We start from the raw sequence: 144,179 nt of genomic DNA, 5'->3' as shown, positions 1-144,179 counted from the left end.
TTCTTCAGTTTTGTATCAAATCCATGGTACTCGCCTTTGACTGCCAACTCTGATTTAGGACTCATTGTGTTTTTTGGCAGCCTTGGCGAGCAGCGGAAATTGTGTTTTGCTGTTTTCCTGGATGTTGTGGCACTTGAGGTCTGTTTGCAGATGGTTAAACCATGTTGATTTTGGTTTACACCAACTCAAACTGCTATTTTTGAATTTTTTCACTCAAGCCGGCACTGTAGAATGGGCTGCAAAGGCCAAATGCTAAGTAATGCCATAAGTAATGCCATCCATCCGTGGGGATGGATGGCAAGTATGATGATAAAATAAAGGTCGTCTTCCAACAACTACTAATTGTATTTCTGAGTTAAATAAGGTAACACACAGAGAGACACTGTGATCTCCTCTGATTGAAGTCACAGCCCAAGAAACAGTTATTTCTACATTGAAATTGTTATTTTTTATCAGTTGCATAGCACATGGATGTTTGGCAATAGGTCTGCTATACCATTTAGTATGACGGTACAAAGATTCATGACAACAAAAGCTACAATACACTAACACAGAATAATCTGTTTGAACATGAAGAATGTTGTAGCATTGCTAATATTCCTTGGACCCACTCTACATGAACCCGGTGTCCCAAGAGTCACATCCCAGTCAAATTTGAGTAAAACTAAACAGGCAAACGCAATTTGAGGACTACATAAAATGTGAGCAGTAGGCCTGTTTGTATTTTCTATTCAAATCTTCCAAACCCTGAATGAGTGTGTAAATTTATCCCTGAAATTCTTGACAATATACATTTAAGTTTCCGGAAGCCTTGCACTTTCACCTGGGGTCTCATTTATAAAGCTTGCGTATGCACAAAACGGGGCTGAAAATGTGCGTACGCCACTTTCCACCTAAAGGTTGTGATTTATAAAAAACAAACTTGACGGGAGAATGTGCGGTCCTCCACGCAAACTCTGACCCTCCCGTAGGCCTACGCATATTTTGGAAACAGTTGGAATTGGCGACGCAGATGACCGTACTGTAGACAGACTGCAGAAAGTAAATGTGGGAAGAATGATTACACGTAATATTATAGATTTTGTTTTCCTCACACACGTTTTTTTTCACTCAATTTCATTATTATCATGAAGAATAAATCCAGCAGTGTTCTTTGCGCTTGTATTGAGTGATAATTGTTCCATAAACACCTTGTACAATCCAACTCAAATTTTAAATCAAAATTTAGCGCTGTATGTCTCACCATCAGATTGTCCACCACGGGAGTGCAGGAGGGGGAGATGCCCGAGCCCGACTGCATGGAATACAGGACAACATCACATATCCTACCTTTAGATAACTGCATAACACATTGTATAACTAAATATATTTCTTTAATACTGTGCATATATCATCATATGTCAAAAACTGGAAATACAGTCGTTAAACTCCTGCGCAATTGCTACACTCTACGTCCTTGTTATCAGTCCAGACTTCAATAGACTACTGTTCAATAACAAAACGCTTTTGTTTTCAAATTGTATCTCGACTCGCGGTATCACTGGCACATTTGACGCCACTCGCACAGTTTTTTTTTATTGGTGATCCGCCGGCCACCAAATAATGTGGTTTTCTGGCCTCCGCTAATAGGCTAACGCCTGAGACACACTGCCTGCGATCGGCTGCAATCTACTGCGACGCGCCTGGAAGCGCCTCCTTTTTTCTTTCGGCGCCCATGTTATCAAATGGGACCGACCACACTGGCTGCGATTGCCTGCAATTGCCTGCAATCGCCTGCGATCTGCATCGATCGTTTCAGCAGCTGGTCGGATTTATTTGCGAGACGCTTGCGAAATTGGCTGCAGGATGATGAATTACACCATATTAGTTGATATATTTGAATAAAAAAACATGTTATTAAGATTTTACTCCATTAATTGTAGACTACGGTGAACATTTGTAAAGTAGACTTTATAATTACACAATGTTGGTAACAAACGTCCTTTACATGTGGTTACCCTGATGAAAACGAATGAAAATAAACGGATTGATCCGTTGAGCTAGCATGCCCGTAGTTGTTTTGTTTGTTTGAGAGAAACGAGTTGTCATGCGTTGCACACAACACACACGCGTGCAGACATAGCCTACCGAGAGAGAACCCCCAAGTCGATTTCTAAAATCAGCATCAAATGAATTCTCGAAGTTGAAAAGCAAAGGGAGTTGTTGTATGACCCCCCCAGCAACAATTTTACAAGGACAACGTAGACAAGGATCAATGCTGGGATACAGCCCATGCCATGTTTATGTACCATGTCAGCGTAAAGGAAAGCTCAGAGTAGCAGAAAGGCTTGGTGACTGGCGCGGAGAAATGCGCGTCTGGTGTGAACAGCTTTTGCTCAGTCGTAGCCGATTGTAGCCGATCGTGGCGCTGCACGGCGCGTCCAGGCGCTTCGCAGCCAGTGTGTCCCAGGCGTAACAGTGTCTGAGAAGTTGTCATGCGCCATGATTCACCGTAAAAAACAATCGCATGCCAGGGTCATTAATATACTGGATTAGCATTCATGAGGTGCTTTGCATTGACCATTTATGGTTAAAAATGGGCGTGTTTAGGGCGGGGTAAAATGCAGATTCACGTACGCACACTTGTGGGTAGTCTGTGATTTATAAAGGGAACATTGCCTACAGGTGTGCGTACGCACGGTTTTATAAATCAGATTTTTTGGGGGCGTACCTCATTTTAGGCTTTTGGGCGTACGTACACTTTTAGTAAGAATCCTACGCACAGTTTTATAAATGAGACCCCTGGTCAGTTTATGGAAGCTACATGTTAGCCATTATAGAAAATAAATACATTCTAGTTTACTCCTTATTTCCTAAATCAGAGGGGGGTCCGGGTCCCCGAAAAAGGGTTTGTAGAATATATGGCGCTTCCCATGGAATAGAGGACCCCAGAGTTCTTTGTGTGAGTCCATAGAATCCACATTGCAAATTATTGATGGTTTCTCTTCATGGTGAGAAGACTTTAATTATTTGTTACTTGCTGATTTGTATGTGGCTTAATAGACCTAGACATTCTTACCGGAGTGACAACTAGAATTTATTTTTTTAACCCTAGTGCTGCCTTCGGGTCACATGACCCAAAGGTTCATAACGAACCATCGTTGTGTTTACCCAATTTTACCCAATACAAAAACTAATAAAAATAATTTTATTTTAACCTTCGCAATGTGGGGGGGTCTGAGACAGCCCAATGGTTAAAAGAAAATGCTTCACTTTGTTTTTGTATGCGGTAAAGTTGTTGCAATACGACGGTGGGTCACAATGACTGATGGGTCAGAATGACCCGAAGATGACACAAGGGTTAAGGGAAATTATTGTGAAAATGTAATTCATGAAATGCATGTTTTAACAATTTCTGACAGTCTACGATCACTGGTCTGACTAGTAACAAAAGCTTTCCATGTTTCATTACCTTTTGTGAAAGGTAGGGGCTAAGGGGGAACTGTGTGTGTGTTTTGTAAAAGGAAATGTATAATAATGGAGTTTGGTAAGTTTTTAGCTCCTAAGCCTGTGTCTCAATAGCAGCTCCGACAGTGGAGGCTGTTGTCATTCCAGGGCCCTAAAAAGAAAGAGCCCCCTCAGGGCTTCGCCGACACTGAGGCAAATTACTCCTAAGCTTCCTGCCTATGACACTATACTCCCATTAGCTTTTAGTGCATGTGCAAACCCCCTGCCGCCCTTCCAAGAATGCTGAAAGAAAAAGAAAAAAAAAGTTTTAATAAACTACTCAAAACAATGTTAGCTATACAATTGCTCTTTCAGAACTCTGAAAACTCAAATTGATGCATGGCACACCTCACAAATGCTTTGTCCTGGGAATCCAATTTAGTTTTATTCTTCTTCTGGTTTTCCACTGATTATGCTACAAAAAAACTGTTCAAGTTTTGTTGTTGTTGTGATGTCATACTTTTTGGGTTCATTGCCGTGCTGGATGATGTTATGATGTCTTCCAATGAGAAGAGGCATTTAGTGCAGATTAAAAAAATGATGCACTCCGTTCTACTTTTGCTGTCAGTTGTCACATCATAAATGAGGCAGATCCTGCATCAGCCTTAGATGCCAAAGCCTAAAACAATACAATAGTATGATTTGGATCATGACCACATCCTTTTTGTTCATCATACATAGTTCCTGGACTGTATCCAGGGCCTTTTAGCTGCCCTTTCATATTGACTACCGTTTGAAGTTTTGGTTATGTAGACCTATGGTAGACTTGGACATGTCTTAAGCTACATGCTGGAGAGTGTTTCTGATCAGTTGGGATGTTATTACATTTATTTGGTGTTCTTTGATCTAGCAGGTTGTTTTCCATGATTGAGCTCACCTTTTTTAGATAGCATGTTCACTTCTGAGTTTCTAACACGGTCACACATCTAAAACAGAGTCAAGAGAGACTGTAGTGATGAGAATCTAGACAAGATATCGGCAGATTAGGTATAACCACATTCATCTGCCAATTTTGAAACAGTTGCTAGTAAATTAAACAAATCTATTTGTCATGTGTAAGTATGGCATCAAAAGGTGATGCAAAACATAAATGATATGAAAGAAATGACATAAGAGTTTACACAATCTGGCATACATTTACATTTAGTCATTTAGCAGACGTTCTTATCCAGAGCGACTTACAGTAAGTACAGGGACATTCCCCCCGAGGGAAGTAGGGTGAAGTGCCTTGCCCAAGGACACAATGTCATTTGACACGGCCAGGAATCGAACTGGCAACCTTCAGATTACTAGCCCGATTCCCTAACCGCTCAGCCACCTGACTCCCAAGTCGGCATAACAAAATTATCACCTTCAAAAACTGTGAAAACCATAATTTTCCAAGCATAGCCTCACAAACTTCAGTTATTTGTCCAAATGAGAAAAGTTTGTTTTTGTGGGATTGAATTTACCTATTTTATATTGATGCAAATAAATAAACCTTGGATGTGTATGCCTTCTGAGCAGGGTTCTAAAATGAGCAAGTAAAGCCTTTGACAGCAGTTTCTGGCATACAAAGCAGTTGCTCAATAAGAAGAGACTTATCAGTCTGCCATTTTGGAATCCTTTTATCAGTCAAATGCCTGTCAGCATGTTGCAATAATAAGAGTTTACTACTGAAACCTATTTTTTCCTTTCTATCTGACATGCTCAGTCCAGTATGATTTACAGTTGACCGATTGCTCCTAGCAGATGGAGAGGGATCCCCTCGAGAGTGTAAGTACAGTCCATAAAGCAAACATGAAAGAATTATTGCTCGTACACCACTCTGGAGTGAGCAGAGGTCGTACTGTGCATAGCTTCATGGAGATGGGACCACTATTAAATGTTAGTAGCCCATGTCAGACGAGTGCCAGTTAGACGGCTGTTCAAAGATTCTAACTAAATGAAAATAGGTTGATATACTCTTTTCTATTTGCTTTACCTCTTGCTTGTAATGTTTTTCAGTAGTTAGGAGATTTACACGGCGGGTTGAAATGTAATGGAGGCAGGGTGTAGTGTGATGGCGCCAGGCTGCTATGGGGCACGGGTCTGACCAGCTTAGGAGCTGCTGCCATAGTGTGTGTGTTTGTGTCTCTGTGTCTATGTTAGCATGAGCCAGCGTTGCCCCACAACATACCAGTCTCACTTCCAGATGTGTATTGGAAGTGGCGACCTCAGAGGAAGTGTGCTTCACTGGGCCCATCCTTACTGTGTAATAGTTACCCTTCAACACTTGGAAGTGATATAGACTAGAGGGCTGATCTGCACTACTACAAGTAATGCCCTTTATCTAGGGAAGCTTCGCTCTGCCTTAAATATTTCATTCTAACTGCACTTGTAAACAGACACAGAAGTAGTTACTGTGTCGTGTTTTTCTTTGCCATTAGTCAGAATAGTTTGCATGTGTTTTCTCCACACTTGTCTGCACTGACAGTTTGTATTATTTGAGGAGCAACAAAAAGTACTTAGACAAGTTAGTAGCACTCAAAGCCCTGAGGTGGATGGCACTAAAGAAGACCACCACATGTAAACTATATTTATGTTATTCCATGTCTTCTCAGAGAGTGTTGTAAAGTAAACCGTTCCTGGATCAAAAAGCAAAGAAAAGGCTTTTTTCTGTGGTCTGTGACTGCTAACAGATGAATCTACAGTAGTCTACAAACTATCCCACCCAGCTCCCCGACCCTTTATGCTAGATTGGGCATTATTACAAACATTACATTATCAGATCAGTGTAGCTATAGACTACAGAAACAGGGTGGAAAGTTGACATTATGCATGTCAGCGTTTGAAATTTATAGTCCCTTGAAGTTTGACGTGTGCAAGCGAGATGGGCCACCGCAAGCTGACTTTTGGTAAATGTGTGCTTTGTCAACCTTCCAACTTGAGCATTAAAGTCTTTGTGTCCAAAATATGTGTAGCCTATGCCTAGTTGGTGATGTTTAGCTTTGACGAGAACTTTGTCCCTGCTTCAACACGGGTTGAAGTGTTGTTTGATTTCCCTAGTCAACAGGTACATTAACATTTAGTAGCCTAGTCATAAGAAATCCCAAATCTTCTTAAATAGCTAGTTTAGCTTTTTAGTTACTGTAGCTTACCGTCCGCATACCGTTTGAGCCTTTGATTCTAGTGGTGCAGAGTGTTTTATGCCACATGTTATAGCAGCAGAACTAGACAGCCACTCGTCCTCTTCAGATCTCCCATACAAATGACGGGATAATGACAGTTCTTCTTCTCAGACATAAACTGAACACTGCCGAAGATGCAAGGTTCTGTGTTTATCCTTAGGAATGACTGTAGTCATAACAAGGTTTCTATATATAAAAGTGTAACAGATCATTAAACCAATGGAGAACATGGAACAGAAAATGTTCATACCCCCACCCCTTGTGATGTTAAGGAGGTGGAGATATGGATGTTGATGTCAAAAGCAGGGTAGAGTTATGGCTTGAACCTCCAGCTGGAGTTGTTGTAATAAATCATGACTATCAGCCATGGCTACCCCAGAAAAAGAGAAAAATAATCTCTTCTCCAAATGGTTGTTTGGTTTTTGAGGTTCTGAACTGTTCCACAGTTCAGTGAATCAAATGTTACTCCTGCTCATGCAAGTACAGTAGGCTAAATCAGCAGAGACACTGGGCAGAACAGGACCACCTCATGTGGGGCCACAGCATTGCCAATAAGATATATGAATAATTTGGCCCGGTTCAATGAGGGGTAACACCACTGTAAAATGTCATACTGTGTACATTCAAGAGAACTTGGATTTGATCTAAAATGCATTGTTAATAGCCTTATTAACTATTCTGATTCTGATACCTTTTTCAAGGGTGAACATATGAAGAACTATTATTATTCCAGGGCATTGCATCTTGCACAATTTTTTTTTTACTAGATTTGAATTGTCTCCGTGAAAATAGGTTATCATTATAGAAGGCCTTTTTTAAGGTTTCAACCACCCGAGAGGCCAAGTTTCTGGGGTCTGAGGCAAGAATGTTTGGTCCACTGCCTCATAAAACCTCTGGTATGATGCAGAAGATACACTGGAGAGAAGAAAGCAGGGGTTGGAGGGAAGAGCACAAGTTTAAAGTGTGGTTCTCCTAACCAGACTAATTTATTTTCTGCATGTTCATCAGTGTGAGGGAGTAGCAATTGCCAAGGGGGCTTGAAAACAGTTCGACTGAAGCCTGGAAGACATCCCAACCCTTTCCTGCTTCCTGCCAGAGAGCCTGGAGCTTCTGGAAAGCATCTATGGTTACCAGAGGCTGCATCACAGTCTGTGTGCTTCAACAGACCTATAAAATATACCATACACAGCTAGAGCTGTCAGGTTACATGAATTTAATGGATCCATATTAAGCTACATTGATAGTAAAATATCACTTGAGACGATTCAGAATTTAAGGTAATATATATCATCAGGTAGTAGCTGTTGTCAGGATGCAGAATACTGTTTTGAAAATGTATTTTCACACTGATACGCCTGGATTTAAATCCCTATGACCATGTATGTCATATTTGCCCTTTCATTCATGCATCCTCATGCCTGTTATGAGTAAAACCGTAAACATGAAAAATATCGTCTGTTTCAAAATAAATCCCCCCCCCCCCCCATTGGCTTTTGCCAGTGAAAGCATTTGAAGACGTGAGTTATCTCATGGGCCTGCTCATATCAAAGCTTCATTCTGCCTTGAGAACTTCAAGATTCAAGATTACTCTTATTAGGCCCCACCAAATGTCATATAATTCATATCTACCCACCTCTCTGGACCATGATACATCACAGTGTGTTGTATATCTGCTAACTGAATATATAAATATATATAAAATACTGGACAATATTATCTACCTTTGTTTGCAGGAGAATGAATATAACCACACGTAAGAATTTAGTCAAATACTAAAAGTGTCCCATACAGGCACTTAAAGCTGGGTAAGCTTTGTATTACTCCCACTCCTGCATTCAGCTATCAAATTGCCCATGTAAGGTCACAACAAGCACAGTGATTTCAAGCTAGAAACATTTTCATCCAGTTGTTAAAGAAGCCAGTAGAAGAAACCTGGTGGTCCACAAGGTTAGTAGGACTTACATACGATGTTGTTTTGCCACGACTTGTTATTAACAGGTTACCTAAGAAACAAAGCCCCTCGTTCAGAGGTGTTAAGCCTTTTTAATGTTTAGATTAACTTTAAGACTCTTAGAGGATGTGGAGATAAGTATATTGTGTGGGCTTTACATCTGAAAGCAATATGCCATTCACAACTGTTATGCTTGTTAGAGGAAGCTGGGCTTTAGACCAGAGGCCATCTGAAATGTCATTTTTTTCACAGTTTTCACCAGTGCGAGCATAGCTAAACAAAATTTACTTAGCATGCTATTTCCCAGGAGAGCTGGAAATAAGAGCTTCACTCTGGGTTCATTTATTTTCTCTCACTGGCTGTCCAGGACAAATAAACATTGTAAGGAGGGATGACCTTAGCCAAAACTCAGGACAATACATTCTTGATTGAACTGAAATAAACGTATTGATGTGTGATGTGTTTAGCACTTATTGTGTTAGGTTATGAACTTAATAGATACACAGGGTGACTAGTTTGTCCAGGGCACCCAACTGTTTGTAGCTCAATGGGTAAAAAAATCTTCAAAGTACCTCTGCTTCCTTTGATTTAATGCAACTGCTCCATTTTGTGACCTCAGTCATAAGAGACGAATGTTGCATCTACCACACCATAGATTAATAAACATAGCTTTGACCAGCTTTGTGCCATGTTTGGCAAAAAAAACTAAATTCTCAACTGCAATTTCACCAATTTCTTTATGTAATGTTTACTGTTCTTCAGTCATCCATGAATGAACATTACTTTTGTCTTCATTGTAGTGAAGTTGAGCAGGAAGGGAGAGGGAGAGTAGACATGTTGTAAGGCAAGATCTGCGCTGATGTAAGAGGTATAAAAAGGAAGAAGCAAGGAAAATCTGCTAATTCCATTTTAACCTGTTTTCACAGGTTCACCATATTTGCCTGTTTTATGACCAACTTTCACCTTCAATTATAGTAAAGTCTGGGTGTCTATAGTGTTGTAAATAAGACCATTACAGAGGCCTTGTGGTGAAGTTGGCTTAAACTGTCTGCACACTAGAATTTTGGCTACGATTTGGTCATCTGAGACAAATTTTGAGAATCCTAAAAGATTCCTATAATCCTAGGCCAAAATATGTAGTCTTTGATCGCTAGTTTGACATGTTCCCTAACAGCCGATTAATGGCTGTCGGATCAAACATTTTCTCAGATTAAATTCTGGCAGTGTCAGAAGATTTTAGAAACAGTTTTTTTCTAAAACTGTTTTAGACGGTTTCACCTACAACGATTGTGTCTTTAGTTAATGTTGATTGAGTCTTCTTGCATGCGTCCGTGTTTCGCATCTTGATTGTCGTACAGTCTGACATTAATGACAACTGAGATCCTACTGTGTGACATGGCTTACAGTGGGGATCATGTTCGTACCGTCTGACAAGCAACAGTCGCAAAGGACTGTTAAAATTTGCTTTGTGTGCACCTGGCTTTAGTCATTTAATTGTGTCTACAAAGTCTGAACAAATCATTTATGCAGCGTACACAATGCAGTATGTACAGTATAAATTACAAAATAACAACTGTAGTAAAAGAGCACAGTCATAGGCATCATACCACAGTCAGTCTGATGATGTCCTTTCGCACACTGTAATTTATGGCTTTGTGTTTTATCATGATCAAGCACCATTACATTTTCCATTGGTTTTAAACCTTGGCAGAGTCAAGAACAAGACATGGAAGATATTTCCAGACATTCCCTTCATCTGCCTGGTTAGCGAGTGGAGGACGTGAAGAGTTTCTTCCACAAGCTGGAATGTGTTTACCTGGAACCTCAGCGACCACAATGAATGAATGAATACAATAATTCATTCATCAACACCACCTAATAATGTAGATTGCTTATGTGGATTAAAATGGGGGAAGGGTGTCAATACTAAATTCTGTGCAAAAAATCTCCGCTCCCAGTTACAAGGTCACACTTTCCTATAATACTGATGGGTGGTAAAAATGTTGATTCTATTTGTAATGACTGATTGCAGTGAAAAGCAATCTGAAATCAAGTACCAAGTAGTAGGTAAAGTGGTGTATACCATGACAGTCTCCTGGGATGGGGCGCGGGGGGTGTTGAAGGAGCTTCAAACAGCAGCTTTTGGTGTGATAACTGGACCAAGGTGTCAGAAGGCAGCCAGTCATAACACTCACGTTTGTTTTCGTTTTCAGGGACCTGAGGGAACCTCATTGCATGGCAATGTGTTGTCTGCGCAGACCCACACTGATCCTTTGCTCTTGCTGATGTCCAATTAGTTGCTCAACGACCATACATCAACACCTAAGACGCTTGCTGATTCACGCCGCATAAAAGAACTCCCTGGTTTGAGGACACAAACTTCTGGCCACTAGCACAGAAATGAATCGTCCACTTGTCAACTCTGGCTGTAAAAAAAATTCATAGTTACAAAGAAGGATAGAATTACTCTTAATTAAGGTGCAGTCAGTCACCTCACATAGTTTAGCTTTTTGTTAGATAGTGACTTGTGCCAACACAGGGCCTCATGTACTAACGCTTTTGCGCCCACTTCAGGCGTATTTGTTTCGCAATTTGCGCGTAAACGCATGGCGAGGTATGTACAAACATGCCTCACTGAGGTAAAAGCGCAGAGTGCCTGTCGCGGGAAATGAAAATGGCAAATTGCGCTTTTCCGTGTCATGCATATGCATTCACGGGAGGGTCAAGGGGAAAGTGGGAGTTTCCCATAAAGAGATGGGAGGGGATGCGTAAAGTGCGCCTAATTATGTATTCCGCAGTATGTACAAAACCCACTTGTGAAAGCGCAACTCTATTTTGAGGTGAAAATTCTGCGCCTGTTAAAAGCAGGCGCAAACCAGGATGCGCATATGCCTCCTAGTGAAATGGCAGCCGTAACCCGAGCAAGACGAAGACATTGGCAAAATAATTTTGCCACAAGGATCACACTTTTTGAGTTGAGTGAACACGAAATCATTACGCGTTACAGATTAAGCAGCCATGCAATATTATAGTTACTGGAAGAAATCAAAGATTACATCGAATCTCCGACTCAGCGTTCACATTCCATTCCAGCAGTTGTTCCTGTTTTTTGTCCGGGCCCGCCCGCGGGCCCGAAACACTGCCCCCTCCTCCCCCAGTTACTACGTACTTAATGTTAATAAATATATTTTTTTGACTACTACACATGTTATACATCATTGGAAAGCTACGATTATTGTGCCTGTAGATATGTAAACCATTTCAAGATCGAGTCACAACAAGTTTAGTCAACGTCTTTGTCCAGTCACCACTTTGGTGTTGTTTACAAAGCCAAACATCTCTACTTACCCTCAAAGGTTCCGTGTCGTCCAGGTATGCAAACAACACATCAAAACTTGATCTGCGTACATTCCCAAGGGTTCAAAGTATCTAACCATGTAAAGTAATTCGTCCAAATACAATGTTTTACGTTCATGAATAGCCATTATCCTTTGTTTCATTATGCAAGTTAGCCGACAGAAGAAACAACTTTTTTGATTACCTGATGACCTGCAGGTTTCGTAAATACGACGTAAACTGAAGTATCACAGAGTGCGCAATCTGCGGGTTGGCCATGGCGCTAATAACGCTACGTTTGCGAATGTACGTACATGAGGCCCACAGTGTTTTATTTTTTCAGCTTAAAACTTGAAAATGCTGATGTTCCTGTTCTGCAGTAGACATAATTTAAGCGCTGGGATTATCACAATGAAGGGGTTATATGTGCAAATTGAATTTGCTATTTGTGGTGATGTAAAAGGGTCCTTTACTTCTGGGTAACATATCAGGGAGGGTAGGTGGAATCCGGCCACAGTACCGGCTAAACTCATCTCGACTTGACTCCACAAGTCAAAAAGGCGGGTATAGTCGGGTCGAGGTGAACCGGTACCATGCAGTGGAAACGCACCATAATATTCCAAGCAGATTTTACATTTTAAATGTCATGTGTCCTTCACACCCACAGAAATTCCACATTTGGAGAGTTGGACAAATCTCACAAATTGTAAACAAACTTACACAATCCTGTACATGCTCCCAAGTACCAAGGTACAGGCCTAGTTCAGTCTGAAAGTGGTCTGAAGGTTCTGGAAGTAAATTCATAATTGATTAGTTCCTATAGGCTCTCATCAATTAGTATTACTTGCTAAAGCTATGCATGCGTGGAGCACTTTACATTGTTTCCACCCCTGTCTGCTGTTCCTGCTTGAGTTATTTTAATTTGTTTGGATAATTTCATAAAGCTATAATTATACCCCACCTTGCATTACTCCTGTTTTTTTTAAATAAAAGATTTGCCCAAGCTGTTTTAAATTGCGATTCAATGTAATGGACAATTTGCACTAATTGCTGTATGACTAATTTGATTCCAATTACATTTCAAATGCTATTACATTTACAGATTTCTTATTAGCTTATAAATTTAAGAGGTTTTGACTGCTTACCTTCCTTGCCAGTTGAGTCAAGGTTCAGTTAGCTGTGAAGTTCTCATAACTTAATGAGGAATTTCCATGCTGCGTATGGGAAGGTTTTATAAAGATCACTTTCTTGGATTATGGGTAGTGTAGTTAGTGGGTAATGGACTAAATGTCCATGTATGATGAAAAATGTCAATGTAAGCAGTCACAGTTGAAATCGTCAAATTACTTTGGTACGGATTGGTCAGCATGAAGGCATGCACCCATATTGAGGGAAGATAACAAAACATGTAGGTGGGCATTAGAAGGAAGCCAAACCAACATCCGCCACCCGCAAGTACCGTTCTGAGAGTGCAGCACAACACAAGCTGTAGTAAACCTGTCCAACTTATTTTGGTCTGAAATTAGCTTCCAGTCAAGGTTAGCCTCCATTTGTGTTTCTTTAAGTTTGTTAGAAAGATTCAGAATAAATATGGTCTTCTATGTCATGTAATCCACTCAAACTCCAGAACTGTGTTACTTCATCATGTATTTAAAAACAGCAACAAAAACAACTGTAAAATGTAGCTGCAAGCAGCAATGGTGTATTCCTCCCGATGTTTGCAAACCATTTTTAAATTGACATGATGGAGACATGTATTTCCCACATGTACACAACATTTCAAGGCAATTGGAGCAATTAGCTATTTTAAGTTATTTTTTCACATGTCACTGTTATGAAAAATTAATCACATAGACATTATGGGTTCTTGAGACTTTTTTGTTACCCATGAGCAAAAAGGCATGCATACCAACCTTCAGACACTTTGGCTTGATGAGGTTGAAATGAGGTAGTATGTACTGCCACCTATGCTCTGATCAATATTTAATATTGATTAATTGATATTCACCTCCTGACAGAGGAATCCTAATAACCTTTTCTTGCACTGAAGGACATTAGGTTCCAATTTAGAAAGTGGTGTGAAATGTAGTTAGCCAACAGGTTCCTTTTGGCTCACAATGCCTGAGAGAGAGAAAAAGAGCAACAGCAGAGAAAATACATTTCTGCAACAATGATCAATGGTCCTACTCTGACGTGTATAATTTGGTGACCTGATATACAGAATCTCCCGTTAAGACTGTGATTGCCAATATAGAGGCTGGTTCATAGAGGCAGAGGAGATTGCTCCTGTATTAGGTTGCTAGTTGGATTATTGCTACATTTGAACATAATGACAAAACGTAACTTGAACATAAGAAAGTAAAGATTAGTAGAAAAAAAAATAGATGGAAAGAGATAGAAAAAAAAGATTAGGCCAAAAAGAACGTTAATCTCGCGATAAAAAAATTAACGCAGTTAAAATGGGTTTGCGTTAACGCCGTTAATAACGCGTTTAACTGACAGCACTAAAAATAACATGACGCGGGTGGGTCGGTTTTTCGCCTGTCCTCCCCAATTTTTTGAGTCACCAGCCGCCACTGGTAATCACTAATCTTAGCCCTGACAAGGACATTCCTGAGGTGTTATTGTTCTAGCTCTGGATGTCCACAGGAGTGAAAAATGAACTCCCTAAGCTGGAAGTTGCCTGCATCTGTCTCTGCGAAGACACCTCCAGGAGCTGTTTGTCAAGCTGCCCTTCACTCTTAAGTGCATCCAGACACAACAATGCACTCCAGTTTTGGCTGTGGGTTAAACATAGTGTACAGAAAAAGTTCATTAAAATTTAATCCGATTTCTGTGTGATACAATTGATAGATCACTGTCGTGGAACTCTAATGTGATTAATGTGAAAAATGCCAATTGACAAGAACCAAATTAGTTCACTTATATTTGAGTATTATGTTTGCCCACAACAATCTGCTTTTGGCTGTTCAATTTCTTTGAGCAATTTCCTTTTATTCAGCCTTTTTGATTTTATGACTTTGGCAAACCAGCCCTTTCAGAATGGCTCTCCAGAGGGGCACAGAGAGTGTTAACAAGCTCCTACATTTTGAGTTGGGCCAAGAAGAAGTTTGCTGCTCAATCTCGGGCTGAAGCCCAGCTAAACCGATGGGGAGCCTGGGGGGAAGGCAGCTCGCCCCCCCTCTTCGCCTGTCTTGACAAGCTCTTGGAGTGGCCTGGGCCAGTCTGGCTGTTGCCAGGCAAAATGAATGCTGAAAATAGAGAATCCTCAGTGAAAGGGCTGTGTTAATCTGATGCCTAACTAACAGAATGTCTACCTCTTTATACATTGTTTCTTTACTTATTTTTGAAGTGAAGGGGAAAGGGGAGGTGGTGATGGTGTCCTTGATTATTACAAGGGATAATTATCAAGATGGCCTTTGTTCTGTTTGGCTTTTTGGTAAGGTCTTTAGATGTCAATGAATTTGGGAAAAGCGTCATGATATAGGTGTCACATACATAAGACCTTTAAAGCAGGCAGATAGTCTTGAAACACAATTTTTGTCACTCATGGGGTGAAAAAAGTAAAATGTTGTCCTGGGTTGAACTTTCAGAACAATGAAATATGTTTTTTACCAAGCCAAAATATCTTTAAATCTTTAAGCTCTTAGACTCTTCATCACAGGTTGAGAGAAACTGAAGTGTGCTGTTAAGGCCGATTTATACTTCTCCGTTTTTTTACGGAGACGGACACAGGGAACGCCCTCTCCGACGAGGAACTCCCTCTCCGTGCCCTCTCCGAGCCCCTCGGAGAGCTCTATGTGCACCTCCTGATTTTCCTGACCGTTTTTTTTCCTGACCATTTTACGGATACCCCTTGGCTGTGATTGGTCCATATTAAGAACCGCTTGCGTCGGGGGCGGGGTTGCCATGACCAACAAGACAAACAGAATCCTTTGACCGCCATTGCTGTAAGTTTACAATTCATATTTCAGCTAAACAGTACATGTAAATCAGCATCTGAATTAAAATGTGGCAAGAAATGGGCAGTGTAGTTGCTGAAAATGTGCTTATTTTATTGATAAAACGGCTAATTTGCTCCGACTAATCGATAACCTAGCTAGCATCGCAGTGCAGCGCCACCTACTCTTCTGGCAGTAAAGTGTTTTCAGCACCCACAGTCTTCGGAGTACTATAAATTCAACCAATCTGTCCGACTCCGTCCGTCTGTCCGTAACGGAGTCGGAGAAGTATAATTCGGCCTTTACAGGGAGAAGTTGTTAACACTGAAACAATTATCTCCTCTCTGTCCTCGTTTATTACCCAGCGAATATAAATTACTCCTGACTTTCTGTTTTACAACAGGCCTTCATTCATCTTCCCTCCTCCCTTCTGGACACCACAGAACTTTTGGCTGTAAAAAGTTTCGTCTTGGTAGCGATTGAGTTGCTTGTATTTTTATTTACGTTCCGTTGCACGGTTTAAGTAGAAATTAAGTTTTTGTGGCGAAAAGTGAAGCTAACGGTGGCTAACTTGCTAGCCACAGTCAATGACGCTACTTACGCCGTAAGTAGCGTTTTCGTGACGACAATGATCGCTACCAGTGAGCTTTTTATGAATGAGCCATTTTCCCCTAAATACATTTCAAGCTTATTTACGTTTTTGGGGGCATATTTTCAGTTAGCAGATGGTACTGTTTGAATCACGATTCCATCTTCTACTGCCGGTAACGTCGTAGAATAATCTTCAAAGGGGGTTCCTTATATGAATGCAATATGAGTAGGCTAAATGTCTGAAAATATCACAAGAAGGGAAAAACTTAAAAGGACGTTTAAGTCATAGAGATTAAGTCAATTTTTACACCGGTCTGCCAAATGTATTCGTTTTGATTCTACATTTACATTTAGTAGACTCTCTTATCCAGAGCGACTTACAGTAAGTACAGGGACATTCTCCCCGAGGCAAGTAGGGGGAAGTGCCTTGCCCAAGGACACAGCGTCATTTGGCACAGCCGGGGAATCGAACTGGCAACCTTCAGATTACTAGCCCGCTTCCCTAACCGCTCAGCCACCTGACTCCCTGACTTCTACTATGAGGCTAGCCTGGCTTTGTCCTCATACGTACTTCCGCTCAATTTAAATTTTGCTTCTGTACTAGGTCTGGCCATTCGGTACGTAAGTCAGATATTTCAGGTTGATTTTCAACCGGCCAATCAGCGAACAGAGGGAGTGGCTGAGAACGATGACGTTGATGTTGTGCGCTAGTTTGTATTGTAGTTCCGTAATGGCGGCGGAGAAAGATGCGAGCGAAGCCATTCGGTCCGTTGTGGCAACGCTGCCGAATATCCAACAGCTGAAGCCGGAGCAAGAACAAGTTTTGCTGAGTTTTGTTGGTGGCCATGATGTTGTGGCCCTCCTCCCCACGGGGTTCGGGAAAAGTTTGATTTTCCAGCTACGGCAGCTATCTCTCTTACAGTAGTGGTGAAGGAATTGGCAAACGCTAATGATTGGTTATGGCAGATCAGAGTGGATCTGGGCAGATCCAATAGTTTTGAACTTCAACAGAGTACCCGCCTACAAGGAAGTCAACGCTTGTCAATGGAGCGAGGCCAGACTCTCTGTACAAATGAAATGTATGCGAGTCTGGTTAGGACCAGGCTACTATGAGGCTGCCTCTTGCAGGGGAAATGAGAAGACATCTATTTCATTCTACACTTCACTCGTATTTTCAGTTGTAAATAAGAAGCAAAAAAAGATACAAATCTATGTAATCTTTATAAATAATAAGTATGCATTTTTATATAAAATATACAGAAATATCAGTTGTAAAAATGTCATTAAAAAACGGGCCCTGTGCAACCGACGCAAGCAAGCACACCCTACAATTTCCCCAGAAATTGTACCCTCTCTAGTTATTTTTGCCCTAAGTCAATATTTGGACTACATACACAACGTCGATGTCAAAAGTTTTGTCTTGGTAGCGATTGAGTTGCTTGTATTTTTATTTACGTTCTGTTGCACGGTTTAGGCTGAAATTAAGTTTTTGTGGCAAAAAGTGCCTTTTGTCAACAAAGGGAACTCAGTGCTAGCCTACGTCACAACGTCAGCACACGTTAGAAACGACGCATGGATACAACGTGATAGAGACGTTCTAGCACGCAAGTTGGAGCTTGGATTATGAGTGAAAAATGCCACCCCAAAAATCTCCCAACCATTGGGCTTTGTTGAGAAAGCGATTTCGAGTGGAACTGCAATCTCGGATTTTTGATTTTGGTTGTGAAATTCTTTGTAATTTGAGCGAGTGCGGGTCACCCTTGAGACTGCCTAGTCTTAGGCGGCAGCCATGCTAGAAAGCGTCATAGTAGTATTTTCGTTATTTTATAGTTCAGTCAATTCTACACCAAAAAAACAGAAGGAGGACAATGTTATGACGCCGTTATGACTATTGTGAAGACAGCCAGGTGGTGAGATTTTAATGTAGGTTGCTGTAAAAACTTTGATTTGTTTGCTAAGTGAGAGCCCCGCCAGCCTCCATTGACGATTGCGGCAGCTGTTGGCGATCTGCGTTTGATGAGTATTTTCTTAATTTCGTACCAGGGTCAATTCTACACCAAAAAACAAAAGGAGGGCAGTGTTTTAAAGATATGGCGATTGCGAAGACATCTATGGAGGATTGTAGGGGCCAAAACTAAATAAATAAATACTTGGATAAATAAATAATTATATAACACAAAGCTTAAATAAATGACTAATTATATAATGAAATGCCTAATTGACATACAAAATATATAAATTACAAATTAAATGACACTAAATATATAAATGTTACATGTATTTGTGTGTATATATATATATTTACTTTTTAAGGTGTTCACATTTATTTATACTTACATTTATTTATTTATCCGTACATTTATCCACGGTGTAACTTGCTGCAGCAAAATAAATCTGTCGTCTGCGTCACCAAGTCAGGGGGCGGGTTTAAGCCTCTGATTGGTGAATGAACAGTATTACACACCAGGCAGGCTCTACCAGTCGATCAAGCTCTCTTCGATCTAGAGGGATCGTCTATCGCCTCACTCTGCAGCTGCTATGGGTGTGCAATACTGCAAAATGTGGTATTGATCCGATACCAAGGAGTAAATACAGGGCCATACGGCGCCCCTGCCAATACCAATATTGCTGATTTGCAATATTACTTTTTACTTACAAAAGCAGTTTCTTATATATTAGTGTAATAATTGGACCAATACGCTGTTCCTATTGGTCCAGAAGACGTTCTCAAAAGTTAATAAATCCGTTTATATACCTCCTCAAAGTTCGCAGAGGTAAATAAACGTTTTTACGGACCTAGCAACAAGCGGTTGCCTTGGAAATGTAGCCATTGACCTTAACAACGTGGCATCTGCTCGGCAACAAAGTAGCCTAAATTGCCCAAAAAAAACCTAAAACAACCAAATATGGTTTTTGCACAGGTCCGCAAACGCCCCGCAATCGCTTCCCGTTTTAAAGAAGTATCTGAAGCAGACAGAAGACGAATTGATGTCATTGATATGTTGCCTTGGAGATGTAGTGACATCACCAGTGCAAGTGCAGCTGATTTATGGCGTGAAATTAGTGCCAGGAGAGCGAGCTCTGTAAAAACGATTTGTAACTTGCAAAAAAGATTTGTGTCTCTGTAGAAAATGATTCGTGTACTTGCAAAAAAAAAGTTTTGTGTCTCCGTAGAAGAAGGCAAGATTTGTGTACTTGCATAAAAGATTTATAACTTGCAAAAAAGATTTGTGTACTTGTAAAAAAAAGTTTTGTGTCTCCGTAGAAGAAAATGATTTGTGTACTTGTAAAAAAAAGTTTGGTGTCTCCGTAGAAGAAAATGATTTGTGTACTTGTAAAAAAAAGTTTTGTGTCTCCGTAGAAGAAAAAGATTCATGTACTTGTAAAAAAAAGTTTTGTGTCTCCGTAGAAGAAGGCGGGAACAATGCTCCCAAAACCATCTAAGCCAATCAAATATAGCCATTTCTGTGTCTAGTATCATTGGACATTTTCGTCTGTCTATCACACAAAGAACGTCAGCGAATAAGAACAACACTAGAGTGCTGATGATTTCAATGACGAGTCATTTGGTAAGTAGTTCAAAATATCCATGGGCATGTACCTTTAATGCAACATTTAAAGATTATTCGGTTAGCACACTCTAAGCAGTATAAATTAATGGATAAGAGTCGTAGTAAGTTGAATAGTTTTTTAATGTAAATATGTATACGGATATTTAATTAGACGACCAGTCATTAAACCTAGCATTAGTTGGACAATGTGCAGCTAAATTGCAGCCGGTAAGCATCATACCAAGCGTTCACAACTTTACATGTTTTTTAATGTTGGTGTATTCGCCATGCTAAACTAAACATGAGCTGGACACACTGGATAGATCTCAAATGTTGGCTGGGAAAGTTATGCGCATAAATTAAAAAGATATGGATCTTTCACTCTAGAGTGTATTATTTACTGCCAGCTTTCATTTCGAATGAAAACCACTAACTATATTGAGTGATTTCGCGGCAGTTCCCTGCCATTTAGCTGCACATTGTCCAACTAAGGCTAGGTTTAATAACTGGTCGTCTAATTAAATATCCGAATACATATATACATTAAAAAACTATTCAACTTACTACGACTCTTATCCATTAATTTATACTGTCGGTTAGCACAGAGAGTGCTAACCGAATAATCTTTAAATGTTGCATTAAAGATACATGCCCATGGATGCATGCCCGGGAGTCAGGTGGCTGAGCGGTGAGGGAATTGGGCTAGTAATCCGAAGGTTGCCAGTTCGATTCCCGGTCATGCCAACTGACGTTGTGTCCTTGAGCAAGACACTTCACCCTACTTGCTTGGGGGAATGTCCCTGTACTTACTGTAAGAATCAGAATCAGAATGGAATTTATTCGCCATGAAAGTTTGCACAGACAAGGAATTTGCTTTGGCAGGAAGGTGCATACAATTAACATTTCCCTTAAATTTAAATATGTGGACTATCTATACTAAGGGTACATAAACTAGCAGTACTAAGTGGGATTAGAATAGAATTTAATATTTTCTATTCTAATCCCACTTAGTACTGCGTTCTGGATAAGAGCATCTGCTAAATGACTAAATGTAAATGGATATTTTGAACTACTTACCAAATGACTCGCCATTGAAATCATCAGCATTCTAGTTTTGTTCTTATTCGCTGACGTTCTTTGTGTGATAGACAGACGAAAATGTCCAATGATACTAGACACAGAAATGGCTATATTTGATTGGCTTAGATGGTTTTGGGAGCATTGTTCCCGCCTTCTTCTACGGAGACACAAAACTTCTTTTACAAGTACACAAATCTTTTTCTTCTACGGAGACACAAAACTTTTTTTACAAGTACACAAATCTTTTTCTTCTACGGAGACACAAAACTTTTTTTTACAAGTAAACAAATCTTTTTCTTTTACGGAGACACAAAACTTTTTTTTACAAGTACACAAATCTTTTTCTTCTACGGAGACACAAAACTTTTTTTGCAAGTACATGAATCATTTTCTACAGAGACACAAATCTTTTTTGCAAGTTACAAATCGTTTTTACAGAGCTCGCTCTCCTGGCACTAATTTCACGCCATACTGATTGCTCTAACAACATGGCGTATGCTCCAGATTCGACGTGTTTGATTCAAGCCCCCACCCCTCGCCCCTCGGCTTGAAGCAACGGCCCCGGTGGATGTAGGTGGTATTGCATTTGTTGTTAGACTTCCGGATCTTCCGGTCGTTTTTATTCTATTAACTCCAGTCAACATTTACAAAACTATCTCCCCCAATAATTTTTGTTCGATTCTCGAACCTGGCTCATACTACTAGCTTTTTAATAAAATAATTTTGCCTGATTTTTGCTAAATCCGAAATGGGTAAACTAGCACCCCATTTATTTGCTTACGTCAATAAAAGTTGCCTGCAAATGTGTTCGCGGATACTAACAGGGCACGAGCACAAAAGTTCACATTGGTCGATAGCCGATTTACCTGAGCTGAATGAGCCATATTGAATGAGCACAGGGAGAAATGGCTTGAGTTGCCTGCCCTGTTGTAGCAAGTTTAGCAAATGGTTGTCACACATACATGAAATGTTGTTAATATAGTTTATTCCCGTCTCGCCTCGATTTGTTTATTCCCGTCCTTGCCTCGACCTACGGTCTCGGTTAACAAACGTTTTAACATATCTCGGTTTACAAAGGCGTTTGCAGACCTGTCGAGGAGTAAACATTTGCAGTTTATCTACGTTCGTGTCGAGGGCGCAATGCCTTATAATTTACGAAGTGAATGCAACATCAATATGAACATTTGAATTAAAGATCCTGTGGAATTAAAAACGAGTTTCAAGTTCACCACACCACAGAATAATGTATTATTAACTACCAATACAAATTCGAATGAAAAAAAACACAGACAAGTATGTTCAATTAGGCTTTGAAATCGTAAGAAAATCAGCAGTCTTCTCTGTTCGAGACTGGGGGGGCGTGTCGCCTGAAGGAGCTGAAGCTCGGCCCCCTTGCTGGAAGGCACTGCCTCTCTCAAGTAAGCTACCTACGACCCAGATAATGGACGCTACGTCAAGCCGAACAAAACAGTATAGACTTAGAATGTATTTGTTCAATTAGTGAAACATACAGATGTATATAAATGAAATATTCCCCTGAGCTGTAACACAGGAGTAAACATTTACAGCAGAGACAGCAGACAGTGAGCTCTCCAACTACTTCTAGCACATTAGCTAGGTTACCGTTTCACCAAAATACCATCATTCTACACGAGTAGCCTAATATCAAGTTAGCGGTTTGCACTAATTATAGCAGAGATACCTCTCGAAAAGTTATCTAGTATAATTATAACAAGCACACAGAACTGAGTGATGAACTGCTGGCGGCGGTGGATGGTCCAGGTGCCACCGGAGGATGAACGGCCGGGGGGGCGATGCTCGGTACGGCTCCGGGCTGCAAGAGAAGCCGTGTGTTGGTGAACCCCGTCTGTTTCTGGTCCATGTTAAAACTGTCCGCCGTGAAATGGTCAGTGGCGCAGAGGCGGCTTCCCATGAGCGTGGCTCTTCACAAAATCTATCAACCTATTTTTCCTTTCATTATGAACAGGGAACTTAAATGGCGTTGCAGCGCAGCTGGAGTTCTTGCATCCAGGGAAGATGCAGTTGCGGGTGGTGGGAGACATCCTGAAGCTAGCTAGCTAGCTGATGTAAGCTACAATAACAGTACAGAAGGAGGAGACATTCAGTGATCTGACGTAGATGGGGCGAAATGATGTAGATAGGGCATTTTTTGGCTCCGCCCATTAAAACCTGATCTGAAAACGGAAGAGAAACTGTTCTTCGGTCTAACTCCACATTTCAGTGCGACAAAGTTTTAGCGCTTTGCACATGCTTTCAGGAACTGATTTCACACGTATATAATGTACTTAGAAGCAAAACATTGCATTGTAAACATTACTTTACAGGATCTTTAATGAACTATGCAATATGAGTATGCTAAATGCTTGAAAATATCACTAGAAGGGGAAAACTTAAGGGGACGGACCCACCTGCAACCGACGGAAGCAAGCACACCCTACAATTTCCCCAGAAATTGTACTCTCTCTAGTTTAATATTAAGCGAGAAATTAAAGAAGATGGACAACATCAAATTATTTCTCGAAGTTGAAAAGCACAGGGATTGTTACAAGGACAACGTAGAGAAGGATCAATGCTGGGATGCTGTTGGAATAACATGTTTCCTAAATATAGCCTATGCCATGTTTATGTACCATGTTCTGGTACTTCACGTCTGGTGTGAACAGCCTTGAGCCAGTCGTAGCCGATTGTGACACGTCCGGGTGCGTCCAGGCGCTTCGCAGCCAGTGTGTCCCAGGCGTTAAGGCCGCAGTATGCTTCTCCGACTCCGTTAACGGATGGGCGGGCTTTACGGATACGGACGGATAGACTGCGTTTATAGGCCGCAAGGTGAACCACGAAAAGTATTTTAGAAAATGATTCCCGCTCCACAGTCTGGCATCTACACAATCTTTAGCACATAAAAAAGAACGAGTGGTGCTAAGCTACCAAAAATAAGTGACACTGACAGTGAGGACTGAGGTTCCTTAATTTGTTATTCCTTATTCTGTTTTGTAGAGTTTATATATCATATTTCATATTTTTCATTACGATTGTTTTTATGGTTGATCGGTGTTTTCATTTGTGGAAGAATGAATGAATGTTACAACAACAACATAAGTCTGTGTCCCCCCCCCAGGTTAATGTAATAGCCTAGTGTAATAACTAGTGTAATATTGCACATATTTTCGTACTATTTCCCCTAAAGCAATAAGGTTAGGCTACTTAGAGACCTTCCACTCATAAAGTATGTTCTAAATGGCATAAATGCTGCCAATTATTAATTGACGTATTAATAATTGACGTAGGTCAGTAGCCTAGCCTATCGATTAAGGTACTCGAAAGCATGTACACTGTCTGCTTCATTTGAGCTTGATAGGCTAAGCATTCTTTAGCAAATAATAACAATAAACCCACTATTTATTAATTAAAACTACTTCTGCATAGTAATGCACCGAAAATACAAACGTAAGCAAAGCAACAATCGCTATCGAATCAACAGACATGTGCAATTTAGCTAGCAGGGGAATAATACAAACAACGAAGATCACCAGTTAACTTAATTTAAATTAGCAAGAACTATAGACTAATACAATAACAGGCTTAAATTAACTGACAAGTTAGCTATACAACCTCTCAAAGACGCACAATCTCAACTGCGGTGTGAAGCGCGTATCCGAAATTTAGTCGTGGCGGGCCGTCACGGCAAAATAAACATAGAGGAAACACTGTAACGTGCAAGGTCCCATCCTTTATTTGACAACCATATCCATCCATGTTGACAAAAAGCAGCTACCTTATTGGTGTAGAAGGATCATGTGTCGAACCGTGCCACCAAAATCCTATTACGCTCTGAAGAAACTAGTTCTGCATAAAACATAGACGCATCGACAATCGACTGGAATTTCAGCGACAAACTTTTTTTTGGTAGCTTAGCAGGACTCTTTTATGAGCTAAAGATTGTGTAGATGCCAGACTGTGGAGTGGGTTGAAACGACAACAGGGTTCACCTTACGGCCTATTATGGTATCTCCGTAGGCTGTGGGTGCTGAAAACAATTCACCGCCAGAAGAGTAGGTGGCGCAACGGTTTTTTGTAAGTCGTCGTCGAGTGTTTATTTACCTAGGTTATCGAGAAGTCGGAGCAAATTTACAAATGATCCGTTTCATCAATAAAATACGCACATTTTCAGCAACTACACTGCCCATTTCTCGTCACATTTTAATTCAGATGCTGATTTACATGTACTGTTTAGCTGAAATATGAATTCTAAAAACTTACAGCAATGGCGGTCAAAGGATTCTGTTTGTCCTGTTTATCACGGCAACCCCGCCCCCTCCCCTGACGCAAGCGGTTCTTAATACTGACCAATCACTGCCGTAACTATCAGCCGTAACTATCTGAAATTACGACGGATAGTTAAAAAATTCAGGAGGTGCACGTCGAGCTCTCCGTGGCTCTCCGAGGGCGTTCCCCGTAGAGGAGGACGTTCCCATGTGTCCGTTTTTTGGAAAACGGAGAAGCATGGTCTACAATCTACCCAGACGCTCCCATGTTACCCCGCTCCTCATCTCTCTCCACTGGCTACCTATCATGGCCCGTATCAGATTCAAGACCCTGGTATTGACCTTCCGAGCAGTGAACGGGACTGCACCCGTCTACATCAAGTCTCTCCTGCAGCCTTACACCCCCACCCGCCACCTACGGTCTTCTTCAGACAACCGCCTGGTGGTCCCACCGCTCAAGACCGCCCGCCGGTCCCAACACAAGCTCTTCTCCTGTCTGGCCCCCCAGTGGTGGAATCAACTCCCCACCTCCATCAGAGACACTGACTGTCTCTCCACCTTCAAGAAAAGGCTCAAGACGCACTTGTTCCGGGAGTACAACGGTACTTAGGAACGGTTCGCTTGACCCGATGTTAGTTTCCTCAAGGATCACAATGACTCTTGCTTAGAGACTTGTTGCTCTTGTGGTTAGTGGTAACTGATTTAAATTTTTTGGTTCTCGCTGTGATATATTGTTTTATTACTGTTGCTTGCTTTTTTTTCCACAGGTACACTTGCACTTATAGCTGTTCATGTTGTTTGGTTGTGACTTGTTTAACTACATGCTCTTATGGTTCTTCCCTTTGGCACTTACTTTGGTTGTTCACAATGTGTGCTTCATGTTTTGGCTACTCGCGATGTTTTTTGGCTATCTTGTTGTTATGATCAGTGACCTATGCACTTTGTAAAGCTCTCTCTTGGAAGTCGCTTTGGATAAAAGCGTCTGCTAAATGAATAAATGTAAATGTAAATATATCGGCCTTAAGGCTATTTGTGGTGTGTCAGCCTATGTGAGTTGTGTATTGGACTGGACAGGACTTAAATAGCGCTCGCCGTTACTCCTTCATTAATGCTAATCGCTAATTGACTGGCCTACAGCGCATTCCTAACCAGAGACTGCTGGGAAATTTTACTTAAATTAGTGTGGAAGTGCTTTCAACTGGTCAAGCTGCTTTGGCTGCCATGCCCCATTCTGGTTTCCCTAAGACTCTGTCTTGCAGTTTATATAACACGCAACTTCTCAATTGTTGGTTGTTCGTTAACCTGTTCCGACACCTTATGTTATAGTCAATTACGCTGCACAGCTGCAACAAATTCCTCCCTGCTTATTGTTGTTCTATCAATAATTAGCCAGTGAAATGCTTTGTATGATCTAAATATTTGTTCTGTGTTTATCAGACATCTACAGACCATTTATCTAATAACAAAATTACTAGGCAACACTGGTGCCTTTAACACTGATTAATTTCTAACCAGGGTTTGTTGAGTCATCCTTTCTTGTAAGACACACGACAAGCACTTGTTTGCCGATGTTGCATGCCAGAGATGTAATATAATTTGTTTTGTCCAAACCCTTTTGTCTTTTGCTGCAGGCAATAGCTCATAAAACTGCATATCCCTCTTTTCAGACAAAAGCCCTGTTCCCAACACAGCTGTAATACATTTGGTTTTTAGACACAGCCTTTTTGGTTTGCAGAGCCCTGCACTCCTCTCCCCATCTCCCCTTCATCCCTGTCTCTGTGTGGCTCATTTGTCCAGAAATTCAGACCTCCCAATGATAAGATTTTAATTTTATATGATAAATTTATAAGCTGCTGGTTTTGTATGCGGTTGACATCACCATTTAATAATATAATGATAATGTATGATTATGGTTAAGTCATAAGAAGCCATGTTTTGCATTGTCATCTGGTCTGTTTGACATCTGTCGTGAAAAGCAGAGTAGGTTTATGTTCTAATTCTCTTCTCTTTTTTTTCCTGTAGCTGACCCTAGCATTTCCCAACCAATGGAATCAGAAGGTCTGGCAGAAGCCCAAAGTGGAGCTGCACCCACAGCTGAAGGTTAAAATACCCCCCGACTCGCTTTCTCATTTGTTTTACCCCCTCTGTTCCATAATCCTTATTTACAATGACAAACTGAGCCTTGTACACACATTTACACACTTATCATCTGCTGTAACTTTTTATTATCAATCCAACAAACTAACTGATGGATGGACTCCTTTATCTCTCCATTAAGAATAGTGGTTCATGTTAAGTCAGAGAGGGAATATAGGCCTCCAGAATTGACCCCATTTAGACTCTAAATGACCTCCCTGTTAAGTTCTGTGAAGACCAGTTTCTTCTCAAGCCTGGTGTCTTTGGCGCTCCTGTTTCCCAAGTATCTCTGTGTCTCCCTTTTTAACAGAATCCCTAATTTGATTCACAGTCAATTAAAGGGATGGATTATGTTTCCCCCATGGGGAAGTTCTGCAACTAAAAGCCTGCCATGAACAGAGCTAAACCTTCTTTAAGCCAGCCCTCATACTTCTGCTCGGCCATTGTGCTGATGGCCTTTGACTTCAATGATTGTAGACTAAGGAAGCAATTAAGTCAGAATGAAGCATTTGTCATAGTAGTTCCCTCCTCTTTGCCCTCCCCCCATATTTATCTCCCCCCTTTAAAAAAAGTTACCTTGAAACACATTTCTTCTGTCATGTTGGAATATTTACTGAACTGAGTAAGTTTTGAAGTGCTGCTCACCATGGAGGGCAATTGAACCCCAGGTTGGAAAAATTGGTCACACTTATCCACAACAAAATATTACTGGAAAATGCCCTTTCTGAATGGTCTCCACCAGAAACCACACCAGTCTCAATTTTGAAACAAGGGGCCCCACAGCCTTGCAGTATTAGGATTATTAATAACCACCGGATGAACTGTTTAATAACGTTTTGTGTGGCTGAGAACACTTATGTCAAACAGAATATTGCCTTTGAAAACCCTTGCAGATCATTATCCCTATGAGTAACAGCTACTGTAAGTATGGCTGAAGAGTGTAGAGGAATGTCACGTGTATGAATCAGATTGTAATTTTAGGAGAAGCAACCACTTTGCTTTAGTGGTCCTGGGTAATACAAGCAAAGCTAAATGTGATGGTGCACCAGAGACTGTTTTTGTTGGCCATCAGTTGTGAGCCGAGAGGAGTGGCACAGATTCGAGTTTCAGAGGAAGCTGCTTTTCATTACATCTATCTCTCAGGGAGAAGCTAATCAATCAAGCCTTGATATACGATATGACTCCATCGCCACAAGAGCCCCACGTTAGTCAAAAAATAGTTTGGCTTTTGACCAGGACTGATGATGAGTGTATACCCCTTAGATTACTGAACCGTGAATCTGAAATGTTCACCTCCTAATGAGTTTTCTGCATATCTCTAAATGGGTTTAGGGGTGTCTGTCGATGGTGCAAGGGTTGTTGACCAATTGTACGCCACTCTGTCAGCACTTGCAGCTTTGTTTGGCGTCCCCCAATCATTACTGAACACAACAGTCAAACCCATTTGATTATGTGTGCCTGGTGTGGGCTCCATGGAATTATTCCTTCATCCCTCCTTTATTTGTTAGAGAAAAAGAGACAGATTCTAAATGGAGGACAAGGAAGCTTAAATTAACCCCCTAAAATCATGACGTCATTCATCTCCACTGTTCTGAGCACAGTGCTCTACCATGGTGGGGATGGGCACTCGTTTCCTTGTTTCCATTGCGTAAGCTTTACCACAACTCCAGGCAGATGTTGAGAAAAAGCAGGAGGGAAGTTGTGAAAGGGTGAGTGTGTCTATGCATGTTTAGATTATCTCATACATTGTAATCAGTAAAGGACATGGTGAGGTATGAGGGTCTTTAGGATAAAGGCTACATACTGTAAAATAGTCCTGCTGTCCTTTTCAGTGGGATCCAGACTGAAAACAGAAACTACCTAAAAAGAAGGCAAAAAGTTCAGTAGTCTTTTATATGGAAAGCTTTACGAGATGGTACATTTGGAAATTGCTTTTATTGGGAAAAGGCAATTTTTGTTAATCATCACTTCCTCATATCAGTTCCAAGTTGTGTATAGAAAGGATAGTGTACAATAATTACCAACAGAAGACAATACAGAATGTTCATAACTGCAAACACCATTTTATTTTTTATTTTTTTTTCTGCTATCAACCTTTTGTATGGATGTTTAGTGGAAGTTTAAATGTATAAAGCCTTTCACCAGCTTTTTGAACTGATGCCCTAAGCACAAGAAAACACGATATATTCCTGACAGTTTAAGTGTATTTATTTGAACCAACAATTTGTGTCGGCCAACAGCCTTTCTGGCCTTGAGGAAGGGGAAAAACAGCAAAGTGATTTAGTTTTTTTCCAGTTTTTTGGATTTCACTGTGGATTTCACTTCACCCTCTCCTTGGCCTTGTTGATGGCGTGCGCTGTTTTGGATTACAGTTTTAGGCTCATGTTGCAAGTTGTGGTTTGGCAGTCTACGTCAATAAAAGGTCAGTCAGAATTAAATGTTACTCTACTGTCATCATATTGTTTAGCAATTGAGGAGGTAAAGGAATACAAGGAAACGATTCATCCTTGTCCTACAGTATGTATCTTACTTGCCGTAAGGTTGGGCGGTATACATATTGAAGCACGGACGGAACGGTATACGATATAGTTGTTTTTCTAAACATTTATAGTCCATTCGTTTCAATAGAATGCAAATCCGCACCACCTGTCAAATAAAAAAAATGCCTAAAAAGGGCATACCCAAAGTCAATTGAAAGCTGTTCTTGAACCATTTGTCTCTTTTGACAGGTGACACTCTGAAGTTATTTCCCCTGTTGTCAGGACCCCTGTAAGTCCTACTGTTTTTGAGTAATAGAAGCTTGAACACAAGGACATTCTTAACCAACAGGGACGTACACAGGAGGTGGCTAAGGTTGCCCGGGCAACTGCCCGTTTGCCCTCCTCGAGTCAAAGTGCCCCTAAATTTAAACAGGCCCATAATTTCATGTAGACCTAGATTGTAAAAATCGGCACCCGAAACATTTCATAAAGTAGCCTTATTCACTTCCAATCGTCATTCAATAATTCTTTGCCGGGGGATGGGGGGGTAAATAAAAAGGTATTATTTTTCATAATTGTTATCTCTAATGAAAGGTGGTATTTACAACGATCATATATTATAGCTAAATCCCCCATTGGTATAGCTGAAACACAAAAACTGAAGCATGAACACATTGGAGCGCGTTATCTGATTCACCAGAAAGAACTCTGCTTCTGTCAGCCATTTTGCGCCTGGACTTTTATTTTGAAGGTTCCAAAGTTAGCCAACATATTGGGTATCAGCGTCTGCAGAATTGCATTGGCTATAAGGCCAGCAAGCTCATTTCGAGAGCCAGATGAAGCCACTTTGAGTTGTTAGCAAAGAAAGAGAGGGGGGGGGGGGAGCGGGGGGGCAGAATGCACGGATTTTGGGAGCCACCTGGTTGGCTTTAGAAGGCTTTGGACAGAGCATTGAAGTTCCCATTGGGTCAAACGAGGTGTCAATCAAAAGGTCAGAGTGTAATGGACATTTTAAGAGCGTTCTATCGTAGATATTCAGAAGCTAACTGACGTTATGACCAATTGAACGTGAGTGACTGCACTGTTCAGTTGGCGAAGTCAGAATGATGCAACAAGAGATCATGGCTATTTCTGGATGTAATACATTGTTTTGGATTAACTATTTTACATGGCTAGATAGTTTGGCCCTTTGGGAATGTAATCAGACCATTTTTGTTGGGATGTTTTGCATAACTGGACAGCGCTGAGCCGTATTAGGTAAGTAGAAAATGTTTCTTTCACGTTCTTGACATTTTCGTGGTCAGACAAAAACGTTGATTGTACCTGCTGTGCTGTTGCTACTCGATCTTGAAATGGTTTATATCAATATAATCATAAGACTCGTAGCTTTCCAAGGATGTATGGCATGTGTAGCAGCGTTTCCGTGTGAGACCTCAGGCCTGGACCGCTAAGAGGCAATCTCAACAAAAAAACATTTGTTGTATTCAGTGACGGCTGCTGGTGATTGGGTGGGTGGGCTAAAAAAGTGTAGGCTATAGAATCGGATATAGGTTGTAGGGGTGGCCGGTATACCGGTATGAACGCCAATACCGGTATGGCATTGTGCCACTATATGGATTTTGCCATATCATGGATATCACGATATATAAATAAATGTATTAAGTAAAGTGTTTCTGTTTGGTATAAAATAGTCAAGTCAAGTGATACAGCCTAGTGGGCTAGTTCAAATTTGTATCTTTTACAAAAAAAAACATTTAAGCATGGACACTGCATGCATTGTGCCAGCCAATGAAAGTCAACAAACAAGCTAGCGCAACTCCAGAGGAAGCAAACACTTATTGGAGTAAACTGCTTTTGTTGGCAAGTGTAAGCAAGCTTTAATGATGTCTGAAAATAACGCCAGTGGGGTGGATTTGCCGGACAAGAAGAATTGGTAAGAAAAGGGGGCCTCTTCTGTCGTTTGGAAAGGGTTTGTATTCAAGTTATCCGACATCGACCGACAAACAGTAGCCTACTCTGTAAATTGTGACCTTGAATTGTGCTAGCTAAAGGTGGAAACATTAGCAATCTTTTTCACCACCTGAAAGCCATGCATGTGCGCAAATATGAACAATCAGAATGCGTTTAACAAATCCAATGTCAGGTTGGTTAGAATTGTGAAATGTTTATTGTAGGCCAACAGAATCGAATATTCAGCCATGTAATAATTGTTTATAGCTAACTCACTACAACTATTTAACATAGTTTTCTTGCAATCCCATAAACGTAGGCTACTGTTGAACGCTAAAGTCGCTCTCCTGTGGCAAAGCACAGCAAAAGTTGGAAAATTCAACTCATGCGACACACCGGAATTACCCAATCCCAATCCGTCCGAGTGTGGTAGATTAGCTGCTGCAGTGCGGATTGCATTGTCATGATTTTAAGAATAACAAAAATATTGTGATATATACCGTTACCATCAGTGCTTACGAATTATACCGTGATAAACATTTTGGGCCATACCGCCCAGCCCTAATAGGTTGTGTAGGCTATAGAATCGGCTGTAGGCTATAGGCTACATTCATCAATAGTTCACGCTGAAGCAAATGCAGAATTACATCCGAGATACAAAGTTAGCTCTACAACAACAGAAAAGTGAATTCTTAGCTACACTTTGCCAGTCCTTTCTCTCAAACCAACTAACACAAAACGTACAATTTTGTCATTTGTCCTTTTATGTAATTTGAACATTTGGATAGTGACAGTCAGTCGTTACAACGACTGCCTGAACAGTTGTCTGAGACGTTGTAACGTCTCTCTGAGACGTTACAACAGTCTCAGAGAGATTCACAGCTCCCAACACATGAGAAATCTCAGACTAGAGAGAACATAGTTGGAGCTCTCCTTGTAGTCATGACAAGGGACGTTTACCCAGTACTTTCTCCTGACCCCGAACATCTATTAAACCTGACAAATAGACACAATCTACTCTTGTTAATATCAGTAGTCTTATTAGTATCCAATGACTAGTTGTATTGATTGAATGAATTTAGCCCAAATGGGTGACAAATCAAGAGGGCGTGCCAGACACCTGTCACTCACAAGTCCACACTCTTGTACAGTACTACCCCTGGCTGTCATTGGTCAAAAGTCAGTGTCCTTTGTGCTGAATAAATTAAGCCCAAACCAGAGCCATAGAAAAAGAGTTGCGACACTCCCATAGACCCCCATTGTAATCGAAGAATGCGGAAGTAATGCGTGTCATGGGCCGACCCATAGTTCCAACCAGAGCCATAGGCTGTTTATCAATCCGAAGAACGCTAAGAACGTACTTGTGTTCTTGAGGAGAACGTTCTTGCCAAGTGTCCTTGTGAGAATGGTCTTGCAAGACCGCAAGGACAGAGAACGTACCTATCTTGATTGAGATGTGTGTGTGCTTGGCTATTGCGCAAACTCAGCTCATTAACGGTATGACAACAGCACTGGCATTATCAGCGCAACATTTGATAAACCTTTGCTGCCTAGTGTAATAAGGTCATGTAATAAATGTAAATAATAACAAGTAGCAGACATGATACAACACACCAGTTACCAATTGATATGATGTGTTAATATTGCTTTAAATTTAGTTGGTATTGCTGTCTGTTCGGCAGAAAACCATTCAACTGGTTGAGAGCGGTGGGTCTTTTGGAACTATAGAGAGCTACATGAACCACGTTATCACTTGTCAATGAGATTGAGTGTCACAACTCTCTTTCACTATGGCTTTGGCCCAAACTAGCAGCAAATCAAGGCCTCAAAGCCTGTCACACACACTATGAAGATGAATGGTAGCTGATGTGTTTGTGCTGGAAAAAAGAAGCACAATAGTGTGACTATTTGGTGTTGCTGCTCTTGTTGCCACCAACATTTTAAACAATCTGTTTTTTTATAATGATCTAATTATTGGGTGTGCTCAAGCCTTCGGCGAGAGCACAACCTTTGTTCTCTCACATATATATTTATTTATTTATTTATTTTCGCCCCCCTAAGGATCAGTCAATATTTGGACTACATACACAACGGCGGTGTCAAAAGGTTCGTCTTGGTAGCGATTGCGTTGGTTGTATTTTTATTTACGTTCCGTTGCATGGTTTAAGTAGAAATTGCGTTTTTGTGGTGAAAAGTGAAGCTAATGGTGGCTAATTTGCTAGCCACAGTCACTGACGTTACTAACGTCACTACGTCACTAACGTCACGAAAACACGCGTGACTACCTGTAGCAGAACATTCGTTTCACATCTGTTAACTTGGGGGATAGCTAGGCTAACTATAGCTTTACTGCAAGGCAGCTGCAGGAACGCCACAAGCAAAGAGGCCAGGGTGATAACTATTTACTCATTTTACTTTGTGATGTGAAACACAATTATGAAATGTAATGTACAATATTAGCTGATATTATTAAGGAAGTAGGCCCACATCTACTTTTGGAAACGGTAGTCTACTATTTCACTGAAGCATTAGCATCATGACATTAGCCTCTGTTGCCCGGGCAACACATACTACAGAGGTCTATGATGCATCTGTTTTCAATCTTTAAAATAAACATTCCTCACAAATACATTTTCGTTGTAGGATTTATTATGACATTACATTACAAGTAAACGATTTGTGGGTGAAATTATCATTACCTGTGGTTTCAAACCAGTGTTGCTCACTGCAATGCTGTAGCCTACACGAGACACTACAAAAACATCTACACAGCTGTAGGAAGTCAAACGGCACTCCCCTTACTTAATCAAAAGTCTATCTAACTACTAACCTGAACTTCATTGCCACAGCCTAAACGTTGCCAATCTGTTCATGAAAATAATTAATTTCAGCCTAAACCGTACAACGGAACGTTAAATCGAATTCAACCAACGCAATCGCTACCAAGACGAACACAGCAGTAGTCTAGTATGGTACTGTAGTAGTAGAATTTACCTGGGCAACTTCTCCACACAGGGCTGTATCGCATTTTGCGTTGTTACTGACAATGATCGCTACCAGTGAGCTTTTTATGAATGAGCGATTTTCCACTAAATAAATGTCAAGCTTATTTACGTTTTTGGGGGCATATTTTCAGTTAGCAGATGGTACTGTTTGAATCGCGATTCTATCTTCTGCCGGTAAAGTCGTAGAATAATCTTCAAAGGGGGTTCTTTATTAATGAATGAATGCAATATGAGTAGGCTAAATGCCTGAAAATATCACGAGAAGGGACAACTTAAAAGGACGTTTAAGTCATAGAGATTAGGTCCATTTTAACACCGGTCTGCCAAATGTATTCGTTTTGATTCAGCCTGTCAGCTGCCTCTTGCAGGGGAAATGAGAAGACATCATATTTCATTCTACACTTCACTCGTATTTTGAGTTGTAAATGAGCAGCAAAAAAAAGATGCTTTCAAATCTATGTAATCTTTATAAATAATAAGTAGGCCCGATGCATTTTTATATAAAATATACAGACCCCTGTGCAACCGACGCAAGCAAGCACACCCTACAATTTCCCCAGAAATTGTATCCTCTCTAGTCTTGATATAATACCATGATCTATTCAATACTGAAGACCACTGCAGTGAATTGAAGAGAAAGAAAGAGAAAGAAAGGAAACCATGTATCACAGGGGACACTCAAGATGAGACAGAGCACATGAAAAGGAAATTATTGGGCAGGAGCTTATGGAAGGTGTAGCTTTGTTTGATGTGTTCCACCAAGGTGGAAATGGGACCCATGATGGTGCTTTAGAGGAGGCAATGACAGGATGTGCATCACTTCAACACTGAGGCATGTCTGATACTAATCTCTGGAGGTAAGTGTAAGGGAACTGGCAAAGGCTTACAGGGGGAATGGGAGGAAGATGAAGAGCAGTGAGAGAGACAGACATACAGACAGAATGAAAGATGAGAGAAGGGAGCTCAGGCAAATCAAAAAGCAGAGTAAGTAAAAGTGAACAGGGAGAGGGATGCTGGGGAACAGCCATATCTGTGATAAGGATGAGACGGAGAGAATGCGCCAGTGAAAAAGGTTTTGGGGCAGGTTCTCACAGGCATCTCAATCTTTCATTAGAGCAGCAGCATGACCATAACCTCTCTGGTGTGAGTTTTTCTGGGTATGCTCCATCAGCTGTCTAAAGAGCTGCCTACTCTATGCACTGAGGCTAACTTTCACAATCAAAAACTGTGAACACAACACAAAGTCTAGCCTACAGTCTCCAACCACTCAAACATAGACACCTGCAAAACCAACACCATACTGACTCACACCTAATTATTCACAAGGGGAGTGACTAAGATTATATTTCCCTACAAAACTCCTTGTAGAGAGTATGGTATCTTTGCTATCTTTACTGCCAGAGGGCTGGCGTAATCAGGTTATCAATGTCCTTGCACAAACAAAAACATAGGGGTGAACGGTATAGAAATATATCGGTATGAATTTGGCCTACGATATGGATTTTGACTACACCGTGCTAACTGCGGTAGAGCCTTCCAGAAATAAGATTTGTCACAGCCACATTCACACCAGGCATGGCTTACAATTACCATATGGAACATTAAGAAATTATTGCATTATCTACGCAAACATCGCAAGCATTCTTCCGCATCCCTTATTGCACAGATGGAGTAGAGCATAGTTTTGGGCTTTATCGTTCGGTTTGATGAGACACAACTTATGACACAACTTCCAACGTTTACAGAGACTTAAACGTCAAAAATGCAGCATGGAAGAGTATAGCCATGCAAGCAAAGATACCAGGTTGGTTAGAATTGTGAAATGTTTATTATACCATGGTCTGGGTGAATACTGAATTCTGATTGGCTGTAGGGGTGATAATGTACACATGATTGGTGGCTATAACAACATGGAAGTACAATTACAGTTATTTTAATGCTGCTCAACAACGAAAACGGAGATTGCCAGTAGTAGTCTTTAGATACCGCTTATTTTGTCCCTAGGGAAGGTGAAATGTTGCTAAATCTAGCGACATTGTTGCTAAATTGGCAACACCATCAGTTATCTTGTTATCTTCGGGTCATTCTGACCCATCAGTCATTGTGACCCACCGTCGTATTGCGACAACTTGACCTCATACAAAAACAAAGTGAAGCATTTTCTTTTAACCGTTGGGCTGTTTCAGACCCCCCACATTGCAACGGTTAAAATACAGTTATTTGTATTTGTTTTTGTATTGGGTAAAATTGGGTAAACACAACGATGGTTCGTTATGAACCTTTGGGTCATGTGACCCGAAGGCAGCACAAGGGTTAACCTGTAAACATTTGTATTGTTGGTGAACGTTTACATGGTTAATTATGAACATCCCTAATTTAAACCATTCTATTTGTTAAATGAATACCACAGAGCACAATCAGTTTAGTCCAGTCCAACCCCATAGCCCACACTCGGTTTTGAGATCTCTGCTTTCTAAAACAAACACACAATCTAAATACACAATCATTCCCATTTCCCTCTATCTGGTCAAGAGGGAAGGACAATGTTTGTTCCATAGAGGGATGCAGCTTTCTCAATCTGGAAGTGGCAGCCATTTCTCAGTAATGCTTGCTCCTAGAGTTCATAGGCCTGATCCACTCTGAACCAATCAAAGATAAAGGTTAGGAGTGAGTGACTGTGTGTGTGTCTGTGGCAGCCTGGTCTCTGACCAGTCAAGTCCTGTTTATTGTTCACTCCTGAATGAGGGACATCTGGACTAACCTTCAGCCTAAATGAGGCATCTGGAGGGAGAGAGATAGAGTAGGTTTATTTAATGGTTAGAGTTTGAAAGAGAGAGATAGGCAGTGATAAATAATTATTATAATAAAGAGCACCATTATGTGGCTTAAGTAGCATGAGGTGTTTTTTTATGTGTCTTTTATCTGTCAACTTTATACACAAGGGAAGCCTTCTCAGAAAACAACTGCCATTCACAGGCAGTCGTAGACCTTAACCAGACATTATAAACACACTATTGATTTTCCTACACTCTACTCTTCCCCAAGATGACTTCTGTGGTACTTCGCCTTGATAAATTGTATTTCAATAAAACTGTTCAAAACGATTACAATGAGTTTAGAAGAACAAAAACACTTCAGTAGTTTGTCAAATGGATTTCTTGACATACCTTTCTCCTTGAACCTCCCTTACCTTTAGCCGTTTTTATCCCTCTCTTTCAATCACAGGCTACTACTTAGAGTTTCAGGAGCCAGTCAACAACATCACCATTGTCCAGGGTCAGACAGCCACTCTACACTGCAAGGTGATGGGGAACCCACGGCCCACCATCCGCTGGCTAAAGAATGATGCTCCAGTGGTTCAGGAGCAGGGCAGGATCTCCATCAGAAAGACTGAGGCGGGCTCCAAGCTCCGGATTCAGGACCTGGACACCACTGACACAGGGTACTACCAGTGCGTGGCATCCAACACTGTCAAGGTGATATCTGCCACAGGGCTGCTCTACGTCAAGCTGGGTAAGGCTTCTGGTGATATTTTCATGTCTCTTAAAGAATAATTGGCCTTTCATCTACTAGGACATCCATCTTTCTTTTTCTGTCTCTCTCACTTCCATTAAACACCTCTGCACCCTTCCCTTTTCAGCAATGGGGTAAACACAGAACCAGTTGTTTGACCTACATTGGTCTGAATGATTACATAACTGTTCATTGTTACATAACCACGCTCCTGACCATGCCCAACCAATAAAATAAAAAACAGCTGTAAATAAAAAGCATACATTGGAATTTCCTTATAGAGGATGTAACTTCTGTGTCAAATACGCACGTTTAGCGCAGTCCAATTATTTTAGGCTTATTATGTGTGCAAGCACATTCATCTGTTAAAACTGTTATAGGGCCATCTGCTTGATGTCTTAGCACTGAAATTAGATTCATCAATGGGCCTCCCCGAGTATAAATCTTCCACTTCTCAGCATTACAAACAGAATTCCCTTCACCCACTGGGCTTGGGAGTTGGACAACCTCCTCTGTGTTATTTCTCCAAGTTAGTTAAATTAGTCAGATGAAAAAAAGCTTGACAACACTTACATTAATGTTACATTGATTACCTTAAAACCATGATATTGTTACTATAGGTATACCTATAATACTTATAGCTATACCTATAGTAAAAATATAATAGTTGTTGCATGGGAACTGCTAAATAGTTTCTCTGCATTACGGTTTACACAAGTGGTTACACAAGTGAAACATAGTATGGGGGAGGTTGGGCGTTCATGGGGTAAGTGTATGTTAACATTGATCGTGTTTTGGGAACACAACCTTAAACTGCCCCTTTATAGCATCACCACTTACCCCTACAACTTTTTTAAATAACCCATACCTTTAATACTTCATACCATTTAATTGCATACCAATTCCTATGCACCTACAATGTTTTTACAATATGTATTTATATGTAGATGTTAATGTACACTCAATGTTAAGTGTTGCCTCTTATTTTTTCTGACAGTTTTAAGGCGTCTGTCAATATAAAAAGTATAAAGAGTAAAGAGTAAGATTATAATACCTAGTGACAAGCTTGTCATATTTACACTCTACCTCTCTTTTAATCCACAGGGCAGTCACCTACACATGGCCCTGATGATGGGTAAGTATTATTACTTTGTGTGTGTTTGTCAGTGTCCTTCATATGGCAATTCCTTGTGTTTATGTACTTTTCCATGAGCAGAACACACCCATACATACACATGCTCACGTTGTAATTACAATTATCAGTGCCTTTGGACACACTACACAATGGGAAACATAAACTTAAGATATAGCCTTAACACTCTCCTTTTTTATGCTTAACCCCAAGTTACAAAAAGAACCAGGAATAGAAACCTTTCTTTGATGTCAGACTCTAGTGGTTATGTTGATTAGGTTGGTCTAAAGTGGAAAGAACGCTGATTCATTGGCTGTTGTGACCAATAGGTCACATTCTCACTTGGCTTGTTCATCAGTGTGCTAACAATGAAGTGAACCATTCGAAAGGGCCTTTGTTAAAGACAGGATGCATGCCAGACAGGCTAGAATTAGATTTGCTTAAGAGTCCAAGCCCTTTCATCAGCTTGCGTTTTTTCTGTGTTAGTGTTTTGCTAAGCCTGTGGGGTCAGACATTATTGAAAACACACCCCATCATTTTTTAACACTTCACCCACGTCCACCTTGGACGCACACACACAGAATTTCATTATGTTATAAACACACTTGCACACTCTTCACAGACGTGTGTTTCTAACACAACGGACAGTTTGGCCGGTAAAAAAACGCCTTACTCTTTTTCCTTAAGACAAGAAAAGCTCAATAGGCCTTTAGTCTCAGCCGGCCTTGGCCCCCAACATCTAACCTGTAACTACGTACGCAGCTCCTGATGACTGCGTGTGTGTTCCTCAGTCACTGACACTTACCCTGTAAACCCCCCTCAAAGTTACCCCCCATACACATGTAGACACTCTCAGCCTTCCAACCCACCCAGTTACCAGAACCCTAGTTGTTGCTCTTGGCTGATGCAGCATCCTAACAAAGCTGGGGCAATAATTGGAGGTGAGGAGTTAAACTGTGAGGTAGAAGGGCTGACAAACAGAAGTTGCTGCCCTCCATCAGTGCAGCCAACTCCACCCGAGACACCTTTATGAAGGAAAAACTAGTTATATTTTGGTGTGGGCCTGACCCTGTCTAATGTCCCGGAGAAACTGGAGAAGAACTGGCAGTCATACTCAGTTTAGTGTCCTAGTTGTTCCTACCCATGGTAAAATAAATATGGGCATGTCAGAGGGGACATTCTTGAAACAGCGTGCAAACAGTGAAGCTGAATGGAGCATGTGAATGAGGCTGTGTGGAACAGAAAAGTTCTAGAGGGTGGTTTTGACGGGAAACCTTTCAAGCGCACACAATGGCACATGTAAAAATGTGTTTGGGTATTTCTGACTTGGTGGATCACAATGTCTGTAGTTTACACACACACACACACACACACACGTTGGAAAAGCATCTTTGATTGTGCCTCACCGCCACCATTCCAGTCACCAATGTGGTTAATTTGATAGCACGCCAATCCTCTTCACCTCTCTTCCAATGTCTGACTCAGCTGGATCTTCTAACAACCCCTTTAATTAAGCAAACGTGCATGAGCTGTTGCCTTTTGAAGTAAAACATGGTAGGCGGTATTAAAGAAGCTAAACATAAATAAAGTAGGTGCAACTTATGTTGGGAGATGGTGAAAACTATGATTTTGTGGGACACTTTAAGCTGAACTTCTAGACGGTCATTATCAGAGAGACTTGCAATAAAATGTTGGACCTGTAAGATTGCCCTGAAGGCAACATTTCTGATGAGGGGCCAGGTTTCCATGACACTTGCTCCCTAGGCTACTAAAATGCAGGACACAGGATAGATTAGGGCATGGTCATAAATACCAGACTGGTAGAAGGTCTTTGTTTCTCCCAAGAGCTTCATTATCTCTCAGCATCACCCTATTTATTTGTGTCCAGTCCTATTTGAGTTAGGACAGACCGGCAGATGGTAACAATACACATCAATATCACAAACACACAAGCACAAACTTTATCTGGAGTTTTCTTCTTCCTCGTGTGTTAAGAAGAATTTGCAAACACCCATGAAAGGAGAAGGAAGAGCAGCATTGTTACGGCTTGGTTAAGTCAACTTTGGCAGAGCAAGGGAGGATGTCACTGTTCTTTCCACTCTACAAATAACCCTTGGTTGTATATGGATTTTTTTCTGGGTCGTACTCAGGGGCACAGTAGACTGTCCTATTGCATACTTTACTCTTTACCCTTTTCTTAATGAGAATGTTGTGTTGGACAACTTTCAGTCAGGTTTCAGAGCACACCATAGCACAGAAACAGCACTGCTTAAGGTGATTTGTTGTTGTTCGGTAATTCTGGGAATCGTCCGTTTTAATATTACTTGACCTCAGTGCTGCTTTTGAAACTGTTGATCATGCTATCCTCCTGGATCGTCTCCAGCAATGGGTTGGTATCCAGGGTGTGGCTCTACAGTGGTTCCACTCTTATTTGAAAGATTGAACCTTTTCTGTCAATATTGGAAATATTTCTTCCTCTTCAGCAGCGATTACATGTGGAGTACCTCAAGGTTCAATCCTGGGTCCAATTCTATTTTCTTTGTATATGCTCCCTCTGGGCCGTAAACATAATATACCATATCACTGTTATGCTTATGATACACAGTTATACTTACCGTTAAAACCAGGTGATACCAACCCCTTTTTGATTGCCTTAACCCCTGTGTTATCTTCGGGTCATTCTGACCCATCAGTCATTGTGACCAGGGTTCTAAATTAACCTTTTTGATCACCAGCCAATGTAGCTGGTAACTTTAGAAAGTTAGAATTTCCACTAGCCAAATTCTTTCCGGTGACAATAAGAACAATGAGTTTCACTGAATGCATTTGATCATTTTATTAACATTGTTGGCATGAAAAACACAGAAAATTAAGTAAAATGAAGCACAGAAATATGATTCAAGGGTATGTGAAATCACCAACACGTGACAAAGTAAGGACACGATTTATTGTAAATGGCTAAAACGTCCATTCGTGTCATGAGATTGACTCCTGCCCTTGCATTTACAGTAACGTTTTGTCCTAAGCAGGCATTAATTAAACTGACCTCATATACTCTTTATTAAGAACAGTGTATTTACATTACAGAAGACTGTGTCAGTAAGCAACATATTTTTTCTTATGCGTAGACTAACGTTACATGCGGCAATCCTTACAAAACATGACAACATTTTCATTGCCAAACACAAGCCATTCCCGACCCGTCAGCCATTTGGCATTACATTTTCTTTTCTTTGTTTCTCTAGTGCTATCAATATCCTCATCCCCTGCCTCGTTCCTCTTCTCGCCCCCAGAAGTTTGTCCTAACCACCACCGCATTAAGTTAACTTTTTACTTTACTTTACTACTCTAGCTAGCTCTTATTACCTCCTATGATCCGCTATGCTTCGTTTGACTTCTTCCTTGTGTTTTCTGGTGGACGCTCCGTTCGTTTCCATGGTTTCTCGCGCCGGTTTCACTTCAACTGCGCGCAGCCAATGGGCGTATAAAACGTTATCACGTAGCATTACGGCACAGTGTTCATGGGAAACTTAGGAAGTACTGCCAGGCGGATACATTTTAGAAATGTTTCACAGGTCACTAATTGTGTTAAATCATCCCCAGATTTTGCACCCGTGATCTTCAGACCAAGCCTCACAAAAGTTATCTAATGTATTTTTGATTCTTTAAATCGTTTTTCAGTTACAGCAAATCAAAGATGGCAACGTAGCCTCCAAAAAGGAAGTGAGGTCATATCTCAGGGACTCCTTGCTGCATTGACATCAAACGTGGTACAGGGACTCTGGACCCTCTTCTGAGGATGTCCAAACAATTTGGTGTCATGTGACCACTGGGAGGGGCCGCAGAAAGCAAAAATGTGTTTTGGCCAATAACTGTTGATTTGTTTACCTTAAATAAGTGATTCCATTGTCTTGTGATAACTTGGGAGATCCCATGTCTGACACGTGTTAACTTGTGATACCAGCCAAATTGATGCAGCTGCCATTTTTTAATAATTGTAAAAAGTTTTTCTGCTACCCCTCCTTTCAAAGTTTGTCCAATCACCATTTTTGACACAGATTATCTTTTTGACACAGATTATCAGATTATCAGTGGTGTGATTAGGAAATTACACCACTGACAATAGCTCACTGGGATAAAATGGTCTCCTGTGAAGTGCAAGGTCATAGGTTCAAATCCAGCCACAGCCTTCAAGTCTGTCATGATACTGATTATATGTTTAGTGAAACAGGAATCCAGGTACATCACAGTAGCGGTCTAGCAGTATAATCATAATGGTCATGTTTCATTCTGAGGGGATTTCTACTCAAGAAGAGCTAGAACTATTTCGCTTTGTAGATAAGTCTGCTAGTCAGCGCATCGGATTTCTTGAATTGTGTGTTTAGGAAACCTGACATGAAACAGAGAAGTCAGTGGTGTAATGGATAAGACACATGTAGTCAAGTCAGAAGGTTGTAGGTTTGATCCCTGAGTCTGCCACATAATTTTTTATTCATAAATTTGTAATAAATACAATTTATACTTTTTAAACATGCATACAAGAACAATTTACAACTTTTTTGACAACAAAATCATAGTTATTGTTATGTATGATTGCTTTTTCTGAACACAAACAGATATTTAAACCGAACTGGGTGTGTCGCATGAGTGCAATAGCCTGTTGTGACCTGCTTGTTGCACAAGTGCCATGTAGACCATGTCCTGCTCTAAAATGCTTGGCCCCTTCATTGCCGCTTGCAGCTATATTTAGGGGCAAAGCAGCGAAGCTGCGAGGCACCTATTGTTATTGTTAGTTTTATTATTATTAGGGGTAATAACAATTACCTATTGTTATTGTTAAGATTTTGTCCGTAAGGAGGAAACCTATTGTTATTGTTAGTAATATTATTAGGATTCCTCCGTGAGGAGGAAACCTATTGTTATTGTTAGTTTTATTATTATTATTCTAGTCCCATGGGAGTCAATGGCAGCCCCTAGAACCATACGATAACTTTTTGTGAAATTTGGCACACTCATTAAGGACAGTCCCTTCTATACTTACACCAAGTTTCATGTCTCCCATTAGACCACTCTAGCACCACCAATGGGTCAAAGTTGGACTTGTGTTTACACACGCAGCTTTTGAACCGTATGACTGATATTCAAAAATGAGGTACCATTGGATTCCCTGGATCAAGACGAGTTCAACACACCCTATGACGTCAATTTACGGTTATATAGATTTTACGCCATTTCCGGTTTTATCAAAAACTTTTGAAAGCCTACTCCTCCTACAATTGTTTTCCAATCTTCCCCAGAATTGGCACACATCATCGTCAGAGCAACCCTCACTCAAAAAATATTTATATATTTGATTTTCAAAACCGTTTGTCCGGTACAGCCAATCGAAATCGGCAACAAAGCAGCCAAACAGGAAGTTGGGTCAAATGTCAGCAAATCTTTGAGATATCAACACCAACCTTGGTATATCTGTGGAAGACACTACAACATGTTACCATGTTCAAAGGCAACTTCATATCTCCAAAAATGATTGATATGAAGCAACTCGAATTTATTGCTAACACTAAAATAATGCTTTATACATCCGCCGGTCTAACACTGATACTCTGATTCAATCACAAGTTCATATGAAGACTCTTGAGAATTTTTAGTACACAAATCTGAGAAAAAAGTTGACTGCAAGATGAAAAATAGATTTATTGTGAATATTTGAAAAAAGCATGCTTGGCTAATTGCTACAGATATTTCCAATGAAATGTCTCCCCTTGCTCCTCAGCGTGCGCGCTCCACATTCTCACACACTCAGCCTTTCCCTTGACACACGCGCAAGCCTAGCAAAATGCACACACATGTCAGGACATTGTGGGCTGGACCAAAGCCCCCACTGATTCCTTGGCTTGAAGCGAAGGCCCTTGTGGATCTTGATGGTATTGCATTTTAGATTTTGTATCCCAATGGTAAGTCTGCAGCATGAATATAATTGGTATGGCTTTTTCCAAAAATCCTCTCTCCCTCTGCTCCTCAGCGCGCGCTCCACATTCTCACACACACATTCTGTTCCCTTGACACACGCACAAGCTTGGCAAGATGCACACACAGCATTTCAGGACATTGTGGGCTGACCAAGCTCTCACTCACTCCTTGATTTCAGCATAGGCCCTAGAGGACCTTGGTGTCATTGCATTTCCGATTTTGTATGCAATGGTAAAAAGTTCTCAAAATCCTGAAACATTGATAGTATAGGCCATGAGTAATTACCACACCACAAATGACACCACACCACAAATTGGCCTGACGCACAAAGATACAAGGCTTTCTGGAATGGGTGGGCTGACCAAGCCCACACCCTTGGCTTGAAGTAAAGGCCCTTGTGGATCTTGATGGTATTGCATTTCAGATTTGGTATCCCTTTGGTAAGTCTGCAGCATGGATTTTTCTATACAGTGACAATTTGTGAAGAATATACATTTTTCAATGGTTTGCAATGTTTGGAGGAATCCGCCATATTTAGGGGCCAAGCAACGAGGCTCCGAGGCACCTATTGTACTTGGTAGTATTATTGGGTGTGCTTTGCCTTCGGCAAAGGCACAACCTTTGTTCTCTCACATATATATTATTATTATTCTTTCTTTTCCGACCCCTAAGCCTCCGTCAATATTTGGACTACATAGACAATGTAGGTGTCAAAAGTTTCGTTTTGGTAGCGATTGAGTTGCTTATTTTTATTTACGTTCCGTTGCATGGTTTAAGTTAAAATTATGTTTTTGTGGCAAAAAAGTGCCTTATGTCAACGAACGGTACCCAGTGCTAGCCTACGCCACAACGTCGGCACACGTTAGCAACGACGCATTAGATACAACGTGCATAGAGACTGTTGCACAGCAAGTATCGTATCGTGCCATGGTGTACTAGCAGCATTATACATTTAAGCAATTCAAGACTTGCATGTACAGTAAGTAATCTCACATTAAAGAATGTATTTAAACTAGCTTGTGTGGTGCGTCGCTGTCTTCAATGCCACAGCCTAAACTTTATGTCAAAAGATTTTAATTTCCGTCCCATTAAAACAATCCCCTCAGTGTAGTTTGGCTAACAACAGCAGCTAGGCTACAGTAGCTTGCTCGGCATATTTTCAGTCAGCAGATGGTACTAGTACTGTTTGAATCGCGATTCCATCTGAAAAATACTGCCGGTTACAACGTGGTTAGAATAGCTTGTTTCAAAGGGGGTTCAGCTTGTTTACTAAATGGACCCATCTGCAACCGACGCAAGCAAGCACACCCTACAATTTCCCCAGAAATGGTATCCTCTCTAGTTATTATTATGTCTACACTTCCGCCTCTTGGTGTCTATGGCAGCCCCTAGAACCGTATGGTCAGAAGTTGTGAAATTTGGCACACTCTTTGGGGCCAGTCCCCTCATCAATTTCACCAAGTTTCATGTCTCCCATTCAAACCCTCTAGCGCTACCAATGGGTCAAAGTTGAAGGTGTATTTACACACGTTACTTTTGAACCATATGTCTCATTTTCTAAAATGAGGTATCGTTGTATTCCGTGGATCAAGATGAGTCCAACGCACTCTGATGGCATACCCAGTTATTGGGTGTGCTGAAGCCTTCGGCGAGAACACAACCTTTGTTCTCTCACATATATATATTATTATTTCTTTTTTTTATTTCTTTTTGCCTCCCTAAAACTGAGTCAATATTTGGCCTACATAGACAACGTAGGTGTCAAAAGTTTCGTCTTGGTAGCGATTGAGTTGCTTCTATTGGAATTTACGTTCCGTTGCATGGTTTAGGCTTCAGTTAAGTTTTTGTGGCGAAAAGTGAAGCTAACGGTGGCTAATTTGCTAGCCACAGTCACTGACGTTACTAACGTCACGAAAACACGCGTGACTACCTTTGGCAGAACATTCGTTTCGCATCTGTTAACTTGGGGGATAGCTAGGCTAACTATAGCTTTACTGCAAGGCAGCTGCAGAAACGCCACAAGCAAAGAGGCTAGGGTGATAACTATTTACTCATTTTACTTTGTGATATGACACACAATTGTGATGTGTAATGTACAGTATAAGCTGATATTATTAAGGAAGTACATCTACTTTCGGAAACAGTAGTCTACTATTTCACTGAAGTATTAGCATCATGACATTAGCCTGTGTTGCCCGGGCAACACATACTACAGTGGTCTATGATGTAGCGTTATCTGTTTTCAATCGTTAAAATAAACATTCCTCACATATACATTTTCGTTGTAGGATTTATTCTGACATTAGTAAACGATTTGTTGGTGAAATTACCATTACTTGTGGTTTCAAACCAGTGTAGCTCACTGCAACGCTGTAGCTTACGCGAGACACACTACAAAAACATCTACAGTACACAGCTGTTTAGGAAGTCAAACGGCGACAGAACATGTTCGGCACTCCCCTTACTTAAATCAAAAGTCTACTAACCTGAACTTCATTGCCACAGCCTAAATGTTGTCAATCTGTTCATGAAAATAATTAATTTCAGCCTAAACCATACAACGGAACGTTAAATCCAATTCAACCAACGCAATCGCTACCAAGACGAACACAGCAGTAGTCTACTGTACTGTAGTAGTACAATTTACCGGGGCAGCTTCTCCACACAGGGCTATATCGCATTTTGCGTTGTTACTGACAATGATCGCTACCCGCGAGCTTTTTATGAATGAGCGATTTTGCACTAAATAAATGTCAAGCTTATTTACGTTTTGGGGGGCATATTTTCAGTTAGCAGATGGTACTGTTTGAATCGCGATTCCATCTTCTACTGCCGGGTAACGTAGAATAATCTTCAAAGGGGGTTCTTTATTAATGAATGAATGCAATGAGTAGGCTACATGCCTGAAAATATCACGAGAAGGGAAAAACTTTAAATGACGTTTAAGTCATAGAGATTAGGTAAATATTTACACCGGTCTGACAAAATTTATTCGTTTTGATTCAACGATGAGGCTGCCTCTTGCAGGGGAAATGAGAAGACATCTATTTCATTCTACACTTCACTCGTATTTTCAGTTGTAAATGAGCAGCAAAGAAAAAATGCTTTTAAATCTATTTAATCTTTACAAATAATAAGTATGCATTTTCATATAAAATATACAGAAATCAGTTGTAAAAATGTCATTCAAAAACGGACCCCTGTGCAACCGACGCAAGCAAGCACACCCTACAATTTCCCCAGAAATTGTACCCTCTCTAGTTTCTATTTTCAGCCATTTTGAATTTGAAAGAAAAATGTTTTTTCGCTACTCCTCCTCCAATTCTTGTTAAATCTTCTTCAGAATTGCTACAGATGATCTTCAGACCGAGCCTCACAAAAGTTATCGTATGGATTTTTTATTTTCAAAATCGTTCGTCAGTTACAGCCAATCAAATTCAGCAACTGAGCCAGCAAAAGGGAAGTGAAGTCATATCTCAGCAAATCTTTGCTTCATTGACACCAAAGTTAATACAGGGTTTCGGAACTGTGTTCTAAAGAGGTCCACAAAAGGTCATATCATTTAACCTCTAGGGGGCGCTGCAATAAGCAAAGATCTGTTTCAGCCAATAACTGTTGGTTTGTTTGCCTTAAAGGTCCCATGACATGAACATTTCACTTTATGAAGTTATTTAACATTAATATGACTTCCCCTAGCCTGCCTTCGGTCCCCCAGTGGCAACTTAAGTGTAAACCAAGCCCTGGGTATTCTTCTCCACCTTTGAGAAAATGAAAGCTCAAATGATCCGATCTGGAATGTTCCCCTTATATCATCATAAGGGGAAAGGTTACCTCCCCTTTCTCTGCTTTGCCCGCCCAGAGAATTTGGCCCGCCAATGAGAAAATGGGCTACGACGTGCGAGCATGATATTGATTTTTCCTCGAGAAACATCATGGCTTGCAAACGACCATAGCATGGCAGTTCACCCCGCCTCTCTGCTCCTCAAAGCATTTAAAGGTAGAGACACAGAAGTGGCACGTCTTAAGGAAAGCTCATTGTGGGACTGCCACAATGAGTCGTTTTATTTTTTTAGACTAAGCCTTACAAAAGTTATCACATAGTTTTTTGATTTTCTAAACCGTTTGTACGGTACAGCCAAATCAAAGTCGGCAATGAAGCCTCCAAAAAGGAAGCAAGGTAATTTCTCAGCAGGTCTTTGCTGCATTATTGACCCCATCCTTGGTATATGGACTCGGGACCAGTGTGGGACAGTGTACTTAAGTCGTTTTTTTATATATCTGTACTTTACTTTACTACTTATATTTCTGTTTGCTTTTACTTTTACTTCGCAACATTTTGCAAAGAAAACTGATACATTTACTCTGCTACATTTCCCCTGAAACCTTCGTTACTCGTTACAAAGTCAAATCATCTTTAGAAAAAAAAAATATCATGAGAGTGATGAGTCCAACGTCGGGGACTATGGTAGAACACAGATTGCAAGCAGGTTTGGCGAATCAGTGGTCCTAGTGCACGTTAATGCACCCCGCCCCCTTAGTTACTGTTACTACGTCTTTTGAACTCGTTCATGCACAACACTGTCTGTGTCAGTGATTCTTTTTGGAGTAATATCTCCGCGATATCCTCCAGAACAGATCAAGGCAAAATGGACTGCAATATGCGCAGTGGAAGGATATATCCAAAACATTAAGATCAACAACAAAGGGGACACAACAATAATCGAAGCAAAAGTATACAGGTCTCAAACAAAATATTTGAAACCCCACGACCTCTTCATTAAATGCTACCAGCACAACCTTGTAGAGCTAGACTAGTCATGTTCTTTCACCTCTGGGTAAGATCTGTATGTAATATTTCAAGCTAGCTAATAACCTACAAAGATTATTCTTTATTGCATCTCTGGCGAGGTAGCTAGCTAGCCAGGATGGTGACAATCTAAAGTACAGTACAGTAACGTAGTCTAGCAGTGTGGAGCAAGATAGCTAACGTTATTGTTCAAGGGATGTGTGTGCATGTTGCTGCTTTTTTATTAACAGCATTTACTTGTACTTTTACTTTCAATACTTAAGTACATTTAATATCAGAAAATATACAGTAAAGATCAGATACTTTAAGACTTTTACTCAAGTAGTTTTCTAAAAGGTTACTTTTACTTGAGTCATTTTCCAGTAAGGTATTTTTACTTTTACTCAAGTATGGCCTTTGGGTACTTTATACACCACTGCTGGGGACCCTGTTCTAAAGACGTCCAAAAAAGTGTGCATTTGACCTCTAGGGGGTGCTGCAATAAACAAAGATTTGGCACGGGTCATCTACAGACCAACCCTCACAAATGTTATCACACGGTTTTTAGATTTTCAAAACCGTTTGTCCGCTGCAGCCAATCAGAATTGGCAGCAGTGCCACCAAACAGGAAGTTGGGTCGTATCTTAGCAAATCTTTGATGGATTCACACCAAACTTAGTACGTGTATACGGAACCCTGTTCCGTGGATGTCTAAAAACAATTTTTTGTCTTTAACCTGCTTGGCCCCCTCATTGCTGCTTGAAGCTATATTTTATTTTTGTTTTGCCCTATTTGATGATTTTGTACAGCACTTTGGTCGGCATTGGCTGTTTTTAAATGTGCTTGACTTGACTCATAAATGGCAAATTGCAGCGGACTAATCAGCTCATCCCTGGTATTTAAATTTACTATTGCCACCATGTGGTGATGGGCTGCACCACAAGCACTGTTTATCTCTGCCACCAAAGTCCCTGCATTTGTCCTTTTGATCCAGAGGCCAACAACAAACTACATGCCCATGGGTAAATAGAAACTGGCCCCTGGCACACCATTAAACTTAAATTTATCTCTGGAAAAGCCTAATTATGAGACTCATTTACATGGTTGATGACTTTAGCCAAAGTAAATTAAATGTTGCTGAGGTAAACATGACCGTAGTCTGAAACCATGGTGAACAACACCTCACAGAATTTACCCTTACAGGGAAGTATAACTTGCTCAGATTTGGTTTGCTAACAAATAATGTTAGTTTGAATTTGCCTTGTGATTTTTATAGAGCTTCCAGAGCAATTAGCCCTCCTGTTAGTGGAGAGTTTTAATAGCTTTCCCTCTACATAGTCTTTACCAATCAACACTGAAAACTTTGGGAGTCCTAGGCCTCCTTCTGGGAAGCTAATTTGTGTGCGGCTTGTCTCCTTGTTAGCTTGGCATGGAAGTATGTTGTATTATGTGTCCCCATCCTGCAGGTTGACAGCTTGTCTAATCATTCCTTGGAGATCTAAGTATATATCCTTGTCTTTGTAACAAAGTAAACCATATACATATAACAACATCTACTTTTCATCTCCATAGGCCAAAGCAGAAGTTGCTTCAGAGAATCATACAGAGAATCACAAAATTTCCAGTGTATGGATAGCTTTGAGTGTGGAAATGGAAATCTTGCATCCCTTATATAGAGTGCTCAAAACAAACCCCATTGTTGTTGAGCCATCTGTAGACAGTCAATGTATAATTGTCTGCAGATCCAGACCTTGGTCGTCCTTGGCCTATGGCAGCACACTTATCCTCTGGCCAATGGTGGCTTTCTCTGATTGAATATACAGATAACTATTACAACTAATGTTCCTGAAGTATTTATCTACCAACATATTTTCCTCCAGCAATGTCCTTGTCACTCCTTTATTTATCCTTTGAAATTGAACATAGTTATATTAATTAACATTTTGGTGTGTGTATGTGCAGTGCTTGCACATGTGCAGTGCTTGCACATATGATGTTTGCCTATACAGTCTTCCTGTGTTTTCTCCACTCTAGACGTGACCTGGTTCTGCTACCCCTCTTCCCAGCTCACACAAACACTCCTCTGTCTCAGCCTCCCCCTGTACACACACCTCAAGTTTGGATCCCGTCTGTGAAATGTCCTAACGACATTTTTGAGCATTAGGTTTCAAAACACGGAATTTTATATTTGAAACTTGCTAGTTATGTTACTTTTTCACCCTGCATTTGCCCTCTTCCACTTTTTCAAAAGGGTAGTATGAAATAAAATACAGAATAAATGATGCAGGCTTTTATGTACTACAGTATGAGGTGCTACAGGGTTGTGTACTTGATGATGGCTTTGCAGATAATCTACAACCTTTTAAATGGTATGAAAAAATATGCTGGCAGATAAATCCAGCAACATGTATTGTGCCAAAGAAATTCAGTTTTTTCTCTTTTGTGCAACCACATGAAGCTTTTTTATTGTCCAAGACCTTCTACATAAATATAGGTTCCAGACTCTTTATATTTTGTGCAGTGAAAGGGAAAATCAGTGGTGTAGACATAGAAAGAGGGATTAGAGTTTGTATAAGTAGATTCTCTCTTAGATCAAAAGCTGTTTGAAATGAGTACACCACATGAAAGTGAGGGTGAAAAATATAATTCCTGTGATTTTCAGTCCAGCTGATGTGAATAAAGGATAAGTTTAAAGTCTCTTGCGTAGTTACAAACATTCTGTGCCTGTCTGTTGGTGCAAAATGAAGGGCAGAACCTTCATTACCTCTATTTTGATGCTGGTGTACAATAGTGTTTTCTGTCAGAATTGACACATGTCCATGACCCTTCACTTCCCCTCAACAACAAAAAACCTTACTCATTCTGAAACTCATCTGCACCACAAATTTCTGGTCCCAAGGAGCGTTATAACACAGTCCAGCTCCAGTTGCAACATTTCAGCCTCTTCCATTTGGCAATGTTTTCCGTTCCACTATATTTTTATGTGGGTATTTATCTTTTACCCCATTGCCAATTTTTGCCAAAAGGAAGTAGAAATTTAAAAAGCTACAGTAATTCTTGTTAAACTTCAATCTTCAAATGTAGGTTTTTGGGCAAAATGTCCCCTGCAGTCAGTCCAAGCTGAAGTGAAATTGTAACCATATGTGATATTGACGCAGGAAGGACTGTGGGGCTTAAGCATTGACAGCTCTCCTTGGCAACATGCCTCTCTGGGGTTTGAGCTAAATGAGAGTGAACAGTGTAGAAATTCCTTTTGAGAGGTGCTATTGTACAATCCTACCGTACACACCATTCACAGGTCCCGCTGTATTATAGAGAGCGAGTATAAATCACACATATGGCCTGAAATGGAACCATGTGTAAGAGCTATTGTTAAACATTACCCTTCTATTTTAAATTTTTCTAACTTATTGTCACGTGACCCCTGAAGTCTCATGATAGCATTTGGTCTTTAGAAGTCTTGGTTTCAGACTGTCTGGTTCCAATAAAGGCACTTTATTGTTTACAATGTGGCTGGACAAACTCCCCGGGGCAGTGCAAGGTTTTCTGTTCTAAAGGCCTTTGTTGCCCGCCACATGTAATGATGTCCCTAGCTTATCTCTGTCATATCCTCCTGCATTTTTTCTTCTGTGTTGAGGTTCTAACTCTTTTTCATAAATCAGCCAAGTTACTTCTCACCGATGTGTAACGCTGTTGACGAGTGGCTGCCTCGGATTTGTCTGGTTCAAGAGTTGCCACAAAATGTATTACCTCTTCGATTCATTTCTTCAATCAAATATTCAGCTCTTTACATATGAACGGTAAGGTTGGAGGAAGTCACAAGAAGTGTAGGTGTCTTGAATGTAATTGTTTTATTGAGGATTGTGGATAATAGGATTTAAAGACAAAAAGGTCTCCTAATTGCATGTTACAGATAACATATATATGTTGACACGAATCATAGTTTCTAAAAAGCATGTTTGCACATTTACATTACATATACATTTAGTCATTTAGCAGACACTCTTATCCAGAGCGACTTACAGTAAGTACAGGGACATTCCCCCGAGGCAAGTAGGTTGAAGTGCCTTGCCCAAGGACACAACTTCATTTTGCACGGCTGGAATCGAACTGACAACCTTCTGATTAATATCCCAATTCCCTAACCGCTCAGCCATCTGACACACCTGTTTGCAACTTGAAAGCCTTCCAGCACCACAGACCCTTATCGCATCAGTCTCCTATATATTTACTTTGTGTCTGTGGTCAGAAACCAAGCATGGTTCTTTAATCCACAACCGATTGCTCCACAACACTGATGTGACATTTTCCTGTGTTTAAGGCTTGGCTTCAGAGAGGATAGTCAGATCTTTCATATGTGTCATAATTTCTAACCAAGAAATTAGAACTCAGAATAAAACTTGTATGTCCTCACTCATTATTGGACTTCAGCAAGTTCACACATACTGTACTGTACACACACACAATTCATAGCCAGAACATTTAAAATGACAGCAACCTATTTTCCAGGGAAATTGGATCCTGAACCTATGTACTTTTGTTGAAGTTAGTACCTTAACTGCTTCAGTCATTCACTAGATCCAGCTTTTCCTATAGGGGAAAACAGAGTTCTCGAGACACTCTAGAATGCTGAACTCTCTGCTGGCATACGTCATTGTGGCTGTACTTGCCAGAGCTGGTGGTTTCCTTGATTCTTTTACCCATAGTCTGTCTTGAATGTAAGATCACAAAGCTGAAGTATACTGAAACCTGTGTTTCACAAGCTTCCTTATTGTCCTACCCTGTGATATTGGCTCGTAATTATGGTCATGGAGTGAATGTTCCTGTGGCATTAGGAACCCTCCCTGGAATACACTTTAATAACTACTAATGTTATTTAGGCAATGCAAGAGGATGTCATAGGCTATTGGCCTACTATCTCTGTTTAAATGGTGTTTCAGATCTTGTGTCTGAGATAATCTGATACACAGAGATAATGAACAAGGTTGACTTGAAGTCAAACAAGCGCAAATTTGCAATAGATCCAACCACGCAAAATATTTCTGTGGAACGACCAACCAACAGTGAGCAATTCCAGCAAGGCTTTATGACAAACTGTTCATAAATTATGAAAGGGGACGTGACAAATTACAAATACTTGTGTCACAAGTGTGGTGTCCATCATACATTAGTATGATGCACACTTTATATATAATTATGTTATTATTTATGTTATGTTATTTTGGTGTAGCAATAAGTTGTTTTCAACGCTAGCGACAAACTATTTCATATTAGCTGGTGTGTGTGTGCACGCAAGTATATGAATTCATGATTTAAGTATGTGCAAACATGGTTAGATTACACTTGGACTGTTGAATGTGCACACACACAAGAACAGAAAGGCTCACAATTCTTCAAGATACACAACGTGGTCTAACACCCCAGGAATATTGAGTTGACTACTCTATGGTAACTTTCAATAAGAACCCCTGCTTCAGTCTTAGCCTGTTTGTTTTGGGATTAAGGCAGTAGTTGGGGCTGACAGCTCCATGACAGATCTGGAATTAGCCTAAGCCCAGCGCAAACACAAAATGTGAATGTTCTGAGCGTGAAGGTAAAGTTTGGAAACAAGTAGATTAGATTAGAAATATCCTCAACTAAACTGACGCAGACAGGCCACCTATGTTACCATGAACCGCTGATAGTTGAGTGGCCTATTTTAGCCTTCCATAGCAAATTATCTTGTGCTGTGCAAACTCCTTTTGACTGCATAATACAAAATCAGAGCAAATAAAGTGGTTACTTTTCAACAGCAATCAAGTTTTTCCCACACTCAAAATTAATGTGAAGACATGGGTGAAAGAAACCAGTGTCTTCACCCTACTGAGTTAGGGTTCCAATAAACAGTGAATACATGTCTTCTATTAAATTATTGGGCAACATGTTACATTAAGGTTACATTGACCTACCATGTAACTACATATCATAACAACATTGAAGTTGTATAAGAGCTGCTGTGTAGTTATACTTAATTACATTTTAGCTGTACGGTTAGTAATTACACAAGTAAAACTTCGATGGGGGAGGTTGGGCTTTCCAGGGGTACATGGATGTTAACAATAATCTTGCTTTGTTAACACAACTGCCCCTTTACAAAATCTATTTACCCCTTACAACCCCTCCTCCACACTGTGCCTTGTTACATTTATGGAATAACCTATACCGCTAACGCTGTAATTTAATGGTATTGTCATTCCTATGTACCTAAAATGTTTTTACTATAGGTATTGGTATGTAGTTACATGGTATTTAATGTAACCTTAATGTGAAGTGTTACTTTGTTGTAGTTTGATGTTATATGTTAATCTCTCTAAGGTAGCTTTATAAAGTAAACAGTGGGTGTAGCAACCAATGTGATTCATAGACTTACCGCATGTCTCCTAATGTTGGTGTTTCAACAGAACACACGAGAAGGGCTTTTGCCAGCCGTACCGGGGTATCGCATGTGCCCGCTTCATTGGCAACCGCAGTATCTACGTTGAGTCTCTGCAGATGCAAGGGGAAAGCGAGAACCGCATCACAGGTGAGAGGGATAGAGCAATCATTACTTTGTTGTGAAAAGCTTGGTTCAATTTTCCTGAACTCAGACTCTCAATTTTATTTGAAATGCTTTGGAACTAAAACATAGAAAAACATGCATTGTTCTTTTCAAACATTAAATAGGACCACATTTACTCCGGGATTTTATGAATGATATCCAAATACTTGTTTGTTCATGTGATTTAAGTCTGAACCTGGACATGCTGCCACACATAAAATATCAGTGGTTTTAACCCTCTCTTAAAATACAGTTGGACCTTTTTACACAAAGTGAATTACCGTATGTTTCTTGGGTGGGGAGCCCAAAAAGTCACAAGTTCGGTTAAAATGAAGTAATGTCTTTCTCTTTCACTTTTCAAGTGCCATATGCCAAGAACAAAACAGTAGGCAATCAACAACTTTGTCTTGCGTCAGCATTACTTGGGATAATAATTTAGGATGTGAACAGTACTTATTTCTTTTATGTAATGCAACCAAATCAAATAGGTGAAAATTGTCTAGCCAGATTTGCATTATTTTTGTCCTTTACAGATTTGCGTGCTAAATGTTATGTATATACCTAACTGTAAGGTAATAGGTAAATGTAATGTTATGTTTGTGCCATGTACAGTTAGAATTGTTTAAGTATGAAAAATATAAGGAGAAGAAGTAACATTCCGAACAATAAAAGTCAGATAAAATAATGAGGCACCATTCTTTAATCCAAGTCCTCAATATTTTGCTTCAGTTCAACCAGGAGTCCCAAGGGGTTGATGGGTTGTCCTTGGTAAATCCTTGCTTCACCTGTGACAGTTTATTTTCAGTGTCAGTTTTCCTGCTCCATAAACTCTGGTTATTGTGAGCATTGCTTCCTTTCTGTGTGTTTTTCTCCACATTTTCAAATATTTAGTTTACAATGAAGCTGTCATATTGTATTCATTAGCAGTTATATTGTCCAGTTCTAATTGGGATGTGAGCAACCTGGAGGCAGAAATATCATATTTAAGACTACAGTCAACTAAAACATTTTTTCTATATTATCAGTGGAGGAGCTGCACAGCATTATAAGAAGACTAAATGTACCTGTCTGCTTACCAACAGCTGCCTTCACCATGATTGGCACCTCCACCCAGCTCTCAGACCAATGCTCCAAGTTTGCCATACCCTCCTTTTGCCACTTTGTGTTCCCACTGTGCGACGATGGGGCACGGGTCCCACGGCGGCGTCAGCTTTGTCGGGATGAGTGCGAGGCTCTGGAGAGCGACCTTTGCCTTGCCGAGTACACCATCGCCCGTTCTAACCCCCTCATCCTCATGCAGCTGGAGCTTCCCAGCTGCCACCTACTACCCCACCCGGGCTCACCTGATGCCGCCTCATGCATGAGGATTGGAGTGCCTCTAGACAAGTTGAGCACATGTAGGTTTATTCATGGACACAATGTGGATCTTTAGCTTAATGACAGTTTGCATAGGGTGCCCTCTTGTGGCATTCATACAAAACATTTTTGTTTACATTATATGGGGCAACAGTACAAATCAGTTTATTCATTTATTGTTTTAAACTAAGTTTGTATCAAGCAACATGCCCAGTGCAGCCACATTAACTATAAATCTTCGTGAAAGATTCTCCCTCAGATCACAGCTGTTACAATGGGAGCGGTGCTGACTACAAGGGCACGGTTAGCGTCACCAAGTCAGGCTACCCGTGCCAGCCCTGGAGTGCCCAGTACCCCCACAGCCACCACTTGTCTCCCATAGAATACCCTGAGCTGCGTGGGGGACACAACTTTTGCCGTAACCCAGGGGGTCAGATGGAGGGCCCCTGGTGCTTCACATTGGACTCAGATGTCAGGGTTGACATGTGTGACATCCAGCCCTGCAGTAAGTAACTAGCCCTGTATTTAAGCTTTCAAAGTTATCTGAAATGTCATATTTCCTGTGAATAAACAAGCAAAGTTGTTAAATGTAAAAGGTGACTGTAAGAAATGTATGTATTCACCAATTAGCACCAAATCTTTTGTTAATCGTACGTTTCTAAAACCTTTCGATTACAAAAGTTATTGTTGGTAGAGTACAATGGAAAATTTGCCAAAATCTTCTGCGTGACCATTTTTTTTACATCCACAGAGCCACCAGAGAACCTCAAGAAGGAGATCCTTTACATCCTGATCCCCAGCATCGCCATCCCATTTGTCATTGCCTGCCTCTTCTTTCTGGTCTGCATGTGCCGCAACAAGCAGAAGGACTCCACAGACACACCCCCTCGCCGCCAACTTACAGCCTCCCCTAGTCAGGAAATGGAGCTGCCACTGCTCAACCAGCACAAACACCAGGTGGGGGTTGACTATTATATGACTATTCTGCATTCAATGGGATGTTATTCCCAAAATGAAGAAGAAATGTCACACATTGGTATCATACTGTATGCATCTTCATATCATTGTGCATCTGCAGGCCAAGCTGAGAGAGATCAACCTGTCGGCAGTGCGTTTTATGGAGGAACTGGGTGAGGACCGCTTTGGAAAGGTCTACAAGGGCCATCTGTATGGCACAGCACCTGGTGAACAGACCCAGGTGGTGGCAATCAAGACTGTGAAGGACAAGGACGACGGCACGCTCCGTGAGGAGTTTCGCCATGAGGCCATGCTCCGTTCCCGCCTCCAGCATCCCAACATTGTCTGCCTGCTGGGCGTGGTCACCAAGGAGCAGCCAATCAGCATGATCTTCAGCTACTCTGGCCTTGGTGACCTTCACGAGTTCCTGGTCATGCGTTCACCGCACTCAGACGTCGGGAGCTCAGATGACGACAAGACGGTGAAATCCACCTTGGAGCAGGCTGACTTCCTACATGTTGTCACACAGGTGGCCGCTGGTATGGAGTACCTGTCCAGTCACCACGTGGTCCACAAAGATCTTGCCACAAGAAACATATTGGTCTGCGACAAGCTCAACGTCAAAATCCTGGACCTGGGTCTGTTCAGGGATGTCTACTCTGCCGACTACTATAAGCTCATGGGTGCCAGTCCCTTTCCCATTCGTTGGATGTCTCCAGAAGCCATTATGTATGGCAAGTTCTCCACCGACTCAGACATCTGGTCATATGGGGTGGTTCTGTGGGAGATTTTCAGTTATGGCCTACAGCCTTACTGTGGCTACTCCAACCAGGACGTTATTGAGATGGTGCGCAGCCGGCAAGTGCTGGCCTGCCCAGACGACTGTCCAGCTTGGATCTACACGGTCATGCTGGAGTGCTGGAGCGAGTTTCCAGCTAGGCGGCCTCGCTTCAAGGACATCCACAACCGCCTGCGAACCTGGGAGAGCCTTTCCAACTATAACAGTACAGCACAGACCTCCGGGACCAGCAACACTACTCAGACCAGTTCCCTGAGCACTAGCCCCGTCAGCAACATCAGCATTAGTGCCGCCAATGCTGCACGCTACTCCAGCCCAAAGAAAAGCTCACCTTTCCCCCAGCCCCAATTTATGCCCATGAAGGGCCAGATGCACCGACCCATGGTACCCCAGCAGCTGTACATCCCAGTCAATGGGTACCAGCCTATGCCTGCATATCCCTACCTACAGAACTTCTACCCCATGCAGATCCCCATTCAAATGGCTCACCAGCAAATGCACCACCCACTCCAGATGGTGCCCAAACCTGGGTCGCACCATAGTGGCAGTGGCTCCACCTCCACGGGCTACGTTACAACCGCACCGTCCAACGGATCGGGCACGGAGAGAGCTGCCCTGCTCAATGAGGACCCCAAGGCTAATGAGGAGGACATGGCTGACGGGGCATCTCAGAAAGGTCTGGGACAAAATGAAGACTTGTCAATCCCTGAAACAGATTTATTGAGCAACAATGATGTTTCTCGTACTGATGATATGGACATGCACTCAGAGGCATAGATCTGGAGGACTGGAACAAAATACAACTGAAATGTGTACTTTGAGTTGAGACCTTTATTTGGAGGGCCATCAATTAACAAGTGAAGGGAAAACATTTTGAAAGCAGTGACTGAATGTAATTTATGTATTTTGATGGCGATTGTTGCATTAGAATGCAAGCAGCAGAATATCCTGTTTCTCTCCTAGAGCTATGTGTCTCAACCTTGAAAGTTGCTCATCCATAAAGGGGCATTTTTACTGATATACGATTGTGCATTACCGAAACGGACAGTGTTTTCAATTAATTTAGTTGCAAAAGCCCTTCAGAAGAATTTATGTTCTTACTGTTGCTGTGCAACATAAAGCATCTTCTTTCAGACAAGGCTCCCTGAAAAAGCCTTTTTTGATACTATCTTTGACATTTTCTAAAATTACAGAGACTAAATCTGGTTTTACGCAACTTTACTGCGTGTTGTCTGTTTGGTCACAATAATAGAAGGCGTTTGAGACAAGACATGGCAGAATGTATGATGATTGGATAGCAAAAACTCGTATAAGATGTGATGACATTTGTTTTGTTTTTTACTTAAGAGTTAAATATTGCTTACTGAACATGGATGTGTTACTACACAACATATGCCTGCTTGTGAAACAGAAAGAAAATGTGGCTTTTTTTTTGTAACAGTCTTATGTTTAAATTTCCCTTTACGGTTCATCTTCAACTTTGAAATCCTGTTGTACAGATTTTTAATTTATGTAAGTAATTAGGAAAACTTTTAAATCGGTTTTTACTTTTCCTTGGTGGTAAATATTGTTTAACATGATGTTCTTTCTTTATTGTCCCTGCCATCAGATAATTTGCTTTTCACTAAGATATTATCACAGATGTTAAACATATTGTGTACATCCAGCCACGGAGCATCAAATAAAGTGATACATTATTGAGTATGTTATTATTTAAATGTTAGTAAATGCTCTAATATTGGCTTATTATATCACATCATTGCAGCCCACAGTCTTGTTAAGGTCATTCCAAAGCTTTGTCTGCTATGGATAGAATCGGTTAAGTGTGTAGTAGTAAGAGTAGATTATACAGTAGAGTAGGCTATGTGTATTAACCAAAAAAAGGTGACAAGCATCTGACGACTTGGTGCAGGACTATTGTGGGAGGTTAGCAGTAGCACTGTAGGTTATGATTTATTTATTACAAATATTTGAGTAACTGTGCTTTTAAAGTGACATGAAAACAGCGCATTGATTGGTGGTTTAACACTTGTGAATGTAGTGATGTGTCGTTCGTGAACGATTCGTTCATTTTGAACGAATACTTACAAGGACTCGGGAGTAACGAGTCCTCTCAAAGAGTGATTCGTTCATTTTCTCGTGGCCGTGCATCGGGACTGTTGCATAGGCTCGTCCAAGTAAACATAAATGATTAGTTCATTTCCCGACTCGGTCTTCAGGTACGAGTATTTGGATCATTTTTCACGTGACCTGCATAGGCTCTGTAGTGGTAGCTAGAGGAAACGAACGATTCGTTCTTTTCCCGACTCGGTCTTTCTACGAGTCTTTGGATCATTTTTCACGTGACCTGCATAGGTTCTGTAGGCCTACTGGAGGAAACGAATGATTCGTTCATTTCCCGACTCGGTCTTTTTACGAGTCTTTGGATCCTTTTTTCACGTGACCCGCATTGTATTTTTTAGTAGAGGAAACAGTTTCCTCATTCCCTTTCGCGTGGCCGCTGTTTTAGTAAGACGTGAATGATATTCGCTCCAGTCATCATACTGACTGGTTTTGTTATTTTCACTTTACATTTACACTTACAGTTTAGTGCAGTGTAATTGTTTGCCGTGATAATTAAAGTGTGATAATAAATGAACAAATCATACAAACTGTCATGATACATTATTTTAATGCAGGAATTTCTTTTAAAATTGTATCTGCTGGTGCACATGTCATGCACTAACCTAGATGAGAATATGATACGTGTTTGCGGTGGACGGATAGCCCCCCCCCCCCCCACTCGAAAAAAGATTTGTTCATTTTACTGAACGAGATTCAAAGAACCGAATCAGTAAAATGATCCGAACTTCCCATCACTAGAATGTAGGCATAACAACGACGGTATAAACCGCCTTTTCAAGTATGTGGGCGTGTCTTATTGTTCAAGTTTGAAAACATCGCTGAACGCCCCACAGAAGTCACTTAAAAAGCATACACGCCTGGAGAAAGACACGACGCTGTTGACATGGCAGGTGCACAGCAAATGAGTGGACATACGCACGTACCTGATGACAAATTAGTACACGATACCCGTGTTGATGACCTGTATAGGTGTCTTGATCCATCTGTTTTAAGAAATGGCAGATCAACTATAACAAGTATCGCTTTGCTTGCTCGAGAGTCAAGTGACAGACACAGAAACCCTTTGCTTAATTACGCAAACTCTGTACCGGAGTTGCAGTTGAGCCCCAAAGTTGATTCGAGGCAACGCAGAAAAAGGGAGTTCATACCCGAGGACCAAAAGGATTGCAATTACTGGTCCAAGAGAAAAAGAAATAACGAGGCAGCGAAAAGATCAAGACATCGTCGACGAGTGGAAGAGGTGCTCTTGGAAGGCCGTGCCGTTGAACTTTTCCGTGAAAACGAAAAACTGAGAGCGACTCTTTCGGCTGTACAATATGGCACCACTGAGTCTCGCTGCAACCGGTCAGTTGAGAGCCAAAATATGTCAGCCCACTATTTCCATCCGTTCTCAAATGACCACCCTCCTCTGATGCTCCCGCCGGCTGCGTCGTCTGTTGGCATGCATTTTAGAATTACAAATGATGTGGCTGACAATGAGTTTACACGTTGTTCTGGATTTATTAACACGCCATGTTTTTCGTCCGTTGATCACTTTCAGTTTAAATATGGGAATGGTTCAGATGTCTTGCCTAAATATAAAGTAGGCTTACCTGGAAGCATGGGCGTTTTCTCTGGAGCTCCGGTTATCGGTCAGAATGTTTCCTCTGCCGAGGCAATTTTTAATCAAAACCACAGAAGTGTTCCAACTGCAGGCTGTGTTGGACATGAATCTAGTGAAGTAGACAACACCTCTGACAATTCAGGCATCTCTGAATATCCATGTCTAAATAATCGATTGGGCTCTCGTCGGAACTCTACTTCCTCACTTGAACATCATGCCCATTGCAAGACTGTGAATTTAGACAGCATGAATCAAGACCCCACATGTGAAGCACAGACACACATCGCATCCAGCACAGTGGAATTAATGATGAAAGACGAAGTACACAAAGACAGAAGAATCGCTGAAACCACGGGTGTTTGGACAGTGTTTTCTTTACCCCACAAACTGAGATATAAACTTCTAAAAGCTTTTAAGGAACCAGCTTTAATGTCTCGAACACCCACAACTGCCACAAAGGAAATAATGAACAAAGCGCTTGCACAGACAAGTGGGACAACTTTTAATTGTGCAGATTCCAAGACAATGGCATTGCCAAAAGAGTCTTCAACGTCACTTTCTGTTACGTCAAGTGAGATGAGGGATGATGAACATCTAAAGAAGCAGTTAGCATCACTTTGTGCAGAGGTGAAACATCTGAAACAATTAATTTTTGCAAAGTCATACTGATTTGACTAATATAGATTATAATTTGAGAGATTGGTATGGGCAACATAAACAATGCATCATTGTCAACAATGTGGGATGTAGGATCCTGCTTCTCTAAGAACCATACAGCCTATATGTTATAAACTGTACAAATGAGCAATTAGGGCTAACTAACTAGGTTCTCTAACTAACTAGGCCTAGGTTCTCATCTATTAGGCTATTCAAGATAATCAATGCAATGCTTTGCATTTAATAAGTGATTTGCATGTAGGTAATATGATAATAAATACCAAAAAATGCATTCAAATTGTTATAAGAATAAGTAGAATTGGGGGGTAGGGGCCAAATTGTGCGCAAAATTTATGTAGATTATGAAAGTAACATTTGATCACATTGTTTCGAAGTTATTGCCACTGGATGTCTCTGATTTTGTCAATGAAATAAACGAATGACCTTAGATGAAGTAAATGAAGACCTCTGTAAAATCTGCATATGCCCATAATGCCTAAAGTCTTCTATGCAGCTTTGACCTTGTCGTCGTACCAAGTTGTCTATGATATTTTGTGAGATAGCTTTTCTAACGGCTTTTCAAATGTAAAGTGTTAAGTTGAATTTAGCCTTCCTGATGTATCCTATCAAATCTTAAAATGTCCGATTTGTTGTTGATCTTGGTCTGTGCCTTTTGATCATTCACTATAGGCTTGATTGACAATCTATTAAAGATCATTTTTGTAATCCAATTAACAAAAATTGATTTTGTAAAAATTATTTACAAAAGAATGGAGGGAAAAACTTTGAATACGTGTAAACTTTTCAATATTTACATCACATTTCATTTACATTTAGCCGACACTCTTATCCATTATATCCCATAATTTGTATTTAATTCTACATCAAGCACCCTCTAGTGTGCGAGTGTTGATATATCTTTGTAATAAGTTTATTCGAAGATATGTAATATTGTTTCTGTTGATAAAAAAGAAAATAATGAAGGGTATAACAGCCCTGAAAAGTGAAGCCAAGACATCTCGATCGCCCCCTAATGGCAGGCTGCAGAATAGGTCATAAATCCTGCCCCCTCTATGTTATCGGGATTAATGTGTATTTGCGATTGGGTCGGGCGAGTGTATGGGTGGGACCTCGATAGCGCAGCTCCACCACATCACTACTGCGCAAACTCTGGCTCCAAATGGCATCACCAGCGCAAGATGACATTTTTTTCCAGTGGGAGGAAGCGGAGAGGCGTCGTCCATTCTTTTTACATTCTATGGAACAGAAAGCGTCCGATAGTCGGAGCTACGCGCTTTGATATTTTTGAGCTGGTGCACGTACCCTGTGAAGCCTTGCTTTGCAGCCCTGTCTGGTTAAAGCCTGGTTTATGCTTCAATGTCAAACGCGTCAGCGTAGGGTCCGCGGACTCCGCAGAGACGCACGGAGCTGCACAGCAAGGCCGCATAGGCTATGTGCACCAGGTCAAAGATCTCAAAGCACATAAATCCTGAGCACTTCTCCGCACACCCGCAGAACCAGGCTTAAATCAGGCTTGAGTCGGGAATAGGTTTACCCGAGTTCGAACCCCGGTATGGGCAAGAGACTTAGGAAACGTGTACGGAAGAGCGATGACGACACTTGTGACACACGGACACTAGAGGGCAACAAACATCACTCAATTGTTCCAAATGGTCCTTGAATAAAGAATGGATATAGCTTCAACCTATTTTTTCCATATATTTTATATTTTGGTTAACTACAATCATGGGTTTTATTGTTATTAGTATTATTATTAAACAAGTTGGCTATCATGGATTAAAGTAGCCTATAACGGACTAATGTGTAATCAAATTGCACGATGTGATGTCCATTGAACATTTGACAGTATATCGGTTTGAAATACATTGCCTGCATTTACTAGGCATACCTTTCTTTAATTTTGCAAAGTATTCTACTTCGTAATTTAGCGTGTTGATATACTTCAATGCAATGTAAGCAGCCCCTCTGTTCCCCGAATATAGACGACCGTGTAGGCCCTATTTGCATCAGACTCGGTAAGTCTACGACAACAAAGAATGATTGGCTAAAATTAGAAAATGCTGTCTTTCAATTGGCTGCATGGGCTGTCAATAAAGGTACGCTGCTAATACGCTTTGCCACTGACCTACTAACACAGATCCATGAGGCAGTAGTCATTCCGGCAGGAAAAGCAGAAGGAGACGAGGAACGTTTCCCATAATATAACTTATTGGATTTAAAAACGGCATGTGTGTTTGGTTTTGGTATTATTTCTTCTACTCTTGTTAAACTGCGGAAAACAACACCCACTTCGTCTACCTGATGGTAGAAAAAGGTAAATTTAAATTTGAGGTCAGCGCAAGCCGTAGCCTACCAGTAGAAAGATTGTAAGCTACAAAATGTTTGCAGAGTAAATGTTGTGAACTCACTTCAAATGAAGTGGTACAAATCACTGAAATCAAAAGTTTAGTCTACACAAGCGATCAAGTTAGGCCTACATTAACTTCACTACAAGTCTATTATGTAATCACAACTGCTTAAAGCTACTTAGGTGATTGTTATGTAGGTTATAATGTTCTCCAGCTTTGTGAACGGCTCAAGACTAGTTACTGCTACAGCTTGGCTTTTTGATTACTGGCACAGTGACCTCGAATGTGGTGCTGATGGGTAGGCTAATAACCTTCCTTTTGTTACTATACCTGCGTGGTTCAAAAGGGGTCACCTTAAAATATTGCAGTATTTAGGGCGCTCCGAATGTAGCCAAGTTAGCGGCCAATGCCGCGGAGAGAATAGGCCAGATGAACTGTTTTGAGTAGCCTAGTATAGGCTACATATTTTGGGGAGTCTATCTCCTGAATCGATCTCTAAATTGTACAGTATAAGGTCTGCAGCCACAGACTTTGCTAGCAGCCAAGGCAAAGGGGCTGATCACGCTCATTTTGTAATCCTGACACAATGAAGGAATTTTGGGCTATGAGACATGACGTATAACAAGCAAGCCATCCGTTCGAACATTCCATCGTTATTAAACCATAAATAACTTTGCAATACGCATTAGACAGTGTGCTCATAGTCCACCGCTCCCCAAAAACTGGAAGTAGGTTTATGTCAGTTGTTTTATTCAAATAGGCTCTTACTATTTAACTTCACTCTATTTTAAATTAGTTGAAAGTAATAGAGGGGTGCAAAACGCGCTTGAATCAGCACGTGTAACAGCTAGTACTTTTTTCGCATTTGTAACTTCGTAAATGTATGCTTTTATTTTGTTGTCTTTCCAACCACGTTTAATGATTGCGGTTGGTCGTATTCTTTTTTTTCTTGTCCTCCGGAGATATACAAACAATACGTTGAGACAAGGAAATCATAGCTACAGTGGTCCATTTCCTTATTTAATAGAAATGTTTACGATACGAATTTATAGGCCTATCGTAAATTTGTTTATCTGAGACGATTTTAACAAAGCTGTTGGGCCCATGAAGGTCACTGTCAGTCGCTCAGGTTCTTTATCTATTTAGCCAAAATCAATGTTTAGGCAGTTGGAACTAGCTATTCAGAAAAACGATTCCGTAGTAACAGGAAGAATAAGCCTTCAGGCTACATACTGTAGATTTTTTTCTGAAACGCTCATTGTTTCAGTGCCTAGACTTTTTGCGATAAGACTTCTGGCGATGACATCATTTGGAGAGCTGGAATTGGGTCGTGCCTGGTGCGGAGTCAATTACATAAGCCGCAATACTTTTTCTGGCAGATTTTCTTAATAGCCGTACGGTGTCTCTCCCAACATATTGACAAGTGTTTTAGGATTGCTGTAAAGCCATTCAATTGTCTGTTGGAAGCTGGAGATGGTCCAATAATATTTTATATCCCGCCTTGGTATTGTCCAATTGATTACAGTCATAATATCAAAGTCCCTCAAAATAGTTTTTTTTGTTGCATAATGCCCATAATTTATGACACCAGACTTCAAATAAAGAACTGAATGGAGAACATACTTGTATTTTGAACTTTTGTAAGCATGGCTTCAAAATTATGTGATGACACAATAAGTCTAAGTCTACATAACCTATGTAGTGTTGCAATTCTTTATTCTTTTCTTTACAGATTTCCATTGCTTCACTGGACTTTTTCACTGTTGGAATTACCCATAATAAACGCTGATGTCATTGGCAACTTTAGGCTTCTGATAACATAAATATCCAGTCAACATGACTAAGGACTTATGAAAATATTCAACACCGCAATCCTAATTGTGCTAACATGCAGGGGATCAAGAGAGAGCTAGTCTCCTACAGTGGAGAGGATGCCCTAGTCTTGGCCCTCCAGGGGGCTGACCAGGATATGATTGGCCACAAGTTTTCTGGCATTCCTTTCAAGGCCAAGTCCACATCTTGCCGTAGGAAACGGGAGTTCATCCCTGATGAGAAGAAAGATATTATCTACTGGGAGAGGAGGCGCAAAAACAATGAGGCAGCCAAACGCTCACGGGAGAAACGCCGCCTCAACGACATGGTGCTGGAGAACAAGCTAATGGCCCTTGGGGAAGAAAATGCCACCCTGAAGGCTGAGTTGCTGTCATTGAAGCTAAAGTTTGGCCTCGTCAGCTCGGCAGTATACGCCCAAGAGGTCCAGAAGATCTCCAGCTCCACCACGGCACTCTATCAGGACTTTGTTTCGCCTGGTGCTGGCCAGGGTTCTTACTCCAGGGACCTAGAGCCTCCTCACCTGGGCAGCAGCTGCATATCAGTCATCAAACACTCGCCCCACAGTAGGTTGTCGGACATATCGGAGATGTCTTCTGCCACCCAAGGCATGCTGAGTGGTATCTGCAGGACCCCGGAGATCATCAAGCAAGAGCCTGCTGAGCATAACAGCTACGCCCGAGATAGGAGTAGCCCGTATGAACTTTACAGGAACTACATGGTCAGCCCTTTCCCTGGCACCTACTCCCAACCTTCGCCATTCCTGCAGATCACCCGGTCATCCAGTAATTCCCCCAGGACTTCCGATGATGGAGTTGTGAGTAAATCATCGGATGGCGAGGATGAACAGCAGGTCCCTAAAGGCCCCCTCCCATCTGCTTCTGACCCCAAAAGTGTCATTGTCTCCACACTTAAAGTGCCAGATGCAAGCTCCTCTGCCTTACCCCACAAACTGCGGATCAAGGCCAGAGCCTTCCAAATTAAAGTGGAGGCCATTGATCCAGACTACGACTCCTCTGGGAAACCATCTTCGCCCATTGACATGTCAGCCAGAGGGTGCTACCCAATGGGCAGCACCCTCAGCCCTTTGTCTCTCCAAGTGAGCAATATACAGGATTGGACCCACCGGCCAAAGCACTGGCACAAAGACAGCACAGAGAGGCAGCCTAATGGCTGCAAGAGACATCTCAGTCCAAGCCCCATCCCCAGTAAACTCATTGTGGCCCTTAAAGGCACCTCTTATGGCCCCACAGAGTCAGAGGATTTATACTTAAAACAGGGCATTGCAGACCTGTCTGCAGAAGTGGCCTCTCTGAAAAGACTGATTACGACTCGGCAAGGTTCTGTGATTGAGTCAACCAAAGGCACTACTGATCGAGAGTTATTAACAAAAGGATGTTACTCAAAATGAGTTTTGTATGTTTTGCAAAATGCCTGTTTTTTTCACTGTTTACTCTTGCACTGTGTGGTTGATATGGTGTAAAATGCAGTTAATTTCAAATGAATAGTGTGTTGTGTAATTGCTATCGTAGTTGACACACGTCATGATAACTCTCATCTGTAGCCCAGCAGTCAGGCTACTATTCATGCAAATTCAATGTTAACTGTTTTTCTCAAGTTTTGTTGAAAATGGTGAGTTTTGTTTACAATAAATATACACACTGATGTTTTGGGTGTGTCTGTGTTGAAGGATTCAAAATCTATGTGTCTATTCCAATATGTAATGATGGTATTCAATGACACAAATCTGTGTTCTAGAAAGAGTGGTCTGGAGTCGCAGAGGTCCGATAATATCAGCTTTAATGCAGCAGTTGGTTTGATTTAGGTACGATGAAACATAGTAATCGTCTAAATTTGGTTTTCAGTTCCGAATAGCAGTACTTTGAATTAACAGGTGTCTGCTTACCTTTTTTTTAATGTTGAGGCGCCTCTGACGATTACGTCTGCCTCCTCGTACCGGTGTATGGGTCTTTCTCCCGATCTGTCGTTCGGGCCGGAACCCTCTGGACTCCCTCTTTTCAGCGTCGGGGTCACCATTTGAAGGATTTAAATTCTTTGTGTCTATTCCAATATGTAATGATGGTATTCAATGACACAAATCTGTGTTCTAGAAAGAGTGGTCTGGAGTCGCAGAGGTCCGATAATATCAGCTTTAATGCAGCAGTTGGAAATCAACAAGTACAGAGCTCAGGGGTTGTCTAAGTTTCCCTACCCGCAACAGAGTTTGGGCTGGTTCACGAAGTCCAACTGGCTATCTTTCCCTGCCCCAGCATATCATATACAATGCAATTGAAACACAAGTATCAAAAAAGGGTTGAGCTTGTTCTCTCGTGCATCAGGGAGTTGTTCTTGCCTACGCGTCCCACCTGCTAGGGTGCCGTCTCCACCCGGTTTCAAGGTTGTTTCTGAAAATGAAGAGATAAGAGACACAAAGAACAGCCTGCTTCCCACACCCAATGTGAGACCCAATGTTTAAGCCTGAGCACACTTCTAAGTTCATAACTTTAATAAGCACAATGCATAACTTTAATAATATATATGTTCATTAGTGTTCATTTCAATAAATACATTACTAGTGTGTTCTGCAAATAGCCTAAACAATGTCATTGGTGTCAACACCAACTCCATGTTATTAATAGGTTAAAGCTGGCTTAAGCTAGTTTTGCGAAGCTAGCTATTTTAGCTCCCACAAAACTACAGTATGGGGCAGAGTGCACGCAGGTAGGTAGGTAGACAGGTAGCCCGTCCAATCAGTAGTCAGGGTACGGCCTAATGATTTGTTTTGTTTATTACCGTCTTGCGACACCCACAGATGTTGGATTTGTTTCATATCACATCTTGTGTATTAATTGCTATCAAGACGTGAAGTTTATTTAGGTAAATATGACATAAAGTGCTTCTCAAACACAAAAAAAACGGTTGACTGGGTCAAATATATGTTGCCATGATACAATGTTGTTATTAATAGTCCTGCTTTCTGTCAACTAACCTGTTAACACGATGCATCGAACACTAGTCAGACGAGTATTGCTAGGTATGCTACTTTGCTTCTTCACATAACAATGTAAAAAGCAAATGTGGAATCGTAACAGTTGTGCCTGAGCTCCTGTCATCTTTCACCTGAATAGAGGAATGTATCTTGTACAGAATGAATTCTGCAGTTAGGAGAAGGCCGATACGCTCCTAAGAGTAGGCTATGTCACATGACCAAAGTCAACGTCACATCGGTTCAAAGTTGAAAGTCAAAACAACACTACAGTTGTGCAGTATGGCGGTCTTGGCAGGATGCAGAGTTTATCTGCAATCTTTTCGAACAAAAATGGGAAAGCTTGAGGGAGTTTACAAATTACACGAGCATGCAAAGTCTTTGCATCATGCTGCCTCAAACAAACTGGTGTATTGTCGTCCGGCAAGGAATGGCGCTAGCCGTAATTCCAGCTCCGACGCTAAGTCAGGGGAAGATCTGAGCGTTAGGTATTTGGACGGAGAAGATTCAGGTAGTGGAATTGTCAAAAAAGGACCCGAAGTCACGTTTGTTGTTGACCTGTTTAATATGTGATGCCATTTAACAATTGTAATGGGAAAGTCGGTTGTGTAGCTTGTGAGCGTGTCTATGTTCCCAGTGACCGAAGTTCCCAATATTATGTTCCCCTGGTCAATTTCCCAGGTGAATATTCGTTTAACACACATTAACTCTTGTCTTCGGGTCAAATATGAGTTAAAACATTTCATAAATATTATTCCTTTTTTAATTATTGGAAAAATGCCTCAAAGCAACTAAACACAACAAACCAATGATCATTTTTATTTAGTTTTTTTCACGTGTGGTGTTCCGCAGTTTAGTCTGTTGTAACAAAATCACTGTTGTATTGAAACAATCGCCACGGCAGAAAATTAAAAAAAGGTGTTCAAAATCACGTATAGATAAATACAAATTAAGACAATCAAACTGGATTCAATTGGATCCTTAGGTCATGATGTCATGTTTTTAGATCAGTTTGAAGACAGATGCAAGTGAGAGAGATTCAAAACGTGTAGTAGGCTAGTTGTCACCTAAGGAAGTATTAAGTGATTCCATGACTACAACCATTGACAAGTTCTCTCAAGTGTAGTCCTATTATACGGAGAGCAAGGCAACAGTGCCATTATGTTAGCAATTGTATCCAGTAGCCTATGTTTACTACATAGTTGTGGGACATCAACATAATTTCAAATGACACAAAAAATATTGATTGGTGTAATACATTAATATTTGATTTATTATGAAGTGTTGCAGATTCTATCATAACCCTATAACATGCTGTAGTGCTATAACATACAACAACAAAAAAAGCCAATATTTTTTATTTTCAGGAAAAAGTCCTTAGAATTTTTTATTATAAATACATACAAATTCTATAAACACATACTTACACGTAAATTATAACATAATAAAGGTATTTGTCATATAATAGATCATTCATTGTACACAATATATTAAACATATGTGTAATTATTGTTACACAATATTTATTAATACAGTCAACTTTTATCTGGTTGGAATGCACACACTAGGTAGACTCATTTGATTGCTTGTGGCACTGTAAAAACAGCAGGAAGAGGATCGTGTATGCTTCCATCCTACAAACCTATACTGTATTTGCTAATAATTTATGTCAGCATATGAAATGTATACACATTTACATTTAGACATTTAGTCATTTAGCAGACGCTCTTATCCAGAGCGACTTACAGTAAGTACAGGGACATTCCCCCGAGGCAAGTAGGGTGAAGTGCCTTGCCCAAGGACACAACGTCAGTTGGCATGACCGGGAATCAAACTGGCAACCTTCGGATTACTAGCCCGATTCCCTAACCGCTCAGCCACCTGACTCCCTATATAACATATGCTCGGTACATTTCACATTAATTGGGAGTGTTAACCTTTGGCAAGGCGAAAACCTATATTCTCTCTCATATATTTTTATTATTTATTTTCCCACCCCCCCAGTGAATTTTTGCACTACATAGACAATGTCGGTGTAGAAATGTTCGTTTTGGTCCCGATTGCGTTGCTTGTGTCTGCGAAAATGTTCCGTTTGACGGTTTAGGTATAATTTATGTTTTTGTGGAGAAAAGAGGCTAACAGTGGCTAACTAGCTAGCCACAGTCACTACTTCACAAACCCATGCGTGATTAGGCCTACATATAGTAGCCTAGAACATTAGTTTAGCAGCTCGTTAACTTCTGGGAGATAGCTACATAAAACGGCAAAACAGCTGCAGATAGGCCACAGGCAAAGGCCAGCATAATAACATGTAGCTAGCTATGCTTCCAGGCTGTGATATCAACCATATTGATCATAAGACCTGTAGAGCAATCAAATACCATTCAATCCGAACAAGTGGATATACGCGAGGGGGTTTTCCCTACCTAAAGCACAGATAGCGCTTCACATCACATGACCACCTAGTCTTCAGACAATGACGTTGTTACAATACTGACACATAATGATCACTTCTAGTAAACTTGTTATATTAGCCAGTTTTCCAGAAATACTTTTCAGTTTTTTGGGGCATTTTCTTCAGTTTGCAGAGGGTATTGTTTGAATCTGGATTCCAGCTAATATATTGCAAGTGACAACGTTGATAGATATAGGTTAGGACATTTTTTACACAGGATTGGCCAATTTCTTCGTTTTTATGCAACTTTTTCAACTATGTGAGGCTGCAACAGAGCCTATCACCATTCTCTCTTGCACTAACGGAAATTACAAGAGAACCCTGTTTAATTCTACAGTTCAATCTTATTATTTTGAAGTGTTAATGATCAGCAACATATTTATGATTTTTTATCTATGCCATCTTTATTAAAACTAAGTATGCATCAGTTGTAAAATTTCAGTAACAAAACGGACCCATCGGCAACAGACGCAAGCACACCTCACAATTACCCCAGAAATTGTACCCTCAAGTTATGTTTATTCCCTCAAAAATCAGTATTACATTTGATTTGGTTGGTTCCTCCAAGATCATGAAATCATTTATGTGTGTGGTTTTGTTTTAGGAATTGTTGTTTTTGGAATCAACAGAGCAAAAGCCAAAAATGCCATTAGCAAAAATCTGGTCAATTTGGTATGTATGCAGCTTACAAAATACATTAAAATTTATTTTAACAGACATTGAATTTCCACTTGTATCTATTCATATCCACTTGTTTGCCCTGTTTCAGATGTCAGAGGCTGTAGAGAAGGTGAAAAAGAATAACAAAGTACGAACTGTCATTTTGTGCAGTTTGGTGCCTGGGATATTTTGTGCAGGTAAAGTTGAAAGGAGTCATTGATACTTGTCAAGGCATTATTTATTATCTTTTTTATATAAAAAAATATATGTCCAAACAGATTAATATTCTACTAAATTATGTTCTTAAAATGTATCTTCTCTGTGTATTGTTGTCTGCAGTCATGTTCCAAAATGCTTATTTATTATGTATTTAAAGCTGAGAGGTCAATTGAAAGGGTTCTGTGTTTTTGTTATTGAAATGGTATGAAACAGTCAGCATTTCTTCTGATGCATATTTTTAGACATTTGCATTTAATAATTATGATTTGTCGTTTTTGCTTTATGCAGGTGCAGACCTGAAAGAGAGGGCCAAAATGCACCAAAGTGAAGTGGGACCTTTTGTCTCAAAAGCAAGGGCGCTAATCACAGAACTTGGTAAGGGGAGTGATTTAATTTGAATGATTTTGTTCTCTCTTAGCACAGCATTCTGGGTAATAGTTTTATGTTTATAAATCACCCATCAGAATCTTTTCTTTTGACTGAATTTCATCAGTCCCATTGATAAGAAAAACCTTGTTCAAAGCCAATGTTTAACACTGCATGCAAGTGAGAAATTGCATGCAATATCGCGGATGTATATCTAGCCGAATTGCACTGTAGGGGGCGAGAACAAGTCTTCGAACCTGTGTGTATGCCTTGTGTATGAAATTATCACAACAAACGTGACGTGCTAACATGGATGCAGCTATGAAGCCGCCTGGTTTGCTTCAAGGAAAATGTATTTTTAAGAAGCTTCCCAATGGAAACCTCGACAAGACTAAGGTTGTTTGCACCTTGTGCTATGCGGAATTCGTTTACTTCCAGTCTCAAATACCACCTAAACGCAAAGCATCCCTTAGCTAATGCGGAAGATGCCGGGCCAAGCACTGATGTAGTGCAGGGGAAGAGTCGTCATCAAACTACGATGTTTGAGTGCAACCGAGGCAAGCCCGTCAGCACAGCTCTATCAGCCAAGCTAACTAATCTAATAAACAGTTAATAAACACAAATACATCTTATTGAACATAATTTATTTTCATCACCAATTATCATAGTAGAACAGCTTTCTCAAGCAGTTTGTGATGCATTTTGGAAACAGGAGATGAGCTCCTGGTCTAATTCGCCACCTGGCTTGAGAAACCCGTTCTCAAAGACTTACTTTTAGTCATTATTTGGGTAGCACACATATTCTGAATGCCTTCGGCATTCAGAATCTGCGGATTTTAAAAGAAACAGCAATATGTATATACTCAACACAAAGGCTCTGTAATGGGCCAACATGAACAACATGTTCTCCATTGTCAGTGAGAGGCCCCTTTGCTGGTTTGGCCATGTCAAGAGAATGGATTTAGGCCGCATTCTCAAGGACCGGCATTAGGACTAGGCGAAAAAAAGTGATATCTCGATATTCGATATATATCTCGATATGTTTGCATTTGCTTTTTAATACGAAAACAACATTAGAAACATTAGAAACCATTAGAAAACAACAAAAACAATTTAGATAGAACAGCTATTGTTACAAAGTACAAAATGTGTAGTGCAAATGTAAGCAAATTTTAGTCAGATGGCTGAGTGGTTAGGGAGTCGGGCTATTAATCAGAAGGTTGTTGGTTCGATTCCCAGCCGTGCCAAATGACGTTGTGTCCTTGGGCAAGGCACTTCACCCTACTTGCCTCGGGGAGAATGTCCCTGTACTTACTGTAAGTTGCTGTGGATAAGAGCGTCTGCTAAATGACTAAAAGTAAATGTAAAAAAAAAAAGACCCTCCCCCACCCCATGTCTCTTGCGCGGGAAAACGTGACAAGACAAAAAGGGGACGTAATATTGGACGTTCGGCGTGTTCTTTGGGAAAGTATGCTTGAATTTGAAATATTCGATATTCACAATATTTTCACATTTTACATCGTGAAAAATTGATTGCGATATTATCGCAAATATTCTATATATATCGCCCAGCCCTAGTTGACATATGGTTTATAGTTAGTTAGTAATCTGCAGTCTAACCAAGTTAAGCTCTGTATCACTCTAATAATGCCAGGAATCTGTGTGTGTGTGTGGGTACAAATTTGAGTGGGTTTAGTTTCCCACGTTCAGCTCAAGAACCGGGAACTATACAAAGTTCATATTCTGCATGTGTCTTCTTTATAATCTAACGGAGTGCAGTGCCGCGATTGAACAAATGCGATTACAGATTAGATTTTTTTCAAATGCTTACACACTTTTTTTTACTTGTCCTCTTTTTTTCAAAACTTAACACACAAATCCAATAACTGCACACACAAAACGCAAAATGCCTCGCTTCTCTTGCAAAATGATAGCCTGGTCCTAACCAGACATTTCATTTGTACAGAGGGTCTGGGATCACTCCATTGACAAGCGTTAACTTCCTTGAAGGCTCTGTTGAAGTTTAAAACTATTGGATCTTCCCAGAGCCACTCTGATCTGCCATAACCAATCGCTAGCGTTCGCCTTAGCCAATTCCTTCACCACTACTCTAACGGAGCTAGCCGCTGTAGCTTGAAAATCAAACTTTTCCCGAAGCCCGTGGGGAGGACATGGCCACCAACAACATGGCCACCAACAAAACTTAGCAAAGATTGTTCCTGCTCCGGCTTTAACTTTTGGATATTCGGCAGCGACTCCGCCGCCATTACTGAACTACAACTCAAACTAGCGAACAACATAAACGTCATCGTTCTCAGCCACTCCCTCTGTTCGCTGATTGGACCTACAATTTTTTTTTTTCTGAAAACCAACTATTACACCGAAATCCCAGACCTAGTACAGAAGTAAAATCAAAATTTAGCGGAAGTATGTAGGAGGGCAGAGCCAGGCTAGCAAAATGAAGCACTGCGTTCAAAATATCACAAACAAGTCTCAAAAGCACACATTTGTCTCATGTTGCAAACACTTTTGCCATTATATTACATTTTGGGATATATCATATACACACAGTTATTCAAAACCTAAAGCTCTTCTTTCATGAGCTCCTTTGTACATTTCTGTACAAGATTGAAAGTAAATGGCATAGATGATGAAAGAGTCATGGTAAACACGAAAACAAGATTGAAACCAAACTTATTTTTTTACTATAAGCATTTGTGGTTGTGAATACAGTATTACACAGTACAAAAGAAAGAGTGTAGTAGGACAGAAACGGAGGTGATTACGGAATGGTGTGTCTGTGTGTAGCATACAGTAATCTATACTATTTTCTACAATATTGTCAGAATGTCTTCTTACAGTCACTGTACTGTTGCAAGGTATGATACAGTAATCCACCAGACTGTGACCAATCATGCAGTGCACTGCAGTCAATGGATGCATGGGTGCTAAAATATGTTTGTGTATAGTATACCATGTGTTGTGCTGAAACAGCTATTATGTGTACATTAGAACAGGCCTATTCTAAAGCCATGATTGGTTGGTGTTGAGTAAAGCAATGAGTGTTTACTCATGTGAGGAGTTAGTGTAAGGCACTATGTGTTGTGTTTTGCAAAAAGTGTTTTATGAAATTGAAAACTGAGTCAAAGGCCCAAAATGTGCGTATGATTTTGCTAATTTGAGGTGTGGTTCTGGTGTTTGAGTGTCAGGTTTCAGAAATTGTGTGAAAAGTAAGGAATTTGTGTGTAAGCATTTGAAAAAAAACAACACATAAGGCATTCGGAATGAAATGAAACTAAGCGTAGTAAGAAAATAGGGAATTCTGTTAAGTCATCTAGAAGCAAATTTGCTTTTACAACTGATATTCAGCAATTTTCAAAAGGGATGGCTATCTATCAAAATGACAATATAACGTGTATATACTTTCAGTATTGATCAGTGAATTTTGTTACATAAATGAATGTGTTTACTGATGTAAAAACTGCCTAAGTAGCCTACCACAATTTAACTGATGCGATTAACAAAGGCATTCGCAATGAAATTAAACCAAGCATGGTAAGGAAAATACTGAAATGATGTTTCGATATTTAAATGCGAATTCGCTTTGACAACCGATAATCAGCTGATAATCAGTGATAAGACAATTTAACAGAACCAATATAGTACATTTTGACTAACATAAGCAATGTATAACGTAGGAAACAGTAGACAAATAAAGGGTACATAATTATTTGCATGAATATAGGCTACCACAGCATTGACAATTTGACTAGACTAAATGTGGAGGTTGAACAAGTACTTCAGAGATGACAGAAAATTTCAATCGTAATATAGGTACCAAAACCACTGAGAACTGTCATTACCAGCTGCATTACAGGCACTGCCCTATCTATCTATAATTCCAGAAATCTGTGTGTGTCACCGACATCATCGCGTGCACTGTGCTTTATCTATAATTCCAGGAATATGTGTGTGTATGCCACCAATTTTATAACGGGCACTAAGCACTATCTATAGTTCCTGGAATCTGTATTTGTGTGTTTCACTGACATCTTAATCACCCGACTGCATCATGGACACTGTGCACTAGTTACATTAAATGTAAGTAATTAGCTTTTCTTTTTTTCTTTCTTGATTGACACCCTGTACTACATACACCCTGTAGTCTAGTGTGATGTACTGGGCATACTGGAGACCCTCTCTATCCCTTGTCATCCCCTACCCAAGTATCCCTGCACATTTTATAGTGTGCATGTGGGAAATATTTGTGATCATACAAAGTACCCGCGTATCACGTATTCCACACCAATACTTGTATAGCATTGATGCCTTGTCCACTAGATATTGCAAGCAGACAAGCTTGCAATATCTTGCAAGCAAGAGTTAAATATTGCATAGATTCCTTTTTTTCTTATCACTAATAAGTATCTCCCCTCTTCGTACTTTTAAGGTAATTTGCCAATGCCTACAATTGCTGCCATCGATGGAGCTGCGTTGGGAGGGGGACTGGAGATGGCCCTTGCCTGTGACATCAGAATTGCATGTAAGACTGGGCTCTCTGTAACATGCATGCAGATGCTTGTGTAGTATGAGAACATGAACGTGATTTCATCAGCAATCTTTTAATAGAGAAGCTATACACACACACGCATTGTCTTGTTATCTGCAATGACAAAGCAGGACATTTGTAATGTCCACACATGACTTTCTCTATGAATGGAGGGTATGACACGTAGTACAATCAGCTGTATATTTGAATATGGCTATAAGGTTATGTTATGAACATATCATTTAAAAGTTTGGTCTGTTATGTGAAATAAAACCTTAATATTATCAAAACATAGACCACAAAAGGTCAGCCTATTAGCTTATGAATCTCAAATCATAAAATTGAATAGATTTCAGGCTTTTTTATTACAACCTTTTGACAACTTACAACATTTTCAGTTGTCAAAACCTTAAGCAGAATACATTGACCTCAGAAAACATTCAACACTCAACTCAAACTAACTTTGTCACAGATTTCTTTTTTCTAAGTTAGCATTAATCTCTTATAAGAATATGTAAATGTGTTGACTTTCACACGTGTGTCTGATAACATGGTTAGTCACAGCTAATGGCAGAGCAGCAAGCTATTTTAAGTGTATGTCATTGATGCAGCTGCTTTGAGAAATGATGGTGAGAGGTGGTGGAGAATTGTTTTGGCATCATAGCATCAGTGCTATGGCATCCCACATTCGTTAGTAATTCTTGGAAAATTTACCAAAACTTGAAATGAGTCCTGGGATAAATCAACTTCCTATAGCCCAATGAGTGTAAACATATTGCTTCGATGTTTTGTTTGCAAAAAAAACTATATTATTAGAAGGGCCAACTGATTTTTGTGGACAGTGTCAAGTGTGGCACTTTATACTGCAAAACATATTATTCATCAGCATAATCACTTTAGAATGGAAAGTGGTAGAATTGCAACAGGTTTATTAAGCAGAGTTTAAAGATGTTATGTTGTATTAGCTTTGTCTAATGAAATGCTACTGTGTCATTATAGCCAGAATACCTGAGGGTATGTCCAAGTGAATCACTCAGGGTACTTAAGATGACAATGCTTCTCTCTTTCTCTCTTATTTAGCAAACTGTGCAAAAATGGGACTGGTAGAGACCAAACTTGCAATAATTCCAGGAGCCGGTAAGGTTTGATTTGAGTTCTTTTCTGCTCATGTTTTTTAAGTCATGTTCCACAAATCACCCCACCCACCATAAAGATTTTATATCGTAAGGTTACCCTCAAGTAAATGCAAACCTTGTTTGGTTTTGATGAGAAACATTTAAAGAAAACCTTTTAATCCAATCTTGCTGTTACAACCAATAGCTCAAATGACAGTAAGAAAGTCACTCCCTTCATGTTATGAACTTGATTTTTCATTGATTCCCTGAATCAAAATCTCGTTCTTTATTTTGTATTTATGGTTTACCAGCTTTTGACAATGTGAGGTTGACTGAATCAAATTGGGGGTACAAACGGATTCAGCTTTACTTTGGTAAAACTTCATTAACTCGTGTTTGCAGTGTTGTTTTTCCATATATGTCAAACTTAGTTACCCCTCATATCAGGTGTCCTGGACTTTAATCTGATTACTTCAGTTATCACTAGGAGTTTATACATGGAACATGCTAGCAATAATAGGAGGGTAACAGCAGGAAAGTGGGTCAATTTGCAAATGTCCATTTGACCAAGGTCGGTGTTGCAGATCCCCGACCCCCCCCTACCCCCCCTCCCAAAAAGGATTTTTATGAAACAAGATTACTTCCCTGATTAACTCATTCTAAGAATAGAGGTGTGTCACACCAGACCCACCTTTGCGTTTTTGTGTATAGTAAATATAGCTGAGAGAACAACAATGGTACATGGCTAAATGCCTTGATCAGAAGAAAATGGTAGGCCTGGGCATTCCAGTTATTTTGTTGTGTAAACCTAGGCATTAAGATGTTTTCACAAGTCTGATGCAATATGAAACTTTGTATTTGACCAGCATTTCGGATCTAATAGGGTTTAGATACATTTTTACTTGTTTGTCCCTTTATCAAGTTATGGTGATTGTGTTACATTACATGAATGCAGAGATATCATGTCTGTTATTTCTGATATGCTTCTCTTGTTTTTCCTTTCCTCTCTGCTGGACGATGTCACTGAGAACAACATTTGTTACAGTGGCACCTGTCGTTTGTGCTCATTGATTCATCTTGTCCATTGTCAGGGATTTGTGTGTCTTCAGGTTTCTGTGTTTGGACTCCGTCCAAGCATTCAGTTGCCCTTTGTATGCCCCTCCCGCGTGTCCAAAGGGATTTAGCACTTGACATTTAGCTAGCTCTGCCTTCTTGCTCAGTCTCAACCTCTAACTCTTTCATCAAATTCATGTGGCTGCAGTTGACATTCTATATTATATTTATAGATAGATGATAAGAGGTCTTTAGATATTGGGGAACATTTTAGCAGAACGTTAGGCCTCTTATCATGGCAGTCAACAAATTATATGTTTAAAATTTAATATTATGTAGCCCTACAGAAATATTACCTCTGCAGTCTGGGACCATTGTTAGAGGATCAGTAAGTATCAATGAGATAAGGTGTCTTTTAATTCTTGCACTCTAAAACTTATTTGCAGAGAAAACTGGGAAGATAGATACAGTGTCACAATCTCTTCTCTACTTGCCTGTTGCCTGTCTATCCCCCAAATGAAAATAGGTCACCAGAGCACTGGCTCCTGTCCAAGAATTGAGAGATTTATTCACCACATTCACGCTTCCTGGAAATGGAGGGGTGGATGTGGTCACAAGACATATTTTTGTTTGGCAAACATGCCACCTTGTGCGCTGGAACATATGCCCCATGACCAGTTACTAAATGCTATCCATCTGAAGAGGGTTACTGCTTGTTCTACAACTCTATGTGTCATTGATCAACATTGCCATGTCTCTTGTCTCCCCCATCTGCCTCGGTAAATATCAAGTACACAGGACAAGAGGTTTATGTTGAGTTTCCTGTTTATCTTTGGATTTAACAGGTGGAATTAGCAGCCTTAAAGTAAAAGGCATACTGCAGTCCTCAAGCATAAGAGTTCAATGGAAGTATCTGTCCTTATAAACCCATCACAAGCTTGTGTGTATAAGACCCATAATCTTGTAATGATATTGCTTACCAGATTTTCGTTGTATGAAACGATTATACTGGTATTTAACGTGAATTCCATTCTCCTTTGCCTATCAAAGTTCTCTGCAGTAAAACGGTTTGCTCCTTCCCTAACCCGTTTGGCAGGCGCTGAACCATTTCCAACGAATCAGCACACTGAGGTCAAAGAGCTGTCGGTATTGAGATTGCGTATTCACTCCTTGTCCTGGCTAATCGGGAACCTGCGTTTTTTTTGTCAGTTATTGAATGTTGTGTGATATATCTGGAGCAGGCAAGAAACTACAGATTTCCCATCTGGGTTTGGCACTATCAGGCCAGGGGAAAATATATAGAGGTGAATACTCGATTCTGATTAGCTGCAGGGGTGTCCATTATTTTATGACATTGTACACCTTCTAAGTAGTTCCAGTAAAACTGTCTGTTCACTGTTCTAAATTAATGCGCTGGCTACATAGTATCATACTAGTAATCATGTAGTATGAGCCTGTGTCTAAAATGAGTAACCATAGCAACAGGGACACATTCAAAGCCTCCGTTTACAGTTTATTGAAACACTTTAATAAACTAACATCTAATTACAACAATGAGTGACTTCAACATTTCTTTTAACCTATTTGAAGAATTTACATTTCGTGAACTTACTGTGTCAGTGTTACACAACCGATCATCTCACACCCCATTCGCTATAACCTCACCCTCCTGGCGACTTTTATTGTCAAAATCGACTAGCGACAAATCTAGCAACTTTTTCCGGTGTTTTTGGAGACTTGCTGGAGTTTTGGAGACTCACGTGATAGCACGGATCGTTTTGCAGTACTGTCCTCATCAATCAGTGGGTGCTGCCGTGAGCTCCTCCCCATCCCAAAACACTCACAGGCAGTCAGTCTCACAGCTTCGCGCAGCAGTCCTAGCTACAGTCAAAGCGGACAGCAGCAGACCCACACACTCCGCATCCAGACTGCAAATGAATCACGCATGCGCTAATCCACCGTTGTTCCCGCCCTGGCTTAGAGAGCAAAATAAATACTGTACATAAATATACAGTTAGGTCCATAAGTATTTAGGACATATAGGACATTGACACAATTTTCATAATTTTGGCTCTGTATACCACCACAATGGATTTGAAATGAAACAATCAAGATGTGCTTTAAGTGCAGACTTTCATCTTTAATTTCAGGGTATTTACATCCAAATCAGGTGAACGGTGTAGGAATTACAACACATTTTATATGTGGCCCCCCCCCTTTTTAAGGGACCAAAAATTATTGGACAAACTAACATAATCATAAATCTACTTGTCACTTTTAATACTTGGTTGCAAATCCTTTGCAGTCAATGACAGCCTGAAGTCTGGAACCCATAGACATCACCAGACGCTGGGTTTCGTCCCTGGTGATGCTCTGCCAGGCCTCTACTGCAACTGTCTTCAGTTCCTGCTTGTTCTTGGGGCATTTTCCCTTCAGTTTTGTCTTTAGCAAGTGAAATGCATGCTCAATTGGATTTAGGTCAGGTGATTGACTTGGCCATTGCAGAACATTCCACTTCTTTGCCTTAAAAAACTCTTTGGTTGCATTCGCAGTATGCTTCGGGTCATTGTCCATCTGCACTGTGAAGCGCCGTCCTATGAGTTCTGAAGCATTTGGCTGAATCTGAGCAGATAATATTGCCCGAAACACTTCAGAATTCATCCTACTGCTTTTGTCAGCAGTCACATCATCGATAAATACAAGGGAACCAGTTCCATTGGCAGCCATACATGCCCACGCCATAACGCTACCTCCACCATGCTTCACTGATGAGGTGGTATGCTTTGGATCATGAGCAGTTCCTTCCCTTCTACATACTCTTCTCTTCCCATCATTCTGGTACAAGTTGATCTTGGTCTCATCTGTCCATAGGATGTTGTTCCAGAACTGTACAGGCTCTTTTAGATGTTTTTTGGCAAACTCTAATCTGGTCTTCCTGTTTTTGAGACTCACCAATGGTTTACATCTTGTGGTGAACCCTCCGTATTTACTCTGGTGAAGTCTTAATTGTTGACTTTGACACAGATACGCCTACCTCCTGGAGAGTGTTCTTGATCTGGCCAACTGTTGTGAAGGGGTTTTTCTTCACCAGGGAAAGAATTCTTCTGTCATCCACCACAGTTGTTTTCCGTGGTCTTCCGGGTCTTTTGGTGTTGCTGAGCTCACCAGTGCGTTCTTTCTTTTTAAGAATGTACCAAACAGTTGATTTGGCCACACCTAATGTTTTTGCTATCTCTCTGATAGGTTTGTTTTGATTTTTCAGCCTAACGATGGCTTGCTTCACTGATGGTGACAGCTCTTTGGACTTCATATTGAGAGTTGACAGCAACAGATTCCAAACACAAATACCATACTTGAAATGAACTCTAGACCTTTTATCTGCTCCTTGTCAATGAAATAACGAACTCCCTTTATGAGGGAATAACATACACCTGGCCATGGAACAGCTGAGCAGCCAATTGTCCAATTACTTTTGGTCCCTTAAAAAGGGGGGGGCCACATATAAAATGTATTGTCATTCCTACACCGTTCACCCGATTTGGATGTAAATACCCTGAAATTAAAGCTGAAAGTCTGCACTTAAAGCACATCATGATTGTTTCATTTCAAATCCATTGTGGTGGTATACAGAGCCAAAATTATGAAAATTGTGTCAATGTCCAAATACTTATGGACCTAACTGTATATAAATGTAAACATTTCTTCACTGTCACACTGAAATAAATCACTGCATTTTACCTCACACAGCCTCAGTCACTTACTCACCTCCTCAACTGTGTGTGTGCGCCTCTGTTACATATCGTGAAACCCTAGCTAGCTAGCTAGCCAGCTGTTACAGTTATGCAAATTAGGCGATTACATCAATTAGCGACTTTCCTTACTGAGGAGGTGGCAACACTGGTTGGATTGCATTTATATGTATGACTTAGGCTACTTGAACTTTGGTTTTAGCTTAAGTCAATAGTGTTTAACGTAGCAAAAATTTGCATTGCGGCGAGGTGTTAACGCCACAGCTGGTTGGAGGATGTATTGCCTTTATATGTATGACATGGCCGATAATTTTGTTTGTGAACATCTTTATATGGATTTGGGGACAATGAAATGGTTGAATAGCTGGCTAGTCTTGTTGTGAAACACTGTCAAATTATATGTAGGTTAGTTTTGAGAATATGTCAACTTTGAATCAATTGTAATCATGCTTTTAAGGTTGGGTTGGTCTACACACATGTTGGTTAATAAAATAAAGAAATGAGACGATGGAGATCAATTGCATGAATGGTGAACACTTGATTTTTCTCCAGAACACCTGACACTGGAAGGCACAAGAGAGAACGTTTGAGAGCCGGTGTTGTACGCATGTGTATACTTACCTAGGCAAGACCCTAGGGACAAAATGTATTGCATACCCACATCCAAGCTTTTACCATACTTCCTCTACCTACCATTTAATCTATTAGAATCAGAATCAGAATGGGATTTATTCGCCATGAAAGTTTGCACAGACAAGGAATTTGCTTTGGCAGGAAGGTGCATACAATAAACGTATACCTACAATTTAAATATGTGGACTATCTATACTAAGGGTACATAAACTAGCAGTACTAAGTGGGATTAGAATATAATTAAATATACAATAAAATAAAATATAAGTTGCCGTAAATTACAATATAAAAATACAAAAATACAAATATTACAAAAAATACAAATGTACAAGATACCATTATTGTAATGCAGTGCAAAAAGCAGTGTGTTTTAAGCAAGAAGTCATTAGAGTCAGTGTGGTCCCTTGGCCTTGTTGAAGAGGCCAACAGCGGAAGGGAAGAAACTGTTTTTGTGGCGTGAGGTATTGGTCCTGATGGACCGCAGCCTTCTGCCGGAGGGGAGTGACTGAAACAGGGAGTGTCCAGGGTGGGAGGAGTTGGCCACAATCTTCCTCGCTCGCCTCAGGGTCCTCGAGGTGTGCAGGTCCTCGAGGGTAGGCAGATTGCAGCCAATCACCTTCTCAGCAGTGCGGATGATACGCTGCAGTCTGCTCTTGTCCTTGGCAGTGGCAGCAGCGTACCAGACGGTGATGGAGGAGGTGAGGATGGACTCAATGATGGCTGAGTAGAAGTGCACCATAATTGTCTTTGGCAGGTTGAACTTCTTCAGCTGCCGAAGGAAGTACATCCTCTGTTGTGCTTTCTTGATGAGGGAGCTGATGGTCAGTTCCCACTTGAGGTCCTGGGAGAGGATAGTGCCCAGGAACCCGAAGGACTCCACAGTGTTGACTGGGGAGTCACACAGGGTGATGGGGGTGAGTGGGGCTGTGTTCCTCCTGAAGTCCACAACCATCTCCACTGTCTTAAGAGCATTGAGCTCTAAGTTGTTCTGGCTGCACCAGGTCACCAGGTTGGCCGCTTCCCACCTATAATCAGACTCGTCTCCACCAGAGATGAGCCCAATAAGGGTGGTGTCGTCCGCAAACTTCAGGAGTTTGACGGACGGATGACTGGAGGTGCAACTGTTGGTGTACAGGGAGAAGAGCAGAGGAGAAAGGACGCAGCCCTGAGGTGATCCAGTGCTGTTGGACCGGGAGTCAGAGACTTGTGTTCCCAGCTTAACGCACTGCTTCCTGTCAGACAGGAAGTCTTTGATCCACCTGCAGGTGGAATCAGGCACGTTCAGCTGGGAGAGCTTGTCCTGAAGCAGGGCGGGGATGATGGTATTGAAGGCAGAGCTGAAGTCCACAAACAGGATCCTGGCATAGGATGCTGGGGAGTCCAGGTGCTGTAGGGTGAAGTGGAGGGCCATGTTAACTGCATCGTCGACAGACCTGTTGGCTCTGTAGGCACACTGCAGGGGGTCCAGTAGAGGGTCAGTGATGGATTTAAGGTGTGCCAGCACCAGGCGCTCGAAAGACTTCATTACCACAGAGGTCAGGGCGACGGGTCTGTAGTCATTATGTCCTGTTGGCCTTGGCTTTTTTGGCACAGGGATGATGGTGGAGGACTTGAGACAGGCTGGCACATGGCATGTCTCAAGGGAGGTGTTAAAGATGTAGGTAAACACCGGAGACAGCTGGTTAGCGCAGTGCTTGAGGGTGGCTGGAGAGATAGAGTCCGGCCCAGCTGCTTTGCGGGGATTCTGCCTCTTGAAAAGTCTGTTAACTTCACCCTCCTGAATGGAGAGTGTCGTCACTGTAGAGGGGGGGAGGTGGGAGGCCTCCTGGGTGGGAAGGGGTAGTTCAGGACTGTCCAATTGTCTTTCAAATCTGCAGTAGAACTCATTCAGGTCGTTGGCCAGGCGGGAGTCGTTAGTGGAGTGGGGGGCTCTGGGCTTGTAGTTGGTAATCTGCCTGAGCCCTCTCCAGACAGAAGCAGAGTCGTTTGCAGAGAATTGGTGTTTTAGTCTCTCTGAGTACAGTCGTTTAGCCTCCCTCACCGCCTTGCTAAACCTGTTCTTCGACTCCTTGAAACTGTCTTTGTCCCCACTCCTAAACGCGGCCTCTTTCTCTGACCTCAACCTTCTGAGTTTAGCTGTAAACCAGGGTTTGTCGTTGTTGTAGCTTACCCTGGTGCGTGTTGGTATACAGCAGTCCTCACAGAAGCTGATGTATGATGTCACAGCCTCTGTGAGCTCATCCAGACTATTGGTAGCAGTCGTGAACATGTCCCAGTCAGTGCAGTCCAAGCACGCCTGCAGATCCTCCATAGCTTCACTGGTCCACTGTTTTGATGTCCTCACAGCAGGTTTACAGTGCTTTAGCTTCTGCCTGTATGCAGGAATCAGGTGGACCATGGCGTGGTCAGAGTGACCCAGTGCTGCTCGGGGGACCGCATAGTATGCTTTGGTGATTGTAGAGTAGCAGTGATCCAAGGTGTTTCCTTCTCTGGTAGGGCATTTGATGAATTGTCTATATTTTGGGAGTTCTTGAGTGAGATTGCCTTTGTTAAAGTCGCCTAGCACAATAACCAAGGAATCCGGATTTTCATGCTCCACACTCAGTATCTGGCTGGCGAGCACACGTTGCGCCTCGTTGACGCTGCGGAGGCATGTAGACGCCAACCAGAATGAATGATGCAAACTCTCGTGGCGAGTAAAAAGATCTACAGATTACACAATCATCTCACACAGTGCCGGTCCTAGCACATTTGGTGCCCTAGGCAAGGTTTACCCCTGGCAACCCCCCCCCCCCCCCCCCCCCCCCCAGTGCAGTAACTTTTTAATGCCAGCAGAAGGGCGCCAACCACAACACGGACATATGACGTGATTGGCGCCCTCTGCTGGTAGTGCGTTTGAAACTCAAGGACAGCGGGAAGGTTAATTTAATTGGATGCACTTGGGAAATTGCCGCCCCCCTCTTCATGCCGCCCTAAGCGGGTGCCTATGTCGCCTATAGCAAGGATCAGCACTGATCTCACATCCCATTCGCTATTAAACTTGCTACTTCGGGCTGCGGCCGATAGTAGATCTAGCCTACATGTGGCCGATAATTTGTTCGTGAAAATCTTGATATTGATTTGGGGACAATGACATTAGCTCTAGTCTTCTTGACAAAACATACTGTCAAATTATATTTAATGTTTGTCAACCGTATGCACTGTTATTGTCTTTGAATATGCTAGCATAACGTTAGCTCTAGCTTTCTGGCTCATATCTCAGCCAAAGGAAAGCCGAGGTTGGTTCTACTAGAACTTCTAGCTCTATGAGCTGAGCGGACTAATATCAGAGTTGGCTTATTTCTTGTGAAAAACGTTAGACTGTAAAACACATGAATATATAAAATAATGTTCATACTTTTTTTTCTTGGCTAGTGACCATGGTATTTTCTGATATTGGACACCTCGTCGAGTTAGCCTACACATGCACGGAATAAAAGAACCGTAGGGAGCTTTAACGCAAATATCGCAATCAATCTACGCAAACATAGCGAGAAATCTTACGGAATCGTTTTGGGGCTTTACCCTTCGGTTTTAGATGTTCAACGTTTAGCCTACAAAGACTTGAGCGTCAAACATGTAGCATGGATGAGTGTAGCCATGCAACTAAAGATGCCAGGTTAGTTAGAATTGTGAAATGTTTATTGTAGGCCAACAGAATAGTGTTCTGCCATGTAATCATTTGTTATCTAGCTCAATACAAATATTTAACCAAATGTACTTGTTATCCCATAAACATACTGTTGAAAGCTATATTATCCTAGCTCTTTCTGTGGCAAAGCACTGCAAAAGTTGGAAATACCAAATCCGAGTTTGGTATACTAGCCAACTAGAAATTTTAAGAAAAACGAATATATTGTGATATATACCGTTACCTTCTGTGCTTCAAAATTATACCGTGATATACATTTTAGGCCATACCGCCCAGCCCTAATGAACCCAAATAGTAAAAACATCAAAGCTAATGTTTTGGTTGTTTACTAATCAGAAGTTTTTCTTTTCTATGAATTCATTGAAATACAATTCATATTTCTTCCTTTATATTTTTACCAGCTCTCTTTCTAAGAATATGGCATGTCTTGTTCTTCTGTGTCTTGTTTTTCCAATACTGTACAAAACAACTCAAAGTACATTTCTTTTTCATAATCTGTGTCATTTCTTTTCTGAAGGAAATAATGGAAATGAATGTAGATTAGATGAAACGGGCCAACTTTATCAAAGTAATCTATAGTAGCATATTGTGCCATGTCACCATTGTTCCACTGACCCAATTTTTGTTACAACCATCAGGGCCTGGCCTAGTTCCTTTATATTTAAAGCCACTTTGTCTCCTAAGTAAACGTTTTGTTTTCACTGCCCTATTTTCACATGAATTGACCTTAACTGGACATGAGAGAGCAATTACCACATTGATATGTGTGCAACAAGTATTGCACCAAGTAACTATGGAGGTTGAGCCTTGATTTGGTTTCTTCACAATTGGATCTGCCCAGGAACAATGAAAGATTGAGTCAATTTACCAATATGTTGCCCTCAAGAACTTAACCACTGAACTGGCATGTTTTTAGCACTTCTTGCAAACACAGTTAAAGATTCATCAAGATTATTAAAAACTAAGGGAATGGGAGAACAGAAATGAGGCCAGAGGAAAGAGGTTGAAATGTAAAATCCAGGTTGAATGGAAACATAGAAATAGACACACTGTGGAGCCTTGTTGCCTGGTGATGAGCAATGGTAATTCAAGCTTCAAGTGCAATATTTTTAAAGTGGGACACATTCATGCACCTTGTAGCATAAATAAAGTGTGTTGTACATTATGACATTATAGTTAGGCTTATTTAAGTCACTGTGTGTATACAGAGGTAGACGTGATACTCTGGTCTGCCCAAACCATCTGGTCTGGGTTTGTAATCTGAGCCACATGTGAGTGATAAGCCGGACCCATTGCACAGTGATGTCAGAAGACCTTAGCCTAGCCATGTATTCAGCAGAAACCAGATTCCAACCAGAAGTAGGACAGGGGTTACATGTCGGTTACCTTATTGTGCTCGTTGGCACTGTACAAGGACAAGATTTGTGGAATTCCTGGCTGTCATCCAAGACTGCTATTTTGGCTGGTTAGACCAAAGTGGGTTTGGTGCATTGCAAAATTTGATCTAGATTTATTGGATGATATGGCATCTGGAATTAATTTTGATCAAATGTTGTATTAATCAAGACTACTTTGGGCTACACTGCCAAAATGGTAGTGGATTGACTTTTGATGATTTTGACAGGAACTCTCAGGCTTGCCCTGCCAAGTTAGAAGTCCCGGAGCATTGTGTTGTTGTCTTTATGAAATAAGATAAATATAACAGCAGTTGATTTATATAAACGTAAAGGTTGCTGTTTACTTGGTAGAATACGTTGCAACCATTTCTGAGAAATTCTCGCAAACCATCTCTGGTGGAAGTTACACGAATATTATGCAACTATGAGGCCAGCTGATGACATTTACCAGAATATATTCATTCTGTGGTCAGTGCTTTAAATGATGACTGTCATTCCACATTCTATCTTTGCCTGAAACTTTTTCCCCCACAGCCATGTTTGTTCAATCTGTACTGTTCAATAGATAGTTAAAAAATGATACATCTTATTGGATAACTTTTTGTATTCTCACTCTGTGAAACCAAAACATGAATTGTCAGCCATGTTTATTTTAGCCATAGCATTCCTGGCACCAGTGTTTCCCCTACCATTATATTAGGGGGGCGCCCTAATGCCTTTTTTTAATATAATTTTTTTATATAGCGCCAGATCACAAAATAAGTCATTTAAGGTTACCTTTCCTATAAAACGTGTCTATAACTTGCTATTTTACTAAACAAACTAAATGCCCTTATGTTATTTATCTTATTCGACGGCATGTCATTTGTCTCTACATCAGTGGTTCCCAAAGTGGGGGTCGCGACCAGCAAGGGTCGCAAGTTGATTTCCAGAAATCAAGGAACATTTTAAAACAATTAGAAATAGCAAATTTTAGCCCACATTTTAACAAGTAAAAAATAGTTGTTAAATTAAGGCATGCAAATAAAAAAGCCATCAGCCTTTTGATTTTCCATTCACTGTAAGTACGGCAAACCATCTGACATCCGACCAGGAGGACGCATTAGTTAAACTTTCAAGCGACCTAACGTTAAAGGCAGCGTTCTCAGCCAAGACACTGGCTGAGTTTTGGATTTCAGTGGAGAGGGAATACACATGGCCGCGGGAACTAGGGGTGCAGCACCCCCTGACAGCACGAGAATTTAAAATAATATGACCCGCAGTAGAGGACTGGCCATCGGGAGCACCGGGAGAAGAATAACGATGGAACCCCAGGCTAAGAAGCGTAAGGGTGGGGCTGAAAAATTAAGAGACAAAAAGAAATCACCTGCACAAGACAAGGTTTTACCAATTGAAAAACGGCTATGTTTATTTTACACAAAGCTCAAAAACTATTTTGCGTTCAAATAAAGGCCAAAAAATGTGGCTTGCGCGCTCGCATTAACTATCAACCTCCCGAAGTAGCATCACATCAAACACAGAATGTGCATGCATTAGCAGGTTAGCTGTGGTGGCAAATACGGGGGCCGGCTCTGGATCAAAGTCCAGGGCCTATTTTTACTCCCACGTATACGTAAACCACCTCCGTGGATGCGGGTGTCACGAGTCACTGGCACCATTATTTTAGGGCACAGTAACCATTATTTTAGGGCTCAGTAACCAGATTCAATAGTGCCTGGCACTATTGAATCTGGTTACTGAGCTGAGATGCGGTTAATAAATACAGACTGTTCCTTGACTGACCAATGAAATACAGCAGAACTATATACTTTATCCTCGATTTTCTACTGTACTTCCTATATGCAATATTTGTACATCACCTTGGATAAAGTTGACTTACGAAAATCTGCTAAATGAATGTGTAATGTAAAGTAAATAATTTGGTATGTTTTGAACTAAATATAAAAGTAACCCTAGTCAAGGGTGAGAGTGTGGGTGTGAGAAATATAAAATGGCAGTCAAAAAAATGAATGTTGGGAATGGCTTCATCAGTGTGATAAAACTAATGCAGGCTCCTCCATGTGTAAATGTTTTTCAATCCAAGCTCTTGAGTAAGAGTTGAGCAACAAGGTCATGCTGTTAGCCAACCGGTTTTACGCAAACTAAACCAGAGGGCTTTAATGTGTCTCGAACAGCCATTACCCCAAGAGCTGATTTCAGATGTGACCTGTTTTGTAGTTGTGTGATACAAAATTGAAAGATTTGGCACCAGTGGTGTACGAAAAGGGTGTTGGGCATAGTACAGATGAGAGCAAAGCACTATGCAAAACTCCAATGTTACAAAATGTATCTTACAAAATCCAGCAGTGCTGTCTTACTGGTATAATTGACTGTAAGACAAGAGAAAAGCCCATTTTTACTTGGCACCCTGAATTTTATTTTTGCCACCTGTTACTAGGTGTAACAGCTACTTCAGGGTTTTGTTTGTGAGTCACAAGAGAAAATAAAGTGATTTTCTTTTCAATTCAGTACTTGTTTTATCTCTACTTCACCTCACAGAATGTGAGTTTTGACAAACTCAGATGGATTGAAGTAGTTATTTCCACACAAGACAATGTGTCAGCATTGGAAGAGAAGTTGGCCTACAGTTTTGCAAAGCAAATGGGCTCAACAGTGATTTTTCTGCGCAGGGAATTGTAAAGTAATGTTCATTAGGATCTTTAGGGAATAGATTTAGCTTTCTCTTTTCAATCTGAAAGACTACTAAATCAGTGCTTTTATCTTGATATGGCTACAGTTTGTAAATGTGCTGCAAAGTGATCTAATAGACTGCAACTCCTCAAGCTGGCAGCCTTTTATCAACTTGTGTTCACTACAGTCTCTTCAGACTTCAACAGTCACTTCAACTTGAGCCTAATGTTACCCACACAGTTTAGCATTTTCCTGCCATTTGTCAAATAAATAAATGCAATGTTTCTAGACACAGCACAGTTCTTTTAAGTTTGCCACGACTCAAAATAAATGTGCAATGAGGTAGGTGAACAATAGAATGCGAACATTTAGGTCAATGCTAACCACCTACCAAAATACTCCAGAGAGCCAGAGTGTAGTTTAGAAAGCTGCCTCAGTGGCACTGGAATTTTCTGTTTCACCTCCTTTTCTTTGGTCATAACTAGCAACTTCTAGCGAGATAATAAGTAATATAGTAATATAACAAGTAAGGCAACTAATTACTTTTGATAATAAGTTATTGTGTTACTTTTTAAAGATTCTGTAAAGTAAATTCCATGTTTTGCTTCTAAGTACATTATATACGTGTAAAATTAGTTCCTGAAAGCATGTGCAAAGCGCTAAAACTTTGTCGCACTGAAATGTGGAGTTAGACCGAACAACAGTTTCTCTTCCGTTTTCAGATCAGGTTTTAATGGGCGGAGCCAAAAAACTACCTATCTACGTCATTTCGACCTATCTACGTCAGATCACTGAATGGCTCCTCCTGCTGTTCTGTTATTATAGCTTACATCAGCTAGCTAGCTAGCTAGCTTCAGGATGTCTCCCACCACCCGCAACTACATCTTCCCTGATGCAAGAACTCTAGCTGCGCTGCAACGCCATTTAAGTTCCCTATTGATAATGAAAGGAAAAATAGGTGGATAGATTTTGTGAAGAGCCACGCTCATGGAAAGCTTCAGATAAACTCCAACAGCCGCCTCTGCACTGACCATTTCACGGCGGACAGTTTTAACATGGACCAGAGACAGACGGGGTTCACCAACACAGGGCTTCTCTTGCAGCGCGGAGCCGTACCGAGCATCGCCCCCCCGGCCGTTCATCGCACCTGGACCATCCACCGCCACCAGCAGTTCATCACTCAGTTCTGTGTGCTTGTTATAATTATACTAGATAACTTTTCCAGAGGTATCTCTGCTATGAGTTAGTGCAAACCGCTAACTTGATATTAGGCTACTCAGTGTAAAATTATGGTATTTTGGTAAAATGGTAGCTAATGTGCTAGAAGTAGTTGGAGAGCTCACTGTCTGCTGTCTCTGGTGTCAATTTTTACTCCTGTGTTACAGCTCAGGGGAACATTTCATTTATATGCATCTGTATGTTTCACTCATTGAACAAATACATTTTAATTCTTACTGTTTTGTTCGGCTTGACGTAGTGTCCATTATCTGGCTCGTAGGTAGCTTACTTGAGAGAGGTGGCGCCTTCCAGCGAGGGGGCCGAGCTTCAGCTCCTTCAGGCGACACGCCCCCCCAGTCTCAAGCAGAAAAGACTGCAGATTTTCTCACGATTTCAAGGCCTAACTTAACATACTTGTCTGTGTTTTTTTTCCATTCGAATTTGGATGGGTAGTTAATAACACGTTATTCTGTGGTGTGGTGATCCTGAAACTCGTTTTTAATTCCACTTTACAGGATCTTTAAATGAGTAATGATTAAAAAGTAACTTATTACACTTCCTTAGTAACTTGCCTGAACTCTGCTATGACCAACTGCATTGTTCAGATACTGCACCCTCACTTGTCTCTGTATACTATGACACACCTTTTGTTATAAATATTGCTATACTGCGCATTTGCCCATGGGGTTTTCGCACACGGTTTTTTATCCATCTAAATAAAAAAGTTTGAAATTCAGAGTCACATTGTTTGGTTTTCTCCCCATTGTTTATACAGCCTTGAAAATGGAAAACCAAACGTGTCATAACAGGCCAGCCCTGCACTGTTTATAAAAGGGTGGGTGTGGCTACTGAGAGAAGAAAAGTCAATAAATCATTATTTTCCTACTGAAGGTGGCACCCAGCGACTGCCTCGTGCTATTGGGGTGGCTCTGGCCAAGGAGCTGATCTTTGCAGCACGGGTGGTGGACGGGGCGCAGGCACGATCCTTGGGCCTAGTCAGCCATGCGGTGGAGCAAAACAAGAGTGGAGACGCCGCCTACTTGCGAGCACTGGACCTGGCCCGAGAATTTAACCCCCAGGTGATCTCTCACACACACCTAGGCCTAGTGTAGGGATTCCTTTGATGCCCTACATGTCGCTGTGCATATGACTGTGGAATGGAATAAAGTTTTAAATAGGGATGCAGCGAAAATGAAACCTGGGGGTCGAAACCTAAAATTCTAGATGCACTTGGCTGAAAATCAAAACCGGACCTTACTTGCAATCCAATCAACCAGAATATAATATTGACATCACGTTTGTCCAATTATTATTTCCGAATTTCATCTTGAATTCGCAACCACTGTACTGTACCGTGAGTGACGAATTGATGGCAAAGTGATGGGGATAGCAATAGATACAGCGATAGCGATAGATACAATACTATATTAGAAATGATAAATGCAAATTGTGAACCACTTTTTTCAGATTTACGTTTCCATTTTTTTATTGAGAAGTAGCTAGCTAGTGTTAGCTTGTTGTGGTAGCCCTCAAGGAGCGTTAGGCTAATGGCTAGAATGGATGCTAACGAGGCAAGTAACTGCACCTTGAATGAGAGGGTCACAGAGAGGCATGGATGCAGCGAGTGGGATGGGGAAGAACCACATGTAGATTTTTTTGTTGTAACAGCCATTCCACAGTTTGGATTACGCAGCAAAGGAAAGGATCAGGACTGCTGAAACTCCACAGAAAATATTATATATTTATATATATGGGTGTACATCCTTTGGTTGTAATAGGCCTATGATATATGATAATATGATGTTTGTTGCTTATGGAAGATGGGGATAAACTTAGGGTGCATTACCTAACCTTAGTTGTATAGTACATTTTCATTAGGTTGCTACTTGAATTATTGCTACATTTGAACATAACTTGAATATAAGAAATTATGGAAAAGGAGCCAACTACTGTAAAATAACATGACGCAGTGGGTTCAGTTTTCCTCCTGTCCTCCCCATTTTTTTTGGTCACCAACCGCCACTGTTGTGCATTCTGTACTCATACAGATAGTCTGAAAATAGTTTGAGGTTAGAAGGTCACATGATCAACTTAAAATGGAAGTTTTAATAAAATTCAATTTCTTTAGTTTTAATTACATTTTAACTTTAAAACAAAATATATACAAATATGTGAGGTGAAAACGGACAAGCCAAAGGGTGAATTGTGTCGTTATTATTGGGTTAGCTGGAAACACTTTTGAATGTTCTAGGAGTAATGGACATATTTGGCAAAAAAACACAATCGAACACAATCGGGGAATATCTGTCGAATATCCAACCTGAAACTAACTTTACTTGGGTCCTGTGATAATGATTAGATTGAACGAGTGAAATCTGAGCACAAAGGCTGGCATATATTTTCAACTCAGTCCTTTTTTCTCTTTAGGCCTAAAACCGAAAATGCTATTTTTTCCAAAATCTTCGTCTGCCGTAATTTCGCTGTATCCCTAGTTTTAAATTACTGTAAACATTAATGCAGATATTGTGCATTTAAGTTAATGAGCAGACCTAAACCTTCTGTTGTCTTAATTTGTATTTTGCTCCATACTGTGATGCTGGGACATTAAATGTTGTGACGTGTTGTTTTGTTTTCAGGGCCCTATCGCCATTAGGATGGCAAAGTTGGCTATCAATCAGGGTATAGAGGTAAGATTCCTACCACATTCATACAAGGCTTCATCTCCAACATCCACTCTCCAGCCCCTTACAGGAAATAACATACCTGTCATGATTCACACATTCATAATTTGTCCTGAAGTTAACACACTTATTAGATAATTGATGCATTTCTCATGTCTTTTGTCGTAAAGAAGAAATCTTTCCCTTTAGTCAATGTCTGCCTCCTGGTTAAGTGTTCTATTTCAAGCTGGAATCTGAGAAACCTTATAGAATTTGATGAATGACCTCACCATTAACCTAGAGGTCAAAGTTTAGATCTGTGGACTACACCATTTGTAACTCTGGGGCATTCTGACAGGTGTTGATGCAAAAAGCTTTGCCTGACTACGTCCCACTGTCCTGCACGTGACCCTCTGAAAAGGGGCCCACAGTTTAAGGATGGGACAAAAAATAATAATTTGAATCCACAAAGTGTCTTCTATTCAGTCCACTCTAGGACAAATTTCTCAAAATCATTTTTTCTTGAGTGCAGCATAGGGATATTTCTGGTTCTAGTAAATAAGTTATCTGTAAAGTAAGTTACTTATTCCTACACACAGGAAACAGAATAACTGGCAACACTTTACAGTAAGGTTACATTACCCAGCATTTAAATACATATCAATAGTAACAACATTGTAGTTACATAGGAATAGGTATTTAGTTACGCTTAATTACGGTTGAGTTATGGTGGTTTTATAGTAAATCTCTCTAATAAAAAGGATCACGTATAAACAAGGTATTTAATCTTAATAATTTCATGTTGTAGGCAGTTGTTACATGCACTCACCCATATTTTTTTTCTTGTATTTTTTTGTTGTTGCTAGTAATGACAATGAGAGTTAACTGAAACTTTCAAGGTTTAACCTTGAAAGGTGTATTCTGGTGCACCCATAAAAGTATGTATGTCCTTTTCTTCAGGTGGATTTAGCTACAGGATTAGCTATTGAAGAGGCATGCTATGCCCAGGTATGTTGGTGGTCCAATATAGAATAATAAAAAAGGAAGTTTGTTTCAACAACAGATTATTTTGTTGACATTGAATAATTACTTTGATACGTATGTTGTAGAAGACAGTTACATATGTCACATGCTGTATACAGTTTACAAGCACGAAGTGTAGTCACTTTACTAGGCAAGGAGCCCTTTGCTATTATACAGCATATCAGGAATCCAACACAATCGGAATAATAAACAACAACCAACGTGGGCTGGATGACTAAATATAGAATAGCACATCTTCCTTTTTTGAACACATCTTTTGTTGTTTCCAAGGTGATACCAACCAAGGACAGGCTGGAGGGCCTCACCGCCTTCAAGGAAAAGCGCACTCCTCGCTTCAAGGGAGAGTAACGCTGGCAAATCACAAGCCACAGCCTTCCTCTGCTTCTGTCAGATTCCCAGTAATGGTGATATAGCCCATGCCCTCCGTAGAACTGGAGCGTACTACGTAGAGGTTCATGGTCATTTGCACGCATTGTAAAACGGACTGAACACTACATTGGGAAGTAAAATGATTTATGCTGAGCAAACAGATGATCTGAATTTTGCATGTATTGTTGTTCAAGTTTGTAAGTGGCCTGTCCTTGGCTGCAAAGTAGTTTGTCTTCCATGTACTGAAATCATTGTTTTCTTCTATGATTCACAGTGAATGATTTATGTTCAATGTAACTAATGTAAATCATCATGTCAACTAACTGTTTATACTAACAAGAAATGTATATTATCAAGAAATGGCCACAAAGCGTAAACAACTTTTTTGGTCAGCCTTGTTTTAGTAAATTTCACAACTTAATTTCATGACAAATCATAAAAAAGCCAACTGCATGTTGAATGCAATGGACTTCGAAGTTAACTTTTTTTATTTGAGAAGAAAGTTTGTAGAGCAATCACAATAAAAGTATTGTCTCCAACTCAAATACTGGCTGTGTACTTCTCATCTTCTCACACACAACATTATATACATTTTTATAGGAAACATATTGTTAGACCAGATGTGGAGCTTTGAAACCTTTCTTTTCTAAATAGTTTCCTGGAAGTGTATCACAAAGGCATACAAGTTAAAGTCAGGAAAGGCATGTTTTGCAAACCTAGCCTAGTTTAGTTATAGTTTGAAAGGATTCAAACCAAAATATCCCACCCACTCCCTTAAAAGCTACTCCAATCACTTCAATTCATTAGTGCCCGCCCGACCTTAATGATTATTCGTGTTTATTACAGTTCTGCGATACCCACAGATATTGGATTGCTTTAATTGACTAATATACGATTCTATCAGGATGTGAAGTTACATTTCAGCATATATCACAAAAAGTATTTCTCAACAACATTGTCTACCCTGCCTTTAACCAAAAACATAAGTAAACAAACCATAATCTAGGAGATTAAAATGAAATCCAAAGTCCTATTTTTTTTCTCAAGAACAAATTATCTGAATATTCTCTTGTTAAAAACATAGTTTTACAGTATAATGAGTTGTGCCTGTATTGCTTTATTTGAACTTACAGTGAGGAAAAACAATATTTGATCCCCTGCTGATTTTGTACGTTTGCCCACTGACAAACAAATAAATAACAGTCTATGATTTTAATGGTAGGTTTATTTGAACAGTGAGAGACAGAATGATATCAACAAAAAATCTGAAAATCGCATGTCAAACTTTTATAAATTGATTTGCATTTTAATGAGTGAAATAAGTATTTGACCCCTCTGCAAAACATGACTTAGTACTTGGTGGCAAAACCCTTGTTGGCAATCACAGAGGTCAGATGTTTCTTGTAGTTGGCCACCAGGTTTGCACACAGCTCAGGAGAGATTTTGTCTAAGAGAACTATGTGGGCATAAGAACAGATTGTAGCATGAAAAACATCGGGGACCAATTAGTGAATACAGGTAAAATTGGACAACGGGTAAAGTGGGACACAATCATGATCTTTTATGTCTTCATGTGTAAATACTTAAATGATCAAAACTCATTACAGAGTTCATCCTTGGAGGGCAGAGGGCTAAATTGGTGGGGTTCTGTGTTTTTGATGTCACTTTTGGGGGAGTGGAGTGCGTCTTTTCAACACCAAAATCTCAAAAACCTAAGAAAAGTTAAATGACAGCAATATGAAGCAAATATTGTTAAAACTTGGTTTCGGGTTTGTAGTTACCACACACATTTTGGTAAGAAGTAAAAGTGTAGCAGGAAATCTTGAAATGTATTTAAAACTAGAGAGGGTACAATTTCTGGGGAAATTGTAGGGTGTGCTTGCTTGCATCGCTTGCACAGGGGTCCGTTTTATAATGAAATTTTTACAACTGATATTTCTGTATATTTTATATAAAAATGCATACTTATTATTTATAAATATTACATAGATTTAAAGGCATCTTTTTTTTGCTGCTCATTTACAACTCAAAATACGAGTGAAGTGTAGAATGAAATATGATGTCTTCTCATTTCCCCTGCAAGAGGCAGCCTCATAGCTGAATCAAAACGAACAAATTTGTCAGACCGGTGTAAAAATTTACCTAATCTCTATGACTTAAACGTCCTTTTAAGTTTTCCCTTCTCGTGATATTTCCAGGCATTTAGCCTACCGCATTCATTCATTAATAAAGAACCCCCTTTGAAGATTATTCTACGACGTTACCTGCAGTAGAAGATGGAATCGCGATTCAAACAGTAGCCTACCATCTGCTAACTGAAAATATGCCCCCAAAAACGTAAATAAGCTTGACATTTATTTAGTGGAAAATCGCTCATTCATAAAAAGCTCACTGGTAGCGATCATTGTCAGTAACAACGCAAAATGCGATATAGCCCTGTGTGGAGAAGCTGCCCCGGTAAATTGTACTACTACGGTACAGTAGTAGACTACTGCTGTGTTCGTCTTGGTAGCGATTGCGTTGGTTGAATTGGATTTAACGTTCCGTTGTACGGTTTAGGCTGAAATTAATTATTTTCATGAACAGATTGACAACGTTTAGGCTGTGGCAATGAAGTTCAGGTTAGTAGTTAGATAGACTTTTGATTTAAGTAAGGGGAGTGCCGAACATGTTCTGTCGCCGTTTGACTTCCTACAGCTGTGTAGATGTTTTTGTAGTGTCTCGCGTAGGCTAAAGCGTTGCAGTGAGCAACACTGGTTTGAAACCACAGGTAATGATAATTTCACCCACAAATCGTTTACTTGTAATGTAATGTCATAATAAATCCTACAACGAAAATGTATTTGTGAGGAATGTTTATTTTAAAGATTGAAAACAGAAGCAACTTACTGTAAGTCGCTCTGGATAAGAGCGTCTGCTAAATGACTAAATGCATCAAAGACCACTGTAGTATGTGTTGCCCGGGCAACAGAGGCTAATGTCATGATGCTAATGCTTCAGTGAAATAGTAGACTACCGTTTCCGAAAGTAGATGTGGGCCTACTTCCTTAATAATATCAGCTAATATTGTACATTACATTTCATAATTGTGTTTCACATCACAAAGTAAAATGAGTAAATAGTTATCACCCTGGCCTCTTTGCTTGTGGCGTTCCTGCAGCTGCCTTGCAGTAAAGCTATAGTTAGCCTAGCTATCCCCCAAGTTAACAGATGCGAAACGAATGTTCTGCTACAGGTAGTCACGCGTGTTTTCGTGACGTTAGTGACGTAGTGACGTTAGTAACGTCAGTGACTGTGGCTAGCAAATTAGCCACCGTTAGCTTCACTTTTCACCACAAAAACGCAATTTCTACTTAAACCATGCAACGGAACGTAAATAAAAATACAACCAACGCAATCGCTACCAAGACGAACCTTTTGACACCGCCGTTGTGTATGTAGTCCAAATATTGACTGATCCTTAGGGGGGCGAAAATAAATAATAATAATAAACTAGAGAGGATACAATTTCTGGGGAAATTGTAGGGTGTGCTTGCTTGCGTCGGTTGCACAGGGGTCTGTATATTTTATATAAAAATGCATCGGGCCTACTTATTATTTATAAAGATTACATAGATTTAGAAGCATCTTTTTTTTGCTGCTCATTTACAACTCAAAATACGAGTGAAGTGTAGAATGAAATATGATGTCTTCTCATTTCCCCTGCAAGAGGCAGCTGACAGGCTGAATCAAAACGAATACATTTGGCAGACCGGTGTAAAAATGGACCTAATCTCTATGACTTAAACGTCATTTTAAGTTGTCCCTTCTCGTGATATTTTCAGGCATTTAGCCTACTCATATTGCATTCATTCATTAATAAAGAACCCCCTTTGAAGATTATTCTACGACTTTACCGGCAGAAGATAGAATCGCGATTCAAACAGTACCATCTGCTAACTGAAAATATGCCCCCAAAAACGTAAATAAGCTTGACATTTATTTAGTGGAAAATCGCTCATTCATAAAAAGCTCACTGGTAGCGATCATTGTCAGTAACAACGCAAAATGCGATATAGCCCTGTGTGGAGAAGCTGCCCCGGTAAATTCTACTACTACAGTACTAGACTACTGCTGTGTTCGTCTTCGTAGCGATTGCGTTGGTTGAATTGGATTTAACGTTCCGTTGTACGGTTTAGGCTGAAATTAATTATTTTCATCAACAGATTGACAAAGTTTAGGATGTGGCAATGAAGTTCAGTTTAGTAGTCAGATTGTTTCAACTATTGAAAGACTTTTGAGTAAGGGGAGTGCCGAACATGTTCTGTCGCCGTTTGACTTAAACAGCTGAGGAGTTTTTGTTAGCTACTCACACTAGTGTCTCGGGTAGGCTACAGCGTTGCAGTGAGCTACACTGGTTTGAAACCACAGGTAATGGTAATTTCACCAACAAATCGTTTACTAATGTCAGAATAAATCCTACAACGAAAATGTATATGTGAGGAATGTTTATTTTAACGATTGAAAACAGATACATCATAGACCACTGTAGTATGTGTTGCCCGGGCAACACAGGCTAATGTCATGATGCTAATATTTCAGTGAAATAGTAGACTACTGTTTCCGAAAGTAGATGTACTTCCTTAATAATATCAGCTTATATTGTACATTACACATCACAATTGTGATGTGTAATGTATCACAAAGTAAAATGAGTAAATAGTTATCACCCTGGCCTCTTTGCTTGTGGCGTTTCTGCAGCTGCCTTGCAGTAAAGCTATAGTTAGCCTAGCTATCCCCCAGGTTAACAGATGCGAAACGAATGTTCTGCCAAAGGTAGTCACGCGTGTTTTCGTGACGTTAGTGACGTTAGTAACGTCAGTGACTGTGGCTAGCAAATTAGCCACCGTTAGCTTCACTTTTCGCCACAAAAACTTAACTTAAGCCCAAACCATGCAACGGAACGTAAATTCCAATATAAGCAACTCAATCGCTACCAAGACGAAACTTTTGACACCTACATTGTCTATGTAGGCCAAATATTGACTGAGTTTTAGGGGGGCAAAAAGAATAATAATAATAATAATATATATGTGAGAGAACAAAGGTTGTGCCCTTGCCGAAGGCAAAGCACACCCAATAAAAAATAAAATAATAATAATAATATATATGTGAGAGAACAAAGGTTGTGCCCTTGCCGAAGGCAAAGCACACCCAATAAATATATATGTGAGAGAACAAAGGTTGTGCTCTCGCCGAAGGCTTGAGCACACCCAATAAGAGTGAGTGCAATAAGGAGGATGGGAAACTCAATGCTCTGAGTTGGTGCTAGTCTAGTCAGAGGTAGCCTTTTAAACCTCTACAGCCACACCACAATTTGCCCATTTTCAAAGTGATGCCAGTTGCATCCCATCTGTCCCAAAATTACGAAATTCATTAGGTATGCCTTCTTTCTCATGAGGAACAAAAAAGCCTCAAGAACCTATAACGCCATTTTCTGTATAATAAAGATGAAGTAAACACGTTTTTTTGCTACTCCTCATTCAATTCTGGTCCAAACGTCCCCAGAATTGGCCCACATCATCGTCAGAGCAACCCTCACTCATGTATTCAACCCTTGACACGCGCAAGCTTGGCGAGATGCAAACACGACATTTCAGGAGAGTGTGGGCTGACCAAGCCCCCACTCATTGCTTGGCAAAGGCCCATGTGGATCTTGATGGTATTGCATTTCAGATTTTTTATGCAATGGTAAAAAGTTCTCAAAACCTTAAAACATTGATAGTATAGGCCAAGAGTAACTACCACACCACAAATGGCCCAATATCACCCATAGTTGACGCTATAGGCCACGCCCTGATGCACAAAGATACAAGGCTTTCTGGAATGGGTAGGCTCACCATAGACCCTGAAGCCGACGCCAAGCTCCGCCAAGCGGTGCCATTTGAGTTTCAGCCAAAGCCAGCTAATATTTTGTAAGCCAAATTGAGCCACCATCTGATATTTTTTGGCTGAGCCAGCTGAAATTATTTGCATCAAACAATAATTATATCTATCACAGAGACATACACACACGAAAAATAAATGATAAACTAAATCAATTTTGCACACCGGATTCGCCACAGTCTCGTGCTCGTTGCTATGATACACAGGACTCACAGTGAATTGATGACCAATTAAAATTGCTTGTTTCCGATAGTGATGATCATAGACATAGACAGTAAAAGAAGCAATGCATTTTTCTCTCACGCTGAGCTGAAATGGCGGAAACAACTAGAAAAGGTAATTGTGTTGTTCTCACATACTTTCCTAATTGCTACGTTGGATACTCAGACTTTTTTTGGATCTTCAGTTTTTGGAAGCAAGAATGCCGTTTTGTCAGGACTAGAATGCCATTTGTCATTGTGTCAGGACTAGTGTTTTATCGATATTTTTGTACTCTTTTAGAACTTGGAAATATTGAGATCTAGTAAATCAGTATAACATCCCAGCGGGCACCTTGATATCAATTTGAGCTCAAATATTAGTCAAGACTTGATCAAGACGCTGTGTAACATCATTTAAAATTCAGTTTATATGGCAATTTATTCCAGTGGTAGGTGGGTGAAAATAGGAAACTAATCCCACACAGAAATTGGTTTAATGTATATGTAGGCCAATATTTTTGACGTCCAATTGACATAAATTCAACTTGTTATTTTAGACGTAGAAATTGATGTAATACAGACATCACATTGACATCAATGATTAGTATGTTTACTTAGGATTATATAATATAATATTATTATATTTATACATTTATATTAATCGTCAGCTTAATTAAGTTGAAATAGCTTTTTTTCCTAACTGAGGCTTCAAAACGCATCTTTTTGGCACAGTTCCTTTTGAACCGTATACATTAATTCACGCCCAGAAAAAAAAAACTCCAGATTTGTTTTACTACTACTGATTTCCTTTTTGCAGTTCAACAGATCTAGACACAATGCCAATTTAATGAGGATTTCTCTGCTGTTTAAAACCACACCTGTAGATGGCGCTGTGTTAGTAGCCTCTGGATATGACAAGGTCAAGTGTGAGCCACGAGAATCCACGGACCCAAAGGAACGACCCAACACCAACGGAAAATATTTTCACATCATCGTGAACTGTGTCCAGAGGGGTATTCGTCGTAGCTCGCTAAGCGGTTTAGCGAGCTAATTTTCAGGCTAAGATAAAAAACGCCCCTCTTTTTGGTTCGTGGAAGCAACTTTCGATAAATCACCATAGTAACATATCAATTAGCACTAACCTGCTCCAGAGCAGGCTAACGTAAGTGTAGCTGGATAAGCTTGCCACACCCCCGGAAAATAACATGGCAGCTCCCTTTTTGAGAGACCCAGTTGACCAAGGAGCTATGTTTTAGTTCGATTAGCTTTCCATACCAATAGAGTTCTTCGCGATTGCCAATATCCTTTATTTCTCACGGATGAGTTGTTGTTTGAGCGATATCGATTTAGCGGACAAGGACTCATTTATTTGCAAGACCTTCTCGGGCCGTACATTGCAAATATCACACGCCGCAGCAAGCTTTATTATGAGCTTATGCTGCTGTATGTGAATATGTAACGCTATGTTTTAGGAAATGTCTTGTCTTATCTGTTGTGCCTGTGCTTTTTATGTTTCACTGTGGGAGAGTGGGAAACGTCATATCGATTCCATTTTATGTCTTGACATGTGAAGAAATTGACAATAAACTTTAACTGTGCTTCAGACTCTGCATAGCCTTGAGTTTTTTTGCGTCAGGTATAGGCAACATTTTTATACAGTATAGGCGATGCAGAAAACATTGGCAAAGCCGCAGCATGCGTTGCTGTAAGAAAAGTGTACTTGGCGCTTAACCAGCTGATGAATCAATTCATCATATTCCCTGGCCATGTCCCAGTCAATTAAATCAAAGAGGGATTTACACATAGGCCTACATGCATATACACATATATAGTACATGATATAAGCTCAGTAGCCTACATATATCCTCATAAGTGTCTGAATTCGTATCAATTAGATACTCTTTGGCCTTGTTTTTATCTAGCCTACTTATTCTGAAAGAGTTGAGATCATTATTTTCGCTTGCAAGATCTCATTCGATTATTAATTTCCATTAAGCCTACTGCCAGCAGGCACATTTAAAGAAATGTGATCTGATTGGGCTAATGAGGCACTTAAGATGAGCCTATACATTTCCCCAAAACTTTCGCATTTATAGCTTATCGGAAATTTTGCCAAGCTGCTTGTCTTGCTCTGGCAGCGGCGGTGTTTGACTTAGCCATGATAATATTCTTATTGTCTTCGCAAAGACAGACTCATTATAATAGTTTGCTCGGATGGCGAGAATAGCCTATCACCGCTCTCTCTTTCGTCTTTTCCGCCATCATACCGTTAGAAAATCACGGTTTTGGTGATCGACCTTTCCTGCCTTTTGAAGTAGGACGTGCACATGCAATTTCCCTGATAAGTTTAGCCTGATTGAAATTAACCACATGATTTGGATGCGGATCAGCCGTTGACGAACCGATATTTGCTGTTCTCACTCATCTCGCTAATGTTAACGGGCTAAAGGGACAATTGATTAACTTAGCTTCAACCCTTACGACGAACGGGGCCCAGGGGGGTATTGGTCGTAGCTCGCTAAGCGGTTTAGCGAGCTAATTTTCAGGCTAAGATAAAAAAACGCCCCTCTTTTTGGTTCGTGGAAGCAACTTTCGATAAATCACCATAGTAACATATCAATTAGCACCAACCTGCTCCTGAGCAGGCTAACGTAAGTGTAGCTGGATAAGCTTGCCACACACCCGGAAAATAACATGGCAGCTCCCTTTTTGAGAGACCCAGTTGACCAAGGAGCTATATTTTAGTTCGATTAGCTTTCCATACCAATAGAGTTCTTCACGATTGCCAAGATCCTTTATTTCACACGGATGAGTTCTTGTTTGAGCGATATCGATTCAGCCGACAAGGACTCATTTATTTGCAAGACCTTCTCGGGCCGTACATTGCAAATATATCACACGCCGCAGCAAGCTTTATGCTTTATTATGAGCTTATGCTGCTGTATGTGAATATGTAACGCTATGTTTTACGAAATGTCTTGTCTTATCTGTTGTGCCTGTGCTTTTTATATGTTTCACTGTGGGAGAGTGGGAAACGTCATATCGATTTCTTTTTATGTCTTGACATGTGAAGAAATTGACAATAAAGCTACTTGACACTTTAACTGTGCTTCAGACTGCATAGCCTTGAGGTTTTTTTGCGTCAGGTAGGCTATAGGCTACATTTTTATACAGTATAGGCGATGCAGAAAACATTGGCAAAGCCGCAGCATGCGTTGTAAGAAAAGTGTACTTGGCGCTTAACCAGCTGATGAATCAATTCATCATATTCCCTGGCCATGTCCCAGTCAATGAAATCAAAGAGGGATTTACACATAGGCCTACATGCATATACACATATATAGTACATGATATAAGCGCAGTAGCCTACATATATCCTCATAATTGTCTATGAATTCGTATCAATTAGATACTCGTTGGCCTTGTTTTTATCTAGCCTACTTATTCTGAAAGAGTTGAGATCATTATTTTCGCTAGCAAGATCTCATTCGATTATTAATGTCCATTAAGTCTATACCAGCAGGCACATTTAAAGAAATGTGATCTGATTGATTGGGGTAATGAGGCACTTAAGATGAGCCTATACATTTCCCCAAAACTTTCGCATTTAGCTTATCGGCAATTTTTTGCCAAGCTGCTTGTCTTGCTCTGGCAGCGGTGGCGGTGTTTGACTTAGCCATGATAATATGCTTATTGTCTTCTTAGAGGCTCATTATAATAGTTTGCTCGGATGGCGACAATAGCCTATCACCACTCTCTCTTTCGTCTTTTCCGCCATCATACCGTTAAAAAATCACGGTTTTGGTGATCGACCTTTCCTGCCTTTTGAAGTAGGACGTGCACGTGCAATTTCCCTGATAAGTTTAGCCTGATTGAAATTAACCACATGATTTGGATGCGGATCAGCCGTTGACGAACCGATATTTGCTGTTCTCACTCATCTCGCTAAAGGGACAATTGATTAACTTAGCTTCAACCCTAACGACGAACGGGGCCCTGCTCATCATATTTTAATCAGGTGGGTAAATGTGTGTGTTGACATCTCATGAAATGTAAAACATCAGTTAAACTTCGAAGAACGCGTGTTTTAATGAAACATAAGTTTGTGCATTTAGCTACTATGTCTGGTACTTTTTGTGTATGCTATAGCTCTAATCTCACGCCAGTGAAACATAATGTAGCCGTATCACGTTTTCAGCTGATTTACTGACTTCACGTTAAGCTTTAACTTCTTACCTTTCGAGCTAAATATTGTTAAAAAATTAGTTAGCTTAACCTTTACTAGAGCCGGTAAAATGACGCTGGCGCTGGTCAATTACCCTTGTCCAAACCCGACCGCACTTCTAAACACTGGCCGCTGCTGTTTTTCCGGGGATATTAACTTGATCCAGGGTCACCAAACTGACCATCAATACTGTCAACATATCCGGGGACGTAGTTATGTCCTCCACAATAAGATGTCACGCTTCAACATCTCCAAACTATGCGATAAAATCTCAATTTCAAAGTTTGCTAGCCCCCATCCCTTCCTCCCCTCGACTACAGATCACGTCACACATGATCGTGTATTTTCATTGGCAAGACAAAGTAGTGTTAAGCTAGCGTTGAAATACACTCATATGCTAACCCATAGTAGCAGTACGATGACAACACAGACACACTTGTCAGAGTAAAGATAGTCGCCCAAGCGTCGCCCGAGTGTCGCCGAGTGGTCTTTCGGCCAAAGTAACTTTCCTATATTATTTAGACATGCAAACGTCCATATATGTTAATGAAATTTTACGCGTAGAATGTTTGGTATGCCTAAAATAATAATACTTACACTTTGCTGGCGATAGCAAAATAAAATGCTGGCAAAAAGACCGGAAACTGAGTGTCCAAACGCCATTCGGGTTTGGACAATAGTAGTTTACAGCGGTCGGGATTGGACACAGTGACGTTATATGTCCGTTTGCCACAGTAATGTCGATGTAATTCGGACATAGTGCAATTGCATATTTTCCCATAGACAAAAACTACACTACAAACGCTTTAGTAGGTTAGCCAGTAACATTAGCATGGTAAGTATTGCTACGAGTATAATGCTAGGTCACTTAGCTAAGCTAGCTAGCCTACCGTTTTGGAAAAATAACTTGCACTGTGGGGACTTTTGGAAATATTTGTAACTCAGTCTAGAATGGGTTAAGCTATGGTTTTTAAATGTCAAAGGGGTAAATGTTAATTTTACGTTTGTTTGAACTAATAACTTATAAATAGGCAGCTACCATGATTATACTGTACGTTACACATAAGCGCGCGAAATGCATTGTAGCACTGAAAATAATCCGCCATTTTAGGTTATTTTCAGTTTCAAGCAACGCTGTCTAACTGGCCAGTCGCTATGCATCAGCTCGATCCTGTATTCAAAATAAGCACTTGACAGATTTATGTTTTTCATGACGTAAATAAACAAAATGAAAGGAATGAATTAAAATAATAATAATAAATGTAATATATATAAATATTAATAATAAACTGAGCTTTGAAAACTAGATTACTTTTTTTGCAGCTATACTTGTATACGTGTGATGGCATACCACAGAAAATGGCGGAAACGTCATGCTGAAGTGCTGGCTCTTGCAGATGATTCAAATAGCAGTGATGCAGATGTGTTGGTGAGGGCTCAGTCCAGTGAGGATGAAACTGTGTCTTTGTCACCTTCAGCTGATGCCAACATCTCGTATTACGACTCTGATGTATTAGTGCTGTCTTCTGACACTGACTCTGAGGTTGCTGACAATCTGAGGATTCTGCAGAGGAAACTGCTCCTGATCTGAAGAAGTTGCATCTTGGGCAGCTACCAACAAATGCAAGCGGTCTGCACTAAATGAACTGTTAGACATTGTAAGGCGCCAAGGACATCGCCTCCCCAAGGATGCCAGAACACTGCTGAAGACCCCTAAAAGAGTGGCAACAGTTGAAATGTGTGGTGGACAATATGCTTACTTTGGTATTACATCTGGCATTTTAAAGGTTTTAGCCCAGTGTCCTGATTTCCATGAAGATCGCATAGACGTGCATCAACATAGATGGTATTCCACTGTTTAAATCATCAAATATGCAGATGTGGCCAATCCTGTGCAATTTCCATGCTTTTGCACCCTTTATTGTGGCACTCTATTGTGGAAAAGCAAAACCCAGCCCAGTTCAAGATTACCTGTCTGATTTTCTTCAGGAGTTGCAGCAACTTAAGCAAGATGGCATAGTCCATGGAGAGAAAACACTTAAAGTGACTGTAAAAGCCTTCATTTGTGATGCACCAGCCAGATCATTCCTGAAGTGTATAAAGAATCACAATAGCTACTTCGCTTGTGAGCGCTGCACAGTTAGAGGCACATATGTGGTACCATACTGGACCAGTGGTTCTGAGAAGAGTGGTTGCACATGCTGTATACAATCACTTTCTTTCCTTGACGGTTGCGGTGTCAATACTGTTGAATTCTGATGATGCAGAGCGTGAGGAACACTTGGACTATATCAGAGAGCTACTCATGTACTATGTGAGGAAGTGTGAGGATATATATGGAAAAACCTTAACTGTGTACAATGTGCACTAACTCACTTAGCAGATGATGTAGAACACTTCAGATGTTCACTGAATGATTTTCATGCTGTCCATTTGAGAACTACCTGCAGAAAATGGTCAGACAATCTCGCAATCTACAAAATGTAGGCCTTTTACCAAAGAGAGCTTTACTCGCATCTCCACAAGACCACAAGATTGTTGTTTCATCCTTTAGAACAAGGACTGTCTTTGTGAAGGAAATACGCGAAGAAGGCACCTTGGTTTGTGATGTCCTATGCCAATGCCACACAGTTTCTTCAATGATCCTTGTGATTCTAAACTGCTCAACATCGTCCGTGTTAGTGACATGAGCAGAGCTAGACGTCGACTGATCAGCAAACAGCAGTTGCATCGTAAAGTTGTCTGTCTGCAAGCCAACCCTGGTGAAGCTAACACAGGTTGTATTTTGCATCATACATGCAAAATATACCTGCATGCTGTATCATATAGAACGCAAGTAACTGAATTGTAAGTATGTTACTAAAACTAATGTTCCTCAGGGCTTTTCCAATAACTATCATTGTCAGGGTGTGGAGGTTGTATACAATTCTTGTTCTGAGTGTGGAGGGGAAAATGCTACCCTTATGTGGATTGAGAGCAACACATTCAGAGAATGAAGTTGCCTAAAGTTAGTTGATGCAGTTGCCTGAATCTCTGCATATTTTGTTCTGGTTGTTGTACAGGTCTCATGATGTGGATCAGGGCAGTTTGGACAGAGCCAAAGGGAGAAGGAGTCATCCCGGAGGTTTGGGTGAAGAATAACATGGTTTACTGGCCAACAGGAGCTAATGTAACCAAAGCAGCTAATGTAACCAAAGCAGCCGAAGAAATGCGACAACCAGCAAGCAACTGGCAAGAGTTTCCACTGCTGAAAATCAAAATCAACTCAAGTAAGTTTACATAAATATTGTTTAAGCTAGATCTGGGGTTTTCTACTACTCAAATCAAGTTAGTTATTATAAGCCTGCTTGTTCCATTTACTTTAGAGAAGCGAGAAGTGTGAAGCATTCGACCAAACAACAACTGCAGAGCTAAGTGAGGAAGAATGCACTCCTGTTAGGAGGGTGAAGAAGAAAAAATACCTAGGGTTTATCTTAAGTATACAATAAGTGCACATTGTGGCAGGCCCATAGTTTCTGGTGCTGGATAATAGTGTATGTTGTGACACTATGCATTGTGGTAATACTGTTGTTTCTCTTCTTACACAGATGAGGATGAAAGCAGCTCAGATGGTGCTGGAACCGGATGTGGCAATGTGCAGAAACGATGTGTGGAAGCACAGTCACAACACAGTAAGCAAACTGTTAAGCATCATAACTTTTATATATTTTTTTTTTATCTGAAAGTGCTTAATGCGGCAAATCCGTCATCTAATTGCTCCATTTTGTTGTATTTCATCATCGTCAGGTCCATCCTTGCCAAAACCACCAAGGGTTCAACAAAAGAGACGTAGATCTAAGTCCCACAGTCTCCTACACATGCCTCAAACTACACCCAAAAGATCACACACTCGGCACAAGAGCTCCCGCTCTCCATTCCACAGCACTCCGCGCCATAGATCCCGCTCTCTGCGCCATAGATCCCGCACACCGCGCCAGAGATCCCACACACCGCGCCAGAGATCCCGCTCTCTGCACCACAGCTCTACACACCAGTACTCCCAGTCTACTCATCGGTGGTCCCACACTCCACATAGGGGAAACCAGAGGGTGGTGAACCATTCCCATTACATAATGGAAGTTAGTATACCTCCTTATTTTCTTACTAACAGTGGTGTTTTTACAACTGGGACTAATGTTTATTTTCATTCCGATTTGCCCTTCAGAGTTCCAAAGACGGGTCCTCTATCTGCTGGCCGATATTCGGGAAAAGCTGTCCCAGGTGGGCCAAAACTGTGAGCCCCCAGACTCTCAGTTCCACCTGGTGAAGATAAACAGCAGGCGTGAGCTCAAGAATCTGGAAGGGCAACTGGCTGATAAAGGAAAGAAAAATCCGATGGTCAGTTTAACTATGCCAGGCCAATAGTAATACTGTTCCTATCATATTCAGTGTTTTCTGTGTTCCTGATAGGTATTTTTAAATTTGTTATTATCAGATGTCTCAGTTGGTCAAGATTGGGGGTGCAGATCTTGAGGACTGTGTGAAGAATATGATGAAAAGGTAAATTAATCCATAATATAGTTTCTCTCAGTCCCTTTGGTGCCTTTCTCATATCAGAATTTAACATTTCAAAACTTCACATTTAGTCACATCATAAAAGCTCTGTTGAATAGTCACATTTAAGTATTAAGTCATTGCCTGAGTCATTATATGAAGTATTGAATAAGTTGTCATATGCAGTTTGTCTTTAATAATTCTGGGAGTGGGAGTCAGTTGGCTGAGCGGTGAGGGAATCGGGCTAGTAATCTGAAGGTTGCCAGTTCGATTCCCGGTCATGCCAACTGACGTTGTGTCCTTGGGCAAGGCACTTCATCCTACTTGCCTCAGGGGAATGTCCCTGTACTTACTGTAAGTCGCTCTGGATAAGAGCGTTTACTAAATGACTAAATGTAATGTAATTCTATTCGATTATACTATTTCTAGAATGAATTGCTGTTTTGTAAATCAGTATACTCTTCTTGTATGACAATTAATTACATGATCTGCCGACAAACTGCAGTACAAACTGAACTGTAAAATCAACTGTTCATTCTAATGGCACTGACATGTTGATTGGCACAAGTACTTGCTTTTGAGACATGAACTAAGCATTTTACAAAGCATTGTAGAAGTAATCCACTGTGGGGCAGTTTGTACTGATTTGATCGAGCAATGCACTTGTGCAAATGTTAATGATAATGCACCAAAGTGACTGAGAAACTAAGACAGTCCTCCTCTGCTTGAAGGCTCAGCCGCTGTGGTCACTTATTTGTTTGTTCATTCAGCCAAACAAATATTGGTTTCTGATTTCACTTGATTGTTATTTTTCCTTTTACAGAGTTCTTACAAACAAGTTGATGGCTATGATGAACATAGATGGCACAGGGCCAAAGAAAGCCTTTGGCAAAACAAGGCTTTGCCAAGTTATAATAGGTAATTGTGTAATACTTCATCACTTCTAGTATGATTTTATCTAGATCCATTCTGTCCAGTCCTCTGAGATGCTCAGCTTGAGTGTATCAGACACCAGTGATGGTTTCTGAAAATGTATTCTGTACTTTCTAATGTCCTAAAATTGTAATAAATGTTGCTCCATCTTCATTCAGGTGCTGTACAGCAGTCAAAACCAGCATCGTCAGAGGTGGATTAAAAAAAATCATATGAACTATCTCCGGTCTGCTCCCGACAGATATGGGGGTATGGGACGCCAAAAGGGCCAGACAGCAGTCGATCTTTGTTCAGGATCAGAATAAGTATTTGACAAAATCCAGCCTAAATTTGTACTTTTAAATTTGAAGCTGATGAATAAAACTTTTCTTAAATTTGAATATGTACGAGTAATTTTTTGGTTGTCGAGAATAGGACATCAGTGTGTGGATGTCAAATGGACATCAAGTTTTTAACATCAGTTTGATTTGCATATTTGACCTATTGTTTGACGTCAATGTTTGATCTAAATTTGATGTATTTTCAACATCAGTGTTTGGCTGTCAAATGGACATCAAGTTTTTTACATCAACTTGATTTGCATATTTGACCAGTTTTTTGACGTCAATGTTTGATGTAAATTTTATGAATTTTCAACATCAATTGCCCACAGGCATACAGGCATGAGCTGGCTAGCCAGCCAATAACTTCATCAGCCAGCCATTATTCTCAAAACAAATGCCTTCGGGGTCTAGGCGGTAGCTCTAAGGCGTTCTTTTTGACAGCACCTCAAAGTAAGTCATGTTGAGTTTCTGGTAACAGATTTTTTTTTTAAATGGTAGATTGGTGGAGCTATATTTGTTTCATGACGAGTGATGGGCAGTAACGCGTTATAAGTAGCGGGTTACTGTAATCCGATTACTTTTTTCAAGTAAAGAGTAAAGTAAGATTACAATTGCAAAAACAGTAATTAGATTGCTGTTACTTTCCCACAAGCAGGCTGCGTTACTGCGTTACTAAACTGTGATTTTGTTTGTGAAGTGTCTCATGACAATCAAGTATGAGCGGTGTGACGTCAGTGCGTGTGTAGATCAACAAGAGATAACATGGAGTGCGGGAGAGAGCAGGACCATGCAGCGTTTAATGCTTGGAAGTACCGACATTAGTTTGAGTTTGACTCGGTAAAAAGTGACAAAAACATTAGTGTCCGCTGTACATTCTGCGTAGGAAGAAAACTTATCTACAGCGAAAAATTCCACCTAAAATTTGAGCAAGCACTTACTGTAATCCGGTGTCGTGCCAAGACACAGGATTTGTATCCCCTGGCCGCGGGAGCGCGCGTGCACTCAGAGAAGCGAAGTTTAACTGTTGCACTTCGAATTCACCTCTAAAAGGGAACACATAGCGAAAAAATATTGTTCAGAAACCTGCATGTGATGTCGATGCAGGTTTTTGAAAAATATTTTTTCTTTTAATCTAGGCTACCTCTATCTGTCCATTCTCTACGGGTGTCTGACAAGGATTCCCCGCCTTTGCTAACCTGTCCCTCCCAGAATGAGGGTCTATTGCTTTATAGCGTATTCAGGTTGTGCATCATGTTTTTGAAAAGTAACTAAGTAAAGTAACTAATTAATTTTGAAAATAAGTAGTCAGTAAAGTAACTGGATTACTTTCTTGGAGAAGTAATCAGTAACTAATTACTATTTCCAAGTAACTTGACCAACACTGCCCATGACAGTATTTGCCTATTATTTTTGCTTTAAAGGAAGTTTTTTGGGGGGAACTTTGAGGCATTTTGGTCAAGGCACCTGTTGTGTACTTGTTTCTTCAGCAGTTTGACAGGGTCAGTGGATGCTGGTATAAGGCGAGGCCAGGCCTCTGTGCATGGCTTGTTGTCCGCAGGTAGCTGTGTTTTCCTTTTTCCAGGGTTTGTGTCACCTTGTCACAACTGGCGTGCTTCTTCTATGATGTTTGGTGGCCATAGTAGGTCTTCCTACTCTCTGCACTCTCATCCAGTTGGCATCATGTGACTTCTTTTGGACCTGTGATTCTTCTCGTTGCAGTCGGGTTTCCATCGGACCAGACTAGTTTCGCAGCCTAAGTTGCCGTAGTAACCGTGTTCGAACTACGTTGAGCTAGCTTTATGGAACCGAATGAACTAGAAATGAGTCCGACTAACTGACATAAGTCTGGCTTATTCGGTAAACTCGCTTTATGGGACAGGCCTCTGGTCTCTTAGTTGCAAAGCCATCATGGATTAATGGGTGGCGAAGTTCATCATGAAGGGTCTTATGGATTGGGAGAGGTTGTTTATGAACACTGACTTGAATATGGGGGTTTCTTCTCCACCGGGTTGGTTGTCTGTCGCAAAATAAGCTTTCCTGAAGCTCTCATTGAATGCCCTTGGGTTTTCATTATCCTTTTGTTTTGTGTTCAGAGCGATTGTGCAGGAGGAGGCTTTAGCTTCTGAGTGCGACATCTTGAGGGTCTGGCAAGCCATGTCGTAGCTATAGCAGTCTTCATTTGGTTGCCTGTCAAGCAGGGCTCTGATGGAGCTAGAAAAGCTGATCTTCATCAGGTACAGCTTGTCTGCGTCTGTAGCTCTAGGTAGGTGTTCGAGATTAAAGTTCAGTTGTTCCAGATACATCTCAATGCTCTGAGTGGGATTGTCTGGATCGAACTTTTCTATGTTCCTGCTAATTTTCGATAGCAGATCTAGTGACACTGCTGGTGGCAGTTCATGCATTTCCCATGCATTTTGTGGATAGGCTGAACGTGAGGGATTATGATCATCTTATCTCTTTGTGGCTGTGGTCTGAGCGCGTCGTTCAGGTTGGAATTGTAGCTCCATTCTCTGGCCATGCAGTCTTCTGCTCAGCTGCTCCACATCTTCTGTTCTTTGTCCTTTGTGGATTTGTGTCAGCTTGGCATGGAGATTGGTTGGGTGGGGATATATTTCTGTATGGTCTTCTTGCTTCATACTCGGAGTGGAGGAGTGGCTCAGGTGAGTAGCGTTCCCTTGGGTGCTGGATTTTTGAATGACGATTTACTTCTGTCGTCTCTTCTCCTCCTTTGGTCGGTGTCTTGGTGTCTCCAGTCGTCTGTGGACTGGGTTGTGACCTTCTCCTTCTTCAGGTTATGAATGGCAGAGAGTAGTTCAGCTTTTGTTTCCTGTAACTCCTTATTCATTGTCTCCCGGAAAGCTGTGATTTGTGTGAGATGTTGGTTCAGGAGGTAGACTTTTGTGTAGAGTTTTGTTTTCCTAAATCACGTGTTTGTAGTCTATTAGTTGTTCATTAGCTTCATCCAATTAATTTATTTTCCTTCTCAGTAGTGATGCTGATTCATGTTTGTTTTCCTGGACCCCCTGCATTTCTTCTCTTATGTTTTCCAGTTTCTCAGCCAAGTTGTTGCTTTCCTGTTCCAGTTGTTCCTGGCACTCTTGTTCTTTTTCTTTTGCCTTGAGAGCATCCATGAGGGTTGTTTCCTGTTGCGTTAGCTGTTTCCTGTTGCGTTAGCTGTGTTTTAGCTTTATCCAGTTCTTCAGCCAGCGTGTTGCTTTCCTGTTCCAGTTGCTCTCCTTCTCTTTCTGTCGCCTTGAGGGCATCTTCTCGATCCTCGAGAGCTTGTCCATTGTGTTTTGACTTCTGTTATTGATAACCTTGATTGTGCAGCAGGGTTGAGACCGAGGCTAGATAGGAATTTTATGATTTGGGATTTGCTCAATATTTGGCCTACATTTTGTATGACAACTTTGTGAGTTTTCCTGGTGATCATATCGAAAGGTAGATCGGTCTGCGTTTCCACATATCCTGGGTTGTCTTTCTCGGATAGGTAGGCAATCAGTCTCTCCGCTTCCGTGAGGTAAGACATGTTTAGTTAGCTTCTTCCTCTATTTAGTTGAACTAAGTATTGGTTTGGCTACTACATTTACATTTATTCATTTAGCAGACGCTTTTATCCAAAGCGACTTCCAAGAGAGAGCTTTACAAAGTGCATAGGTCCTAGTTGTCTGTCTGGAAGTTATTAACACAATGCTATTTTGATAATGTTGATAGGCACTTTAGTGTTGTCGAAAAACAAAATAAAACAAAATACAACTTTAAAAAAAATTCTAGGCCTATATTAAATCTTAATTTTAGTAATCTCATTAGATTTCCTATAAGGAATTAGACAATTTAAATTGAGTAGCTGCTGATTTGTTTTAGCCTAAACTGGACTGAGGAAAGTAGGCTACAATGTGTTTAAATACTATAGCACATTCAATTAGCCAGTTTAGCTTGTTGAATCAAACAGATAGGTTAATCAATTAACAATTGTTTAACAATATTGTGGCAGTACAGGCTGTGTTGTTTAGCTGCTTCTAAACAAAAGTCCTTTTGGACTGATCGCAGGTGAAGTGGGCCAACTAAAAATAATACACTTTTACGTTTAATTATTATTTAATGACTGTTGTTTAAGTTGGATACTTTGATGCGGGGTAAATAGGATTTTAGTTCATATGGTCAATATCAATAGATTTTCTGATAACTTCCACTTTTAAGTGCGTAAAATGATATCAAAGAAAGTCTTGTTGACGAAAATAAACTATTTCCGGTTTAGCGACAATAAAATTCCTTAAATAAGCAGGTTCTCCTATCTTAATAATTATTTTACTGTTACTTTACTGGTTTTAGAAAGTTGAGGGTTTACATCAATGTTGAATTAAATGCTAAACATAGTGAAGCTTTTTCAGAAAATCTAAGTTAATCAATTAACAATTGTTTAACAACATCGTGGAATACTATAGCTAAGTGTAGAGAACTACGTTGTCTCTTACAAAATCAAAGTCCTTTAGGACTAATCACTGTCTGTTATTTTCCTCCAGACAATGGCAACTTATCAGTTGCTTGGTTGATTCACTCAACCCAAATAGCCAACACTACTCAAATACACCTTTTAGAAGTGTGTATGGTACCAATATAAGTAGTGTTGTGACTCGTTAAGTATTGTGTCGGATTAACCCTTGTGTTATCTTCGGGTCATTGTGACCCATCAGTCATTGGGGGGGCCGTGTTGCGACAACTTTACCTCATACAAAAATAGAGTGAAGCATTTTCTTTCAACCATCGGGCTGTCTCACACCCCCCTCAGCGCGAAGGTTAAAAGAAAATGCTTTTTATTTGTTTTGGTATTGGGTAAAGTTGTCGCAGCACAACGATGGGTCATTGTGAACCTTCGGGTCATTGTGACCCGAAGGCAGCACAAGGGTTAAATAAACTGTAAACTTAAATATCTGGCTCCGTTGTAGCTCGGATTAAATAAGCCTATGAATATGTTACTATTATAATGATGATGAGTGTTGCTTACTATTAATAGCTTACAGTTATTGTTAATAACCATTGTTAATGCCATCATTGTGACGTTAACTGGCATAACGTTACGTAACCATAACAATATTGTGGTTATCAGACATGATTTATTCATCAACAATCTATAATGCCACGATTAACATGCCACAATATCACTTATTATATTAGGCTATAATTATATTTGTTATGCCATGAACATAATAACGTTCATTACAAAATGGTTAAATCTGCTTTAAAATAACGGAAATAAACTTTACAAACAACCGTTATGTATGTGTGCAACCATTTATAAAACTGGCTACAGGAAAGGCGAGAGGCGGTTAGAACCGAAACTGTACTGTACTGTACTGTAGCGAGTGGTACGTGCCAGTGGAGCAAGTGGTACGTGACAGTAGCTAGTGGTACATGCCAGCGCCTCCACTGGTATGTGACAGTGGCTAGTGGTACATGCCAGTGCCTCTACTGGCACATGACAGTTACTGTTCTGTTGATAGTGGTACGCAAGTGTCACGTGGCAGTTGCATTCTTGCAGCTTTTGTTTACTGTCATGTAACTGCCCCGCGGCCATTTTAGAATAGGAGAACAGGCTATAAACTTTTGTTTTTTAAATGTGTGGCGGCCTGCGGAAACCCGTGGATGTCGCAGCCGCTCATTGTTGGCTCTAAGCCATAAAAGATCGAAAATAGTTTTGTCAAAATTTAGATTTTTGATGTTTTGTATTTACATTTACATTTATGCATTTAGCAGACGCTTTTATCCAAAGCGACTTCCAAGGGAGAGCTTTACAAAAGAGCATAGGTCACTGATCATAACAACGAGATAGCCCCAAACTTTGCGAGCAGCCAAAACATGAAGCATACATTGTGAAAAACCAAATAAGTGCCAAAGGGAAGAACCATAAGAGCATGCAGTTAAACAAGTTTACAATTAAACAACATGAAACTCAAAAAAGTGCAAGAGTGTACCTGTAGAAAAACAATCAACAGTAAAATATTTCACAGCGAGTACAAGAATTTAAAAACCGTTAAAACTAACCAACAAGAGCAACAAGTCTCTCAATACAGGACATTGTGACCCTGGAGGAAACTAACATCAGGTCCAGCCAAGCATTCCTAAGTGCCGTTGTACTCCCGGAACAAGTGCGTCTTGAGCCTTTTCTTGAAGGTGGGGATACAGTCAGTGTCCCTGATGGAGGTGGGGAGTTGATTCCACCATTGGGGGGCCAGACAGAAGAAGAGCTTGTGTTGGGACCGGGTGCTCTTGAGCGGTGGGACCACCAGGCGGTTGTCTGAAGAAGACCGTAGGTGGCGGGTGGGGGTGTAAGGCTGGAGGAGAGACTTGATGTAGTCGGGTGCAGTCCCGTTCAACGCTCGGAAGGTCAGTACCAGAGTCTTGAATCTGATACGGGCCGTGATGGGAAGCCAGTGGAGGGAGATGAGGAGCGGGGTAACATGGGAGCGTCTGGGTAGATTGAAGACCAGACGGGCTGCCGCGTTCTGAATCCTCTGGAGAGGGTTGGTTGCGCATGCTCGGAGACCGGCGAGCAGCGAGTTGCAGTAGTCCAACTTTGAGAGGACAAGTGCTTGGACTAGCAGCTGGGTGGAATGCTCAAACAGCTATCTCCTGATCTTCCGGATGTTGTAGAGGGTGAATCTACACGACCGGGAGACCGCTGCAATGTGGGCTGTGCGGGAGAGCTCGTCATCCATGGTCACCCCGAGGTTCCTGGCAGAGGATGAAGGGGTCACCGTCGCCGATCTCAGGGTGATTGAGAGATCATGGGAGATTGAGGGGTTTGGCCGGGATAATGAGGAGTTCTGTTTTGGCGAGGTTCAGCTGGAGGTGGTGCTCGGTCATCCAGGCGGAGATGTCTGTGAGGCAGGCCTCGATCCTAGTTGAGATCCCCGGATCAGTCGGGGGGAACGACAGGTACAGCTGCGTGTCGTCAGCATAGCAGTGGTCGGAGAAGCCATGGGAGGTGATGATTGGTCTTAGGGAGAAGAGGAGGGGTCCAAGGACGGAGCCCTGTGGGACACCAGTGGAGAGCTGGCGGGGGCCTGACAGTTTGCCTCCCCAGGAGACCTGGTAGGATATTCTCGACAGGTAGGATGAGATCCACTGAAGTGCAGTGCCAGTGATGCCCATCTCAGAGAGTCTGGCCAGCAGGATTTGATGATTAACCGTATCAAATGCTGCAGAAAAGTCCAGCAGAATGATGACGGATGACCTTGATGCCGCTCTGGCAGACTGGAGGGCAGTGGTGACTTACAGGAGGGCAGTTTCTGTGGAGTGGCCAGTCTTGAAGCCCGATTGGTTGGGGTCAAGCAGGTTGTTCTGAGAGAGAAGGTTTGACAGTTGGTTAGATACAGTGCGTTAAATAGTTTTAGAAAAGAAGGGTAGCAGTGATACCGGTCTGTAATTCTGGAGGACGGCTGGGTTAAGGGAGGGTTTGAGTAGAGGGCTAACTCTGGCCTGTTTGAAGGCAGAGGGGAAAGTGCCATAAGTAAGAGAAGAGTTAACGACATGGAGAAAAAAAGTTATGATGGAGGGAAAGATGGTTTGAAAGAGAGGGCAGGGGACTGGATCAAGGGGACAGGAGGTGGGGCGATGAGAGAGAATGAGGTCAGAGATCTGCCTCGGGCAGGGGAGAGAAAGTTTAGACATTTAGTTGGGTCAGTCATAGAGGGTGAGTGGGTAGGAAAGGTGGGTTCAGGGAACCGACTGCTAATGTCAGCAACTTTTTTCTCAAAGAAGGAGGAGAAGTCGTCTGCTGTCAGGGTGGAGGGGGAGGGTGGGGGAGGTGGGTTAAGAAGGGTGGAGAAGGTAGAGAAAAGTTTGTGAGGGTTTGAGGCAGTTAATTTTGTTCAGAAAGTAGTGGGTTTAGCACCATTTATGCGGGCAAAGAAGGATTTGAGGAGGGAGTGATACTTATCGAGGTCCAGACCGTCTTTGGACTTGCGTCATCTCCTCTCAGCTGCCCGAAGGATGGACCGTTCTTCACGAATCCCATCCGTGAGCCACGGGCAGAAGGGAGAAGATCGCGCAGGCCTGGTTGACAGGGGACAGAGAGTGTCGAGTGATGCAGTTAGTGTGGATAACAGGGTGTTGGTGGCAGTGTCAGTGGGGTGGGACATAAACTCGTCAATGGGAGGGAGGATGTTACAATGGAGGAGAAATGGGAGGGGGATAGGGAGCGGAGGTTGCGGCGGAAAGTTACGAGGGGAGGGGAGGCAGGAGGAGTTGGAGGGAGAGAGACAGAGAATTGGATGAAGGAGTGATCAGAAATGTGTAGTTGGGTTACAGAGGTTAAGTCAGTGATACAGTTACGTGTCAGGATGAGGTCGAGCTGTTTTCCTGCCTTGTGGGTCGCCGGTGTTTTCAGCAGATTCAGGTCGAAGGAAGTCAGAAGAGACTTGAAGTTTGTATCCATTGTATAGTTAACACCCTAAACTTAATTGTAATGTACAAAAAGTATATGATTACTTATGAAAAACTGTCAATTTCAACGGTTTTTGGACATGTCAGCTAGCAAGATTTTCAAGCCATGTCAAATCAAATGCTCAGTTTGCCTGCTTTTTTGAGTGCTGCAGCAGCCCTTAACAACTGATCAATGAAGTCAGGCTGTTAAACTTAAAAATAACTTGCTGAGAAGTTATTAATGTAGCCTATACTTAAACTGACATTTACATTCACAACGTCATTATGAACAAAAGGATTTTCTCCCTTATCACTTTTTGACACAGGTCGACTATAAAGGAGACATGACATGCTGTTTTTGGATGCTTTTATATAGGCCTTAGTTGTCCCCTAACACTGTATCAGAAGTCTGTTTCCCGATATTCATCCTTGGTGCAGAATTACAGCCACTACTAGCAGTCCCACAAGGAGCTTTTCTCAGAACGCGCTGTTTTGGTGTCTGTAGCTTTAAATGCTAATGAGGAGCGTAGGGGCGGCACCATGCGCTAATGTTTACAATGGATGTATCGCAATGGCTGTAGCCCCGTTGCTGTAAGATGCCTCGAATTTGCCCATTCTCATCTGATAACCCTGGTTTGCAGACATACACACTGTCATTTCAATGAGGGGAAAGGCGGACATCGCGCGCGCCATAACACCAACAGCAGAACGGTTATCCAAATAACAAAGTGTACAACATTCACGTTACAGCATGTGTATTCGCACACATACTTGAGGCTATCTACCTTTCCATTAGCGACAGTAACTCAGCTGTTAGCTGCAGAACTAATGTTACAGCCACATTCTAAGGGTAGCAAGCTAGGTAACCATATACAGTAAAGCTACAAAATGATATAGCGTTAGTTAACTTACTTGTCCGAGGTTAGTAGCTGGACGAAGCAGAGTTAGTACTGATCCAGAATTTAATTTCAGCAAGGCCAGTTTTGTATTAGCTCAAGTTGAGGAAACAGTTGTGGCTGAAGTGTTTGGCGCAGACATACAAAACAAATGCGCCTACAACAGAAGTTGTGTAGGCGCATTTCCAGAGAAAATAAAATTAAGATACTGGGTCTTCAGAGGCTCGGATGAAGGAATTGTAAAAAGATTGTTGTTTTCCTTTGTACATCCAAACTGAGCAAATGTAATGCTTTGTTCGTTTGCAAGCCATAATGTCTCTCGAGAATAAAAACACTTGCACGGTCATAGTTTCTTATGAGTGGGCCAGATTCTCTGGGCGGGCAAAGCATATAATACCCAGAAAGTACATTTGCAATCATAGGGTGTCATTTACTTACATGGTTCTTCATATGAAAATAATGAACTATTATTATAGAGTATCGAAATGCAAATAGGCTACCTTTATGTTGACTTCAGTTAATACAATTAATGATATACGCCACTAGAAGGAGCTGATAACAACACAACGATGTGCATTAAGAGATGTAGGAGAGTCTACAACGTAGGCATCACGCTTAAATTCAGTTACTCTGAGTAAAATAATTTGTTACTAATTCATTACATGTGTACAAGTCTGCTTTACATTACAGTCACACCATTACACTATATGCAACATCATGTTTAAATCGACTATTTTGTATGGTGAGCTTGTAGTGAGACATCAAAAGTATGGTTTGGAGTCAGTTCACGAACAGTTTAACTTAGATTTGAAAAATAAATGTTTATAGCCTGTTCTTCTATTCTAAAATGGCCGCGGGGCAGTTACACGACAGTAAACAAAAGCTGCAAGACACCCAAAGCAACTGCCACGAGACACTTGCATACCACTATCAACAGAACAGTCACTGTCAAGTGCCAGTGGAGGAACTGGCACGGCACGCAGAGACGCAGAGTCCAGTTCATAAAGGCCGCAATATGCTTCTGCGTCTCCGTTTACGGATGGGCGGGCGCACGGATACGGACGGATAGACTGCGTTTATGGTTCTCCGTAGGCTGTGGGTGCTGAAAACAATTCACCGCCAGAAGAGTAGGTGGCGCAACGGTGTTTAGTTACCTAGGGTATCAAGAAGTCGGAGCACATTTACAAATTAGCCGTTTCATCAATAAAATAGCACATTTTCAGCAACTACATTGCCCATTTATCTTCACATTTTAATTCAGATGCTGATTTACATGTACTGTTAAGATGAAATATGAATTGTGAAAACTTACAGCAATGGCGGTCAAAGGATTCTGTTCGTTCTGTTTATCCCGGCAACCCCACCCCCGCCCCTGATGCAAGCGATTCTTAATACTGACCAATCACAGCCAAGGGGGTCTCCGTAGCTCTCCGTCGCTCACGACGGATAGTTAGAAAATTCAGGAGGTGCACGTCGAGCTCTCCGGGGCTCTCCGAGGGTTGACGGAGAGCTCGTAGAGGGCGTTCCTCGGAGAAGAGGGCGTTCCCATGTGTCCGTTTTTCGAAAAACGCAGAAGCATATATAAGCCTTAACCCAATTCACCGTTTACAAGCATACAATGTCCAAATTATCAACCGACTCGGACCGAGTTATCTCAGGGTGTCGATCGGATCGTAGTAGTCGGACCGCAATTATTCGAACAAGTAAGTAGTAAGTAAGACTTTATTTATATAGCACATTTCATACAGGAATTGTAGCTCAAGGTGCTTTACATAAAATCAATAAAAACAATAATACAAGTGATAAATAATTCAAACAATAATAAAAATCCCAATAAGATCTCTGTTCAAGAGAGAAAACAACTTTAAAAAGTAGGAAAACCCTTTTGAGATAAAATTACTTAAATGCTTCGGTAAAAAGGTAGGTTTTAAGCTGTCTTTTAAAAATGTCTAGAGTGTTAGCTTCCCTAATATTTATGGGTAATTTGTTCCATAGTTTTGGGGCGTAATTGACAAAGGCCGAATCACCAATCTTCTTATGACTGCTTCTGGTGACCTCTAATAGGCCTGCAAGCCTCCAAGATTCTTAATAAGCATCTCTCTTTTGGATTTGGGGCCACATAGTAGGACTTCGGTTTTGTCTTCATTTAATTTAAGAAAGTTATCATTCATCCATTTGTTTATTGCCAACAGGCAGTTTGTAATGGAATTGATGGCCGTTGCATCGTTGGGTTCAGTGGATATATATAGTTGTGTGTCATCCGCATAGCTATGGAAATCTATGTTATGTTCTCTGATTATGTCGCCGAGTGGTAACATATAAAGAGAAAAAAGTAATGGACCTAAGCAGCTTCCTTGAGCAACCCCGTAGCAGTTCTCATGTTTCTTGGACCTATGGTCACCTAAACTAACATAAAACTTCCTTCCTGTGATATATGATTTCAGCCAGTTCAATACACTATCCGTGAACCCAATAAGCTTTTCCAGTCTATTGATTAGGATGTCGTGATCAATTGTATCAAATGCTGCACTGAGATCTAACAGGATAAGGATAGAGACTTTATTTGCATCAGAGTTTAGTCTGAGGTCGCTAATTATTTTGGTGAGAGCAGTTTCAGTACTGTGATATTTCCTGAAACCTGACTGCGAGACTTACAGGATGTTATTTTCTTCAAGAAAAGAATTTAATTGGACTAAAACTATCTTTTCCAGTACTTTACTAATAAATGGGAGGTTTGATATTGGTCTGTAATTTGCAAGTAGACTGTTATCCAATTTGGGTTTCTTTAATAGGGGCTTTACAACAACAAAGGTGTTTACAAGAAAGGGATCATTCTATTTCAGTCCACATAAGCCAGTAATTCGAATCCATGTAACCAGTGACTGTGATGTATGTCATCAAAGTACCGTGAGATCGATTTGAGAACTGCCGGCTCTGTAGCCGAGCACATTTTTACACATGACAACTTTGAGCGTGTTTTGTATTTATTCTGACATCTTCAGTTTCGCCAATACTGAAATCCAGAACAAACAGTACAATTGAATTAAATATTTGCCTTTATTGACAGACTGCAATAGCCTACTATTGTTGAAGAAAGTGTTTTAGTCCACCTCTTTACTAACGGAAAGATTAAGTTTTGTTGAGTTCTGGTTGTAGGCCTATTATCAATCTGCAGATTGGAGAGAGAGTTTAACATAGCCCAATACATAAAATGACAAATTTCAGTGCACTGGTTCGTGCAAGTTCTAATGCGAAAACATTTAATTTGCGACCATGCAGTTCGTCAGCGATGAAGTAAGCAAACAGCGCATGATCGGCCATGACTGACGTCAACGCAGAATACCACGAGAAGTAGGAATGTCCAACTTTACGGAGCCATTTTTAACTCCTCCCCGACTGCAAGCGGTTTCATGCAGCCGCAGCCGATGTCGAACACACCTATTTTCTCCTTATTTGATGTCGAAATGCTAACAACGTACAGTTAGGGCCATAAATATTTGGACATTGACACAATTTTCATCATTTTGGCTCTGTATACCACCACAATGGATTTGAAATGAAACAATCAAGATGTGCTTTGAGTGCAGACTTTCAGCTTTAATTTCAGGGTATTTACATCCAAATCAGGTGAACGGTGTAGGAATTACAACACATTTTATATGTGGCCCCCCCTTTTTAAGGGACCAAAAATAATTGGACAAACTAACATAATCATAAATCTACTTGTCACTTTTAATACTTGGTTGCAAATCCTTTGCAGTCAATGACAGCCTGAAGTCTGGAACCCATAGACATCACCAGACGCTGGGTTTCGTCCCTGGTGATGCTCTGCCAGGCCTCTACTGCAACTGTCTTCAGTTCCTGCTTGTTCTTGGGGCATTTTCCCTTCAGTTTTGTCTTGGATCGCTCAATTGGATTTAGGTCAGGTGATTGACTTGGCCATTGCAGAACATTCCACTTCTTTGCCTTAAAAAACTCTTTGGTTGCTTTCGCAGTATGCTTCGGGTCATTGTCCGTCTGCACTGTGAAGCGCCGTCCTATGAGTTCTGAAGCATTTGGCTGAATCTGAGCAGATAATATTGCCCGAAACACTTCAGAATTCATCCTACTGCTTTTGTCAGCAGTCACATCATCGATAAATACAAGGGAACCAATTCCATTGGCAGCCATACATGCCCACGCCATAACACTACCTCCACCATGCTTCACTGATGAGGTGGTATGCTTTGGATCATGAGCAGTTCCTTCTCCATACTCTTCTCTTCCCATCATTCTGGTACAAGTTGCCGACTTTGTGGAGGAGCTGGACATGCTCCTCAGCGTCCTCCCGGATGATGGAACCCCCCTGATAGTCTTTGGGGACTTCAACATCCACCTCCAAGGAACTCAGGCCGTCGACTTCTTGTCTCTCCTGACCTCCTTCGACCTGACGCTGCTGAGCACACCGGCGACCCACAAGGCAGGCAAACAGCTAGACCTCATCCTGACACGTAACTGTATCACTGACTTAACCTCTGTAACCCCACTGCATATTTCTGATCACTACTTTATCCAATTCTCTATCTCTCTCCCTCCAACTCCTTCTACCTCCCCTCCCCTTGTAACTTTCCGGCGCAACCTCCGCTCCCTATCCCCCTCCCATTTCTCCTCTATTGTAACATCCTCCCTCCCCCCCATTGACGAGTTCTCGTCCCACCCCACTAACACTGCCACCGACACCTTGTTAACCACTTTAACTGCATCACTTGACTCTCTCTGTCCCCTGTCAACCAGGCCTGCAAGATCTTCTCCCTCCTGCCCATGGCTTACGGATGTTATTCGTGAAGAACGGTCCACCCTTCAGGCAGCTGAGAGGAGATGGCGCAAGTCCAAAGGCGGTCTGGACCTTGATAAGTATCACTCCCTCCTCAAATCCTTCTCTTCTCACATAACTGGTGCTAAAACCCTCTACTTTCTGAACAAAATTAACTCTGCTTCAAACCCCCACAAACTTTTCTCTACCTTCTCCACCCTTCTTAACCCACCTCCCCCACCCCCTCCCTCCACCCTGACAGCAGACGACTTCTCCTCCTTCTTTGAGAAAAAAGTCGCCGACATTAGCAGTCGGTTCCCTAAACCCACCTTTCCTACCCTCTCACCCTCCATGACTGACCCAACTAAATGTCTAAACTCTTTTTCTCCCCTGTCTGAGGCAGAGATCTCTGACCTCATTCTCTCTCATCGCCCCACCTCCTGTCCCCTTGATCCTATACCCTCCCCTCTCTTTCAAACCATCTCCCTCTCCATCATAGCTTTTCTTCTCCATGTCCTAAACTCCTCTCTCACCTCTGGCACCTTCCCCTCTGCCTTCAAACAGGCTAGAGTTACCCCTCTACTCAAAAAACTCTCCCTTAACCCTGCCGTTCTCCAGAACTACAGACCGGTATCACTGTTACCCTTCCTTTCAAAAACAATTGAACGTGCTGTATCTAACCAACTGTCTAACTTTCTCTCTCAGAACAACCTGCTTGACCCCAACCAATCGGGCTTCAAGACTGGCCACTCCACAGAGACTGCCCTCCTTTCAGTCACCACTGCCCTCCAGTCTGCCAGAGCGGCTTCCAGGTCATCCGTTATCATTCTGCTGGACCTTTCTGCAGCGTTTGATACGGTTAACCACCAGATCCTGCTCGCCAGACTTTCTGAGATGGGCATCACTGGCACTGCACTCCAGTGGATCTCATCCTACCTGTCGGGAAGATCCTACCAGGTTTCCTGGGGAGGCAAACTGTCAGGCCCTCGCCAGCTCTCCACTGGTGTCCCACAGGGCTCCGTCCTTGGACCCCTCCTCTTCTCTCTGTACACAACCTTACTTGGACCAATCATCACCTCCCATGGCTTCTCCTACCACTGCTACGCTGACGACACGCAGCTGTACCTGTCGTTCCCCCCGACCGATCCGGGGATCTCAGCTAGGATTGAGGCCTGCCTCACAGACATCTCCGCCTGGATGACCGAGCACCACCTCCAGCTGAACCTCGCCAAAACAGAACTTCTCATCATCCCGGCTAAACCCTCCATCTCCCACGATCTCTCAATCACCCTGGGATCTGCGACGGTGACCCCTTCATCCTCTGCCAGGAACCTTGGGGTTACCATGGACGATGAAGCTCTCCCTCACGGCCCACATTGCTGCGGTCTCCCGGTCGTGTAGATTCACCCTCTACAACATCCGGAAGATCAGGAGATACCTGTCTGAGCACTCCACCCAGCTGCTAGTCCAAGCACTCGTCCTCTCCAAGTTGGACTATTGCAACTCGCTGCTCGCTGGTCTCCCAGCATGTGCAACCCGCCCTCTTCAGAGGATTCAGAACGCGGCGGCCCGCCTGGTCTACAATCTACCCAGACGCTCCCATGTTACCCCGCTCCTCATCTCTCTCCACTGGCTACCTATCATGGCCCGTATCAGATTCAAGACCCTGGTATTGACCTTCCGAGCAGTGAACGGGACTGCACCCGTCTACATCAAGTCTCTCCTGCTGCAGCCTTACACCCCCACCCGTCACCTACGGTCTTCTTCAGACAACCGCCTGGTGGTCCCACCGCTCAAGACCGCCCGGTCCCAACACAAGCTCTTCTCCTGTCTGGCCCCCCAGTGGTGGAATCAACTCCCCACCTCCATCAGAGACACTGACTGTCTCTCCACCTTCAAGAAAAGGCTCAAGACGCACTTGTTCCGGGAGTACAACGGTACTTAGGAACGGTTCGCTTGACCCGATGTTTCCTCAAGGATCACAATGACTCTTGCTTAGAGACTTGTTGCTCTTGTGGTTAGTGGTAACTGACTTAAATTTTTGTACTCGCTGTGATATATAGTTTTTATTATTGTTGCTTGCTTTTTCCACAGGTACACTTGCACTTATAGCGGTTCATGTTGTTTAATTGTAACTTGTTTAACTACATGCTCTTATGGTTCTTCCCTTTGGCACTTATTTTGGTTGGTCACAATGTGTGCTTCATGTTTTGGCTACTCGCAATGTTTTGTGGCTATCTTGTTGTTATGATCAGTGACCTATGCACTTTGTAAAGCTCTCTCTTGGAAGTCGCTTTGGATAAAAGCGTCTGCTAAATGAATAAATGTAAATGTAAGTTGATCTTGGTCTCATCTGTCCATAGGATGTTGTTCCAGAACTGTACAGGCTCTTTTAGATGTTTTTTGGCAAACTCTAATCTGGTCTTCCTGTTTTTGAGCCTCACCAATGGTTTACATCTTGTGGTGAACCCTCTGTATTTACTCTGGTGAAGTCTTCTTTTAATTGTTGACTTTGACACAGATACGCCTACCTCCTGGAGAGTGTTCTTGATCTGGCCAACTGTTGTGAAGGGGTTTTTCTTCACCAGGGAAAGAATTATTCTGTCATCCACCACAGTTGTTTTCCGTGGTCTTCCGGGTCTTTTGGTGTTGCTGAGCTCACCAGTGCGTTCTTTCTTTTTAAGAATGTACCAAACAGTTGATTTGGCCACACCTAATGTTTTTGCTATCTCTCTGATAGGTTTGTTTTGATTATTTTTTTTATTTTTTACTGGTGTGGAAAAACAGAGACTTTCATTCATCTTCCGTTTTATGCTTTACAGAGACATGGCTGAGTGAACTGATCCCAGACTCTGCGCTACAGCTAGCAGGTTTCAAACTGCTGAGAGCGGATCGTGACCCTGTGCTCTCTGGCAAAACGAAAGGCGGTGGTATTTGTTTTTACATTAACAGTGGCTGGTGTGAAGATGTGACAGTGATTCTGCAGCACTGTTCTCCTGATCTGGAATCATTTTTTATTAACTGTAGATCTTTTTACTCGCCACGAGAGTTTGCATCATTCATTCTGGTTGGCGTCTACATGCCTCCGCAGGCTAGCGTCAACGAGGCTCAACGTGTGCTCGCCAGCCAGATACTGAGTGTGGAGCATGAAAATCCGGATTCCTTGGTTATTGTGCTAGGCGACTTTAACAAAGGCAATCTCACTCAAGAACTCCCGAAATATAGACAATTCATCAAATGCCCTACCAGAGAAGGAAACACCTTGGATCACTGCTACTCTACAATCAGCAAAGCATACCATGCGGTCCCCCGAGCAGCACTGGGTCACTCTGACCACGCCATGGTCCACCTGATTCCTGCATACAGGCAGAAGCTAAAGCGCTGTAAGCCTGCTGTGAGGACATCAAAACAGTGGACCAGTGAAGCTATGGAGGATCTGCGGGCGTGCTTGGACTGCACTGACTGGGACATGTTCACGACTGCTACCAATAGTCTGGATGAGCTCACAGAGGCTGTGACATCATACATCAGCTTCTGTGAGGACTGCTGTATACCAACACGCACCAGGGTAAGCTACAACAACGACAAACCCTGGTTTACAGCTAAACTCAGAAGGTTGAGGTCAGAGAAAGAGGCCGCGTTTAGGAGTGGGGACAAAGACAGTTTCAAGGAGTCGAAGAACAGGTTTAGCAAGGCGGTGAGGGAGGCTAAACGACTGTACTCAGAGAGACTAAAACACCAATTCTCTGCAAACGACTCTGCTTCTGTCTAGAGAGGGCTCAGGCAGATTACCAACTACAAGTCCAGAGCCCCCCACTCCACTAACGACTCCCGCCTGGCCAACGACCTGAATGAGTTCTACTGCAGATTTGAAAGACAATTGGACAGTCCTGAACTACCCCTTCCCACCCAGGAGGCCTCCCACCTCCCCCCCTCTACAGTGACGACTCTCTCCATTCAGGAGGGTGAAGTTAACAGACTTTTCAAGAGGCAGAATCCCCGCAAAGCAGCTGGGCCGGACTCTGTCTCTCCAGCCACCCTCAAGCACTGCGCTGACCAGCTGTCTCCGGTGTTTACCTACATCTTTAACACCTCCCTTGAGACATGCCATGTGCCAGCCTGTCTCAAGTCCTCCATCATCATCCCTGTGCCCAAAAAGCCAAGGCCAACAGGACATAATGACTACAGACCCGTCGCCCTGACCTCTGTGGTAATGAAGTCTTTCGAGCTCCTGGTGCTGGCACACCTTAAATCCATCACTGACCCTCTACTGGACCCCCTGCAGTTTGCCTACAGAGCCAACAGGTCTGTGGACGATGCAGTTAACATGGCCCTCCACTTCACCCTACAGCACCTGGACTCCCCAGCATCCTATGCCAGGATCCTGTTTGTGGACTTCAGCTCTTGCCTTCAATACCATCATCCCCGCCCTGCTTCAGGACAAGCTCTCCCAGCTGAACGTGCCTGATTCCACCTGCAGGTGGATCACAGACTTCCTGTCTGACAGGAAGCAATGCGTTAAGCTGGGAACACAGCTTAACACACAACCTGCCAAAGACAATGATGGTGCACTTCTACTCAGCCATCATTGAGTCCATCCTCCCCTCCTCCATCACCGTCTGGTACGCTGCTGCCACTGCCAAGGACAAGAGCAGACTGCAGCGTATCATCCGCACTGCTGAGAAGGTGATTGGCTGCAATCTGCCTACCCTCGAGGACCTGCACACCTCGAGGACCCTGAGGCGAGCGAGGAAGATTGTGGCCGACTCCTACCACCCTGGACACTCCCTGTTTCAGTCACTCCCCTCCGGCAGAAGGCTGCGGTCCATCAGGACCAATACCTCACGCCACAAAAACAGTTTCTTCCCTTCCACTGTTGGCCTCTTCAACAAGGCCAAGGGACCACACTGACTCTAATGACTTCTTGCTTAAAACACACTTCTTTTTGCACTGCATTACAATAATGGTATCTTGTACATTTGTATTTTTTGTAATATTTGTATTTTTGTATTTTTATATTGTAATTTACGGCAACAAAAATATTTTATTTTATTGTATATTTAATTCTATTCTAATCCCACTTAGTACTGCTAGTTTATGTACCCTTGGTATAGATAGTCCACATATTTAAATTTTAGGTATATGTTTATTGTATGCACCTTCCTGCCAAATCTGATTTTTCAGCCTAACGATGGCTTGCTTCACTGATGGTGACAGCTCTTTGGACTTCATATTGAGAGTTGACAGCAACAGATTCCAAACACAAATATCATACTTGAAATGAACTCTAGACCTTTAATCTGCTCCTTGTCAATGAAATAACGAACTCCCATGAGGGAATAACATACACCTGGCCATGGAACAGCTGAGCAGCCAATTGTCCAATTACTTTTGGTCCCTTAAAAAGGGGGGGGGGCACATATCAAATGTGTTGTAATTCCTACACCGTTCACCTGATTTGGATGTAAATACCCTGAAATTAAAGCTGAAAGTCTGCACTTAAAGCACATCTTGATTGTTTCATTTCAAATCCATTGTGGTGGTATACAGAGCCAAAATGATGAAAATTGTGTCAATGTCCAAATATTTATGGACCTAACTGTAAATCCCGGCAATGCACTTATAAAGAGGACGTATGCAGAATATGAACTTTGCAGAGTGTCCGGTTCTTTAGTTGAGTGTGGGAAACTAAACCCTTTCTAATTTGTAAACACACACACAGATTTCTGTCATTATTAGAGAGATCCCAGGTAACACATGACGTTGCGGCAACGTTGCCAGTAAGTGCTCAGATGGTAACCCACGACGTTACCTTCTCATCACACTGGACTGCTCTCAGTTCTTACGCTGCGTTCACACTGCAGCGTTTTTTGACGCTCTGCATCGCTTGCCTTCCCACAGTACACCACGCTCGGGGGCGTGTTAGACAAGTTAATACAGAGTTGTAGTTCTCTAAGGCCACTGTTGTAGTCATGGCCAAGCGTGCAGATTTGGGTTCATGTACTCACAATATCGATCAAAATAACACTTTTACACAACATTTATGTAAGTGCAAGATTTTACTAGTGCAAGATTACAGTAGAATACATGTTACGCCACCGGTCACTCAACCAGTCGTTTGTAGGCTGGGCTAGCGAGCTAGTAGTGGCACAGAACAGTCACTTAATGTGACGAGACTGAATTTAAAAGTAGGCTATAAAAACACACTGTTTATCATGACCAACGGTTGCTACCTTACAAGAAACAAGAAACCAATCCGACTGGCCAACGCTAGCGTTTTCACGCTCCTCGTTTACATAAAGTTGAGAAAATCCAACTTGCAACGCTCCGCTCCGCTAGCCTTCCCACAATGTGTCCCTGGGAAATGATGGTAAAGTGATGAATGACCGTTTATAACAGTTACAATAATTGTATGAGCCATGGCAACGCTAAAGGCTATGTTTTGAAGCAAAAGCATGACTTAAAACTTTTGCATCACCAAATGCCATACCCCTAGGTGTCAACTCTTTTCTGGTGGAGGAGAACCAGTTGGGGGCCCAGGAAAACAACTGGCAGCCAGCCAAGTGCAAATATAAGACACTCAAAAAAATACTCAAACCATGGCCAACTCATTGTAAGGCATACCTAAGTTGTTCTGATCATGGGGGAAACATATTTGTCAAAACAACAAATGTTGGCATACTTTGCTTTTTTTACATGCTTTATTACATGCTTTGTATACCCCATTCAGCTGTACCATCTTGGGCAAAGACCATTCAAGGTAACATTTGTTATGTACATCAATGTTACAGCTATTTTTACATGCTTTATTACATGCTTTGTATACCCCATTCAGCTGTACCATCTTGGGCAAAGACCATTCAAGGTAACATTTGTTATGTACATCAATGTTACAGCTAATCTAGAAGAACCACAGTGTATGCAGATCATGCAAACTCTTGTAAACTTGTTTTACTTGTCCGTAATTAAAGACACATTACAGGTTATGCTTCGGAAGATGGAGACATTGGAGGAGAACCAGCGAGAGGCTCTCCTATTCAGGCGACTACAGGGCAGACACACTGAAGAGGTGCCAGTGATGGACCTACAGGTGGCCCAAACACAGGCTGAACTCCAAGACCTTGAGGAGCACCTTAAGGTGCTGGAGTTCCGAAAGAGAGTGGTAGGTGTTTGGAGATGCCATGTTTCATGACTGAAATGACGGCTATGCAATGATTTTATTACCACAACAGACACTATGACACATCTGTGTCAGCTACATATGCATTTGTTTATTAACAGGCCCTTTTAGTTACTTGTGTTCAGGGGCGTCGTTAGACCCTTTTTACTGGGGCACGTGCCCCAGTATAAATCTGCTGTGCCCCAGTAAAATCTAAAGTTTGAGTTTTAACAATTTACTTAATTAGTCAGTGCATTAATTTAGATTGATAATCCCAGAAAAAATAAATGCAGTATCCCAATCAACGCTTGTAAAAGTGTTTAACCGAAAACACAAACCGATGCATTCAGTATTCCATGTCAACGCGCTCTTCTGAGCTTGCCAAATAGCCACTGCAGTACTAACACAGAAGTCCAGGTGTCGAACTCGGCACACAAGTCAGAAGTGAGGTAAGAAAACATTACAAAACTAAAGATAGTTTCTAAATGATAGGCCTACCGATCATCTTATTTTGACCAAAACATAAAAACATTATTACATGAAGCTAAAAAAACAGTATTTGCGCTCAAAGGAATGAGAAAAAAATCCCTGCCAAAGCTGATATCAAACTTGCGTCCCCGATCTGTTGCATAGTGGGTTAAGCAAGGGGAGTTTCTATAGTCGAGTAGTGCATTGTGCGCGGCGAGCACAATGCACTAAAAATAGGGATATGAATAGGGTCATGTGCCCCAGTAGAGTGTTATGTTTAACAACGCCTCTGCTTGTGTTTATGTGTGTGTATGTATGTTTGTGACATGCTCAAGTTATCAAGAAGAATAATCCTTGTAGACTGCCACAGTATGGAAGCAAATCGTTACCAAAATTCAAATGCAAATACATTTCCAGAAATGCATTTGCATTTTAAGAGTGTGGCTGCATTATTTGACTCATAAATGAAATTAGTAATCAATCATCCTATTTTAATTTTCTTCTTCAAGAGTGCTCAATCTTTCACTTAATTAAAATGAAAAAGAAATAGACATTTGAGATTTAATTTTCAAAATATGCCCCAGCAAATAGATACAAAAATTCAATTTGAAATGTAAAATTTTCAAAATTCAATTTCCCGGCACATTTGCAATGTAATGCAATGCAGATGTGCACACCGCCACCTACCGAACAAGATGGTTAGCTCGGTCAGCAGGGAGCTGAAGAAGAGCGGCTACTGACGTCACTCTGCTGCGCCGCTCAGAAAGCTTTTTCGTTCATTTTGCATTTCTGCAAATGCATTTGAATTTGAATTGTGGTCACGATTTTGCAGTCACGTTCTTAAAATGAAAATGCATTTCTGGAAATGCATTTGAATTTGAATTGTGGTCACGATTTTGCAGCCACGTTCTTAAAATGCAAATGCATTTCTGGAAATGCATTTTAATTTTCAAATTTTACATTTCAAATTGAATTTTGGTATCTATTTGCTGGGGCATGTTTTGAAAATTAAATCTCAAATGTCTCAAATCTCACATTTATTTTTCATTTTAATTAAGTGAAAGATTGAGCACTCTTGAAGAAGAAAATTAAAATGCAAATAGGATGATTGATTACTAATTTCATTTATGAGTCAAATAATGCAGCCACATTCTTAAATTTGAATTTTGGTAACAATTTGCTTCCATATCATACATCTTACTACTTCTACAATATCACAGGATTATCAAGATCCAAGGTATGCTAAGACTACCCACAGCCCATCAACACTTAGAGGAGCTAACACTGCTAGCACTATAGAATCTACTGCTAGCACTAACGCAGTGTCTAACCTTGGTCTAGCACAAGGTCCTATCATTGCTAACCCAAATAAGATAAGAACTGGCCCCGCAGCTACTGATAAGGCAAACGTTAGAAATGCAAACACAACACCACATATGGCCACTATCTTGATTGGAGATGCCATGACAGCACATGTTAAACTGGCAAAGACAGAAAATATTTGTCTTAGCAACACATCTGTCGAGGAACTGTCCTCAGAGGTACAAACAATCCTCAACAATAAACCAACATTTTGGTAACAATTTGCTTCCATACCACAGCAGTTCAGACCAGCACCACCACCCCTCTCCTGCATTAGAGGCTGGAGAAAGATGACTCACTCACAAAGCCACCATGAAGGAACTGCTACATCTTCTTGTCCCTTAATCTTTCTATTAACCCCTCAACCACCAAGCCTCAAATTCATGGTTGCTTTATTCCTGGTCCTCTCTCCCTGCACAGCTGCTCCCTACTCATGTGTGAGCTATTCAAGGATTTTGTATGAGTTACGTATAAATAGACTTGGTTTCACAGACAAGCCCCCTCCCTCCTGAGACACACGTCGTTGCCTCATCAAGCCAGGAGTCCCAGTGGTGGACTGGCGTGTCAGCAACTCTTTCATCACACCTCTACTGCTATCTTTTTCACCCCCTGCCTCCTTGTCACACTGTTGTTCTTGCACATTTTTACTCATCTTATTCACTGATGTGCCCCTTTCTTTCTCTGTCACATTCCCTCTCATTCTTACTCTCGCTCATTCACTGTTGTCTCTTTTGCTCTCCCTTTGCTCTCTCTGAACTTTCCTCACACATGGTTTTCAAGGAAAACCTTTCTTTAAAAGTGTTGATAAATGTGAGGGGTCAGGTCATTTTGTTAGGTTTGTGAGGCGTGATATGCTTCTGTTTTTGATGCAAGGGTCAGGTGTCTTTCTTAACTGATCGAACCACGTACAGAACTAAGAGTGATTTAAATGTGTCTTGTCAGCATCTTAGTGAGAGGCTGTACATATAGGAGAGTAGGGGTAAGTAAGTAAGTAAGTAAGTAAGTAAGACTTTATTTATATAGCACATTTCATACAAGAATTGTAGCTCAAGGTGCTTTACATAAAATCAATAAAAACAATAATACAAGTGATAAATAATTCAAACAATAATAAAAATCCCAATAAGATCTCTGTTCAAGAGAGAAAACAACTTTTAAGTAGGAAAACCCTTTTGAGATAAAATTACTTAAATGCTTCGGTAAAAAGGTAGGTTTTAAGCTGTCTTTTAAAAATGTCTAGAGTGTTAGCTTCCCTAATATTTATGGGTAATTTGTTCCATAGTTTTGGGGCGTAATTGACAAAGGCCGAATCACCAATCTTCTTATGACTGCTTCTGGTGACCTCTAATAGGCCTGCATTTGATGATCGCAGTGTTCTAGCTGGTGTGTAGTTTATAAAGGAGTTAGCAATGTAGCTAGGTCCTTGTCCGTGTAAAGCTTTGTATGTGAGGAAAAGGACCTTAAAGTCAATTCTGAAGGTAACAGGGAGCCAGTGTAAAGTAGCTAGGACAGGACTAATGTGTTCTCTCCTTTAAGTTTTGGTTAATAATCTAGCTGCAGAATTTTGAATGAGCTGTAGTCTTTCAGTGGTTTTCTTGGGAAGACCAGTGAAAAGTGCGTTACAGTAGTCCAGCTGGCTGGATATAAAAGCATGAATTAACTTCTCTGCATCATTTTGGTTTATGAATAGTCGTACCTTTGCTATATTCCTCAGGTGAAAGAAAGCTGTTTTGGTCACTTTATTAATGTGAGAGTTGAAATTCAAATCTGAGTCCAGGATTATTTCCCGAGACTCGTCACCTCTGGTTTAAGACAGGGGGTTAAGCCTCCAAGATTCTTAATAAGCATCTCTCTTTTGGATTTGGGGCCACATAGTAGGACTTTTTTTTAAGACGGTTTTGTCTTCATTTAATTTAAGAAAGTTATCATTCATCCATTTGTTTATTGCCAACAGGCAGTTTGTAATGGAATTGATGGCCGTTGCATCGTTGGGTTCAGTGGATATATATAGTTGTGTGTCATCCGCATAGCTATGGAAATCTATGTTATGTTCTCTGATTATGTCGCCGAGTGGTAACATATAAAGAGAAAAAAGTAATGGACCTAAGCAGCTTCCTTGAGCAACCCCGTAGCAGTTCTCATGTTTCTTGGACCTATGGTCACCTAAACTAACATAAAACTTCCTTCCTGTGATATATGATTTCAGCCAGTTCAATACACTATCCGTGAACCCAATAAGCTTTTCCAGTCTATTGATTAGGATGTCGTGATCAATTGTATCAAATGCTGCACTGAGATCTAGCAGGATAAGGATAGAGACTTTATTTGCATCAGAGTTTAGTCTGAGGTCGCTAATTATTTTGGTGAGAGCAGTTTCAGTACTGTGATATTTCCTGAAACCTGACTGCGAGACTTCCAGGATGTTATTTTCTTCAAGAAAAGAATTTAATTGGACTAAAACTATCTTTTCCAGTACTTTACTAATAAATGGGAGGTTTGATATTGGTCTGTAATTTGCAAGTAGACTGTTATCCAATTTGGGTTTCTTTAATAGGGGCTTTACAACAGCTGTTTTGAAGGCATCTGGGAAGACGCCAGTTCTAAGGGATGTGTTTATAATCTCTAGCACCGGACCTGAGACACTATCAAACACTCGCTTAAAGAATGTTGTGGGTATAGGATCAATATCTGAGGTTGTGGAGTTAGATTCGCTGACAATTTTGGAAAGTTCACTAAGTGTGATACAGGTAAATGTGCTCATGGTTATGTTGCAGAATCTACTGATGTCAGTTTCGACCCCACTATTAATAATACTCGCTCTAATCAAAGTTATTTTGTTCTTGAAGAACAAAGCAAGCTCTTCACATTTAACTGCTGAGGATGGAGGTGGGGCAGGGACAGTGTTTAGCAGCTGGTCAATGGTGGAGAAAAGAACTCTGGAATTTCTGGCATTTTCTGTAATAATGTTGGAGAAATATTCTCTCCTTGCTAGACGGATGGTTTTGTTAAAGGTGGTTAGTGTATCTTTGTAGATATTGTAGTGGATAGTGATCTTTGTTTTCCTCCATTTTCTCTCTGCTGCACGGCATTTTCTTTTCGTTTCACTAACATTTTTTTTTCTCAGCCATGGGGAGGTTCTGCTTGTGCACTTCTTTTTGGTTTTCAGTGGTGCAACAGAGTCTAACACAGGTAATAGTGCATCATTGAGGTTCTCTACCATTTCATTCAGAGAGCAATCATGGTAAGTCGGCTCATATAGAGCAAATTGTTCAGAAAATGTCATCATAGCTGTATCGTCTAAATATCTTCTATGGACTAAGAATTCTTTTTTGGTTTTTGTTAGGATAATTTCCACATTAAAAAGTATATAATGATGGTCTGAGAGGGGTAGATCAGTTATTGAAATATTATTGATATTTAGTCCAGTTGTTATCACTAGATCTAGTGTGTTTCCGTGCCGGTGTGTTGGGTATGTTATGTGTTGAGTTAGATTGAAACTGTCAAGGAGATTTAAGAGCTCAATAGTTCTTGGGTCTGCTTTTTTATTTACTTGGATATTTAAGTCTCCGTTTAAAACTACTTTGTCATATCTAGTGACACATAGTGATAATAGTTCAGAGAATTCTTGTATGAATATTGGCGAGTGCTTGGGTGGCCGATATATAATAACAAAAAGTATTGATTCGGTTTTGAGCTCTATAGCAAGATATTCATATGATGTGAATTCACCTAGCTCAGTGATTTTGAACAACAGTTTAGAGGAGAAAATAGCTGCGACTCCTCCACCTTTTTTTGATGTCCTTGAAACTTGGTGAAAGCTGTAATCAGGCGGACACGCTTCTATCAAAGTTGCTGTTGCCGTGTCATTGTTTAGCCAGGTTTCTGTTAGACAGGTGCAGTCTAAGTTGTTTTCTTTGACCAGATCATTAACTAGGAATGTTTTGTTATTTAGTGATCTAACATTTAGAAGGGCCAGTTTCATCTGTGGGGTATTAACAGATAAAACATGGGTAGATAAATCTGTTGGAAGAATATGGATAGTTCTGTGACTTCTAACACTAGTTTCAGGTTTGTAACCATGCATTTTACCATGCCATTTTCTGTTTGTGATGATGACCGGTATGTCCAATGAAATAGCATGGTGGCTGTCCTAGCGTAGCTTTTCTTTGGGAAAGTCTCTGTCACTGAGCTGTTCCATCACAAGGGAATTCATCCGGGGGGTGCAGATCTGTGCAGGGCCCATGTCCTTGCAGGAGGCTGTTTGAATGTTCTGTTCTGTTCCATGGGAGGTTGTTTGGGATGCGTCAGTCAGCTTAGACACAACAGGGATAGGGAGGGAAGCTTGATTTGTGGTCAGGAGCACGTGATTGATGTTTGCTGTTAGTAGTCGAGATCCTCTACGGTTTGGGTGGAGTCCGTCAGCTTGAAAACGGTCTGCACAGTTCCAGAACACATTGAAGTTATCGATAAATCTCAGTTTGTGTGTCAGACAGACAGATGCCAACCATGTGTTGAAGGATAGTAGTCGACTGAAGGCTTCTTTTCCTCTGCGAAAGCATGCAATCGGTCCACTGATGAATACATCTTGATATCTGTTAAGTGTGTTCAGTAGCTGGGTGAAATGTTTTTTAAGTATCTCAGTGCCAGTTTTCTTGTGTAGGATATCAAACGAGCCAGTGTGGATGATAATCTTAGGGTTGTTTGGTTTATTGTTGAGGATTGTTTGTACCTCTGAGGACAGTTCCTCGACAGATGTGTTGCTAAGACAAATATTTTCTGTCTTTGCCAGTTTAACATGTGCTGTCATGGCATCTCCAATCAAGATAGTGGCCATATGTGGTGTTGTGTTTGCATTTCTAACGTTTGCCTTATCAGTAGCTGCGGGGCCAGTTCTTATCTTATTTGGGTTAGCAATGATAGGACCTTGTGCTAGACCAAGGTTAGACACTGCGTTAGTGCTAGCAGTAGATTCTATAGTGCTAGCAGTGTTAGCTCCTCTAAGTGTTGATGGGCTGTGGGTAGTCTTAGCATACCTTGGATCTTGATAATCCTGTGATATTGTTGTCTGATTAGGCTTGATAGGGGGTCGAACAGCGCCCCGAGTGGTCCGAGAGGGGCTTGGAGTGAAATGGGGGACTCCCGGTCGCAGCAGACGATGATGTGTTGGATTTGCATGTGTGTAGTAGCTACCATCATGGTGTGTCGGCGATCTGGGCCCTTCATGTTTGTTAGCTGCGTGGCTAGCACTCCTGTGCCTCTTCGCCTTGGATTCCACACACAAGGGAGAGAAAGTTCCCAGTGGTTCAAAACTGTTTCTGAGTGTGACAGGAGGAGAGGTGATGCGGGAAGAGTTTCTGCCTCGCTTTTTTTGCTGTTTATCCTTGGTGACAGTCCCATCTCTGATGAAGGTAGAAGCGGCGCTAGGCCTCTTTGGTTTAGCGCAGAGAGCAGGCCATGACTCATCCGGTCCAACGGCCGGTGGAGAGAAAG

At 41.1% G+C, this 144,179-nt stretch overlaps 3 protein-coding genes and 1 long non-coding RNA gene across 6 annotated transcripts; all 4 read left to right on the top strand.

Annotated features, from left to right (window-relative positions):
* The first annotated feature begins 27,394 nt into the window (after positions 1 to 27,394).
* ror2 (receptor tyrosine kinase-like orphan receptor 2) lies at positions 27,395 to 61,095 on the top strand. 2 transcript variants are annotated; one of them, XM_067258745.1, is made up of 8 exons: positions 27,395 to 27,468; positions 38,165 to 38,452; positions 39,557 to 39,587; positions 56,784 to 56,905; positions 58,003 to 58,317; positions 58,536 to 58,781; positions 59,028 to 59,233; positions 59,355 to 61,095. In XM_067258745.1, the coding sequence occupies exons 1-8, from the start codon at positions 27,414 to 27,416 to the stop codon at positions 60,807 to 60,809; spliced, it is 2,718 nt and encodes a 905-aa protein (XP_067114846.1). In that variant the 5' UTR covers positions 27,395 to 27,413; the 3' UTR covers positions 60,810 to 61,095. The 2 variants fall into 2 exon arrangements, with proteins under 2 accessions (XP_067114846.1, XP_067114845.1); XM_067258744.1 differs by having other exon boundaries at positions 58,524 to 58,781.
* A 5,499-nt stretch (positions 61,096 to 66,594) lies between these two features.
* nfil3 (nuclear factor, interleukin 3 regulated) lies at positions 66,595 to 70,280 on the top strand. 2 transcript variants are annotated; one of them, XM_067258671.1, is made up of 2 exons: positions 66,595 to 66,751; positions 68,680 to 70,280. In XM_067258671.1, exon 2 carries the CDS (start codon positions 68,755 to 68,757, stop codon positions 70,024 to 70,026), a length of 1,272 nt encoding a protein of 423 aa, XP_067114772.1. In that variant the 5' UTR covers positions 66,595 to 66,751; positions 68,680 to 68,754; the 3' UTR covers positions 70,027 to 70,280. The 2 variants fall into 2 exon arrangements, with proteins under 2 accessions (XP_067114772.1, XP_067114771.1); XM_067258670.1 differs by having other exon boundaries at positions 68,518 to 70,280.
* Positions 70,281 to 71,811: 1,531 nt separating this feature from the next.
* On the top strand, positions 71,812 to 99,991 carry auh (AU RNA binding protein/enoyl-CoA hydratase). The gene is made up of 10 exons (XM_067258364.1): positions 71,812 to 72,112; positions 74,661 to 74,728; positions 74,826 to 74,913; positions 75,224 to 75,310; positions 79,752 to 79,844; positions 80,931 to 80,987; positions 96,268 to 96,455; positions 98,013 to 98,063; positions 98,997 to 99,044; positions 99,351 to 99,991. The coding sequence occupies exons 1-10, from the start codon at positions 71,812 to 71,814 to the stop codon at positions 99,426 to 99,428; spliced, it is 1,059 nt and encodes a 352-aa protein (XP_067114465.1). The 3' UTR covers positions 99,429 to 99,991.
* A 14,284-nt stretch (positions 99,992 to 114,275) lies between these two features.
* On the top strand, positions 114,276 to 115,462 carry LOC136964587 (uncharacterized). The gene is made up of 3 exons (XR_010879084.1): positions 114,276 to 114,338; positions 115,156 to 115,250; positions 115,424 to 115,462. It is a non-coding gene; the product is annotated as an uncharacterized lncRNA (long non-coding RNA).
* Positions 115,463 to 144,179: the final 28,717 nt, after the last annotated feature.

Source organism: Osmerus mordax, chromosome 20 (assembly GCF_038355195.1).
Source record: "Osmerus mordax isolate fOsmMor3 chromosome 20, fOsmMor3.pri, whole genome shotgun sequence".
Lineage (NCBI taxonomy): Eukaryota > Metazoa > Chordata > Actinopteri > Osmeriformes > Osmeridae > Osmerus > Osmerus mordax.
The sequence above is the reverse complement of the archived record's forward strand: the minus strand, read 5'-3'. Positions and strand labels throughout refer to the sequence as shown.

Bases quoted from the DNA above. Each gene is read 5' to 3' on its own strand.
- auh (XM_067258364.1), top strand. From the start codon at position 71,812: ATGTCACATGACCAAAGTCAACGTCACATCGGTTCAAAGTTGAAAGTC. The intron at 80,988-96,267 runs GTAAGGTTTGAT...TTCCTACTGAAG, and splicing joins TGCAATAATTCCAGGAGCCG to GTGGCACCCAGCGACTGCCT. The intron at 98,064-98,996 runs GTAAGATTCCTA...CCTTTTCTTCAG, and splicing joins CTATCAATCAGGGTATAGAG to GTGGATTTAGCTACAGGATT.
- nfil3 (XM_067258670.1), top strand. From the start codon at position 68,674: ATGCAGGGGATCAAGAGAGAGCTAGTCTCCTACAGTGGAGAGGATGCC.
- ror2 (XM_067258744.1), top strand. From the start codon at position 27,414: ATGGAATCAGAAGGTCTGGCAGAAGCCCAAAGTGGAGCTGCACCCACA. The intron at 39,588-56,783 runs GTAAGTATTATT...GTGTTTCAACAG, and splicing joins ACACATGGCCCTGATGATGG to AACACACGAGAAGGGCTTTT. The intron at 56,906-58,002 runs GTGAGAGGGATA...GCTTACCAACAG, and splicing joins AAGCGAGAACCGCATCACAG to CTGCCTTCACCATGATTGGC.